The sequence below is a fragment of the Lycium barbarum genome, chromosome 3 (genome assembly GCF_019175385.1).
Source record: "Lycium barbarum isolate Lr01 chromosome 3, ASM1917538v2, whole genome shotgun sequence".
NCBI lineage: Eukaryota > Viridiplantae > Streptophyta > Magnoliopsida > Solanales > Solanaceae > Lycium > Lycium barbarum.
The window spans coordinates 131,828,522-131,972,700 of record NC_083339.1 but is presented as its reverse complement, the minus strand read 5'-3'; the positions used below and the strand labels follow the sequence as shown (position 1 = coordinate 131,972,700).

Genomic DNA, 144,179 nt, shown 5'->3' with positions numbered 1-144,179 from the left:
TTCAGTTGATCAATGCAATTTTTTATTTGAATAATTTTGTTATGTTTTGCAGAAAGAAAATCTTTAGAACAAATCTAATAAATTTGGGTTTTCTACTCCTAATCAGATTTTCGAGTGCAATTACTACACTGCACACAATAATGAGGTGAATACGTGCAGCAGTGAAGGGCAGCTGGCCGTTACATTTGATAAAAATCCAAGAAAATTCAGATGGGCCACCTATATACTGAACCATAACGAATACGTCGAGCTGTAGAATATGCAGTACAGTAGGAGTTTGTGAAAGAAAAAATAGCAGGTTCTCTCTCTGTATGGCCTATAGCTATGCATGAATTTCTAATGGACGATGATGCTCTCTTTGAACTCATAACTGTTCCCTCAAATCTTGTTTCCTGTGAAATTGAGTTAAATATCTCCTGGTACTTCTATAATTCTGGTATTATCATATATTTTTTTGCCAAGGTTGATATCTCTATATCAGATTCTTCGCTTGTCCATCTAATGCTTTATTGTCAACTTAAACAGGAATCTATATCATTATCAATGCTTAACAACTGGAGGTAAATAGGATGGCCTACTTCGTGATTATGATTATCAAGCATGTGTTAGCAGCACACCTATAGCATCTTCATCTGAGAAACGACTTAGAAGGGAGCATGTTGTAGTCCAGAAAAGGGAACTCTCAAGGCTAAAGTGGCCGTGGTATGTTTCTCTTGTTTGCTGTTCCTAGTCTTTGCGTCTAGCTATTGCAACTTTGCAAGTGTAGTATTTGGAAGGAGACCTTTCTGTAGTTGCCGGATGAGTTTTTATGGTTTATTGATTGTCTAATATAATAATCAAAGTAGGAAGTTAATTCTTTGTTCCATGATTCATCATATGTGTTACTGTAGAGCATTTGACGAGACAAGTTTGTTAGCAACAGACACCTTATGATTTTTCCACTTTTAAGTCTTTTATTTGTTCTTTATATGCATTATCTATTTATGTCTACGCTCATCATATGACAGCTATTCTGCTATTTCTTCATCATATATTTTTGGAGAAAGCCTCTCGAGTCTCGACTACTTCCTAATTTCCATGACTTTTGGTTGTGGTCTGTGCCATTTTCTCCTCTCATGCTGAGGTGGTGGGCAGAGAGTAGAAAAGTACAATTTATGAAAGAGTCTAAGGGGAAGGAAGCTTATTATTCTTGTTATGTCCTTGTTTTTTTTTTTTTTTTTCTTGTACACTGTTTAGCACTGCCCACAGAATTTATACCAGGCATCCAAACATGTCTGGTAGCATCAATTTTTGAGGTCATGGATACTCCAATTGACCTGTTTTCTATGAATACGTATGCGATTTTGGTAGCATAATCAACATAATTCTTGAGAAATTCCGTAAATTCGTAAGTTGTTCACTCTGTATGTTTGGCCAACAGGCATGCAGCTTTCTGTTACCTCATCCACAGTTATTGTGATCGCATAAAGAAGGATCTTTGATCTATTTGTTTGAAGGTATTTGTGCAAGCTTTGAAAGGTTAGTTTTCTGATCCGTGTTGCAGATGCTTTGACTTTTTCTTTTTTCTGTTATAGCTTATGGATCTAGTATCCTGTAAGAGCATCTGGTAATTTTTTCAGGATAATTAATGATGCACACATGGAGCATAGTTATGGAGGTCTCCTGTGGACATTGAGGTGTGTTCTGCCTGATTTTTGTCGATATATTAGCTTTATTGCATTGAATTGGACACGTGGCACTGACTAGTTTTCTTGTATATTCTTTTCCCCTTTTTTGATTCTTGATATTTAGAAATTTAGATTTATTTATTTTAACCAAATCACATTTTCTGGATACGTCTTCAGCTATCAGAATAATACCATTCTAGTTGACTATCAAATTCCTATTGTTAGTAATGTTACCCAAGCAACCAATTTTGAATTTGTAAGTTAAAGGATGAAGTTGAATTTTGTGGTGTTTCTGGCCGCCAAAAAAAAGCCACAACTAAAGATGGCTGAGGCTGGTGTTGAGCTTTTTATGGGAGGAGAATCAGGGGTGTCGAGCATATGAATGATTTCACTTGTAGTTCATTGTCTTGGTTATATGGTAGTGTGGTAGTGTTGTGAAAGAGTTTTTTTCCAGTTAGAATGTTTGTCTTCATTTTAGATGGAAAACCTTGAAGCAATTTTAAGACAATGTGGATACATTCTATTCAAGAAGCATATTTCCTTATTATCTTCTTTCTTACGGGGAAGACAAGAAGAGGGAATTTTATTGGACCTAACGCATGCTAGAGACTTGTCAAGTGTTTTTGCATGCTATGAGTATGTAATGGTATGAACTTGTAAAACGAATAAAGTTAATTGGATGACCGCACGCTGATGTTATCACTGCTCTGTCTCTTGTAGGCTGTTCGCTGTTGTGAATGACATTTTTTGCATGTTTCAAGGCCACATTGAGAATGTAGCACATCTCAAACAACAGTCTGGGCTAAACAAGACAGCAAACGAAGTTATCATTGTCATTGAGGCTTACAGGATTTTGAGGGATAGAGGTCCTTATCCTCCAGATCAAGTGGTGAAAGATATTCTTGGGACATTTGCTTTCGTTCTTTATGGTAGCTCTTCGAGGGCTACTTTTCTAGCTTCTGTAAGTGTTCTTTGTCAACCTATCTCGATCTTGGATGTTAATGGCAACGCACCCTTCTTCTGGGGTATTGATTCTGAAGGCCACCTTGTTCTCTCGGATGATGCTGACATTGAGAAGCAAGGCTGTGGGAAATCCTTTGCACCATTTCCCAAAGGTAATGCGGATGAACTTCTTGCTTTGAAGGGAAAGGTCCTGGAACCTAATAAATTGTACATAGTATTTATTTTCTATTTCCATAACTCAGTATACAGTTTTTGATGATCATCAGTATAATCAAATGATTTGATGTTTGCCGGATCCATTTGAGACCTCTTCTATTTGTGCAAATAGTTATCTTTTGTATAACTTTCCATTTCCTTTTCTCTGGGTGACAAAAGAGGGTGAAATTAGGCAGAGGTGGTTGGGTTCACGTGGCAAGACTGTGAGATGCTTATTCATAAATCAATCAAATGGGATGGGATCCATAATTCACGTTGACAATGACATACTACCTCTGGTTTTGGTTGTCATATTGATGCTTCTCGTACTCTTGCCACTTTCTCGAAATTGGTTTTACCTATCCAGCCTTGAGTAGCATTGCTTGGTATAATTCTATAACAGCATGTGTTTTATGATTATTGTTTGGTTTTTTTCAAGGTCCTCAATGTCCGTTTATTTACTTTTAAATCTTTGACAGAATACTTAATGTGTCGTATTGTCTTGCTTGCTACTTCAGGATGCTTTTTCACATCTTCTGGTGGCTTGAGGAGTTATGAGCACCCACTTAACGAGTTGAAACCAGTACCTAGGGTGGACAGCTCAGGCGAGGTGGGCGGAGCGAATTTTAAGGTGGACGTAGAGTCTAAGAATGTGGACTCAGGCATGCCCAGAGTGGGGAGTGCTGCTAACTGATCCCAACACTACTAGCCTTCTTCTGTTATTGCCAACTATTTCTATTATCAACTCGTTGATAACTTCTATTGCAATGAGCTTTATGGTTTGTGGAGAAATGTTAAAAAGTGAGGAAAGATATTTCATATGACTACCAATGCATGTGATTCTCTATGTCGTACACTGAATTAGGCCAGTTTCTTGGCTGGGAGACACCAACTTTTACTTTAAATAACAGACCCTTTGATACAGTGGCTTTGCTTAGTTTTGTATGCGTATTTGGTGCTACCATTTCCCTTTACCCTTGCCTTCTCCATACTTTCAAATGGTTTTAGCTAATATTGGCTCATTTCACATAAATGCTGGCTGGCAAATGCTTCTTGCTAAGAAGAAACATCGACAGACAGGTGTCTGTTTCCATGTGCATTGAGATAGTATATCCACAAGTTGGGCTGCCTTGAAGGCAAAGAAACGGTCGTTGCTTAAAAGGTAGTGCGATGTCAAGAGCAATTTTTATCATTGCAAAAAGCAAAGCACTTAACGCTTAACACCATACACACAATGTGCTTTGGCAGGAAAGTGGCTCTGGCTACATCACAACTTGCCTTGTCAAAAAGGCAGGTTGGTAGATTTCGAGCCTTCTGATATCAGAAGACAACTGAGATTTGTGAAGTAATAGGACTAAAATTGCATGCTAATCGAAACTGCAGACATAAGCATATACTTCCTCCGTTTCAATTTATGTGAACCTATTTCCTTATTAGTCCGTGCCAAAAAGAATGACCGATTTCAATATTTAGAAACAATTTTACCTTTATGCAATGATTTATAGCCACACAAAATATATGTGATTCATCTCACACCACAAGTTTAAAAGTCTTCTCTTATTTCTTAAACTCCGTGCTCAGTCAAATGGGTTCACACATATTGAAACAGAGGAAGTCTGTTATTGCTATTGCATCTCAACATTTTGCAAATCGTCTGTCATAATACAAGACAATCAGACTCTTAAGATTGTCATATTCAAACAGCAAGAAACTAGCTATATTAGTGATCACACTGCACACAACCACGATAAGTATAAGAAAACATTGTCTTACAAACTTCTTTCCTACTAGACTAAAGTAATATTTATGGCTAACATTAAAAGGTAAACATCAGAATATAGAAGTGGTAAGAAAGCATAAGCAGTTCTCTGCTGCAACAGAGTGGAAGTCCTGGCTGATCTTCAGTCCTTAGCATCTGCAATTCCTCCTGGTGTAATCTGGAAAACGTGTTTTTCGTCAAGGAAACTTAAATAACTGAACCATCTAGTTTTACACTGCATTGATCTCGACTCAGTGGAAAGAAGAGATGCACCAAACACAGATATAGAGGATGGTTTTTCTTTTTATTGCTGTAAAATATAATCACACTAAGATGTGATAGAAAAAAATAATAGGAGTCTAATAAGAGAAGGATATTGCTTCAGCCTCTGGAAGTTTGGTGCGTCCAACACCTTGCAGCAGTGGATTAGCTAGAAATTTTGGTAAGGTTGTTCAAAAGTTGATGAATATATAATTTTTTTTCCGATGAATGAGTGCAACGAATTTTTTTTTAACATCATAACTGCAAACCCGCCTAAAAATTTATGATCCATTTGATTTCGCAAGTTATTGTTGATAAATTTCATTGCTAGAAAACTCTTACGGTAATTACAATATCAAATGACAGCAACAACAAACAACAAACAACAACATACCCAGTGTACTTATCCCACAACTGGAGAACAACAAGGGGCATTCCGAGAATGTTACAAAGCGAGAGATAAGGACTAATTAATTTTCTTTGAAAAAAAAAAAGAAAGAGAACAGAGTTGGATAATTAAAATGTTCACAGAAGCAATTAAAAAAGAAAAGAGAACAAAATAAGCGGTTGCTAACTTGCTATTAGATCTCGTTGCCTTCTTCTTTAACAATACGTCTTCTTCTTTTCTAGGAAATAGAAAGGAAAGAAGAAAGACTAAAGGAGCTCCAACAAATGAGTCCAACGTAACTCCAAACCAGCATAGGAATAAACCAAATGCAAATCATAACTCAAATATAAATAAGTTTAGTCGGAACATGAAAGAAAATAAGTCCAAATACATATCAACTAGGTAGCTTCAAGCTTTAAACCGTGGCTTTTAGGTAAAATTGAACACCCTTTACCTCTAATCTATCTATCTCAATTATTTTAAGGGTGTTCAAAATTTAATTTATATCCATTTAACTATAATATCTAATCCATATACTCTTACCATTTTCTAGCCAAGGGTGTGCAGGTGACCACCCTTGGCCATGAGTGGCTCCGCCACTGGCTTGCAGACACGCTGTTCTCCTTTGCTCTTCCTGAACATTAGTCTTACGGTTGCTGCATGAGCAAGCACGGGACCTCCTGCTGGCTTCTTTGAATCTGATATGGACACCCCTCCTCCTGGATCAGCTATAACTGCATCCCCCAATTAATTTGTGTTAGCATGCACAGAGTTTCAACGTAGAGAAAGGCAATCAATATACAATAACATAAAAAGAAAATCAGTTTAGCTGTTTGGGAAGTAGCATGCAAAGAGTATTAAAGTTTTAGAGTCAAATCCACTTGGGAAGTTCCACTACGTTTTTAGAATTATTTCTTATGCTGTAATTCTAAACATATCAACATTTTGTAGAGCTGCGTATTGCGTACCTTGATTGGTCACGTAAACAGCAACATTAAATTCCTGAGCTATCTTTGTCAGCCTGGACAACATCTGATCCAGCTTTTGCTGGAAAAGACAAGAAGGTGTAAGCACTAAAATCAAAACATATACTACCAGGGGACTGCAGGACTCATATTTAATTTCACAAGATGTTGCTAGCTTCTTGCTTCATAGTAGATTGGTAGTAAGTTAATGTTGTGATCAAATACCATATTTCAGCCATCTCCGTAGTAGATATCAATAACAGACATATTTGCGGAATCGTAAATACTTAATCTTGTCCGTCTAAAAGGATTGGAAAAATTGATTAATACTCGGTAGTATTCAAATAATCCACATATACACACACAGCTAGTGGTGACAAATGGGCCGGTGAGGTTAAATTTGTACGGGTAACAGATTAGGTTACAACCCGCCATATTAATACGGGTAAAAAAACGTGTCGGATAAAAGACAATTCTGACCTATTTTTTTCTCCTAAAGCCAAAAGCCTTGCTGAAGTTCTTTAACAAAGGAGGTCAATGCTACACACTGTTAAAAAAAAAATACCCAATTCTCGTTAAGATCCTTCTCGAGTAAATATCTCAAAACCTGCTTAATTACGAGGAATTATGTAGCAAAGTCATTTACCTTTCGTTTGTATCAATGAAATCACTTAACTTACGTTTTTTTTTTGGTCACTCAACCAAATTTCTCATAAAATCTGCATGGCAAAATAAATTATTTTTAGACATGAAACCCGCAAATAAAATTATAATAATTAAACAAGACTCATATTTTAAACCCGACCACCCATCCACAAATCAAAATGGTTCTTCGTCTAAAATTATTTCCTGGAAATTTCATGGATGATGTTCTGCAAATTAAAATACCAACTGTCAGGAAGTAGTTAATATGCATTAGTTTTGGTTTTTGTTGGAATTACATAGTGTGGACCCATTTTACATCATTTTTTTCACGGATTGCCCTTCTTTTGGGGTGTTCTTTAAGTTTTGCCCCTCATATTTGTGTTCTTTAAATTTTGCCCTTCGCTTGGATACCTGAGGTTCTGGGTTCGAACCCCCGCTCAGGCATAAAATAAAAATATAATTTCGCAAGGCCGGGTTCCTTAAGGACTTTATGCCGGATCCGGCATACAATCCTTAAGGAAAAACTAAAGTTATGCCGGAGGGGGAAGACTTTGCTTTGAGACATATATTTTTTTTTTTTTACTTTTCAAGGCAAACTTTTAATTATGCCTTAAGGAAAAGTTCCGCCTTATGGGGCATACTTTTAGTTATGCCTTAACTAAAAGTGTGCCCCATAAAATATAACTAAAAGTATGCCCATAAGGCGGAACTTTTCATTAAGGCAACACTAAAAGTTTGCCTTAAGGAAAAATTCTGCCTTATGAGGCATACTTTTGGTTATGCCTTAATTAAAAGTTTGCCCCATAAGGCATAGTTCCTTATGGAAAAGTTTTGCCCCATAAGGCATAACTAAAACTATGCCTTGAGGAAAAGTTATGCCCCCTCCGGCATAACTTTAGTTTTTCCTTAAGGACTTTATGCCAGATCCGGCATACACTCCCTCCAGCCTTGCCTTGCGAAATTATTTTTTTATTTTATGCCTGAGCGGGGGTTCGAACCCAGAACCTCAAGTATCCAAGCTAAGGGCAAAACTTAAAGACCACAAATATGAGGGGCAAAATTTAAAGACCGCAAATATGAGGGGAAAAATTTAAAGACCACCCTAAAAGAAGGGTGGTCTTTAAATTTGGGCTGCCAAGTTAAATTTATTAGTTAGGCTCATTTTTAGTGTACAGATTTACTTTGTAGCTTTATTTTTCGGCCAATTCGCAGAATTGCCTTTCTTTTGGGGTGGTCTTTAAATTTTGCCCCTCATATTTGAAATCTTTAAATTTTGCCCTTCGGTTAAAACCCATGGGTTCCAGGTTCGAACCCCCACTCAATCAAAAAATTTTAAAAAATTCGCCAGGCAGAGTTTAAATTTCGCTATGCCCCCATCGGCATACACTTGTTAAGGAATTACCAAAGTTATGCCGGACCCGGCATACTTATGCCTTATGGGCAGACTTGGCATAAGTATGCCGGGTCTGACATAACTTTGGCAATTCCTTCACAAGTTTATGTCGGGTTCGGCATACTCATGGGCAAACTTTTAATGGGCAAACTTTTAGTTAAGCCTTAACTAAAAGTCTTTTCCTAGCTATGCCTTATGAGGCAGACTTTTAGTTAAGGCATAACTAAAAGTATGCCCCATAAGGCATAACTTTTCCTTAAGACATAGACTTTGTCTTATAAGGCAAAATTTTAGTTATGCCTTAAGGAAAAGTTCCGCCTTATGGGGCATACTTTTAGTTGTGCCTTATGGGGCATGCTTTTAGTTGTGCCTTAACTAAAAGTCTGCCCCATAAGGCATAACTAGGAAAAGATTTTTAGTTAAGGCTTAACTAAAAGTTTGCAAATTAAAAGTTTGCCCATTTGGCATAAGTATGTCGGGTTCGGCATAACTTTGGCAATTGCTTCACAATTTTATGCCGGGTCCGGCATACTCATGGGTAAACTTTTAGTTAAGCCTTAACTAAAAGTGTCGGGTCCGGCATACTCATGGGCAAACTTTTAGTTAAGCCTTAACTAAAAGTCTTTTCCTAGCTATACCTTATGGGGCAGACTTTTAGTTAAGGCATAACTAAAAGTATGCCCCATAAGACATAACTTTTCCTTAAGACATAGACTTTGTCTTATAAGATAAAATTTTAATTATGCCTTAAGGAAAAGTTCCGCCTTATGGGGCATACTTTTAGTTGTGCCTTATGGGGCATGCTTTTAGTTGTGCCTTAACTAAAAGTCTGCCCCATAAGACATAACTAGGAAAAGACTTTTAGTTCAGGCTTAACTAAAAGTTTGCAAATTAAAAGCTTGCCCATAAGTATGCCGGACCCAGCATAAACTTGTTAAGGAATTACCAAAGTTATGCCGGACCCAACATACTTATGCCAAGTCTGCCCATAAGGCATGAGTATGCTGAATCCGGCATAACTTTAGTAATTCCTTAACAAGTGTATGCCGGGTCCGGCATACACGCGACCCAAACCTTACCTTGATTTTTTTTTTATTTATGCTTGAGCGGGGGTTCGAACCCAAAACCTCATGATTTCTGCGTGAACGCTCAGGGTTGCAACGCGAAGGGCAAAAATTAAAGACCAGCAATATGAGGGGCATAATTTAAAAACCACAAATATGAGGGACAAAATTTAAATACCACCCCAAAAGAAGGGCAATCCGCGCAAAAAAATATAATTTTTCTGTGTATCTTTTACTTTGGCCCAGTACACAATATAACTCGGGCCCATTAACTTTGTACACATCAGTTTTGAAATAATGAAAATATAAAGAAGCTCCTGAAAGCTTTCTCTCCTCTCTCTCGTATTTCACATGAACCCCAGTTTAATTTTGCCCAAATCTTCATCGATTCACAACATTAACATGGTATCAGAGCGGGGAATTAGATAGATCGGTTGATTCTCTATCGATCGATGTTACCCTCACAGTTTGAATCTCAATATTTGCTTCCGCGTCGTTGTTTTTTTTTTTTTTTAAATTTTTTGGTGAACGGAGCTATTTTCCGGCGAACGGAGTTAGTTTCCGGTGAAACGAAGATATTTTCCGGTGGTTCTCTTTGTTTTGGTGAAGTTTTTGTGATTTCGGATAAACAAGGCTTGTTTCTTCGAGTTAAAGAAGAAAATTGGTAACCCTAGCCCTCATCTCTTTTGGATTTCATAATAGTTGTTTTTCTTTTTTCGTTGTTTCTGTCACTCTCGTATGATTCCTTGATTTGAGATTCCGAGTTAAAGAATGATGAACCCTACGTATTCTCCTGAACCCTCTAGCCCTCTTTTCGTTCATTCCTCGGATATTCCGGGTACTTGTTTAGTCGGTGTTGACACCCAATTTTGTCCCGCATCTCCTCCGAAATACCTATTTATACTTCTGGTATTTCGAGAAATTAAAAATATGCATTTAAGTTTTACTATAATTATTAGTCTTTTATTAACACCCACATTTTATTTATTCTTCTGCAGTTTATTATTATTATCATTATTATTATTATTGTTATTATTATTATTATTATTCTTAAATTATCATTTTTGTCGTTAATTATTATTTCTTGTTATTTCCATTATCATTATCATTATCATTATTATTATTAATTACTAATCATTATTATCAGCGTTATTTGTTATCAATTATTAATCATCATTATCATTTCTTATTATTATTATCATTATTATTTTATTATTATCCCATTATTGTTATTATTATTAATTTATTATCATTTTGTTATAATCAATAATTGTTATTTATCGTTATTATTTTTTATTTATTAATTTCTATCATCTTTATTATTATTATTATTAATTATTATCATTTTTTAATTATCAATGTTTGTTATTTACCATTATTATTATATCTACTATTATTTTTTTTATCACCATTATCATCAACATTATCATTATTACCATTATCATTGTTATTTATCAGTATTACTACCGCTATTTATTTGCTACTATTATTCAGTATTATTGAAATTTGCATTTCTCAACGTTTCTACCAACTTCCGCACACACATCACATTTATTTCGCACATTTTAATAATAGCGTTTGTTATTAAATATTATTGCACGGTCATTTGCGACATCATATAATTTTTACCCGGGTCTTTTTATAATTACATATTTCCGTATTAGGTGATATTCTGGCACCCTTAGTACATCGTTAATCAAAATGAGTCTCTTATTCAAATTTAGAAGCCAAACTATTTCTTGCACTCGGTCCGTATTTTGACTTACCGGACCCCAAATCAAAGTCCGATTAACTCCTAATATCTTTTAGACTAAACCATATTTTTTATCTCAATTTTTTAGACCAGGCTATGTTTTTAATTCTAGACATTTCTTTCAATACTCAGTCCAAAATTTGACCCAGTCCACAAATGGACGGGGTCCGGCCCATTTTCACTCAAATTAAGGGAAAACCCTAAAGGGTTTCCCCCTTCACTCTTTCCTTTCCTTTTCCCTCCTTCTTTCCGCCTCCCACTCTCCTTTCCCATCTCACTCCGCTCCCTTCCACTCGCCGCCTCACGCCGCTCCCACTCACCCCCTTTCCCTCCTTCTTCTTCGCTCCCCACTCACCCCTGTCCCCCACTTGTCTCTCTCTCCCGCTCTTTTTTTTTCAGTATAAAAACAACGAAAACAAACTAAGAAAAGAAAGGACGGATTGAGTTTGTTTGGGATACAACAAGAATCACCCAGAAATCTTTAGCATTTTTTAGGACTTTCATTTTGATTACGATTCTAACTTTAAGATTGGTAAATGTTCGTTCTGTCTTGGTGGACTTTGGCTGCGATAGAACTCTTCGAATCCATTTTTTGTCGATTCCTAATCTGTTAACGTTCGAGTGTAGATTCGACGACTTCGACACCCTAGTTCATTGCGCACAAAAAAGGTAAACTTCGATGCCTTATCACTCGTAAGCTTTAATTTCTGTTTTGGTTAAGATTTTTAGTTTATCCTGCTGTATGTTTAGTGATTATGTAGTTTCGTTGTTGTCGCATTATTTGTTTGATGTTTGGGAGCTGTTAGGATAGGATATTAATCGTTAGTCGAATTTGAAAGGTGTCTGTAGTAGTTTGGAGGCTTAGACTGAACTTTCCATGATTCATAATTTGTTCCAGAGTCAGATATACATATGATATACAGTAGGTTACCGGGATAAGAAGAAAATATACATTCAATATATATTCGATATACACATCACTGTGTGTATATCTTAGGTGTACTCCGTATGTAATTAGAACAGGCCAGCATTGCCTTGCTTTTACTCTATTTTTTTCAGGTAATATACCCTATCATAAATGTAATCCGCTTAGATTTAAATACAATGAAAGATTACCTAACATGTCGGTATTGGTTGTTGAAATGTGTTTGTTTCCAAATCTGAATTCTATGTTTAGTTTCCTTAACAAGTCGTTTCTCAAACCTTGTTCCATTTTCAGTTGGTTAGATTAAGTTCAGCATCTTAGTAGTATTACGCAGGCTACTGTTTACTTCTAACTAATTTAGTCTTGCCCTGGTCGTTAATGATTATCTCTCATTGCGTTTGTTTCTTGGAACTGAATTTGCATTTGAACTAATAGCTAAATATATCTACATTGTTTAATTTGTCCTGAATCAAGTTTAGTATCAGTCCACCATGTAGAATACTAATTCTTTATCTCCTTTTTCCTTGTAATGTATGTATGAACCTTCACTCCTGTGATAACACTGCATTCTGTTTTTCTCTTGATTTGTTGCTGGGCCTGGATGTGAACACCCTCTATCTATGCTTAAGTCAGTATCTCCTAGTATGTTTTGTATCTCTGTACTGTTTTCATGACTAGTTTGATCACAGAGTGCATGTTAATCTTAGTCAAATTCTGAAACTTTTGTGCACTAGTTGAGCTTTACCATGATCTGTGTAAAAATTTTGGGTATGCAACTGTGTTTAAATAGATTAGTAATTCCTTGACATGCTTCTGCTAGCTATAGGGTATATCAGGTATTTCATTTTTCATATTTGCCACTGTCCTATGCTTTCTTTTTGTGCCCTCATGTCTGAATGTCACCCTAATTATTCTTGCAATTGATAGGCTTCTCATCTTTTCCTCTGTGGCTACAAAATGAGACGCAACTTCTATGGACCAGATATTGATCTTATGTTGTATGTTGTCTCAGTCCTGAAACCTGAAACTCTTGGGAACACACACCTTTTCCTTCTGTTTTACATTATCTGAACTATTGGAAATTGTTCTAATTCTGTTATTCCATGGATTTTTTTTATTCGAGTGCTATGTTCGTTGTGCCCTCAATAACATTGGGCTGCTGTTTCTCCCATTTGTGACTTTATGCTTTGTTCCTTTCCTATACTTAAAAGAATAGAAATGCTTAACTGTTTTGTCTAGTTGAAGTCTGACTGTACACTATCATCCATGCTATTTTGAGTAATTTGCTTGGTTTAACACTCTTGCCTAGACCAGCTTAAGTCATGGACTTAATTTCTATGCTTAATATGTGTGTGTCATGCTAATAGGTCGTTTCCTCTTTCCTTTCTGGAAATCCTATATGCTCGATACTCTTTTGAATGTTGCTGTTATCATTTGAGTTGTTCTGAGTTTTGTTTCGAGTTCCCTGCGCTCCCTTGTCCCATTTTTGGACATGTTTGTTTTTTTTAGATGGACCATGACAGTTTGGGGTCATCCAAGCCTTTCCCGGTGTTAGCCATGCCTGGGATTCATGAAAATTCCTTGGAACTTGTGCGGCATCGGGAAGATGGAGAGGAAGTTTTCCAACCTTAACCTTTTACACATCCTTATGAATATGTATGCATGAGATATATTTAAATATACACAGAATACATACAACCTGCTGATCTGGTTTGAGTGTGTATTTTACATATTCGTTGATCATATACTAATCGTTTCCTCTCGTTTTATGCATGATCATCTCGCACACGAGTCCGAGAGACTCGTTTTCTTCCGTATTTTGGCGTTGGGCTAAAAGCCCAACATGATTCCATTCTCTATTCAGCCCAGCCTGCAGCACCAATAGAAGATAAAATTTGGGCCAAGCCCAACATCAGCAAACAGACCCGCAGCAGCGCATAAATCTGCTGGGCTTCAGCCCAGCAGTGGCCCAATAGCAAACAGCAACAACACGAAAATGGGCCTGAGCCCATTTGAATCATTTTGCCCTTTTTTTATGTGTATTTAATTTATAATTACCTGATTAACACTTTACTTATTTTATTTGCTTAGATTAGGTGAACCTTAGCGAAATCAGTGGGGTTTTGATTTTAGTAAAATAGGTAGAAAGAACCAATAATTAATTTCATAGTTTCATTTTTCATATTAAATTAGTTACAATACCTACAATATTTATCTATATTAGAACAATCGGTTTTTCAAGGACGTGAGGTCGTAAATATATATTTTGAATTAAGATCACGTTTCTAGTCTTACATCACGGATACACAAAAAATATAAACTCAAATACATTTTATGAACACACTTTTTAATCATGCATATTTTAGCGCAAATAATGTTAAATAAAGAGATAAAAAATATAGAAAGAAATTCATGGACTTTTTATCATATTTAAGTCTAGGCGTTTTTATATTATCATATTCATGTAATATCATTTTTTACTTGAAGATCACTTTTGTCAAACTATCCTTTAAAAAATGCTATTATTCATAAGCAAATCATCCCATTTTACAAATCTTATTTTTGAATGACATTATTATATTTTTATCTAATGCCTTAGCAATATCTTCCAGTCTCATTTAACATTTAAAATCTTCTTTTACGCAAATTATTATGTTTTTTTTTTTATATAAGTATTACTTTAAACAACACTATTATACTTTTATTTAAAACTTTGACAATATTTATAAATTGTATTTCTAAACAGCATAAAAAATAGTCTTTTATACAAATTATTATTATTTTTACAAGTTCTATTTTAAATAGCATTCTGACATATCTATCTTTGGCCATACTTACAAACTGCTTTCCTTTTCCTATAATACTATATTTACACTCAGCCTAATTAATCATAAGTCCGGTCGGTTAACCATTGTTAATGGGTCTTAAAGGGTGCCTAATACCTTCCCTTTAGACTAATTGAACCCTTATCCAGAATCTTAAATTTCGCAGACCTTAAACAGAATTAACTTTAGACATAACTTTAATAAACTTCAGGTGTCCTAATTCACCGTATATAATTAGGTGGCGACTCCTTAATAAAACAACAAAAAACAGGAATCACCAATATGTCGTACCTCTAACTTTTAACTCTCCGGGTTAAAATGGGGTGTGACAGCTTGGCGACTCCGCTGGGGAATCACTTAGGTTCTAACCATAACGGACTTAGTTTAAATAGGTTTTGTGTGCTTATTTTGATTACTTTATTTGTTTGTTAACTGTTTTTACATGCTATTAATTGTTTGCTTGATATAAACTGTTTGTTTGATATAAACTGTTTATGTGTTACTGCTTTGATAAACTGTCATTCCGTTCATATTTCCTCCACTTCTGGAAAACTCACACATATTCACACACTTAAAACGGCTTCGCGGTTCGCGCCCGTTCACTACTAAATTACCCCTTTAGTTGGATTGATCTTGTGGATTTAGTCGATCAGCGGTGCAGTCGACGGCCACGGACTTTCCACTCTCAAGTTGTCCGCTTGGGAGAACCTTGTGTCATAGGAAGCCAACTCTTAGTCAGCCTAAGATAGAGCTAAACCAACACCCTTTATTAAGAGCATACATTTTATAACCTAGGAGGTTTAATACCCTTGGTGTATTAAACCCATTAGACAACTTTACCCAAACGTCCAAGCGGGTTCACGACCCCAAGTGACACCAATCATACTTTATGTGCATGTTTGAAGGATAACTGTGCCTAAATATTGACTATTTGCTTTAATTAATTAAACTTTAGGAGGGAAGGATGATTAACGTTTCTATGACAGGTACGGATTTGCATTGGAGTACAATGAATGACGAAGATCAATGACATCACAAAAACGGAGCTGAGATTTAGACATAGGAAATTGTGTTCACTTCATTTAGATTAGGAAACACTTTATGTTTTATTCATTTGACATGTAATAAATATTACATTATTTTGTACTTTATTTTTGAGAAATAGAATCTGTTTAATTAATCAAAGCAACGGGATGACATATTATGGCACACTTTACCCTTCAAACCACGTTAGGCCCACCTCTGGCACAAAGAGGTCACATGCATATTAGGACGCGTTATTATATGATCGTTTACATTTGTTTGACAACTTGGTGACTCTACTTGATAAATTATTTGCTACATGCCTTACTTGACTTTACGTGATCATGACTTTACCTAGATATGTTCATGAAACTAACATCATTTATACTGTATGTTTATTTTATCTTATTCCCAAAAAAGAGAGTTGATTCGTGTTGACACTCAATGGCCGACCATCCTTACATCACGAGGTCAAAGACGTCATCGTTACCTGAACGTAGTTGGGCTGTCCAAGGAAATGAAATTACTATGTCTGATCCGGCCGCATCTGTTCCAACTAGTGTAGAAAACCTCGTGATCGCTAGCGATCCGCCTGAAACTTCCGAACATGGAACTGCTATTCAACGGGATGAACATATCGCCCGCCTGACTCAAGAAATTGAGAATCTACGTGGAGAACTAAATCGGGTTAGGGACTTGACCAATTTATCCATCACACTCCAAAATTCACCTTCTGAACCTAGCAATACTGCACCAGAACCACCTCGTTTCCCATCACTCGAATCCCCAGTTCCTGAGCATTTTTCTCCCCAAAACGATGCACCTACCAACAACAACTTACCTCCGATCACCCCCGCAAATCCACCAAATCCGTCATCCGCCTATACTCCTCCACAAAGTCAACCACCCACTTACACTAACTATACTCTTCCGCAAAGTCAACCGCCCACTTACACTAACTATACTCTCCCACAAAGTCAACCACCCACTTACACTAGCTATACTCTTCCACAAAATCAACCACCCACCTACACTACCTATGCTACTCATAATCCACCACCCGTCAACCCCCCAAGTCAATCGCCAGTTCGCACTCCCTATGCTCCTTTACCCACCAACACCAATCCACTACCCACAACCATTCATCTAAACCCACCAAATCAACCACCTATAAACACTACTTATAACACACCACCACCGGTCCAGAACACCCCCATCGCCCAAACTTATCCAACCCAGCATATACACGGGGCACACTTTGTCACCCCTAATGCACAATGCGTTCCTCCGGTATATGCCGCAGAAACACAAACCTTTACCAATCCAATAACGGTCAGGTTCCAACCCGAAGTAGATCAATACGAAGAAATGGAAAAAGATGCAAAGGCAGGGGCAGATAACATATTGCTAAAAGAGATCCACAGTCTCAAAGAAGCAATGAGGAACCTTCAAGTTGCTAGAGGAACTAAGAGTGTAGAATATGAGGATCTCTGTGTCCAACCTGACGTCGATTTACCCGTAGGCTACAAACCGCCAAAATTTGATACATTCAATGGAACAGGCGACCCTCATACACACTTAAGGGCTTATTGTGACAAACTGGTTGGAGTAGGTAGAGACCAGAACATAAGGATGAAGCTCTTCATAAGAAGCTTATCTGGCGAAGCACTTACTTGGTATACACAACAGGACGTCCGTAAATGGCGTGGTTGGAGTGACATGGCGCAAGACTTTATGGACAGGTTCAGTTTTAACACCGATATCACACCAGATAGAGTTTACATGACTAAGTTAACCAGGAAGTCAACTGAGACGTTCCGCGAATATGCGTTACGTTGGAGGTCAGAAGCAGCCAGGGTTCAACCTCCGATGAATGATAGGGAAATGACTGCTACCTTCATTGAATGCCAGGCTGGCATATTTTACGAGAAAATGATAGGTATGATGGGACAAAAATTCACAGAAGTTGTTCGAATGGGAGAAGCACTGGAAGAAGGAATCAAATCGGGGAAAATTCAGGATCTTATTGCTTTACAAGCAATGAACAAAGCTATACAATCTGGTTCTATCAACGGGATTAAAAAGAAGAAGGAAGATGTCGCTGCAGTCATGAACGCTCAAGGACATGAGCCGAGCCAAGCCATTCCATACTTTAACCACCCACAACAAACTTTCCACCCTTACCACTACCCTGAACCCTACCAAGCTCCACTACCTCCTTACCCCGTTTACAACACCCAAGCAAACTACTACCAACCCCGAGCACCTCCGCATCAAAACCCACGCCCGTATCAACCCAACCAAGCTCCAACTTACCAAAATCGACCACATACTATACCTAGAGCTCGTCCAAACCCTGACACCAAAAACACCCGCAATTACACTCAGATCGCTGAACCCTTGGCTCAATTGTTCGAAAGAATGAAAGCAGCAGGCATAATACAACCGATTGAAGGAAAAATTCCCGAGCCTATCCCAAAATGGTTTGATGGTTCCAAAAGCTGCGCATACCACTCTGGAGTTGTTGGGCACGCCACTGAAGATTGCTATGGGCTTAAAAACAAAATCGAAGCCCTGATTAAGGAAGGAGTAATTCAGCTCGCTGAAGCTAATCCCAATGTGGTCAACAATCCTTTGCCTGCTCACGGAAATACCAAGATTTAGAGGAGTCCAGTGCGGAAAGAGTCAGATCAACAACTTTGTCGCTCTCGTGGGAACAATCCAATACAACTACTCGCAACACCAAGGCACTGACAATATGGGGCGCCGAACCAGGAAAGACTCTGAAGAATTGGACTTGTACTCCGTCCTCGATCCGTCGGGAGCCTGGGTAGCATGAACATGTAGTGAACTTGTTTTCTTTTATTGATGCTTGAACCGTACTCAAAATTTTGTTTGTTTTGCTTCACCTTGTGGAAGCTTGAATTGCAAAACTATGAATGCATTTCTGATTTTTTTTAATCATCTATTTTATTTATCGAAACTGTCAACTCTACGATTGTGACATGAAATGTACGAATAGACAACGCACATTCCGAGAGAGTAACAAAGAAACTAGGGGGACAAGACAAGATTCCACTCATAAGAATTGAAATAGCCGATAGGTGATAACATAAGCCTAAAAGCTAGCAATTCAAGAAGAAATCAAAGTACGACATTAGGTTAGACAACCTAGTTTGCAACCTTTCCTTTAGTTACGAACTACGCTGACCTGATTCTTTTGGTAGGATACGTAGGCAGCCCACAAAGGGTTCGGTTGCTTTACAACAAAAAATCCAAAATATCTTATGCGTACGAACTACGTTCCGACCTGATTCCTCGGTGGATACGTAGGCAGCCCACATAGGGACTCGGTCATACTAGGTTAGATTTTTTCCCATTTGCATGCTTACGAACTACGTTCCGACCTGATTCCCTTGGCAGGATTCGTAGACTATCAACATACAGATCCGTCGCACTTAGATAAAAATCCAACAAACCTTTTACCGTTTATATAACAGAACTACGCTGACCTGATTCCCTTGGTGGGGTACGTAGGCAATCCACATCGGGTTCGGTCCCTTTATTAGAAAACTTCAGACCATTTTATGTTTCATGAACTACGCTCTGACCTGATTCCTTGGCGGATACGTAGGCAACCTATACAAGGTTCGGTCACACCACAACATAAGTTTAGCATACCCTTTTGAACCCAAAACTGGGGCATATTTTGAAAAGATATAGAAAAAAGAACAGTTGGACATCGACAAGATTAAGGCTACCAGATAGGAAGTATTATAGACCAATTACTTTAGAAGTGTCACAATCTGAAGTTGGCAGAAATATTTTACAACTTACATACATATATTTACACATATATCTTTCATTACATACAAATATATCTTTCCTTAGATACATACATTTACATATATATATATATATATATATATATATATATATATATATTTCACAACTTATATACATATAGTCGCATTTCCTTATACATATACCTACATACCTACCATTCAAATCAAATACTTTCTTGCAATTGTTTCACTACTGTTCACCTACTGAGGCTTGAACGGAGATCACAAGATCCAAACAAACAAGACTAATGGAGCGCCAACCACGTCAAGCTTCGAGTCAACACGAATCAACTTCCCCCTCCCAAACTAAGAATTTTTCTTTGAGTGCAGGAACTTAAGACCGCGAGATCAACAGTCAAGTCTATCAATCATGGCAGAAAAGCATCATCTGGCTTAATATGGCCTTGCCTAAAAGGCCAAACGGCTTTATTTCTAACTCTATCTTTAATTTTTATTTTTATCACAATCACTTTATGACTTTATATACCTGTTTTGTAGGTTGACGAAGTTGGAGGCGAATTAAATCAGGATCGCACGTCATTAGTTCAGCCTGTCACGATACCATCAACATCATAAGCCAAACGGCTATTCTACCGCTTTGCTCCATACTTTACCAATTACTTTATCATATACTTTACCAGCTTTAACCATTTTACTCTGAACTTTGCAGGAATTATTATCAAGTCCCCGAAGACAACCGGAGACACATCATCAAATCTCTGAAGACAACCGGAGAAGTATCATCAAGTCCCCGAAGACAACCGGAGACACGTCATCAAATCTCTGAAGACAACCGGAGATGTATCATCAAGTCCCCGAAGACAACCGGAGACGCATCATCAAATCTCTGAAGACAACCGGAGATGCATCATCAAGTCCCGAAGACAACCGGGCATCACTTGGCTATACTGCCTCATATGCATAAGCCAGACGGCTACACATCATCAACTTTAATGATTTACCTTGAACTTTACAGGAATATCATCAAGTCCCCGAAGACAACCGGAGACACATCATCAAGTCCCCGAAGACAACCGGAGACACATCATCAAGTCCCCGAAGACAACCGGAGACACAACATCAAGTCCCCGAAGACAACCGGAGACACAACATCCAGTCCCCGAAGACAACCGGAGACACAACATCAAGTCCCCGAAGACAACCGGAGACACAGCATCAAGTCCCCGAAGACAACCGGAGACACAGCATCAAGTCCCCGAAGACAACCGGAGACATCGCATGGCTACACGGCCTCATCTGCATAAGCCAAGCGGCTATACACTTGCTTTACTCCTTACTTTATTTCTTTATTTCATCATCTACTTTACCCACTTTAACGAATTTACCTTAAATTTCGCAGACATCATCGAGTCCCGGAAGACAGTCGGAGGCCTTACTACTATCATCTCCAACCGCAACTAGAGACCTTATTACATCCTCAGCATACGCATCACACATTCATTCAAGTCCCTGAAGACAACCAGAGAGAACATTGGCCACACGGCTTCATTTTTCATTCCCCCAATCATATTTACTATCATTTACACTCTTTATAGTTTTACATTTTTTAACTCTATTACTAATTCTGACATGAATTTCAGTTTTGGCAGAAAATACAACCAGCAGAGATGCAACACAACGTGGAACTTTATCTTACGCAGTGAACTGGGGCAAATTTGCTAAAGAGGAATACCAAACTCACAAGCAAAGGTCACGAATCTACTCTCGAAGTCAATTCCGCCTATGTCCACAAACACGTGATACGTAGGTTAATTTCTCTTTCACATCCTCCGCTAAAACTCTACTAAATCTACTCTTCTCACCATCTCATATTCCTTTCTACATCCCCAGTGTTTCCATAACTCAACACTGGGGCATCTTTGAAGAATTTACACCGTGTCTAGTAGAGTCCTACTTATGGGTGTGTTGTGCATCACATTTATAATTAGGAGGCTATAAACACGTGTTCCATTCTTGAACGTCTCGTCACTTGTCTACAACCCCCTGCAAGATTGTGAATCCACAAAAACTTTCGAACTACACATGGCCTAATTCTCGTGCAACCCGAGATATGTAGGCAACTCGAAACTGAGATTCGGCCATAATTTTCCATAATTCCTTCGGCCCTCATAATATTTTCAATCAATTTTTCCTAAATCATACTTTCTTACAAACTCATACTCGTCGGTCCAAACAAAATTGGCTACTACGTCAACTTCTTCGCCCGAAGATTCTTACATCACCTCCGGTCGAAGAGGGGCATCTGTTGACACCCAATTTTGTCCCGCATCTCCTCCGAAATACCTATTTATACTTCTGGTATTTCGAGAAATTAAAAATATGCATTTAAGTTTTACTATAATTATTAGTCTTTTATTAACACCCACATTTTATTTATTCTTCTGCAGTTTATTATTATTATCATTATTATTATTATTGTTATTATTATTATTATTATTCTTAAATTATCATTTTTGTCGTTAATTATTATTTCTTGTTATTTCCATTATCATTATCATTATCATTATTATTATTAATTACTAATCATTATTATCAGCGTTATTTGTTATCAATTATTAATCATCATTATCATTTCTTATTATTATTATCATTATTATTTTATTATTATCCCATTATTGTTATTATTATTAATTTATTATCATTTTGTTATAATCAATAATTGTTATTTATCGTTATTATTTTTTATTTATTAATTTCTATCATCTTTATTATTATTATTATTAATTATTATCATTTTTTAATTATCAATGTTTGTTATTTACCATTATTATTATATCTACTATTATTTTTTTTATCACCATTATCATCAACATTATCATTATTACCATTATCATTGTTATTTATCAGTATTACTACCGCTATTTATTTGCTACTATTATTCAGTATTATTGAAATTTGCATTTCTCAACGTTTCTACCAACTTCCGCACACACATCACATTTATTTCGCACATTTTAATAATAGCGTTTGTTATTAAATATTATTGCACGGTCATTTGCGACATCATATAATTTTTACCCGGGTCTTTTTATAATTACATATTTCCGTATTAGGTGATATTCTGGCACCCTTAGTACATCGTTAATCAAAATGAGTCTCTTATTCAAATTTAGAAGCCAAACTATTTCTTGCACTCGGTCCGTATTTTGACTTACCGGACCCCAAATCAAAGTCCGATTAACTCCTAATATCTTTTAGACTAAACCATATTTTTTATCTCAATTTTTTAGACCAGGCTATGTTTTTAATTCTAGACATTTCTTTCAATACTCAGTCCAAAATTTGACCCAGTCCACAAATGGACGGGGTCCGGCCCATTTTCACTCAAATTAAGGGAAAACCCTAAAGGGTTTCCCCCTTCACTCTTTCCTTTCCTTTTCCCTCCTTCTTTCCGCCTCCCACTCTCCTTTCCCATCTCACTCCGCTCCCTTCCACTCGCCGCCTCACGCCGCTCCCACTCACCCCCTTTCCCTCCTTCTTCTTCGCTCCCCACTCACCCCTGTCCCCCACTTGTCTCTCTCTCCCGCTCTTTTTTTTTCAGTATAAAAACAACGAAAACAAACTAAGAAAAGAAAGGACGGATTGAGTTTGTTTGGGATACAACAAGAATCACCCAGAAATCTTTAGCATTTTTTAGGACTTTCATTTTGATTACGATTCTAACTTTAAGATTGGTAAATGTTCGTTCTGTCTTGGTGGACTTTGGCTGCGATAGAACTCTTCGAATCCATTTTTTGTCGATTCCTAATCTGTTAACGTTCGAGTGTAGATTCGACGACTTCGACACCCTAGTTCATTGCGCACAAAAAAGGTAAACTTCGATGCCTTATCACTCGTAAGCTTTAATTTCTGTTTTGGTTAAGATTTTTAGTTTATCCTGCTGTATGTTTAGTGATTATGTAGTTTCGTTGTTGTCGCATTATTTGTTTGATGTTTGGGAGCTGTTAGGATAGGATATTAATCGTTAGTCGAATTTGAAAGGTGTCTGTAGTAGTTTGGAGGCTTAGACTGAACTTTCCATGATTCATAATTTGTTCCAGAGTCAGATATACATATGATATACAGTAGGTTACCGGGATAAGAAGAAAATATACATTCAATATATATTCGATATACACATCACTGTGTGTATATCTTAGGTATACTCCGTATGTAATTAGAACAGGCCAGCATTGCCTTGCTTTTACTCTATTTTTTTCAGGTAATATACCCTATCATAAATGTAATCCGCTTAGATTTAAATACAATGAAAGATTACCTAACATGTCGGTATTGGTTGTTGAAATGTGTTTGTTTCCAAATCTGAATTCTATGTTTAGTTTCCTTAACAAGTCGTTTCTCAAACCTTGTTCCATTTTCAGTTGGTTAGATTAAGTTCAGCATCTTAGTAGTATTACGCAGGCTACTGTTTACTTCTAACTAATTTAGTCTTGCCCTGGTCGTTAATGATTATCTCTCATTGCGTTTGTTTCTTGGAACTGAATTTGCATTTGAACTAATAGCTAAATATATCTACATTGTTTAATTTGTCCTGAATCAAGTTTAGTATCAGTCCACCATGTAGAATACTAATTCTTTATCTCCTTTTTCCTTGTAATGTATGTATGAACCTTCACTCCTGTGATAACACTGCATTCTGTTTTTCTCTTGATTTGTTGCTGGGCCTGGATGTGAACACCCTCTATCTATGCTTAAGTCAGTATCTCCTAGTATGTTTTGTATCTCTGTACTGTTTTCATGACTAGTTTGATCACAGAGTGCATGTTAATCTTAGTCAAATTCTGAAACTTTTGTGCACTAGTTGAGCTTTACCATGATCTGTGTAAAAATTTTGGGTATGCAACTGTGTTTAAATAGATTAGTAATTCCTTGACATGCTTCTGCTAGCTATAGGGTATATCAGGTATTTCATTTTTCATATTTGCCACTGTCCTATGCTTTCTTTTTGTGCCCTCATGTCTGAATGTCACCCTAATTATTCTTGCAATTGATAGGCTTCTCATCTTTTCCTCTGTGGCTACAAAATGAGACGCAACTTCTATGGACCAGATATTGATCTTATGTTGTATGTTGTCTCAGTCCTGAAACCTGAAACTCTTGGGAACACACACCTTTTCCTTCTGTTTTACATTATCTGAACTATTGGAAATTGTTCTAATTCTGTTATTCCATGGATTTTTTTTATTCGAGTGCTATGTTCGTTGTGCCCTCAATAACATTGGGCTGCTGTTTCTCCCATTTGTGACTTTATGCTTTGTTCCTTTCCTATACTTAAAAGAATAGAAATGCTTAACTGTTTTGTCTAGTTGAAGTCTGACTGTACACTATCATCCATGCTATTTTGAGTAATTTGCTTGGTTTAACACTCTTGCCTAGACCAGCTTAAGTCATGGACTTAATTTCTATGCTTAATATGTGTGTGTCATGCTAATAGGTCGTTTCCTCTTTCCTTTCTGGAAATCCTATATGCTCGATACTCTTTTGAATGTTGCTGTTATCATTTGAGTTGTTCTGAGTTTTGTTTCGAGTTCCCTGCGCTCCCTTGTCCCATTTTTGGACATGTTTGTTTTTTTTAGATGGACCATGACAGTTTGGGGTCATCCAAGCCTTTCCCGGTGTTAGCCATGCCTGGGATTCATGAAAATTCCTTGGAACTTGTGCGGCATCGGGAAGATGGAGAGGAAGTTTTCCAACCTTAACCTTTTACACATCCTTATGAATATGTATGCATGAGATATATTTAAATATACACAGAATACATACAACCTGCTGATCTGGTTTGAGTGTGTATTTTACATATTTGTTGATCATATACTAATCGTTTCCTCTCGTTTTATGCATGATCATCTCGCACACGAGTCCGAGAGACTCGTTTTCTTCCGTATTTTGGCGTTGGGCTAAAAGCCCAACATGATTCCATTCTCTATTCAGCCCAGCCTGCAGCACCAATAGAAGATAAAATTTGGGCCAAGCCCAACATCAGCAAACAGACCCGCAGCAGCGCATAAATCTGCTGGGCTTCAGCCCAGCAGTGGCCCAATAGCAAACAGCAACAACACGAAAATGGGCCTGAGCCCATTTGAATCATTTTGCCCTTTTTTTATGTGTATTTAATTTATAATTACCTGATTAACACTTTACTTATTTTATTTGCTTAGATTAGGTGAACCTTAGCGAAATCAGTGGGGTTTTGATTTTAGTAAAATAGGTAGAAAGAACCAATAATTAATTTCATAGTTTCATTTTTCATATTAAATTAGTTACAATACCTACAATATTTATCTATATTAGAACAATCGGTTTTTCAAGGACGTGAGGTCGTAAATATATATTTTGAATTAAGATCACGTTTCTAGTCTTACATCACGGATACACAAAAAATATAAACTCAAATACATTTTATGAACACACTTTTTAATCATGCATATTTTAGCGCAAATAATGTTAAATAAAGAGATAAAAAATATAGAAAGAAATTCATGGACTTTTTATCATATTTAAGTCTAGGCGTTTTTATATTATCATATTCATGTAATATCATTTTTTACTTGAAGATCACTTTTGTCAAACTATCCTTTAAAAAATGCTATTATTCATAAGCAAATCATCCCATTTTACAAATCTTATTTTTGAATGACATTATTATATTTTTATCTAATGCCTTAGCAATATCTTCCAGTCTCATTTAACATTTAAAATCTTCTTTTACGCAAATTATTATGTTTTTTTTTTTATATAAGTATTACTTTAAACAACACTATTATACTTTTATTTAAAACTTTGACAATATTTATAAATTGTATTTCTAAACAGCATAAAAAATAGTCTTTTATACAAATTATTATTATTTTTACAAGTTCTATTTTAAATAGCATTCTGACATATCTATCTTTGGCCATACTTACAAACTGCTTTCCTTTTCCTATAATACTATATTTACACTCAGCCTAATTAATCATAAGTCCGGTCGGTTAACCATTGTTAATGGGTCTTAAAGGGTGCCTAATACCTTCCCTTTAGACTAATTGAACCCTTATCCAGAATCTTAAATTTCGCAGACCTTAAACAGAATTAACTTTAGACATAACTTTAATAAACTTCAGGTGTCCTAATTCACCGTAAATAATTAGGTGGCGACTCCTTAATAAAACAACAAAAAACAGGAATCACCAATATGTCGTACCTCTAACTTTTAACTCTCCGGGTTAAAATGGGGTGTGACAGTCGGGACACCTTTTTCTAGGTGTGGTTATGGGGGATGGAAGAGGGGAATGGTAATTTCTCTTTCAGCGAAAAATAAGTTAGGTTTCGTAGACGGGACTTGTCCTAAACCTAATTCTGATGACACACCTGAAAAAATTCGTCAATGGGATAGGTGTAACAACATGGTCATCTCGTGGTTGACCAGTTCCATTTCACCAAATATTGCTGAAAGCGTCCAATACTCAGAAACTGCTGAGAGTATTTGGAAACAATTAGAACGTAGGTATGGGATTGTTAGTGGCACAAAGATCTTTGAACTAAAGAAAGAGCTGGCCTCAACTCAACAAGGATCTCTTGATATTGCATCCTATTTCAATAAACTGAAGAAATACTGGAATGAACTAGGAACTATGCGTAAGAATCATAGTAACTCGTGTGTTTGTGCTGTTAAAACTGGTATTGAAAAGGATGAAGAGGAGGATAGACTTTACCAATTCCTTATGGGTCTAAATGAGGTATATGTGGGAGTTAGAAGCAGTATACTTATGATGAATCCTCTTCCTCATCTTGACGATGCTTACAACATACTGCTCCAAGATGAGAATCAGAGGCAGGTTCAATGTACCCCTCAAATGGCTCCTGAAGCTGCTTCTTTTAATGCTTCTTCATACACCGCCAAGGGGCCTCCTCCTGCATTTTCCTCTGGAAATATGAATCCTAGGCTACCTAGGCCTCCTGCACCACATTATAATCAGAGAGTTGATTTTGACCAATCCAAAGCAAGTCTTATTTGTAGATACTGTAAGAAACCAGGTCATTTGATTGAGCAGTGTTATAAGCTCTATGGCTATCCAGCTCACTATAAGCTCAAGGGAAAGAAGACGGCTGCAACTGCTACTGGGGACTTTAGTACCTTTCGTGTTCCACCTCAAGGTTTTCATGCTGTTCCTCAAAATTGTGCTGTACCAGAGGGACAAAAATCCATCCCTGGTTTGACTAAAGAGCAGATCTCTCAGCTCATCTCTCTCTTTCAAAGCAACCAGCTTAGTTCAACTTCTGAATCTGCCACTGTGATGGGATCTGCAAATTTTGCTGGTAGTACTTTCTCCTTTGATACTTTTTCTATGCCTGGTTATAATAGTGATTCTCATGCATGCTTGTTATCTGGTGTTAGTAAGAATGTTTGGATTATAGATAGTGGGGCCACTGATCACATAACATCTGACAAAACCATCCTTTCTAACCTTACTCCTCTTCCTGTTCCTTATTTGGTGACCTTGCCCAATGGGTACAAGGCAAAGGTTAATTCTATTGGTTTTGTTACCATATTCCCTTCCTTAGTACTTCATCATGTGTTATATATTCCTTCATTTCAGTATAATTTGGTTTCTATGCACAAACTTATTCTGCAATTTCATTGCATGGTTTTATTCACTTCTGTCTCTTGTATTCTTATCCAGGACCTTTCCATGAGGAAGCTTCTGGCTCTTGGTAAATTGGACCAAGGACTCTATAAGCTTCTTCAGGATAAGAATCTCCTGCCTGCTCCTTCTAATTCCTCCCATGTTTTTTCTGATAATGTGCATCATTCTTCTATTGGTACTAAGTTTGTTTCTAGCATAGCTGCACCTACTAGAAGTGCTTTACATTCTGTTCCTACAATTCCATGTATTGATGTGCAGCATGTAAATACGAATAATGTGAATAAAAATGATGTGCTTTGGCATCATAGATTGGGCCACATACCTTTTACAAAAATGAAATCCATTTCCTCTATTTCTGGTGTTTTATCTTCTAGACAGTCTTTCATTTGTCCTGTATGCCCTTTAGCAAGACAGAGCAGGTTGCCTTTTTCTCCTAGCATCTCTACTTCTAGTTCCTTGTTTGACCTCATCCATGTTGATACATGGGGCCCTTACCATACTCCAATATAATCTGGTGCTAGGTATTTTCTTACCATTGTGGATGATCATAGTAGAGCTACTTGGATATATTTAATGAACTCTAAAAGTAATGCCTTCACTTTACTAAAAACTTTCATAGCCATGATCCAAACACAATTCAAGCAAATTGTTAAGACTATAAGAAGTGACAATGCCTTGGAGATTGGGCTGTCCAACACTGCCATACAATATTTTTCAGATCATGGCATTATCCATCAAACTAGTTGCTCTCATACAACCCAACAAAATGGTGTAGTGGAAAGAAAACATAGGCATTTACTTGAGACAGCCAGAGCATTGTTATTTCAATCTAAACTACCCACAAAATTTTGGGGTGATTGCATCCTCACAGCACCTTACCTTATAAATAGATTTCCCTCCGCTGTTCTTAATCATAAAACCCCGTTCGAACAACTTTATGGCACTTTGCCCTCTTATTCACATCTAAAACCTTTTGGCTGCCTCTGTTACACTACTGTCCCTAAGTGTGATAGGGCCAAATTTGATCCAAGAGCTTTGCCTTGTGTGTTCATTGGTTATCCCTTCGGTAAGAAAGGTTTCAAATTGTACAACTTGTCTACTAAGTCTTTCTTGGTGTCTAGGGATGTAGATTTATATGAGTCTGTTTTCCCTTACACACTTCTTGCTTTCTCTTCCACTTCTACTCAATCTTTTCCTTTTGCTGATGATCTAGTTCCTGTTTCCCCTACTGTTTCAGTTCCTGATGTTAGAAAGAGTACTAGATCTCATGCTTTACCTTCCCATCTCTCAGATTTTGTAGTTCAAATTCCACCTTCCCTCAGTGGCTCTAGTTCTACTTCCCTTTCTGCTGCTTATTCACTTGATGTTGAGCCTCGCTCTTATACTCAGGCTGCTGCCAGCCTCGCTTGGCAGGAATCTATGAGAAAGGAATTTGAGGCTCTAGAAGATAATAAGACCTGGTCGCTTGTTCAACTGTCTAAGGGGAAGAAACCTATTGGGTGTAAATGGGTGTATAAGATCAAATACAAGGATGATGGGTCTGTGGAGAGGTATAAAGCTAGGCTAGTGGTGAGAGGTGATACTCAGGTTGAGGGTGTTGATTTTAATGAAACTTTTTCCCCCGTTGTCAAAATGTGCACTGTTAGGTGTTTGGTTGCATTTGCCGTTAAAAAAGGTTGTTCTCTATTCCAATTGGATGTCAACAATGCCTTTCTCCATGGTGACTTGGATGAAGAGGTATATATGAAGCTTCCCCCTGGTCTTTCTGTTGATTATCCTAAGTTTGATCAGTCTGCACCACTTTTAGTTTGCAAACTTCAAAAGTCCTTGTATGGGCTGAGACAGGCCTCAAGACAGTGGTATGCCAAGCTGTCTCAAGCCCTTTATTCAAGGGGATATTCTCATTCCCTCAATGACTATTCACTTTTCATCAAGCGCACAGATTCTACTATTGTTTTTCTTGCGGTGTATGTGGATGACATAATTTTGACTGGTAATGATTCTAGTGAGATTTCAGCACTTAAGCAATTTTTGGATGCCCAATTCCGAATAAAAGATTTGGGGCTTCTCAACTATTTTTTGGGCATTGAAATCCTCTATCACTCTTCAGGAGTTCTGCTCCATCAAAAGAAATTTGTTTCTGATCTTATTACTGAATTTGGTTGCACTAATGTCTCTAGTGTTGTTTCTCCTCTTGAACTATGTGTTAAGTTACGGTCTGACAGTGGGGATATATTGCCTACACCCGAGTCCTATGGGAGTTTGATTGGCAAACTCAATTTTCTCACTCATACACGGCCTGATCTCTACTTTGCTGTACAACATTTGAGTCAATTTTTGAAGACTCCTCGTGTCCCTCACATGTCTGCTGCTCTACATATTTTGCGATATTTGAAGGGCACCCACGACATGGGGGTGTTTCTGTTCAATTCCCTTGATTTTTCCTTGCAAGCTTACTGTGACAGTGACTGGGCTTCTTGCCCCGAGTCGCGTGTTGACACCCAATTTTTCCCCTCGTTTATTCCGATTCATTCTTTTTTCTGGAGTTTCTAATACTTTAAATATCTTATTTTCACTATCACTATATTATTATTATTATTATTATTATTATTATTATTATTATGATTAGAATATTATTGCTTATTAATACCTCGTACATTGCCATTTATTTATTAATCGTAAAACTAACCTAGACAATATCTCTACTTTATTGTTACCTTACCTATATATTTATAGTTCCTATATTATTAGTAAATTTATAACATTAAATTATAGCTTATTACTATTAATTACTAATTGCATGTTTATTCCAAAAGGAAAAGGACCAAATTCGGATCCCACCAGCCCACATTTTACCTCAAAATGAGCCCATACTTTAATTAATTTCGGACCAGCCCAAATCAGCCCATTATCCATTCCACCCGTCCATCCCACTATCCTTCCACCCGTCCAGCCCAACAACACCTTACCCGACCCGGTTCACTAAAAAAGAATGAAGCCATTAGGGTTCGATCTTTTCTCTTCAACCGCACAGCTCTCTCTCTCTCCCCTCCATTTCCAGCAAAAAGCCTAGCCCACTTTAGCCATGAACAGGCTTGTCTATCACATTTTCATATCAAAATTTGTCTTCCTTTCTGTTACATGCATGCGTTTGTCGATTGAAAGGGAAAGGTCTACCCATCTTGCTTCAAAACGCGCGATAATCTCCAGAATCAAAGAAGGTCTAGCCATTTTGAGTAAGGTCCGAATCAAACCACGTGAAAGGACTTCAACGTCGGATTATCACGGGTTTTTGACTTGATTTTTGAATTTTGGATTTCAAATTCCCGCTCGCTCGAACCCTACCCCTAGCACCCATCTTCTATAAATACATCTTGAAAATCTAAGGAGAGGGGGTTCTTTTTTTTTTTTTTTTTGGGAGGGAAAAACGCTCTGAAAAAAGCCACTCTTAATATTCTGTAAAAAAGTGCTTGCGTTCTTTGGGTTTCACCGGAGGATTTTTGTTAAGCCTTCACCTTCATTCGAAATCATTTGAAAATCAGACCGAATTTCTTTTAAAGAAAAGAGTGTTCTGTTTCTGTCGGGATTTTTAATTCGAAAGATTTTTTTCGAGTTTGGGTTCGTCATATTCGAGCATAGATCTACACCCTGCACCCCTGCTCACTGCACCCGAAAACGGTAATCTTTCTTTCTTTAAGCCTTTTCAACATCTGTTTTGCTTTAACAGTTTGTTTGATTAGAAGCATTATGATTTGTTTATGTCTTAAATGATTCTGGTTGATTACTTGCTTAGCATAAGTAGTAAGTATTTGCTAACAATGTTTAATACGGTATATGTTGTATTTATTGATTAAAATCGTGTGTTAGTCACAATATTGTTAGTTTAAGTTAGGTTAGTATGTGCTAATCGTCAATCTGGTTTAATTTATTCTTAGTTTTTAAGTCTAATTATGCCTATCAATACTCAATTTCTGCTTGTATGTGGTGCAATTCCTTGTTTGAGTTAGGATCATTTGTTAGAATGAATGGTCAGCAGTGTGCTTTGTTTAACGCCTGTTTGGTCTGTCGCTAATCTTAGATCCTGTTCAGATACATTTCTGCTGTATTTCCAATGAATCAAGCCTCTATTATGCTGTTAAGTAAAATTAAAGCATCAGTTCATGTCTAGGTCAGGTTTAGATCTTACTTGTCTCGTTTAAGCTCTACTCGTATTCTTAATCAGTGTGTTGGTCTCTGTTACATGCCTATGTCCAAACCTATCAGTGCATTCTATGCTGACATTGCTAAAAATTCGGTGTTTCATGAACGGACCAAGCACATCGAAGTGGACTGCCACTTCATTCATACAAAGTTGGCTGATGACCTTATATCCCTACATCATGTTCCTACTTCATCTCAGTTGGCTGACGTGTTCACTAATAGGTGGGCATCATTGGTTCTTACTTGGAAAGTCGGGAGTGGTTTCTCCCTCCAACTTGAGGGGGGATGTTAGAATTACATAGTGTGGACCCATTTTACATAGTGTGGACATTTAGGCTGCAAAGTTATATTTATTAGTTAGGCCCATTTTAAGTGTACAGATTTACTTTGTAGCTTTATTTTTCTGTGTATCTTTTACTTTGGCCCAGTACACAATATAACTCGGGCCCATTAACTTTGTACACATCAGTTTTGAAAGAATGAAAATAGAAAGAAGCTCCTGAAAGCTTTCTCTCCTTTCTCTCGTATTTCACATGAACCCTAGTTTAATTTTGCCCAAATCTTCATCGATTCACAACATTAACAGTTTTCAACTTAATGCTTCGTTTGCTGTTAGTATAAAGATTGTTTTATGAAACTTAATCAAATACTTAAAATTGAGGACTGAGCATACCATTACCACGTCCCTAATTTTCTCTGCATTTACTCCTGAAACTATTCTCTTGAGTATCCAAATTTAAGAAGCGTACATAGGGACCTTTTTTTCCCACCATACGTAGAGACCAGAAGAGGGGGAAAATAGGGATTTTAGATGAACATTTATTTTGATTTGTGGATGGGTGTGTTTGGTTTAAAATATGGGTCTTCTTTGATTTTATTTTATTGGTGGGTTTCATGTCTACATTGCATACACAATTAATTTATTTTGCTATGATAGATTTTATATTGATGACAAACTTGATTGACTGATTTTATAAGAGAAAATCACTAAGTTGAGTGATTCTATTGGTATAAAACGAAGTTAAATGACTTTGTTGCATAACTCCTCATCGTTGAGTGACATTTTGAGATATTTACTCAATCCTTCTCATTTCATTATGTGAAAAGTTATCCCTTTTTTTAAACCCCCGAAAAGAAAAACACAATTATGGCACAAAACAAGAGAACTAATTATCAGGTAATACTTTTTTTTTTCCAGCAATCATATCATATATATATATAAAAGCAGGACACCAGCCCGCCTACGTGGCACCCTAAAAAACCTGGAACCATATTTATCTTTTTCCTTATTTTTTTGGCCTTTTAACTCTTTTTTGCCATTTTACGTCCTTAATAAAATTCAAAGGTCACGTCTTTTTCCAGCCTTTAACCTCTCAATTAATCATACCTCTTCCTCTTTTCCTTTTCCAACTAAAACTCCTCTCTCATAACGTCTCTCCTTTTCTCTCTTCCTCCCATACGACAAGAGGTAAAATTCTTCGTTTCGTCTTCAATATATTTAATTTCCCCTTCATTTTATTTTGCTGTACTTCTCAAGTTTGCTTATTTTAATTGTTTGTTATCCACTTACTGAATAAAATAACTTTTACTATTTGATACGCTATGTGCTTCTTGATTCTCCAGAAGCCATCACAACAAGTTTGATGAAGAGTTTGGCGCGGGGAACGGACGTGATGGCACCAACCATGGTAGTTACAGAGTGTCCAACTTGAATGCTAAGGGGGAGTTTGTATTTTTTCCAAAATAGCGATAACATCAGGCGTACGTCACCTTCCAAGGTTGAGTACCGTTCGAAGTCAAAGTAGTCGAGATTTGTAGTTACAGCCTGTCCCAAATCCTTGAACTAGGACTATGGTTCGATCCCCTGTTCTTAAAATCTTCGCATTGTGCTCTTTTTCAACTATTCCCATCACACTTTTCCTTTAACTTGTGGGAATCAAGCATTTATGTTTTTGTTGCCTCTTATGTTCTTTCTGCTGGTGAAGAAAGGGTGCAAGGGAAAGAAAAAGTGTGGACTTCTTTGTACCATTTTTTGTTTGTTTGGGTCTCGATCATGAGAATGAAAGCAAGGATGACTATAACCACATTTTTTGGTGTTTCATTGATGTTTGTTGTAGGATATCTTTTCACTTTTTTTTTTTTTTTTTTTACATTTGGGCATTTGATGGCTATATTTTAGAAAAGAAAATTTTGATATGACACCTTTTTATATTTTTTTAGGATTTTTACATTTTCTACTGAATTTCAATTGAATTTATGTTATAGATCAAAAGCCACGTTGGACAAAAAAAAAAAAGTGTAAGAGTCCTTATTAAAGAAAGAACCGGTTCGTGATTAGAGCAATTAATCCAATGAAGAACAACCGTTTCATCCATTAGAGAGAAAGAGACTATAAATATCACTTCTTAATTAAGCTTATCGGGCAACCAAGGTGTATCTTGGCATTTTCGCAGAAAATGAGAGGTCCTTCTTTTCTATTCTTACAGGCATGACTCACTCACATTTCTTTTGTTAGGTATTATTTTTCGCATGCTCCTTTGTATATCTCTTTTATCTGTTTCTATCAAACATTTTGCACAAATTTATATTGACTGATGCATGAGATCTTTATGTATTAGGATTTAGATTGAGAAATTCCTTACTATTTGAGTTCACAATTGGATCTTTATGCATTAGGATTTAGATTGAGAAATTCCTTACTATTTGAGTTCCCAGTTGTGTAATTGTTGCTTTCATTTTATTTGGAATTGTGGGAAAAACTATGAGGTCCTTGAAACTTGAGAGAAATGAAATACTGACGGGACGCTTTTATGCTCCTATTTGTTCTAATATATTTGTAATTTAGAGCCACTCCAAGTTTGTTTACGAAACTAATTTACCTGGTTTTAAAACCATACATGTACAAGTAATTGATTTTTATAGTTTAAGGTGATTCATTATGCAGAGTTTCTCTGTGGGGAAGGACAGTGAAAAAAGGATGATATGATTATGTAAATTTAGTAGATGAGTAATTATGTTGAGAATCAAACCTAAACAAACTCGCGCTTTGCAAACTTCTTTCACTATTTGTAGCAATCCAATTTCTTCTTCTTCTTCTTCTTCTTCTTCTTCTTCTTCTTTGTTTCTCACCTGTTGTTCGGTATTCACATTGGGATCCCGACTAAGCTGGATCCAACTCAGCACAGTAATACAATATTAATCATGCATTTTAAATGTTGAATTACATATTGATTTCTTCTACTCAAAGATATGGAATTATTTTCTAAATAGCATTTGCTATGTTTTTAAGCATATGATTGTTTTTGTTCCACTCTGTATTAAACTGCTCATATGGACTGTGCTGGAGCTAACTAGAAAAAATGGGTATGTATGATAGAATTATTATATGCATATACAAGAAAAGCTATTTCTATATCGATTCAACGTATAAGAAAAATATTTGCATAATTTAATCAATTCATAGAATTAACTTTTATATGCATATACATGAAAAGTTATTCCTATATGAGTTATGTTGTTTCCAATTGAGAAGACTGTTCCTCGAGAACTCTATCATTATATACTTGCAAAAAAACATATGAGAGGCTTCTTTCATTGATTTGTATCATTTCTCTTATATATTAATTTTTCTAAAAAAAATATCATATGTATATTTTCCATATATTTATCACTTTCAATTTTTCGTTTGATGTATTAGAAGAAGTTTCACGACCACGCGAAGCGCGGGTGAATTTACTAGTATAATATAAGTTCACACGAAAAGAATTTTCTAATCGTAAATATCACAAAAATAACCAGTTGTACAGACATGCTAACATAAATAACTTAAGATATAACTAAAGTTGATATCTATTACAATTGACGTGAAACATATGAAAAGAAAAGTTGAGGATAAAATTCGATCCATAGTCAGAACAATTGATCATAAAATTTTAAGGTACAGTGCACCCATAGCATAGACAATATATATAAATATTTTTCCCCCCTTTTTTCTTCAAAGAAAATCAAAGTTGAAACATAAGCGAATAACTTTCTCATAATAAAATGATGATGCTAAAGTTCCATCATATATTTATCGGAAAACTGAAGAATTTCTAGTCATCTAACTCTCTGGTATGAGAATAGAGATAATGGAATATGTAATATTATTTGGTATCAAAAACTCGGAAACGATAACCCAGTATGTGGAAAATCCGTTTTTACTCATATATTACTTATATTTACTCATATTCTTACGGATTAAATATGGATCAAAGCTCAAATTATATCTATCTAAAATACCACTCATGCAACCCACTAAAATATGAGCCGGTTAATTAACACAATATGAGCTCATTTTAGAAATATTATACACAACTATTGATATGATAGACTATTGTATTATTTTTTGAAAACTAAATTGAGTTATATTTCGCGTTGTGTAATTGTACTATAATCAGGATGAACAATTTCTTTATGGTAAAACAAAACTATAGGACCTTGAAATCAACTATAAATATTCCTTTAGTTATATCTGTTGTATTGCTTCGTTACTAGTCAAGTCGGGTGGTCTCCCGTCAACTAATTAAACGACTCCAGCGGTGGAATAGAAGGAAATTGTCAGGATGGTAAAATTTAACTAATTACCAACCTAAGTCGTACATCAATCAATTTATTTTGAAAAATACATAAAGATTGTCATCAACCACAAATTTAAAAATCGAAAGCTATTTATATGGTTTACTATTAGATAAGTTGTGTTCTCAGATGATTTTTATTCACTTTTGAAGCAGTTGGAAATACTAATTAACTAGTTCGAATTAATTATGTTGGACATTGTGATTTTATGGACCATAATTTGTATAGAATCAAATGTTTCTTAGGAATTCAATGGTCGTGCTCTCATCAATCTTTAGTGTTGAGAATAGAAATTCAATTTTTTTTGATGAATTTTGTCCATTTCCAGTTGATAAGGGATCAGGAAAGAAAAGCTTTTATAGTTTCTTAGGGAAGTTGGACGAATTGACAATTTTGTGTTATTCACTGTCTTCGAAACCAGAAAATAAAAAGCAGAATTTGCATTTTAACCAGTATACGTAAAATGGATAAATAGAAACGAAAATTCTGAGTTCACAGAATTCATTGTCTCCTTGAGAAATTTAATCCCGTCATAGTATTCGAGATATTGAATTATTTTTCTTCAGGATAGAACGGAATTACCTTACTGGAATAGCGATACTTCAAATTTCAGTGTACTTCGGACAAGAAGAAGAAGAAGCAAATCACACAACACTATTTTAATTTGAAAACAATACAGAGAAAAGGGGCAGAGGAAGAATTTGAAAATATGTATTTAAGTTTTGAGGCAAGTCCTCTGTATTTATAGCCAACGAATAGGGAACCCAGTGTCTGTTCGGAAAATTGGTGGTGCCTTTACTAAACAAGGTGCGAAAAAAATACAAAAAAGGAAAGAAAAAAAAAACTCGGTCCAAAAATTAATCAATCATACATTTGAGCGAACCAAGTGACGATGACGACCGCGCGAGGGCTTGCCTTCCTCCCAACTCTTTAAGCTAGTTTAGAAGTATATTTCTAATTATACCCAATAAATTATTTTCCTTTCTCCAATATAAGACATAATTCCTTTATTTCTCATTTGCTACCTAACCTTAAAATCATAGGATCAGACCTCATTCAGGCAAAAAAACCCAAACATTTTGCCCCTCATTTGGTAATAGTGGCTAAATAAAGTTGGAATAGTGACTTGACTCGCTAAATACTAATGGCTTTCTTCATGAGGCTGATGAGTGATGATAAGAATGTAATTCATTATTTAGTATTTGTAATTTTTGGGAGATACCGGGAGGGAGGATTGAGGATAATGGAAACGTTATGGGCTATTTCTTTTTCTGGCTCTTTTTGTTTTTTCTCTTTTGTGGTTTAATCTAAATATATTAGTTTGGTGAAAGGCAAGCATGTTGATAGAGGCAAAGTCTTCTTCATGGGATAATATATTCCCTCAATTTTCTTTGTTACAGACTAATTACACCGCATCTTTTTTGCCTTTTTATCTTTCTTTTCCGACAGGAAAATATTTATAGGATATAGATACATACAAGTAGGTAGATTTAAGATTTAAATTTGATTAATTCTACTTTAAGGTTTACAGCATGGGCGAATTCATTATATTAATAAAATTATAAGTTCAGAATTCAATATTAATCTATTGAAGTTTTAATAGTTTTTTTTACGTATATTTCATTTTAAAAATATCAAATTCGATTGAATTGGTAACCAGTACACTACGTCCGCCACACCATACAACCCAAGGAAAACTTTTACACCCAACTTTCTTCTTAGGGTTCAATGATGATTTTATCGCAATAACTATAAAAAATAATTTTAACTTTAAATATACTAGTGTAATTCTCCGCCGAAGTCCCCCTTCTCCCACTTGGGTCTGCCCTGGCATTGATTAGTGGTTACGATTTTGAATCTTGAGGATGCAAAAAACAAATTGAGTAGTAATGAAATCAGAATCTAGAAGCAATTTGAGAGAATTTCATAGCTTGCACCTTGAGGGAAAATGTATATTGAATGAATGAATAAGAGCTACAATGTACAGTGTATATATCTATCCTCTAACCGACTATCACTAACCAACTAACAACTCATAGCCACCTGTCACATAATTACTTACAGTGTAACTAACTCTAACTATTGTAACTAACTCTAACTATGTTCTAAGCTAAAACTGCTGTATTCTCATTACTCCCCCTTAAACTAGGTGTCCCGAACACATTCAGAATTCCTAGTTTGGATACTAAATACTCATGCTGCAATCTCCCCAAAGCCTTAGTCAATATGTCAGCCTACTAATCTTTGGTGTTGATGTAAAAAGTCTTGATCAAACCCTGCTGAATATTTCCCCTGATGAAATGACAATCCAATTCTATGTGTTTAATTCTTTCATGGGAACACAGGATTGGCAGCAATTTGAATTGCTGCTTTGCTATCACAATAAACCAAAACTGGATGCTCCGCTGTGATTCCCAACTCCTTGAACAAATTAGTCACCCAAACTATTTCAGATGCCAAACAAGCTAAGCTCTTATACTCTGCCTCAGCTTAACTTCTAGATACTGTAGCCTGTTTCTTAGACTTCCAAGAGATAAATTGTCATACCCCATTTTAACCGGGTTAAAGTAGAAGTACGACATATTGATGATTCCTATTTTTTGTTTATTTGTTTTAAGGAGTCGCCACCTAATTATTTATGGTGAATTAGGACACCTAAAGTTTATCAAAGTTATTTTCTAAAGTTAGCTCTGTTTAAGGTTTGCGAAACTTAAGATTCTAGGTAAGGGTTCAATTAATCTAAAGGGAAGGTATTAAGCATCATTTAAGACTCATTAACAATGGTTAACCGACCGGACTTATGATTAATTAGGCTTAAGTGTAAATATAGTATTTTTAAATATTTAAGAAAATATCTTGAAAGTATTGCTAAAGTTATAGATAGAAGTAAAATGTTATTTAAAGTAAAATTTGTAGAAAAGTAGTGATTGAATAAAAAGGGTTTAGTTATAAATAAACCAAAAGAAACGGAATGAGTAATGTTCATATGTATTCGGAATATGAATTACGCCAACTAGCAAACTAAAATGTATTTGTAAAGTTATTGCAAGATTAATATTAATGTTTTAACAAATATGTATTTCAAGTGTTCTAAGATAAAAAGAGTAAATCTTGATTCTTTTAGCTCGATGTGGTCGTGCTAATTTGAAAAAAATCAGCCATTCAAATAAATGTTATGGATACTATAAATAGTTTAGAACATAAATGGAAGTGAATGTAATTTGTGGAATTAACTACCCATTACTAAACTAATACCCTTAATGTCACTAAGGTTTATCTAAATTAGCAAACAAAAATGTTAGTCATACAGTACACATTAAATTCAAAAATAAAATAAAAATTGAGGAGGTATGATGTAAATGGGCTCAGCCCACTTTCCAAAGAAAACTGATGTAGTTTGTTGCGGCTGGGCTTCGGCTTGGGCTGATACCAGAGGAATCACGTTGGGCTTTTAGCCCAACGCCAAATGCGGAAGGAAATGACGAGTCGCTTGGACTCGTATGCGATAGTCACGCATAAAAACGAAAGAAAACGATTAGTATGCGATCAATAAACAAGGTTAAACATGTAAAATATAACTCAAAACAAATCAGTATATTATGCATATATCGTGTATATTTAAGTATATTCCATGTGTACACCTTCATAGCCAACAATCAGCAACATGGATCAAGTAAAGTATTATGAGGCTGATTGAGCATATAACAAGAAAAGCAAGCACTTAGAATAATTGTAGACATTTGTGGAAGCACTTTCAGGATGCAAGAAAGCAAATACCAATTGTAGTTCTATATAACGTTTAGACAGTAAGGCAAACAGATTGAACTAATATGGACCAACTAGGCCAATCCCTACATTGATCATGTTTAGTTAAGGTGTTGTTAAAAGGGGCAACTATCCTCAGAGATCAAATGAACGAACATGTACATATTCAGACAAAATAGAGGTGCATGAAAATGAAATACAATGGCTTAGGCATGTGATACACTTAGTTCCTTATAATTAGTCATGTAAAATCCTTATGCAAGTGATCTGGCTCGGTATGTGTAGGTAGAATCATAGCGTAGGTCCAACAACTTTCAACTAAAACAAGGTATATTAAACATGTAATGAGAAAAGGAGTTAAACCCACATAATGGATCCTCGTTCGGATTAGATGTACACAAAGAGTTTTAATAGCTACACGAGCAACTGAGCAGCAGCCCATATCAATTAAGCAACGACCAACACCAATTAACAATGTTTGGCCAAAGTGATATATGGCAGCAGAGATTCAGCCAGATAATACAGAAAATAAATAAATAAATAAATAAGGCTCCATACACACTCTAACAGAGGCAGGAAAATGACAGAAAAAGAGCAGAGGAAAGCAGCAAGCAGCAGTATCATTACTATCACTTAAATCTTGTGAAGGACAAAGTATAATCTATATGAGATGGTTCCCAGGAATTCTACTTGGCTCAAAACAAAGTTTCTGATGTTGTTGTTTAGAAAAAGTACTGGAACTGCTAGTTTCAAAACAAAGAACATTTAAGCCGGATGGTGTATCCTATTTAACAGTTTAGACAGGATGATAGGAGGGCAATAATTGACATTATGGCAGCGGATTTAGAACCCATACAGCTGTAATTCGACTAACCAATCCAAACACCATGTGACGACAAAGTATTCAAACCAGCAGACAGAGGTAACACCAAACAGATATAATCACAAGTAAAACCAGTTGATGACCAGCTTATCCTTTTTGAATTTAACAAATTTCATGTAAAGCAATGCCAAATGAAAGATTTTCACATTTATCCGAGGACTTGCATACAAACAAAAAAACAGAAGGACATTTGTTTCACCATAGGAGACTGTTTCATCACACTTTATTTGACACAATTCATATATACACATCATGTTTCTTAAGTTGGCAGTTTCCATATTGAACTTAAACAAGCTTTTGATTCTGAATCTAGACTTCAACTTGGACATTCAACGAGGGGTGCTTAATAAAATATCAATCTTGGTCTCGGTAAGCCAATCCTTATTTTAAGCAAACCTTTCAAGTGTTCTTGAGCATGTTATCATCTTTTAACACATCTCTTACTTTCAAAAACTCATCTTAAGCAAATACTATAGCACATTGGTCAAGAAAGAAAAAAGAATCAACCAATCTTTAAACCAGTTGAACCTCCATGATAGACAAAGAAAGATGTATGCAAAAAGTAGGCCAAATATGCACTGTTAGGACATATGCAAGCAGTAGATAAAATAAAGGTATGCGGACAGTGCTCAAACCAACAATTTTTTATTATCTGATAAGCAATCTCGACATCCTAACCTATCCTAATTCCAACAGCCAAGCAGATAGTATTCTAACCGATAGCCATGAACAATTTAGGCACAAAAACAGTCAACATTTGATCAAATAAGACAGGACTGGGACATTTAGGCATACTAGTAAGCTGCAGTAATCCTTCCCTTCATACAGATCCAAACAAGTATTTCGCAAGAGCGTAGGTTCATCCGATTTATACAATGTCCTCAGGTGAGTACAACAGATCCAACTCATTAAGAAATGATCAAATAGCACATAGCTAGCATGTTTCATCAATAAAGAAACTTCAAACATTATCACTGGGCTCAATAGGTCACTTGTATGGGTTTAAAATTGCTAAAACTGAGCTTTTAACAGAACTGAATTACAGCAACAGTGAAACTTAAATAAGTAGGACCTTTGTTTGGACAAGAGGGCAGAATCAGATTTTGATTAACAGTAGGTTTTCTAGCATCATTAAAGATAGATAAGGACATATTGCGCTTCAACAAAGCATACTCTTTTTCCAGAATCTTTCCTTTAATATCCCAATAGGGCAGACCCTGACTCTTTTAATATTAATGTTTTCCTTTCAGATCACAACCAGGGTGACAGGGAAAGAAAGAAATCAAATAGCACTTCGGGTGGCAATCAAGATCACCTTACTGGACACTTAGCACACAAGGAAAAGATCAACTCAGTTCTATACATACATAAGCATGGATTAACAAATCTATCACATGTGTTTATATGCACGGATGTAGTCTAAACAAGTATGGTTACACTTTCAAACCACCTACGTATATCAATCATAGCACATAGCAGTCCAAAACATGCTCAAAATCCGTCAACTACTCTTTTAACGTGGACATCATTTGTATATATTTATCATAACCAATGACACTTACATACACATAGATCAACTGGACCAGCTTATATTAGGAAACTAAGCTAAGGCAAAACTGAGATCGTATCGAAGAGACATAATTATTGAACGATATGTATCCTAAGCCAAAGTACCATATAACTAAGTAAAACTGAAAACTGAACTGAAGTAAGACATAAACATACATATGTTGTTAACTACTAAACTGAAACTAAATCGAATTAAGACACGGACATATAAACATTATTAATTACTAAATCGAAATTAGACTCACTACACATGAACATGCATAATTCCACTAAGCTGCTAAACTGAAATTAAACCGATTGAAACAACAACATACACGGACACGTTAGAAACTTTAGATTCGAAATTAAAAAGAACACACTAACCTTTTGTAGGTGCAGTGAACAGGGGCGTCGAGGCCTCGAATTTATACTCGAACTCGAAGAACCCGATTAAAGTAACAAAAGTTTCCAACCAAAAATAGAGTGATTGTTGGTTGTTCTTTTTCGAGTAAGGCTATCTTTGATGATTAAAACTTGTGTTTTGTAGGGAATTTTGGTTCCAGATCCTTGTTCAATCTGTTTTGAGGGGGGATTTCTCGGGTCTGTCCCCTCTCTTTTCGATCTGTCTCGATCTTGTTTTCTTTGTCAAAAATTCCTCCCTTTTCACTCCAAAAAATCCCCTTTTTATAGGAAAGGGAGGGGAGCGTATAAGAGATAGGCGTGGGGGACAAGGGAGACAGAGAAGACAGAGGCATGGGGGAACAAGGGGAAGTGGAGAGGAGCGTGGGAGGAGCGGAGATGGTGAGAGAAAGATAGAGAGTAGGGTAGAGAGATGGGAGGCGGCGGGTGAGGTGAAGAAGAAAATGAAATGAAACCAGTAGGCGGCGGGTGAGGTGAAGAAGAAAATGAAATGAAACCCTACTGGTTTCATTTCATGTTGTGGGACGGACCGGGTCGGGTATGGAATGTGTGGGCTGGACCAGGTAATATTAGGTAGTGGGCTGATTTGTTGGGTAAGTTGTTAAAGAGTGATTTGGGCTGGTCGGTTAAGTGAGGAAATAGGCTGGTCTGATGAAATTAAAAACATGGGTTGGGCCATTTATTTGGCATATTGTGCTTTGTTGTTTGGGCCAGCAATTGGATGAAAATATGGATCCTTCTTCCTTTATTTAAATTATTTTTGGGCTTCTAATTTAATAACTGCTACAATATATACTATGTAAAGACACTTAATAATTAATATGTAGAAAAACAAAGATTTTGCAAAGTGTTGTCTTGTAATTAATTTAACGAGTCCAAACCCGAAAATGATTTGTGATAAAGTAATGCTCGTAATGTTGAAAATAAAAGTAACGATATTAATAGTAGTAGTAATAAAATAAAAAATAGTGAAAATAAAGTGTTTAGCTCGTTAGTAAATTTAGAAGCCCGAGTAAATAAAATTAAATAAAAGAGGGACAAAATTGGGTGTCAACATAAGTGAGTTGCCCAATTTCAACAAGTAACCAGTGACAGATCTCCTAGTATTGGGACAACTGGCCCAATCAGCATCACAATAACCTGTCAAACTCATGCTCTAATCAGATGACATCAATAGTCCTAAACTAGGCTGCTGCTTGATATATCTGATCACCCTTAAGGCTGCATCCCAGTGCACTTGCTTTGGCTTTTGTAAAAACTGGCTCAAATTCTGAATTGTGTATGCTATATCAGGTCTAGTGATAGTAAGATATAACAACTTACCAATCATCCTCTGATATTGTGCACATCTAGGAACAGGTCCACTGAAGTCAATTTCATATTACACTCTAATGGTGTCAAAGCAAATTTCCCTGCTGTAAGGTCAGCTTCTGAGATTAATTCCAAAGCATACAATCTTTGATTCATCAGTATGCCCTTCTTAGATCTGCTGAACTCTATACCAAGAAAAAACTTGAGTTCTCCTAAATCTTTAATCTTAAAATTGTTGTGTAACACCTCCTGTGTCTATTGGATCGATGTGTCATTATTTCCAGTGATTAAGAGGTCATCCACATACACCAAAATGAGCACCATACTTTGACCACTTTTGGTGAATAGAGAGTAATCTAGGTGACTTTGTTGATATCCAGAGTTGGGCAAAGATTCAGTTAACTTGCAATTCCATTGTGTAGATGCTTGTTTAAGTCCATAGAGGGACTTAACAAGTCTACAAACAGGTCTGGTCTTGTACTCCCCCTTAATCTGCAACCCTTTAGGCAAATCCACGAACACTTCTTCAGTCAAATCACCTTGCAAAAGGCATTATACACATCCATCTGGAAAATTTTCTAATTCTTAACTGCTGCAAGGGCAATCGCAGTCCTAACTGTGACCATTTTCACCACTGGTGAAAAGGTCTCTTGATAGTTAATTCCAGCTGTTTGACTATAGCCTTTGGCTACAAGCATTGCTTTATACCTTTCCACCTCTCTGTTGGCTTGATACTTGATCTTGAATACCCACCTACATCCTATAGATGACTTTCCTTTGGGTAATGATATTATTTGCCAAGTACCATTGTCTTCTAAGGCTGTTAGTTCCTATTGCAGTGTTGTTCTCCATTTTTCATCACCAACAACTGCTTCATAAGAATAAGGCTCAACTTTTTCTGAGATTTTCCCTAAGTATGCCCTGTACTGTGAAGAAACATTTTGATAAGATAAACAGTTAGCCAAAGAATAGGGTTTGTTAGGACCAGGGGTAAAGTAATTTTGATGCCAGATTGGTGGAGTAACCAATCTTCCTAATCTTCTTGGAACAATATTTGAACTGGAAGGTTGAGATGTGATCATTAGAATCTGGGAAAGACAGTTGCGAAATGCTATGATCAGCACCACTGCCATGAGAAATAGGATCAACAACAATGTCATCATGAACTTCAACTATAGGTGGTTGATCAGCATCACCCAAAGCATCACCTCTATGATCATCATGTTCTAACACAGTTTTCACATTAGTAGGATGTCCATCCTGATTTGAAGAAGCCAATGGTTCTTCTTCACTTATAGGAGAAGGGTCAAGGAAACATGGCACTTTATTATCCTTTAGGTTTCTGAAAGAAAATATAGTCTCCTTGAAAATCACATCTCTGCTAACTATCAATTTTCTGTCAGTTGAATCATACAGCAAGCAACCTTTTTGAGTTAATGAATACCCCAGCATCACACATGGACTTGCTCTTGATGAAAACTTGTCCACCTTAACCAATTTACTAGCATATACTAGACAGCTAATGATCCTTAAATGCTCAAGAGAAGGCTTATGTTTGTGAAACATCTCAAAAGGTGATTTTCCTTTCAATACTAATGTGAGCAATCTATTAATCAAGTACACAGATAGTACATACTCACCCCAAATCTTATGGGAATACTGCCTTAGAATCTAATTGCTCTAGCAACCTCTAGAATATGTCTATGTTTTCTTTCCACCACTCTATTTTGTTGAGGAGTGTGTGGACAATTGATTTGGTGCATAATTCCTTGAGAATCAAATAATGATTTGCATTCTCTATTGAAAAATTCACTACCATTGTCAGATATGAAAACTTGAATAGAATGAGCAAATTGATTTTTAACCATCAAAATGAATTTTTTTATAACAGCAATCAACCTAAGCAAGTACAACCAAGTCGTCTTGGAGTGATCATCTACTAATATCAAGAAATATCTAAAGACATTATAAGTGGCAGTCTTGTGTGGACCCCAAACATCCATATGAATCAAAGCAAATATAGTGCTACTTCGACTTGTACTCAAAGGGAAAGGCTGCCTTGTTTGCTTGGCTAATGGACAAACAGGACAAATATCAACTCCTATACAGTCTTGTCCTTTATTAACTAATGACATTCTTTTCAGTAAATTTAATGAAGGGTGTCCTAATCTTTTATGCTACAATTGAGTCTCATTCTCCAACTTGTCAGTTTCCACTGCCAGCAGTTTGGTGGTTTTAGTCTCTACAGGTTGCAATCTTTTTGCTTCATGCTTCACCTCAATAAGAGCTTTATTCAGCAAAAAATAAAGTCCCCCAGATTCTTTACCAATCCCTTTCATTCTCCTAGTAAAGAGGTCCTGAAATACACAAAATTTAGGGAAAAAATTGACAGAACACTTCAATTGCTTAGTTACTTGAGAAACTGACATAATATCATATTTAAAATATGGAACAACTAAAACATCAGTCAATAACTCATTATTCCACTTACAACTACCAATATGAGTTATTGTAGTTGTTTGTCCATTAGGTAAGTGAACTTTATTGTTTCCCTTGTGTGATAAATTTGTCATATCAAGTAATTTTTTCAAGTTAGATGTGATGTGTCTATTAGCTACTAGTAGTACTAGGAACTGAAGTTGTATTATCAATACCTGCCATGTTGGCTGCAAATTCAGGGCTAATACTTGCCATGTTGACTGTTCCTTTACTTGATCCTCCTTCTTGGTTTAGCAATTTCAACACCTGAAGATGCTACTCAGGATTGTTCAGCAGTTGCATAATCTGATGTTGTTGTTCATTTGTGAAATGTGGCTTTAGCTGAGTAAGCATGTCCTGAGGCTGATTTCTTATTATTGCATCAAAAGGATCATTAACTTCTACTGCATGTGACATCCTTAGACAGTTTCCTCCTACACGTTTCTTTTTTAACTTGTAACCAGGAGGGTAACCAACAACTCTGTAACATGAGTCCTTATTGTGATTCCTCAACTTGCAAATTTCACAGTACAAGTTGTAATTGTTTTGATACTTTGGAAACTGAGCACCTGAGTTTCTACCAGATTGAAACTAAACAATTGAAGACTGAGCACCTGAACTTTTACTAGTGCTACCAGCATATGAATTCACACCTGAACTACTACTAGTACTGCCAGCATATAAAACAGTTGAATCTCCCAACTCATTTAGACTATAAGATCCTGCTGTCATTTTCTAGCCTTCATCTGCAATTAACGTTGAATATGCCTTATTGACGTTAGGCAAAGGACTCATCATTAATATCTGACTTGTAGCTTGATTATAAGACTCATTTAGCCGCATCAAAAAAGCATATGAATGCATCTATTGAAGATAATCACTATAACCTTTGGATTTGTCACATTGACAAGGTGGAGGCACAAGTGCGTCAAATTCATCCCACAACTTTATCAAACCTCTCCTTTAGATCAGCCCATACATCTGATGCATTTGTTGCATACACAATCCCAGTCATCAATTCCTTTGAAACTGTGTTCATTATCCATGCCAAAACATATGCATTGCATTTTTCCCATTGTTCTTCAAGTTCAGATGATGTGTAACTACTTTTTTTGCAAGTTCCTAGGACAAAACCCAACTTACTCTTGGCTCGCAGGAGCAACAACATTGTTTGACTCCAAATTGCATAATTTTCCACACCTGTGAGTTGAATTGTTGTCAATACCGAACTAGTAGTATCTGGATGATGAAGATGGAGTGGATGGCTGTGATTTTTCTCGATATCATCCATCGTAACAGTGCTCGTGTTCGTCATAGATTTGATTTGAACAATTTCTTCAAAAAATTGAAAAATTTGTGATGTATTTGTTGTTGTGATAGCCCGATTGGATCGAATTAATGTTGAATTGATTCTCAATTCACGGCTATGATACCATAATGAAATCAGAATCTAGGAGCAATTTGAGTGAATTTCATAGCTTGCACCTTGAGGGAAGATGTATATTAAATGAATGAATAAGAGCTACAATGTACAGTGCATATATCTATCCTCTAACTGACTAGCATTAACCAACTAACAGCTCATAGCCAGCTGTCACATAATTAATTACAGTGTAACTAACTCTAACTGCTGTAACTAACTGTTACTGTGTTCTAAGCTAAAACTACTAATATCAAGTAACTACTGTATTCTCATTAAGTAGGGAATCACTTTTCTTTTTAATGAGCTTTATAAACTATATATAATCTACAATTGTAGATGATGCCATAATATGGATATTCTTTTCCTTTTATTTCTAAGCCGGTGCCCAACATTCTAATGAAGCTCCAACTAATCTGAATTTGCATTGTTATGAGGCTCATTAAAAAGAAAAATGATTCCCTACTCAATTTGCTTTTTGCGTCCTCAAGATTCAAAATCGTAACCACTAATCAATGCAGGGGCGGACCCAAGTGGGAGCAAGGGCGCCTTTGATGGAGAATTACACTAGTATATTCAAAGTTAAAATTACTTTTTATGTGTATATAATAAATGTTGAATTTCCTTGACTTCTTTTTGTGTTTACTCCTCATATTTTAAACTCCCTGAATGAAAATCCTGACTCCAATCAATGTATACAGTTAAGTGTAAAAGAAGTGAACTATTGAGCGAGAGAGGTGGGGGCGGCCACTAAAATTAATTGGGGCCAAGAATGAAAAAGCTGTAGATGTTACCAAATGCTTTTTCCAACAACCAACCGAAAAAGGAAACACAGAAGAGCCAGAATTCAAACACCGTTAAAGAAAGGCTCTTTTTGAGCACACTTTAAAAAAAAAGCCCCCTAACTTTAGGGCACATATACAATTCCATGCGCCTCAAGAGAAAAGCTTCCACTTTCCATCCTTTTCAATTTGTCTCCCTGTGGAAACGTGCCCCCCCCCCCCCCCCGGCTCCTCCCTTTCCCCACTAAAGAAAAAAATCCTTGCATGCGTATTTATAAACCACCTTCAAGACTAAGGTATGCTAACATAACACATATAAGCAAGTACCATGGATGTGTGTTCTATAATTTTTACCCAACCCTAGTGCCCTATTTATTCACATATATCCTAATTGAAGGACTTTATCATTATCCATCACTATGGTTGCTCAATTTATCAACTCTACCTTGTGCTTCCGAGATTATCCGGAGATTAGGGCTAAAAATTTTGGTATACATGTTATGCCGGGTGATAGAAATCCTCTGAGGTCTGCTCAACAAGATGACAAAGATCAGCCAAAAAAGTTTGACCATTTGGATGATTTTGGAAGCTCCCAAGGGGAGAGATCCAACGGTTTTTCATGTTAAAATCTTGAGAGCAGAATGATGATATGGTCGTTCATGCAGAGGGGAATTAAGCACTCCTGGTCCGATAACCTGTAACATTCTATATTTGCTGTTGTTATTGCCTTTTTTTTTTTCCTTTCTTTTTTTACTTTATGAGTGAGAGTAGTTTTATCTAGTGCATGGATCTTGATGAGGCTTATATATTAGCCCTGTTTACCTTTTTTTTTTCTTTCAGTTTTTTCTATTTCTAAGTATTGACTCTAAGATATAATGGATTTACATTTGCTGTTTTGGCGTCAGTTGTTGTCCTATCAAATAAATTTGGTGAAGTAAATAAGTAACGAAGGTATCGAATAGTCTTCATTCATTATTCCTTCTACGTTAATTTCCTTACAAATTCCAAATCTCTTCCGGTATTCCTTTTTCCTCGTAATGATTGGAACATAAAGAAAAGAAGCCAAAATGAAACCTATTCTTTACTTCTTGCTATGTCCGATCCAAATCAGGACTTCTGCAGTAATGTTTTTTGGCTTTGTAAAATTTCGAAGAAACTTGTTTGTGTCTCCTATAGAAATACATATACGAGTAATTTTTTTTAAGGACAGTAAATTTATTCATGCTTCAAAGCTTTCTTCAAGCTTCTTGTATATTATTCTTTATTTTTATAATAACATGTTCTGCTCATTTCATAACAATTTCCAAATCTCTTTCATGTTCCTATTTTCCTCATAGTTTTTTTTTTCTGTAAGGATTCGGGTGGAACATAATTAAACCTATCATTTAGTTCTTTCCACTTAATTTGTCCGATCCATTTTAATTTAGGGTTCTTAGAGCTATTTCGCGTCGAAATTTATCTTACTATGTTTCTATTCGCATAAACAATCGAGGATTGCAATTTGCAAAATCTCAAGACTGCAGTAATTTTTAAATGGGGTTCAATTAATTACATCGTGAAAGTGCATTTTATGAGGACTAAGTTCAAGTAACATGAGGGAAAAAAAACATAGACGAGCTAGGTAACTTCAAGTAGAATTGACAGTAACGTTGTGCAAAAAGGGCAAATAATTATCAGATTATTAAATGATCTTGTTAGCATTTTCTTTAACCCTGAGTTTAAGATTTACGACGAAACAAAAGTAGAAAACCAAATGTTGGCACTATCTTTGGTAGAGAACAAACTGATCAGTCTTTCTTCAGTGAAAGCATCTTGTTTTTCAGCATGCTTAGCTTACAATGTCCCGTTTACACTATGTTCAGGTGTGACAGTGTCCCCCCTATTTTTGGTAAAATTATTGACTAAATCACTAAATTGATGGTTCAGCTTAATTATTCCATCTAGAAAGGTGTAAAAGAAATAAAAGGAAAAGGCTTTGTCTTCCAACTTCAACTGGCCAGTTGCCTTAATAGTCCTTTCAATGCAACTTTACCCTCAAGGAGGCAAAAAATAATATTCCCTCCATTTAGATTTATTTGTCTTGCTTTTCTGTTTAGTCCGTTTAAAAAGGAATGCATATTTTCTTTTTTGGCAATTCTTTAGTTTCAACTTTTCACGTGACATGTTTAAGATCACTAGATTATAAATATTTTGGTACATTCAACGTATCTTTAATTTAAGACCACAAGATTCAAAAGTCGTTTTTACTTTCTTAAATACCGTGTCAAGTTAAAACCATATAAACAAATTGAAACCGAAGGAGAAAAACTTCTCTATCGGATATTTACACCAAAAGAAAAAATTACTAGATAGGTGTTTGCGTATAGATTTCTCTCGCTTAAACATGATTAATTTATATATATTTTTACTATAGTAAAACACTTAATCATGATATAAATTGATAAAAAAAACACTTAATCATGATATAAATTGATAAAATTTACTGTAAATATCATGTGCGTGTAAGTTTGGACATCTCTTCTCTATTCCCATTTTCGCAGGAGTCTCATTTGCTGTTTCTTGATGAGATCGATGAGAACAAATGAAGCTTGATGAGATTGAGAACAAATGAAGCTCATTAACGAATTTTTGTATGGTAATCAACTGCATAGAAACTTTCTATATATAGTGAGTATATATTTTTAAACTGAAAAAATTAAAGGAACATAAGTTATTTGTAACAATTGGTTAAACTACACAGTGAATTAACATGCATCATGTCAGCTGACCAATTCAACTATACATCAATCTTGTACTTTTACACATTAATCGAACATTATTCAAATTGACAACAACTTTCATGATTGGTTTTATTACTGTGTTTTCTTATCTTCTTACTATATTTGAGATTACAGAAATTAGTTAGCTGGAACAATAGTACTTTGCATAGGAAACCTGAGACAAGCTTCACCTATTGCTATCCTAAACGTCATGCTACAAAACATAAACAAGCTTTTTTCTTTTTTTTTTTCTCATTCGCAATCATTAATCGCTATCATGAGCTGTGATCTCACTTGATTATATGTTTGACCATTTTGTTTTTCCTTTTTTTTTTTTCAAAAAATAAAAATAAAAGTAACATAATCATTTACTCAATGAAATAGTCTGAAGGTCGAATTAAGCAATAGTTTCTACAGCACACAAACCACAAAGTCCAACCCTAAATAGCGGCATAAACAGTAAATAGCATATCTTGACATATTTATAGGAACAGAATGATATATCTGGAGCAAGATTTAACTTAAGGCTAGCCTTCGCACTTCCCAATTATCATCCAAATGTGGTTCAGAAATTATTAATAAAAGTTGGCTTCCTCTTGATGGTAAGCAACTAAGGAAATTCGAGCATTATGTTATGGGTAAATCGAAATTGATCCTGTCAGCGATGAATTTATAATTTAAATTCGATGGGCTCGACCTTTAAATATTTACCATTAAACCTATTGCACGTTTGAATTATAGGTTTGAAATTTGACATTTATTAAAAATTTAGTAATTTTTACGTTCATAGAGATGCATATACTATATATCGAAAATGTTGGGTCTAATTGAATCCGTAGCAAACATGCTACATCCACCTCTGGTCCTGTCTGGTGTTTTTACCATTTCCTGAGTAAGAAGAAATTTTACATTTTGTTGTATCACTTATACATCAGATTGAGCGACTAACTTATGTAACTCAAGTTAGAACATCACTTCATGTTCAAGTAGGCTTTTATTTGAACAGATTCACCATTTTGGCCCAAATTTATAAGTAACGCCCAGGACAACTAAATTGCACGGTTTCCCTTCAAATGGAATTTTTTTGGCATCCTATGATAAGTTGTCGGGTAAATGCCACGAAATAACCTTAGTTTTAGAAATGAGAAAATAACACTGTTTGTCACGATATTAAATTTAGGCACATAATTAGCACAACTTCTAAAGTTCATCAAAAATAATAGTTTTTCTCATTTTTTAGGCGTATTTAAATTCGGTCAGTTAACACACTAAACAAAGGATTCACATTTAAATTTTATCCCACTAATCTGGAGTTCACATTTATTCTCTTATACTTTATCTTTATTCTCTTCAAATGGAAAATTTGTCATGCTTTCTCTGAGTCAAGAATTTTTTGGAAATAACATCTCTACCTTTTAAGGTAGGGGTAAGGTCTGCGTACACTTTACCTTTCCAGACCCCATATTGTGAGATTTCACTAAGTATCATGTTGTTGTTGTCGTTACTTTGTCTTTATTCTTTATTCTCATTTTTCTTTATTCTTTAACCAATACACCCCGTTATTTGTAATTCTTTATTATCTTCTTTTTTTGAATCTTCAACTAACTAATACACCCTGACTGCTTTTTCGAAATTTCACATTTTTGAAAATTAGGACAAAACCCTAACAAATCTCCATTGACCTGAATTTTCTGCAAAATAATCTTGATCCTCATTCTTCGCATAATTTTTCTCACTGCTGCTTGTCATGGTTAAAAATAAGGTTAAAAATACTATTGGTTAAAAATGATTTTAAAATATTTTGTTTTTATTTTTAAAGATGCAACAACAGGTATGTTGAAAATATGGTTGAAAATTCGTTTCCACATGTAGCACTTCAGACTTTCTTTTTTCTTATTTGATAAAAAAAATGTTAATTATCGTCATTAGGCTGCATCTTGAAATGAATCTGCCTTGAACTTATCTTCAACCTTGTTGAATCATTTGCTCTGATACCACTTGTGAGATCGAAATAACAGGGTGTTATGTGGAAGCTAACCATTGCAAGAAACCTTGACGGTGATAAATCAAACGACAAAGAAAAATATACTAAAAGAACATAATATTTTAATATGTTTTGACCAATTGGCATGCATATGAGAAAACTAATATAAAACAACAACAACAACAACAACAACAACCCTGTGAAATCCTACATCGTGGGGTCTGGGGAGGGTAGAGTGTACGCAGACCTTACTCCTACCAAGGTAGGATGGCTGTTTCCGAAAGACCCTCGGCTCAATAAAAGCATGAAACTTGGAGAAAACTAATATAAAACCTTTAAGAAAAATCTATTGGGAGAATAATATCTCTCTAAACATTATATTGTGGATGTTCTTGTGTTGTAGTTGAGGGAAAGAAATCTTTATAGATGTTCAAAACTTTTTCTCCAAGACAAAAAATAGCCAAATTTGGAAGAAAATTATATTTTCTTCGAAAAAGTAAAAATAATTGTGATAATACTTTAACTTTCCTTCAGGAGAAAAAATAAAACTCAAATATGATTTAAAAAAAAAAAAAAACGGGGTAAAAAACCTAACACCCTATTGGTTTCTTCTTGCAGCAATATATAATTTGGAGAAAAAAAAGAGGAGCAACAGAATCAAATTTTCCACGTCTCCTAAAAGTTTTGATTATTAATTTTAGCTTTACTCAATAAAAAAAATGGAAGTGAATGATGGTATTGTTCATTGAGAGCAGGAAGGTTCTTCGAAGTGGTATACAATTCAGACGAGGATATGGAAGTAGAAGTAGTAGAACAGGAAGCAGGGGATGAGAAGCAGAGATTCTTTGGTGAATCCCAATTTCTATTTCTTTTTGAGATTTTTCTCTTGATATATTAGTATCTTTTTCTCTTGAACTAATCTTCTTGGTTGTCCACTTTTCTTGCTTTGGCATTTAATTACCAAACTCTATTATTGTAAGGTGTCATTTATTGTTGCATATATTTGTTAATCGGGTATATCTTCCTTCCTCATGTGAAATCCACACTGATATGGTTAATAACAACTTAAGAATAGCAAAAACAACTCTCACGAACTGAATTCAACCTCCTGCACAAATTTAATGTAGGATTTAAATAATCCTACATTAAATTTCGAAAGTAATTGGTCAAAAGAAAAATGGCAGAATAGCTTGGGACTCCCCCGAACTTGTTGATTTTTATTTGCTGTACACCTAAACTATGTGTTGGCTTAATTACCCCCTGAACTTGGTAATATAATACTCTCGACCCTCCTAGACGCTGACAACCCCTTGACGTGTGACACACGCGCTGCCACATGGATTTTTTTGTCCATGTGACATTTTGTAAGGATAAAATATATATTTTTTACCTTTTTAAGTTCACCAATTATTTAGATCATCTTTTTCGGGCCAAATTTGTAAAAAAAGAACTTGAAAGAACAATATTTTGACCATACTTTTTTTTATTTGGCTAAAGATAATGATATTCTAATCAAGTTATTTTTATATATTTGGCCAGGAAAAAAAGAAATACACAGTTAAAGCAAATAATCATTGTATCTAAAAAGAAATAAATAAAATATCAACCAAATATTTTAAGAATTTGACCCCAAAAAAATAATGCAGAGTTGAAATAAATAGTAATTGCATGAAAAGAAAAATACACAATATTTTTTGTAGAAAATGCACCGTCTAAACTTCATTACTTTTGCTAAACCTTCTTTTTATTTGTCTAAAATAAATAGAGTTTCAACTAAGTTATTTAGATTTGGATTCAAAAAAAAAGAAAAAAAATACATAGTTAAAATAAATAATCATTATATCTAAAAAGAAAAAAATACAATTGGGATAAAATATGTAATGAATATTAAGAAAAACCAAAAAGAAACACAATTGGAAAAAATAAATCATTATATTGATTATATGGCGATTAATAGTTGAAAAATACTCCACTTGGAAGCTGATTTTTCGATTTTTGACCCATCCACGTGCCTGAAAGAGATTGTGTTCACGCTCTTTGCCACATCAGCGTCTAGGGGGGTCGAGACTATCATATTACCAAGTTCAGGGGGGTAATTAAGCCAACGCATAGTTTAGGTGTACACCGAATAAAAAGCGACAAGTTCAGGTGGGTCCCAAGCTATTCTGCCAAAGAAAAATAATTCAATCACCAATTCGTAGAAGATCATTGTTTACACGTAAAATTGGTACACTTGAATTTATATACGTGGTCAAGGATACGTGAATTAATATGACCAAAATAATGAGGTAATAAGCAATAGCAAGTAAGATTATAAAAATGAAAGCAAGTAATAGTTAGAGTAAATAGCCTGAGCCTTGACGAAGTAGTGAGCTACAGTGTCCGGGCAAGCTATGCGCCAAAGTTTTCTTAAGAGCAAGAACAAGAACAAGAAGAAATTGCTTAAGAGCACTTGTTCGCTATTGAGTTTCAGATACCTTATAACAGAATGAGAGCCTCTATTTATACTAGAGTTTTGGGGTGCATGATCCACAAATCATGCCTTCTTAATTACCAATATTGATCGTGCAACAGAAGGTAATAAAGCCTAATAAAGGCTGAAGGAAACTTGGGGTCTTCTGTAACATTTCTGTAATGGTCACATCTTAAATGACATTTGACCGGTGAGTTGACATGCTTCTCCGGGCCTTTTGTAGTTTCTGCCTCCGGAAGCAGGTTACAAAATTACTTATCCGTAGCTTCGTATGATTTGCAGGAGCCCCTCGCTTGCTGACTCGAATCTGACTTGTCACCATCGGCACGTGTCATCTTTTAATACGTCCACTTGGTGTCTACGGATTTTGCCCTATACAATCATATGATGGGGTAACACAAGAACATAGAGAACTCCGACAGTGTAAACACAATGACTATGATCATCAACAGGCTAGTTATATACTTATATTAACAAACACGAACCAGCATATTCAGCACAAAAAACAACCCTGTCACCATGGATGCTTCAATGGCAAGTAAACTGACAAGCACCAAACTTGTCAAACACTGCACTAGGATGGTCCATAGCGATATAACTGGTTTGGTCCTTTGCAATATCTATGCACAACCCTATTCTCATTAGTTAGATCTTTTTTCAGTCCTAGATGTTCCAGCATCACTTGCCAAATTCAGTAGCATCCCAAATTGACTCAGAGGCGGATCCAGGATTTTAAGACGGCGGGAGCACTATTATCTTAACATAAACGCCAACAAAAAATTTAATGACAACTGAGGGATAATACCATGTCGGACCGGTCACAAATAGCATAGTAGTGACGAAAATACAAGTATATAGGTCAAATATGTGTAATATATAAAATTTGATACAGTGAAGCAAATGAAAGAGATAGCTCAGTGACTAAGGCTGCGCAACATGTGTTGACAGTGCAGGTTTGAATCTGAGCGAGCTCATTTAACGCTTATTGTTTTCCTAAAAATAGGCTCAAAAAATAATTAAAAGTGACACTCGGGTTCGATCCGGAGTGACATCTAAGGGAAGCAGCAGTTGCAACCAACGTGCCCAAAAGACACTTTCGTTTGTTAGAGTGCACAATTAAATATATACTAATTTATCAAAGTATATATACATAATTTTTTCCGAAGCTAACGAGTGCACGTGCACTCCCGCCTTTCCATGTGGGTCCGCCTCTGAATTAACTAGCACTTTGACAAACCAATGTTCCCAAAAGTGGAAAATATTGAGATAAGTGGTATTGATAGCCACAACATTTTTTGGCCGAATACAGACAGAATGCTCCTTCTTTCATCTTTCCTTGCCCAATGGTTCCATTGCATTGTAAAATGAATACCATGCCAAGTAGGAAATGAAAGAAGAACAAAGTGCATATCCTTGAAACTTATCCAAGCAAGTTATTTGTAACATTTCATGCACATAGACAAATGTCTTGCAAGTAATCCTATTCCTCTATATCACAGATCACCAATAAAAGTTATGCTTGAGAAAGCAAAAAGAAACTGGTTGCACCTCAGTAATAGTAGTTATGATTGGATTATAATCCAAATTTCAATCAGCTAGAGTACAGGCATAATAACTAGTAAAATAGCCCTTTTTCATCAAGAGTAACTAGCCAAATAACCCTTGAAAAATGTCATAGCTCATGGATGACATACAAGTGGTGCAGCAGGGAAAAGGAAGAAAAATGTGGACTTACCGAGACGTGCCTTCACGAATGACACCAAACCAAAAGTATTTGAAGAAATGTGGCTCTACCATTCGTGGCAACTGAAGTTGTGCTAGTTTGATTCGAAACAAAAGGACTGCAAAGCTGCAGTCCATAGTGGCCGATAAGAAAAGCTCAGTTCAACTTACACCACTCAAAACAGTAAACACCAAAACGTTATTTAAAAAAATTGATATTCTTTTTAATCAGATCCTACAAACAATCAAATCAGAGGTTGAAAGCAAGATCCACCATTTGTCCAGAAAGACATAACCAACCCTGTCAAATCCAGAGGCATCAAAAGTCAAAAACAGTCATTCATTAGCTCAGCTTAGTAAAACATGCTTGCTAGTTATAACAGCCAGCGAGAACATCTTTCAAGCACAATTACAGCAACAAGCATGAAAATGACAGCCAGTGCGAGCATCATTACAGGAACAAGCATGACGGATGACACAACAGACCATCTCATTCCGAGGTTAATATGCAATAGGTATATGACATCTTTTAGTCATGTAAATTATGAGTAGCTTATCTAAATAAATAAGACAAAGGACTGCCGAGTTCTGACATAAGACCAACTGACCATTCTCAGATGGTTCCACTCAGGGATCATAAGCCACAATTGAGAATTACAATTAAGCATCACTAAACAAATTCTTATAAGGTTCTACTGCATACTACTTACACTGGCATTCATGTCATCAATTTCTTACGCGGCCATCTCATGTCCATCAATTTAGTTTCTAAACAACATACGTTAAAAGAAACTATCTCAGTTTTCTTATTAAATGTTGTGGATTTTCTGGTGCTGTTTAATATACTTCTTGGCTTTCATAGATTGAAGATGTGACATTTTTTCTTTGAGAAATCCTCTCGAGGTTCCTTCATTTTGGATTATTTATACAACTAGGAAATTTGCCCGCGCTTTTCGCTGTCGCAAAAGACTTTACTTAAAAATAATATTTTTCCTACTTTTTGAATATTAAAAATAACAAAAGATAAATTATTGTAATAACTTAAAATATCGAGAACATTCCAAACGTAAATTAATTGAAAGGACAATACCACTTAAAACTTGGATGGAGAATTGGGATAAGAAGGGTAAAAATTTATCTGATAAAAACATTACCATCTAAAAAGTGACCCATTTATTGGCGTTAATGTATGGGTGTCTGAATATATATAACATAATTATAAAATACATAAAAATTGATATTGTCCCACGCAAATCTCATGGGATGCGATTGAATAGTTATACAAGTATTACTCTATGATTTATTTTGTCATCGCGATATTCTATCCATAACATCAATTCTTAAATATAATTGCCTTATCAATGTTGTTATTATAATAATTAAACATCAGTTTGTTTTATTTTTCTGCATTATAACTGTAAAACCTTCAACTTCACGTGTTGCATACATCATATTCGTGTGCTCTACAATTTCATTAGTATTGAGTTTTCCTTTAAGACCAATGGTGAGTAAGCTGGAGATCTAAACTTGTATTTATGTCATATTTGACTCATTTTTGAGAATATTTACATATTGACATATCAATTTCACCATATTTTGCAAGTAAGGATATTACTACTTGCAAGCATTAAATCACCTGATCAAAATAAGGAAAATATTATTCAAGAAAAGACACAACATAGAGAGAAGAAAATACATCTACTTTATGTATCACTTACACATGAGAATATGCCGCAATCCTTTGCTTATTTTAGGAGTACAATCACTCTCCAACGAAGACTTGCCGACATATTCCAATCAGTTTTTGCAGCCTTGTTAAATACATGATGTAATAATATTTGTACCATAAGCCAAGCTGTTCAATTTCTGCTTTTCTTCTCAACAGTATTGAAATACTCAAAATCCGGATATACATACCCAAAAATCAGTCTGCAAGTCCACAAAACAAATTTGTCCAAGTAAAAAAATATAAAAGGGGAAAAAAAAGGAAGAGAACGGACCAAAACGGTAAGGCAGATCACAAGGAAAAAAGAAGACAAATAGATCCACATATACGAAACAACTTATGATGAATTCTCCAGATTATTTTTTTCAAAATCTCACCATTATAAACTGCCATTAAATTGAATAAATATTCATCAATTAGTCAAATTTTAGAATTATCTGACCAGTTTCTGTTCCATTACCACTAACAACAGCACGTTCCATATCCTATGGAATGCAAGATAGATCAGCAACTTTTCATTCAGAATTTACAGACAGCTGCATTAGGTACTAAATTTGATACGAAAAATTAAAAGCTTAGGAGATACCTTTAAAGTGTCGTCTAAACTATCAATTTTCCATCTTTAATCTTTTTCTTCATGAAGCTCATCTGATGCAGAATTTCAGGTCTAGTATCCATTGTTGATGTACTTCCAATAGTGGTTTCCTTGGATGTAGAAGTCATATCCTCCTTTGGAATTGTAGTTGTACACCTCTCTTCCATTTGAGTATCACCAACCACTCTTTGATCCACTTCTTGCTCAACCTTCACCCTCTTTATGCTTGCATGACCACCCTATTAAACATCAGTAATAAAACATATTTTTTGTGGTAGAGAATATCCAGAGAATAGGATTTTACTGTTTCCAACTTACTTCCCCATTTTTACCTTTTATCAAGAAGATTGAAGTTGTCAACAAAATGATATGTATAAGCCAGTTGCAAGCTCTCTTTATGAAAGTGATTAACTAATGTCTCTAAGGATTAAGAGAAAACGAATTTGTGCAACATCACAGAATACCAGCCAAATATCCACCAGCAAAGTTCACACCAAGCCGTGTGGTATTGCTGCATTTGTCTTTTGGTGTTGAATGACATGTTTATAGAGTTGTTCCACTATGGTTTCAAATGATGCAAACTTCATCATGATGTCTGTAAAATAACCCATGTGAGACTCAGTCAGTCTAGTTCCCATTTTTCACAGCAATGGAACATTACATTCAAGAAAGAGTAGTTAAACAGATGCCAAGCAGTTCGACCAACAAAGGTTATACTCCTTCTGTTTCATTTTACAAAACTTATATATTTGAAAGTATCTTAACTTTAAAATTCTCACTTCACATTTAATGGCATGCTCTTACAATCATAGAAATGTCATGATATGTTTACGCACACGTTTTCTAAGGTTACTTTTGGTTAGTGTCAGAACCCTTTCTTTCTTTTTAATCTCCTTGTCTAATCGAACACTGCCATATAAAATGAAACGGATGAGGTATAGCCTAAGCTTGCAAGAAACTGAATGACACCTTTGTTTAAAAGTCAAAGAAAGTATCTAAACGTAAAACAATATCCTAGTGATGGAAAAATCAGAGAAAATCTGTTAGCTTACATGGAATTTGTCGTCCCCAGAGAAGTACAGTCCCCTTGCAAAGCCTATAAAGAAAAATTCAAAGGTCATAATTTCCTTAGTATTGAGAAAACCCACAATAAGCAAATCTAACTAACAACAAATTTGTTCAAGATAATATAAATAGGCATACCAATCAATGCCTTCAACCTTGACAAACTTGGGAAGTCCATCAGACAAGCCTCTGGCATAACCAGGCTGAGTTTGAACATGAACTTTGACAGCCTCAAATGGGCAAAGGCAACATCAGCATTAACCTCAGCAGATGCAGAACCAACAAATTAGATCAAAGTCTTGTACTTGACAGCATTCTCAGGGCTAGCAAGGTCTGAATAGTACATCTTGAAATATTCATGGAATCCATATTTGCAAAGTCCCTGTGAAATATAACCAAGCAAAGTAGGTACCCAACCCCTAAAGAATCCTCTAATGCCCTGGCTCCTTAACTAAAGTTCCAAAGCCAGAGGAAATACTCTTGTACTTTGCAGGATCAATCTGACAAATCAACCATTTAAATCATAAGGACATTAAATCCGCCATTAATCCAATCTTCTCTAGAAAGTTGAGACTTTTTCTTTCATTTTCCTTTTCTCTTTTGGATTTAAGATCAGCAAGCGAAAGAAAAAAATGGAAGAGCAAAAAACACAGACATGAAACCTCTGTCAAAATAGAAAGATTCTAGCTTTTTTAGTTATAATTTATAGAGGAATGACCGATTAAGTTCAGATCAAAGTAACACACAAAAACCCGGCCTAACACAAACAATTTTATGCAAGTCTAAGCATCGCCTTTTCATGGTAGTTATCTTTAACTAAATCGTAAGAGTTTAAGTTATGTATAATGAAAGTAACAATAAAAAATTGACACTACTGATAGCACACAAAGGTATGTCATGACTTATAGTATTACAAGGTTTCACTGTAATTCCTTCTATTTGTGTCCCTCTCTTTTTCCCTAAGTTTTGCGATCATCACAAGGAGAAACCATATTTTACTCATTGCAGAACATTGTCCATAAGCAATCAATGGGAAATAGTAGTAATTGAAGTTCTGAATTCAGGAAATTAATTTAAAAAGTTAAATAAATAATGAGCATTAACTGAATTAAGGAAGTCAGTATCTCATTTGATTAGTCAAAAGATAAACACATATCCAAGATACTTTGGACCACGACGGTCACCTAACAATTGCAAAAACCACTTTGAAAGTCGACATTCCCGAAAGCGTCTTACCATTGACCATAATTAACAACAACGCCTGAATCCCCACCGTAGTAAACATAGCACTTTAAAAATATGAGAAGCTTTTAAGGAAAAATATCACCCTTCCCAGGAAAAAAGAAATGAAAAGTATAAGGCTACATGTCATAGTCATCAACAAAAAAAATTAAGTTAGCACACATTAATTCTTCAGTTCTTTGATTTGTATAAAAAAACTGAAGCTACCTAAATACATGATATTAGAGCATTATCTAAGCTGTACTAATCTGCTCAACATATGCTAAGATAAGGTGTTGTAACATAACAGGTTGTATCCTTCACAGATGAGTATATCCAAGAACTATGAGATCCTCGTACTCCATAGTTAATCTAACCGATGCCATCTGTAGGTCATATGGAAACAAAGATATGTAATGCACAATAACTTTTAAACACCTTGAGATTGAAGCACGGGGTACCACTAGCATACTATTCTTCCTCTGTTACATCAAATAGTCATAAACTGTCAATTAAACGGTAATAGAATCTCATATACTAAAAGTAACAAAGGTTTATTGAAAGAAATTGCAACCTCAATCAATAAATCTAAAAAAAAAAAAAAAAACACAGATGGTTTCATAAGTTCTTTGGGTTTTGTTGTATAGAATTCTTATCCGACTTGCCTGAAATAAACAAATTTTTCCAAGAGGTTGGGCCTTAACATGTTTTCCATAGAAATAATGGCTGCTAAATTACCTGTCCATTCACAATCCTAGTGAAACGAAAAAAGCACAAAACAAAACTTCATAAGAGCTCACACTGTTTCTCGATATAAATGGTCTTGATCCCTTCACAACTTGCCTCAAAACTATCAATCAGTTCATTGCTTCGCAACACCTAGTTTTTTACTTTCTTCTGCCTCCAAAAATTGTACAACAATGGTTAACTTTCACGCACCTCCTCATTTTGTACTTTTTTCTGCATCCAATAATTATACAACAATGGTTAACTTTCAGTATTCTCAAACTATAAGCTGATATCGGCAAGACACACACACACACTGGAACAGGATGAGAAAGTTATAATATATTAAAATCTATCAGACTTTTAAAATTCAAACTTAACTTGGATAGACTTTTTAAACAGGGGACAGGGAAAAGGTTGCATGCATGTATATTAGAAATTACCAATATAAATCGCACCAAGGAAGATAAGCCCCAACCATCAGAGTGAAAATTTGCAGCAAAATATCAATTAAGCTAATAATAACTGCAATTATCCCTAAAATAGATAGATTGTTTTCCTATACAAAAAATAAAAAAGAAAAAAAAAAGAAAGAGAGAACAGAAATAATGTACTGTTTTGGCAGCAGATAAGCCCGCTATTTCTAACATCTTGTATTCCGTAAGGGAAAGAAAGTGAGATATGTACAATTACATGATTTCCGAACTCGCCTTTGTTGTGTAGTTACATGAACACAATAAAATATGCGAGTTTCAATGTGCCAATTCCGAGATGTTCCTTTGATCTGGAATTTCGTTGTTGGTTTCAAGCGAGTGCCAGAGTCGGGGAGGAGTGGCAGTTATTGTGGACTTTGAATAGCAACGTTTAGAGTCTGCACTCAAACAGTAACGGCTTTGTTTTCTTAAGTAGTAGGAGTAACTAAATTAGATGACAAGTAAAAACACAAAAAATGCCTAGGAAAAAGGAGATAACAAATAAATGGAATTCCTGAATTTTTAGAGCGCCACCTAAGCCGGTATATGTCCTGCCTTTATATATATATATATACACTAGGGTATTTGCCCGTGCTTCGCGCTGTTATAAAAAAATAATTCTTTTACATACAAAATCACAAATTTAATCGAAGAAAAAATGAAAAATACAAAAAACAATTGACGTAGATAAGTAAAATAAAGGTATAAACATTATTGGAAAATCAGCCAATTTTTTCTTTGACTATAATTTTCTCAATTTGTTTTAAATATTTTTAATCATTAGCTATGTTTACTTGTAGTACTTTCCGTGTAGTTTTCAAATATGTGAATTTTATTTTAAAAAATCTAAAGAATCTGTACCTAAATTCATAGTCAAAATTAGGTATTTTGACCTTGAATTCCTTCCCATATATTGAAATAAAGGGAGTAATTATTTTTACAAAGAAAATTAAATTTTACGAATAAATGTACAAAATGTAGATTGTACATGCTAAAATGCATAAAAATTGTAGATATACTAAAAATATGAGAGAAATATGATGAAAAAGAAAAGAAAAAAATAAGAACATAATACGTACTTGTTAGCGTCAAACCTTTCCCTGAGAACATGCTTGATACAAAAACAAAACAAAAAAAATCAAAATCCCACAAGAATTACGACCCCAAAATGAAAGTAAGCGGTGAAACATATAGATTGATACTCAAATAAGAGCTCTATTGAAAGAGAAAAAAGTTATAAATGAGTGAAGAGATTTTGTTTTATCCGAAGAATTGAGTTAACTTCATTCAACATGCATATACAAAATGACGACACTGATGATTACGCAATATATTCAAAACCAATAAATCTCCCAAGTACAAAGAACTAAACTGTCACAATCATTCTATTAAAATACAATCATTCTATTAAAATGCCTAGCTACTTAAATATTCTGAATTTTTCGATAATTTTGATAGTTTTTTCTTTTAACTGGTACACATTTTCTTCCGCTGCTCCACTTAAGCCGGATAATTACGACATATAAAACGATTACAGCTATAAAACTTTGAACAAATAACAGTCATAGGTAAAATCCTTAACTTGCCACGTGCAGCGCAAATAACTCAGAACACAGAATTATGTATTTAGTGGCAACTGAATTGGGGGGTACACAAAAATTTAACCACAGCAAGTTCCAAGAATTAGCAAAAGAAGACAAATTAGGAGAGGATAGAAAAGCAGAAAAGGCAAATTCGACGTACAGTTCTACGTCTTTGCGGCAGCGGATCAGAGTGCCGAAGTCGTCCACATTGGGTTCCCTAATAGTTGTTGATTGTGGCAGCGTTTCACGGCTTAATTATATAATCTTGTATTCCAGAGGAAACGTTTGAGGATGAAGAAATAAAGTACTCGTATTAGTAACGGGTGTAAATCTGATAGTGGTTTTTGGAATCCCCACTACCAAATCTTAATTTCTCCATTAATAATGAATTTTGGTTTTTTTCCCAAATAATTAAACAAGAGTAAAAAAGACCAAATAAAGGAGAAAAAAGATAAATAGGAATGGAGGCCATAGAGAAGTGTCACTTCACTTTGTCTATGCCTACCTTTATATTATTTATAGATAAGATTTCTTGGTAGATGCTTCACAATGTTAGTATTGACAAATTTTAAAAAGTTGATTTTCTCATATTAAAGAGTGTTCGACTTGAAGGTTTTCTGGTTGTTCGCTTGTAGTCAACGAAGAAATCTATTGGTTAGAGGGTGAGTTTATTCGTGACTTTTATGCATTTACTTTGTGTTACACTGGATCTAATTGTTAGTTATGTTGATCAGTACATCTATTGTGATGTGATGGTATGATGATAGTCAACAATTATGATAGCTAGGAGCGATTTTACATGATAATCTCATTGTAAGAGATTGATTTTTCTCTCAAAACTCTTTGAGAAGTCTACAGTCTATTTCAGACATTTATGTTTCTTTTGAAGTAGTAGATGTTGATATCCGGGGGCGGACCTAAGAAATAGATAAGTTGATTACATATCCATTGCCACTTCAAACGGATACATTCCAAAATAGTTAAACCTTATATACAACTGAATGTGTAGTTATATATATGTACAAAACATGTTGTGCAGTTAGAGGTTTTAACAATTACATATGACATGAAAATAAGTGTGTACCTAAATTTCTATTTTATCCACTTAAATTGTCTTAGCACAAGATGCTATTACGAAAGCCTTGTCACAATTTTTTATTTCTTCCCTTTCAGGTAGATAATATGTCACCGACGAAGCATGGTGCCCCTGCTATCAGAATTTTTTATGGTGTTGAATATTCCCTTGCTCTTTCTCCCTAAGGAAGAATAACAGGTTTGATATAGAGACTCCGATCTAATTTCTGAAAGTACAGAAGATTTACTACCAAATGGAATACTATTGGACATTATCTTCTATCGTTTGTGGTATTTGCATTAGGATATATGTTACGAGTACTATGTGAAAGAAATTGTATTCCTCTATGCTTATTCTGTTTTTATTTTTACATCATTCATTACAGTGTAGAACCATGTCATGATGCAATTGTTGGATTTCTTGTTGTAATGCTACTTTTTTATTTGTTGCATCTATTGCTCTCTTGAATGGTCTTGCAGAAGCTGGAGAACCAATTCCATTTTGTGTATTTTTCTTGTGATATTCTCAAGTGTTAAAATTTATAGCAGTAAGTATTGTAGATTTTGACACATGGAAATTGGTCATCTTAAGATTATTGGTATAAGTATATGATAGTGTGAAGCTTCATGAACAAGGAGAGCTTCTGGAAGGCCATTTACAGGCTATGCCACTTTGAGTGGCAGTTCCAAAATGCCAGTGGAGATTCAATCTCATATTCTTCGAGCAGCTTGAAAAGTCATTTAACTTCCCATTAGGGACACCTTTATTCAAAAGAATTGTCTTCTTTTATCAAAAAAGAAAATATCACTTATGTTGAACCATTATTGTATGGAACTCAAAATTTTAAATTCATAAAATTAAAATTTTGATTTCGCTTATGACTGACCGATGTACATGTCTACAAAACCTTTACACTGCCACTAGCTTCAAAACATTGTTTCCACTATGGTTTCGGCCCAAGCCCAACTTGAGATCATGCTAAGCCGGGGCAGAGCTTGAGAACCCTCCTCGTCTCAAAAAATCATAGTGTGTATACATAGTATATGATAAACCTTTGTATCCTGTTTTGATTGCACTTTTTTGAGCCAAAGGTCTATCAGAAACCACCTCTCTACTCCCATAAAGGTCGGGATCCTACCTTCCCCATGCGCCAAGATTACATTGGGTATGTTATTTTTGTTGTTGTATGTAACTATTTGCTTAGATGGTTAATGATTAGCTGCTATATTTAATATTTGCTGTCAATACTTTTCAATTATTCAATATTTTCATCATAACTCTCTACCCCACAAAGGTCTGGATCCTAGCTTCCCCATGCGCCAAGATTACATTAGGTATGTTGTTGTTGTTGTATGTAACTATTTGCTTAGATGGTTAATGACTTGCTGCTATAGTTACTATTTGTTGTCAATACTTTCCAATTATTCAATATTTTCATCATAACTTTTTGCTCTTGTATATTTCAAATCTTTTTGAAAACTTTTTTTTTTAGCTGAGGGTCTTATCGGAAACCACATCTCTACCTCTCCCAAAGTTGGGGTAAGGTTTGCGTATGTCCTATCCTTCCCAAACTCCACTTATCAATTATGGAATCATACGGGGTATGTTATTGTTGGTTAATGGCTGGCTGGGGCAAATTTAGAGGGTTGGTTGCGGTTCACGTGAACTTATTGTTTTTCGTTCAAAGACTTTGTATATCATTTTTTATATTGAAAGTGGGAAGCTCTTAAGCCTAAAGTTAATTTACGAAAATGCCCATTAAAAATGATTGACCATTTTACCCTTTTTTCAAAAAAAAAAAAAACTATTCATTTCAATTTGTGTTACAAATCCAAAAGTCATGATCCTTCGTAGGCATCTGATGAAGGAGTCCAAACATCATTACTTTTAATAAACCACCGTTTCTTCTCTAAGAGAATCAATGACCAAATTAATAATAACTGTTCATTCCCTAAGAGATAACCCCCATAATTTTTTTTAAAATGAGAGATTGGTCTGTCTTCCATATACAATTCTCTGCCTTTTGCTTATTGGTATTAATGTTATGTAAGGAAGTCAATATATTGAAACTGAAAGAGTTTTTCATATTACGTGCTGGAGAATTTGTCCTTATTTACTATATATATATATATATATATATTTTGTCTTCTTCATTAACATCTACTGTATATGTTGTTAATGTACATGGACAATATTATGTCAACTTAACTTTGCAGGACCAGTAGCCGATGATATCTTCTTTCTTTTGCAGGCTATATGACGCTGAAGGATAATTTCTCTCCTTTCAGTTTTGGTCTCCCGGTAATTATTATTTTCATTTTAATATTATTTTTTTTCTTTTGCTTTTCTCTAACTTTTTTTTGGTTAAAATGTTTAGGCGGCACATCTTACGAACTAGCAAACTTAAGTTTTTCCAATTCCACGATTCATTGTACCTAATTAAATCTCCACAATATATTTTTCATTTTCCATTCAATTTCTAAACTTTCATTTTTTGCATATTGTATATGGGAGATATAATGAACACACTATTTAGTCTTTGTTTCTGATTTAACGGTGATAAATAATTTCTTTCCTTTTAGTTCTGATCTTCGTGAATTGGTTTTTTTCATTTTAGGATTACTATTTTTTTCCCCATCATTTTTTGTAGTAACACGATTACCTGGCACATCTTTTGAACCAACAAGACTTTTTTTCTTTTTCTCATTTTTCATCTACATTTTTAGAATTCCAAGACTTATATTTACTAATAATCTATTTACAGTATGATCCATAAATAATAATTGTGCAGGAGTGGAAAGCAAGAGGACTTAGATAAGATCAAAAGTCTCCAACGACCTATTCTTTCACCTTTTTTTGTTTTTCTCATTTTACATTTACCTTTTTTTTTTTAATGAATCCCAAGAGTCTTTACTATAGTTACTACTAATTTAATTGACAATAATAAACATTATCTATGAATAATCATAACTATACAGGAATGAAAGACAAAAGGACTTACCAAAAGTCTTCAATTATGGATAATATTAACTCCGATAAAATCACTAATATATATATCCGATAAAATCACTAATATATATTATTATTTACAATAACTAATATTGTTTAGAACCTTTAATTAGGAAGGGACGCTAGATGCCTTATGTTAAATTTTTCTCTATGGGAGGAAGAAAGGGATGTTAACCTATATATCTTCTCCAGTTAATAGGGTCGTTAATCGAAAATTGTATTCTTTTTATGTGTTTCTTCTTGCAATTACTTCATCATATATGTGTAGCTTGCGCAGTTGCAACTTTGTCTCCTGAGTGCAAGGAATGAGGTGTAGATTTTTACATCCAAAATACATCTCGACATGACGTCCTTTTGGCAATTTTGTTTTATAGACCATTACTAAAACTATATTTCTCTTTCTAGAGCTATTTACTAGCTTCTCTAAAAATAAAACTTGTATATTTGAAGTTTATACGATTTCTAAATGATATCCCACATGTTCTCTTGATACTATGATTAGGAGAAGAGTTAAATTTTTCGTATGTAATTTACTTGTAGGTAAATATAGGCCCTGCTGAAAGAAATTAACCGCAATGTTATAATGTTTGTTTGTAGATGTATATTGATCGCGTCGACTTTTAAAGATATTATTTATTCCAGCATATAGATCCTGGCCTACTATACATTATTAATAAGAGTGTTCTTCTCTAGCTTTTTACACTTTTTAAGAATTCTTTTACATTCAATCGAAAGCAATTTTCAGTATGTTTTCGTTTTACCATGATAATAAATATCAGAATATATTAGTTTTAGTTAAAAAAAATTCTATATATATAATTAACTAAATATTTAAAAATATTTGAATATGAACATAATTTTTACTGTAGGATATATATAAATGACTGATTGGATATGTTAGTTACCTTGTTTGTTCAGTTTGTTAGAATCCACATGTTCAATTAGTGGAGTTTGTCACAATTTTACTGAGTTTGTCACAATTTCACGAATTAATGTTAAAGCTTACCCACATTTCCTTTCTTTTGTTCTTTGCACTTCTATTATTTCTTTTATTTCTTTTTTTAGGGAGATTTGTTTGTTATGGACCAGATTAATGGTAAGTGGTTGTTTCTGCAGAATCAGAAAATGAAATAATGGTTACCTTCTAAGGATATGTAATAAGCTTTTTGGCAATGAGAATTATTCGATCTGTTATGACCAAAAATGGAGTAGTGTAGGTAGAGGGACGTGGGACCGTCATTACGTAAATGCTGGAATTAAAAGATAATAACTTGCTAAAATTAGAGAGTTTAACTTTTATACATTTACAATATAAACGAGAATTTTTAACTATAAAATTTGCTAAAGGCTAGTACATGTAATCGTTTATAATAAGTGTATTACCAAGCTTGATAAGAAGGTAGATAATATGTTACTTTCTTCCTCCCAATTTTTGTGCCGTTGTTTGACTATGCAAGGCATCTAAGAAAAAAAAAACTTTTGAAATCCCATATACAATAAGATATAAATATTTGTATGGCTATAAGTATACATTATCATCTCATTAAAGGTAAAATGAGAAATTTAAAGTTAAATTATTTTCAAATGACTTTTAGGAAAATTTAAAAGGACGTGTGCCACATAAAATCAGACGATGGAGTGCAGTAGTAAGAATTCAAAAGCCGTATAAAAATTCTTGGGAAAAGGGTCAAAAATACCCCTGAACTTTCAAATATAGTTTACTCGTACCCTCCGTTATACTTGTATTCTAATTAGACCCCTACCGTTATACTTTGATACAAATATGCCCTTAATTTAGACGGAACGCCACGTGGAAGCTCAGGAATAAAATAACCTACACCAATTTTTAAACCCGAAAACCCAGCCCTTAATACCCTGTCATGCCCCAAACCATGGCCTGGGCGAAACACGGCACTCGGTGCCTTACTGCATGTGACCGAGCGAACCACATGGCTTGCTGAATCATCATGAGGCATAACATGAGCGGAATATAACGTGAATGCATGATGAGCCTTTATAAAACGTAGTAAGTCATAATACTTAATAAAAATACTTGTTTAAACATGAGTGCGGAAATAACATGAATGAGCCAAAATGGTTATACGACTCCAAATGTCTGACATAGCATAACTGACTTGTCTAGTCTATGAAACCTCTATCATGAGTCTGACTGGAAAACATACTTACTGGGACAAGGCCCCCAGCATACCTTAGATGCATAACTAATTGTAAAAACAAAGAGTTGACTAAACCCTAAATGAGATGGGGCTCACCAATAAGCTGATACGAATGTTGTCCTACTGAGCAGATGTGTCGTTCTGTAAATCAGTACCTGCATCGTGAAATGCAGGCCCCCGGGCAATAAAAGGGTACGTCAGCACATTGTATGTACTGGTATGTAAAGCAACTGAATGGAATAAATATGACACATGAAATAACATGCTAAGAGCTGAAACTAAAACTGAAACCTGGTCATGAACATGAATACATATAGATATAACATGAGTAAAAACATTTTAAGTAGGGAGAGCATTTCATAAACCGACAACATGATATCACCACGTGGGTACGTGGAGTCTGGTACCTCGCCGGACCAGCAGAGCCCGCATACCTTGCCAGGGTATAAGGTGGTAACGTGCCTGACAGATCCATTCAGTGTAAAATTAAGGAATCGTCCTAACTGGGCGGAGCGATCCTTGTCCTACGATCTGAACCTTCTCGGTAACTTGTGCAACTCCCAAAAACATGAACATGATATAGTTGGCTGAGAAGCCCATGATTTTCATGAAATAACTTGTAAATAACTTGTAATCATGATTTCACGAAATAACTTGTAACATGGTTTCATGAAATAACTTGTAGGCATGTTTTGACATGATATAACATAAACATGGTTCCATATCAAATAGCTAGTAAAACATGGGTTTGAACAATATAGTTACATGATATACTTGCATGAAAACGTGTAAAGCATGTAGAGTGTTTTCTTGAAAATAACATAATAATTTATAACTTGCATGTAGGAACCCATGGAATACAAAGTATGGATTTTTCATGGATTACGGACTGATTCTCAATAATCATATGGAGCTATAAGAACACAATGATAGAATAATAGCAATTCATACATAATATAATCATGGACATGGACCTAGGGTTATCATGAGCATGGTATAGAAGAAACCCTAGTTTTCGTAAGGATTCATACTCTATGGATTAAGAGGCGTGGGGAAGAACAATGATGTTCCCACACGTAGATAGCAACCCTACATACCTGGTAATGCTTCAAAACTTGAATTAAAGACTTGAAATTTGAAGAAGATTTTCAAAATCTTGAATCTTGAACCTTGAGATGGGTTTCTTGAAAACCCTAGGTTAGGAATGATGATTTCTTGTTTAGATTACAAGGATATATATTAAAATTGACTTGGAATGATTAGAATAGTCTTACCTTGGTGTGTCTTGAAGGTTAGGAGAGAAGAGCTTCGTCCTTAGGGCTTGAGAGACTTCTTTAGGGTTCTTTACCTCAGAAAAATTGGTTTAAAACGAAGCGGGAATGAATATAACGAAGTTTGGCTCTTAAAACGTCCTGGTCGGTGCGCGGTCGCCCAGCTGGAGGCCCACTTCGCGCAGGTGATCACGCAGCAAAGGAAGTAGCACTGCCTCTGGTGCGCGATCGCGCACCTAAAGGGCACTTCGCGCAGACTGCGCAGCGTCCAGTAAAACGGTCATAACTTATAGTAAACATCTCTGTTTGAGCTCCATAATATATGGTTGGAAAGGTATTTCAAAGGCCTACAACTTTCATGTTTTGAGTTTTCTCAAATTCCTAACACAAATATCCAAAAACTGGTCACAAGTACAGACAGTCTCAGACTTAGACGAATTTAGAAGGCCTTAAGAACTTCACTTTTTGGTTTAACTTCAAAACGACTGTTTATCACCCGAGTTCATCCCGAATGGATTCGTATAGCTAAAATATCACCTTTATACTAGATTCATACATTCACACCTATCTCAGATTTATGGGATGTTACATACCCGACCCATAAATTTCTTTCATTAATTTCTTACATCCTTCTTTTTCTTCTCCATCAGAAAGAACACACCACACAAAAATAACAAATCAATAGAAAAGAGATGCAATAGATCCTTTCATTTTCCGTTTATTTGGAATCATATCAATTTGAATTCACACACTAATTTTCAAATCTGAATGACATACCCATTTGATTTTCGAAACAAATTATTGGTGAACTTTGTAGTCCGCCATTGTTGACAATAATGAAGCTTTGAAGGTGGGTATGCTGGGTACTCGAAAAATTTTGTGCTTAAAAGCAAGTGGATGACTCAATTTGTTACTAAAAAGTTCAATCTAATATTGAAATTTGTTTTCGAAATTGGATTCATGCGCCGATGTTGTTACCCTTATCATCCATAACTTCATTGTTTCATTGTTGAGCTGAGGTCTGAACTTGTTCGTTGGTGGCGACTTAAAAATGGTGTCTTTGCTTCACAAAACCATCAATTAATCAGTACGCCCTTCAATCTTATTTAAAGATGGTGACTTCACTGGTAGCTACTGCAGTGGTTAAAATGGGGAGGCCGAAAGATTGTAAACGGCAGCAAATTGTGACTCTTCTTGACCGAGATTGCACGAATTTCTGGTTTTCCCTTTCCATTTCAGCAAAGTTTTGATGAATGTTAGGCAGAACTCCACCATTGCAACTTGAGAATCCATGCAATGGAAAGGAGTTTATCAACTGAGAGAACAAAATTCTTAACAGATTGAAAGGCTTTGTTCTTGACGGAGAGGACATAATTTCATGTTCATTTAAGGGGGGAAATGGATACAAAATTACGGGTCGGTTCTAATTGGACTCGGGTTAAAAAATTGGGCGTGGGTTATTTTATTCCTGAGCTGCCACGTATTGTTCCGTCTAAATTAAGGGCATATTTGCACCAAAGTATAACAGTAGAGGTATAATTAGACTAAAAGTATAACGGAGGGTACGATTAAACTATATTTGAAAGTTCAGGGATATTTTTTTTTATCCTTTTCCGAAAATTCTTTATATTATCAATTCCACAAAAAAAAAAATAGATAATTTAAATAGATAATTTATGTCCTAGCTATGGCATCACCACATGAATGATAAGAGAACTTGCTCAAGTATGCTTAATAATTCAAGTGTAATCTATAATTTTCTTGAAACAATACTTATTACGGAAAAAATTTGTACATATAAATTTGTCTCTCAATTTACGATTGCACAGCACTACAAATTTACAACTATGAAGACCTTCAAGAGAGAGAATGTAAGTTTATTCTTAACTTGTTACCTCCTTTGTGCAGGTTACTCCCCACTCCTTTCTCATTGTATTAGATATGTAAATGTAAATTTCCCTGGTCTTATTTTTTCCCTTTAATTTTTGTTAAATATCTTTGCAGGATTTCAAGTGTATGCAACAGACTATGGCTACTATTTCACTTCAAAGGAAAGTTATATAAGAAATATTTACATTTATAATTTCCCTAAAGAAAAAAGGTATAAAAACGCATTATTAGTATTTTCCTTTTGAGTTTAAGTTTTGTACACCGTCAGTGTATAAGACTTTTTACACCATCAGGTAATTTCAAAGATAATATATTTACCTTTTTATATAATTATAATACTCCCTCTGTTTCAATTTATGTGAACCTTTTACTATTTGGGGAGTTTACGAGGTGGTTCTTTGATCACGTTTTCTTTACATTTTTTCTAAATTATTTGAATTATAAATTATCATGACTTATAATACTTTTAATGTAGTTTCTAAATACATAAATTTTATTTTTATAAATTTAAAAAATCTATGTCAAAATTATAAAGTTTGACCCTCGTACTCCGAAAAGGTTCACAATTAAAGTATAATTTATGCTTGAAAAAACATTAAGGGAAATCCTAATCGTAATATACCTAAATTCTTTCCTTTTCCAGTATAATCTAAGGTTTTTCATGGTTTTCATCTCAGCAAAATAAATCTTCAACTTCACAGTTATTTCATATTGAATGCTAAATACTGAAGTATTATTTTCTCTCAGCATTATTGTAAATCAACCATTGAAGTAATTCTCCAACCCTAAACATTATGAATCTTAAAAAAAATAAAAAATTCAACGTCTCAAACATCTAATCCTTGGGATTTTTTCTGTTTTTCATTAGGAATTACAGCAATTCCTTATGAATCGAACTTGTAACAGCAACAATATTCCCATAATACTCCGACCTAGAGTTCTTCCCTTGATGGGTATTTTCAAAGGTGTGGGACAAATTTTGGTGATGCACATTAAAACTTTTCTCAAGATTCCATTTAATTTTTATATTCTATCCACCTCATAAATACATGTCCAATGTACAATCTAAAGATAGGGAATGGATATAGGTCACATAGGATTGGAAAAGCCATAGAGAGAAATTGGATTACCAGATTTAAGGAGCTATGAAAACGGAGGGTTTACAGGGAGAGAGATTAGGAAAAAATAAAATAAATCACTGCTTGAATTACGGTAAAAGAAGAAATTAGAAAAAAAAAAAGTCAGTTACCTGCTGTAGAAGGTAAATGTTACCTGATGGTGTAAAAAAATTGTACGCTGACGGTGCACAAAACTTAAACTCTTTTCTTTTTTGAAGAAAGGAATTGGTCTGATTTGATCGATGCTATCAATTTCTTAATATTCATGCTTCTATATAGTGTTTGGAAAGCCCTCTAAATTATATAGTGGAGGAATTGCTACAAATCCATAATTTACTGATGGATTAAATGGATGGACACCATTTGGAGGTGAGAACATTGAGACAAGAAGAACAAAATATGGCAATGTAGTCTTCATTGTTGCTTCTCATTGAACTCAACCGTCTGATAGTTTCTTCTCATAGAACACAACCATCTGATAGTTCTTCTCAAAGATTTGATGTTGAGAAGAACAAAATATACACTATCTCAGGTTCATAATTCCTTCTCTTGTTAATTTCATGATGCTTTACTTAAAAGTTGAAAAGAAATATTGAAAATCTTATGTGGTTTTGCGGGCAACCTTTACAGAAGGGCTACGTTGTTTTTCAAATATATATATAAAATTAAATCTCTTTGGTTTATTCATATGTTTACTTCTTTATATTTTAATTCGCTTTACCGAAAATCCTTGCTCCAACACTATTTTCAGGCTATTTCTAATCCCTCTTTCTAAATTCATCCTTTTTGTAAATGCATGGTCAGTAACAATATGTATCTAATTTGGTAGCCTATAAAACAAATTAAGCAACATAATATGTATACTAGCAAAGTATGCCCGTGCGACGCATGGTGCCCAACATGGTTAATTTGGTTATTCACTTTACCTAGTTTTTAAGGTTTGTTAACGTACCATCACTTTAGTTAAAATAAAAAATTGGAGTTTAAAAATTAAATATATCTTCTAACTTTAACATTAATGCAAATAAGTTTCATGTGTTTTAAATTATGTTCTTTTGAAATCTCAAACATGTATGAGAGAATTAAGTCTTTGAGATGGAAAGAGTTGGACTATTTCGTTGTTGTCATATCAATGAAAGTTGTTTATCAATGGGAAAAAGAAAATTAGTAAGAATTTGAGGGAAAATTAATATTTTGATTCTTGTTTTTTCTTTTAATTTTTTAATATCTAATATGTATCCCAACAAGTTGATATTCATCGCTATTGACTAATTGTTCATATCTAAATATAAGAACCATTGTTGTATATATTGGATTTCATAAAAGAAAAACTAATGGATATTATTAAAATTAATTAAACAAAAAATTTCTATTTTATATATGTGTCAGAGGAGGACCAACACGACATTACCAATTTGTACATAGAGCATTCCATACTGTATCCTATTTCACTGGTGAAGGACACGTTAAATTGTACTATAAATTTTGTCAGTCTCATTAATGATGAATGGACACGTGTTTGTACAAAAAGTTTAGTAAATTGTACACTTTAACCAAATTCTTTTTCATCCCACTTGGACATATGTCATGGTACTGAATATTCATTCTCTTATCCTATATATACGTGTATGCACTTTATTCTAATCCTCCTCTTTTAAGTGACACATATAATAAGGGCTAAATCAATTACATTCGAATTTTTTACATTAACAATTATAGATTAAAAGAATTGTTACAAAGAAATCAAAATTAGAAATATAGACATAATATAGTAAATGGTAGAGTTTTAATCCATAAGTAAAATTGTCAAATTCCTAAATGAAAATATAAAGTAATAAATTTTATAAATGTAAAGAAACAATAATCAGAGAATACAAAGGAGAATAAAAATAAGTAAAGTCATGTCAAAGAAGGAAAAAGGGAATAAAAAGGTACTCCATTCAAAATAAGTGTCCACTTAGCTTTTTTACTGTGGTTCATTGAATTTCATAAAAGAAAAACTAATAAAATATAATTAAAATTAATTAATTAAACAAAAATCAAAATTAGAAAGATAGACATATTATTGTAAATCATACGGTTTTAATCCACGAGTAAAATTATCAAATTCCTAAATAAAAATATAAAGTATTAAATTTTAAATTTTATAAATGTAAAGAAACAATAATAGAGAACACACATGAGAATAAAAATAAGTAAAGTAATGTCAAAGAAGGAAAAAGGGAATAAAAACGTACTTCGTTCAAAATAAGTGTCCACTTAACCTTTTTACTATGGTTCAAAATAAGTGTTAACTTACATAATCAAGGAATTAATTGTATTCTTCCAGATTTGCCTCTATTTGTTCAAGACAATAAATAAGCAAGAATTTTATTAATTAAAGATAGTTTAGTCAAAATACCCATTTCTTTCTAGAAGCTAGTGTTTTCTTAAGAGATGTGAAAAAGGCTAAGTAAACAAATAAATATTCAGTACCATCACATATGTCCAAGTGGGATGAAAAACAAGTTTGGTTAAAGTGTACAATTTACTAAACTTTTGGTACAAACATGTGTCCATTCATCATTAATGAAATTGGCAAAATTTATAGTATAATCTGTAAGACTTTTGGTACAATTTGTCGTAATGTCAAAGAAGGAAAAAGGGAATAAAAAGGTAATCCGTTCAAAATAAGTGTCCAGTTAGCCTTTTTACTGTGGTTCAAAATAAGTGTTAGCTTACATAATCAAGGAATTAATTGTGTTCTTCCAAATTTGCCTCTATTTACTGAAGACAATAAATAAGCAAGAATTTTATTAATTAAGGATAGTTTAGTCAAAATATCTTTTTTTTTTTTTTGGTAGAAACTAATTTTTTCTTAAGATATTTAAAAAAAGGCTAAGTAAATAATTATTTTGAATCGGAGAGTGTAAATATGTGTCACTCAAAAGAGGAGGATTAGAATGAAGTGCATACATGTGTATATAAGACAAGAAAATAAATATTCAATACCATGACATATGTCCAAGTGGGATGAAAAAGAATTTGGTTAAAGTGTACAATTTACTAAACTTTTTGTACAAACACGTGTCCGTTAATCATTAATGAGATTGGCAAAATTTATAGTACAATCTAACGCGTCCTTCACCACTGAAATAGGGTACAATATGAAATGCTCTATGTACAATTTGGTAATGCTGTGTTGGAGATACTGATAAGTATAAAAGATATTTTTTGATGTTGTCAGTATATTTAGGTGAAATCGATTAATGATACTAGAGTTGCAAGGTTTAGGTGAATTTATTAAAAAAACAAATCATTTTTGTAGCATGGATACAAGTGAGTCGAGGAAGTGCTAATGTAATATTCACACAAATGCCCTATTTTGGGGTGGTTTTAATTTTTGTCCCTCAAATTGCTGATCTTTAATTTTTGTCTTCGACACTTTAAGTGGCCGAAAATACCCCTAAGATTCTAGGTTCGAATCCGAGCAGAGTATTAAAATAAAATCGCAAGACAGAATTTCATAGCAAATTAGGCCTATTCCGGCAAATGTTATGTCTTAGCCTAACTTCTGTAGAATCCCAGTAGAGTAAAAAAAAATCGTAAGGCAAGGTATGATAGCAAACTATGCCTATTCGGAGTAAAGTTATGTCTTAAGGCATAGTTCTGTAGAAATTAAGTGATCCTACAAAACTATGCCTCTTTTTATATAGAAGTTATGCCTTAAGGCGTAACTTTATCTCTTGTCTGGCATAGTTATGTAGGATTCTACAGTAATTAAGCCTTAAGACACAAATTTTACCCGAATAGGCCTAATTTGCTACGAAATTTTGCCGTGCAAAATTATTATTGTTTTGCCTGTGCTAGGGTTCGAACCCGAATCTCTGATTTCATAGACCAGCGAAGAAAGGTACTTTGTCCCACAAATTTTCATTAAATGAGAAATAGAGGCAAAATTAAAGACCAGTCCATATGAAGGGCAATCCGCACCATTTTTTTATTACAAAGATTAGAACACAAGCTGGTGATTTTCCCGCATGTTGGAAACATGACTCGTTATTTTGCACATATTGACCCAATCCTTATTGGCCTAAGTAAAATTTGAACGGATTGAGTTATGATCCGTTGATTAGTTTTACTTGTTTTAACCAGTTCAAATTTAACCCAACTTGTCTGTTTGCCTCCTCTAAGTTGGACTGTTGCAACATATGGATGTTGGTCTATGCTGAAGGGTGGTTTTAATGAAAACTTTCTGGCCCTACTGAGCTATATTTTGAGGTTATTTTTCTTAATTCTATATAGTTTTGCCTTTGTTATTGGTTTTTTTTTTTTCGTTTTTGGTTCACATTGGTATACATGGTTTTAATTTCAGAGCAAGGAAATTAGTTCAATTGAATTATATGCAGATAGCATCTCCATAAATCCATTTACCTCGTGGGAATGAAACTCCCATCAGAGTCAAAGCATTGAGAAGGTCAATAAAAGGAACAACTTTTCTTTGAAATTTTATGTATATGCACACATAGACACACACATATTCCACTAGAATTTGAAAAAAAAAAAATCGGAGCAATAATAAAATTGTCTTCGTGTGGGTCACAAGCTCAAGTTGTGGAATCAGCTATTATGCTTGTGTTGGGGTTATATGTTGCTTACACTACATTCCCTTGGGTACTATATCACTACAGAAAAATTGCTAATTTCAGACGGAATTCGTCTGAATTTGGCCCGTCGGTACGACAGAGACCCCTTAGCCTACCAGCCAAATTTCAATGAGACACCCGTCAAAATGCCCTTCCTGCTACCCCTTTTTACAAAAATTTAGGAATCTTATTATAAGAAAGTTCACTTTTAATTGGTATTTAAAATGAAATATGCAGACCAAAAAGGTTCCTGCTGCTTGCCATGGTAAAAAATAAAGTTAAAAATATTATTGGTTAAAAATAATTTAAAAATATTTTGTTTTTATTTTTAAAGATGCAACAACAGGTATGTTGAAAATGTGATTGAAAGTTCGTCTCCATATCTAGCACTTCGAACTTTCCTTTTTTCTTATTTGATAAACAATTTTCATTATCGTCAATAGGCTGCAGCTTGAAATGAATCTGTCTTCAACCTTGTTGAATCATTGGCTCTGATACCATTTATTAGGATCGAGAAATGCTGGCTTTAGAGTGAAGTTGATAAAGCAAAGGAGCAAAGGCCTTAGGCCCCAAATTTTTTAGGGCCCCATTTTTCACTATTATAGGTTTATAAATTAGTTTTTTTAAACAAAAGGAGTTATTTAAAGTAAAAAGCATAATTTTTTAATTCAAAAATAAAAAAATAAAAAAAGACTTTAAAATAAATTTGAACAATTCGAAGCATATGAAAAATGATAACTAGTGCTATCCAAAAACCGATTGATAAAACAACGATGTGTACATTTCATGTACTAGAAATCGTATTAGTCATACTCCAACTAAGTTTTATTTCACAAGATGCACTTGCGGTGCACGATATGCACGTGCGGCACACGAGATGCATGTGCGCGAGCTAATTTTATCGAATATACTTGAGATCTCTTGTTATGATTTGACTTTGGCTCACCCATTTTATTGAGCAGCCCCTGATCAGGGTCGGCTAGATGGCAAGGCACCTAAAGCCATGGCAAGGTAACTCTCCACATTTTGAGGGCCCCAAACTAGATGGCAAGGCAACTAAAGCCATGGCAAGGTAACTCTCCACATTTTGAGGGCCCCAAAATATGCAATCACTATATATGATATAATGATATGCATTAGAATATATCTATATATTTAATATTAATAAAAGGTTTTAAAGTTGTTCATATTTTTTCTTGAATTTGGTTGAAGTACAAATAAGTGAGCAAATTTCTATTCCTTCTAGTTTAATTTACTTGTCATGGTTACTAAAAATAATTGGTCTAAAATACTTATTATTTTAGGAAATCAAGATACAAGTAATTATTATGTTTTCACTTTTACCCTTACTCTAATAAATGTGGAGAGAGATTAAAATGGTTAAAAGAAAAGTAGTATTATATTGAGATCAATGAACCAAATAAGAATACTTTAGTCAAATTATCGTTTTAGTTAATGTTTTCTTTAGAGGGATAAAAAAAACCCAAACATGACAACTAAAATGAACGTCGAAAGTACACATTTTTGTGCATTTACTTCTTCCTTTAGTTTTGATTTTTCCTCCTCTATATACATCTATTTATTTTTCCTATTTATAACAATTTCAATTTCTAAGTCCTAAAAAAGGTATATTTAATAAATTGAACATATCGTCCACTGCAATGAAATATTAAAACGAACTCATTAGAAATAATTAGTAAGTTTGTATCTCAAAATTTTAGAAAAATAACTTCATATAAAAGTTTATATAAATTTTGTCAAATAAGTTTGAGGCCTCTAATTAAAACTTAACTTTATGCCTCAGACTACGTTGAGCCGCCCCCGGGTATAATGGACCTCTTGGAATGGGACTCCAAGGTCATTTTGATACTCCAAATGCACCTTATATGAGAGGTGCACTTGATATGCTTGCAACTGCGGATTTGCCTATGTGGATTACAGAATTAAGTGTTGCAAGCAGACCCCTTCAGTTTACTAGAAACAAAACTTATACATGATGGTATTTTTTTTATTCTCTAGTCCAATATGATCCCAGAAAATTTTCTGAACCTACTGGACTAGCAGCTTCACAAGTTCAAATATTTACTTTTTTAATAAATTTGACTTAGAGTCCATTTGGATTAACCGGAAAAAAAAATGGCTTTTAAACACAAGTGCTTAAAGTACTTTTTAAATGCTGAAATTTATTTTATAAATAAGCAGTTACGTGTTTGGATACGTGTTTGGATCTGAAAATAAGTTGTTGATGTGTTTGATAAACAACACTTTTTTGTGTCAAAATGACATAAATACACTTAAAGTTGTTAACACTATAAAGACGCTGATTACTATAAAAAATTTAATTCTAAAATTGATTCAAATTAGAATTAATTTATATTTTGATTCAGTTTCAATATAAACAGAGTATTCAAGTTAATTTTATAATTATATGTTACTTTTAATTTTTAAAATATATAATTTGGATAAAGATTGAAGGTGGGCATCATTTGAACGTGCCGTGTCATTTTGGTGAGAATCTCCTGTTGAAGCCAGATGCTTATCCAAAAAGTAGAAGCCATAGTTGTTTCTTCAAGAAGGGCAAGGATGCTTTGAAGCAGAATCCAAACAAGAAAAACTAAAAATTGATAGGAGTGAAATCACTGAGAAGAACTTCAAGAATGGATAAGAAGATAAAAGATAAAGAAGAGAAGAGGGAAGCTGCGGTGAAATGAAGAAAAGAGGAGAAGGATGATAGTTTAGGGTGTTTATAGTAGTGAGGGTAATATTAGAATTAGAAGAAAATATAATGGATAAAAAAGTAAAATTATTGATCAAATCAAAATAACTTTTAAGCTAAAAAGTAAAAAAGTTGGGGCTTCTTTTGACTTATTTTAAGCACTTTTTTTTTTTTGTCAAACACTCAAAATAATTTAAAAGGGTTTATAAGGTGGTTTGACTAGCTTATAAGTTAATCCAAACACTCTTTTATACTGCAGAGAAGTGCTTGTTATTGTAGGCTTCCTTGACTTGATAGTATTAAGAATGTATACATTGTTAGTGCATGAAAGTTAAAACTTGTTATTAATTTCTTACAATTATTCTTTCGGAAATTTGGACTGACAGAGTATTTGAATGACATAATGTGGGAGCTTCATGCACATCCAGGAGTAAAGGGGATAATGATTTCAGTGGCGGCTCAATCATACTGAGGGCCTAAAGTCAAATTCTAATGAGGGGTCTTAACTTGAAAAAAAATTATATATATTTATTTATTTATTTGTAATTTATTTTTCTAGCTTTTCGAAAAGCAAAATTACTAATAGTTTTTGTTTTAATTAATATCTACTATTAATTCTTTTTCAATTGACAATATAGCTAATCCGTTCATTAATTCTTTCTTGAGACATTATTGAACTTAGGTAAGGGTGGCAAAATGGATAAAAAATATGGTTATCTGCCCGGTCCAACCCATTTGAAATGGGCCCAATATGAGTCAACCCAAATCACCCATTTAAAATATGGGTAACTTTGGATAAAACCCATATTGTTATTTCCACAAAAAGATACAGCGCTTTCAACTCAAACCCTACAGCATATGTCTCTTCCATCAACCAACACCGTCCAAGCTCCGGTGTGTATTTGTCTCCAACTCTTTTTTTTTTTCTTTGTTTTTTCTTTCTTCTTCCTCTTCTTTTACTTTCACTTTATTGTGATTTAAAATTTTGTAAGGTTTTTGCAAATCTTTTGATATTATAATTATATCAAGTGCGTGAGTAACTACCAGCTGATATTTTCTTCCCTGTTCTTGAGGTAGATTTTTATTAGATATGAAATCTATGACGAAATTACTTTTTCAGTCTGCTGAGTAAAATAAGATAGTATTTTGATTGATTTTTCTAGGTTGGTTTTAGAACTGTAGCTTTAACTTCTGATTTTAATTTGATTGCTTTGTTATTTGGCTGGTTCCCATTGGGAAGAAGCCCACTAAATCAAAATCCTATGATTGTTTGTTCTTAATTACTAAATAATCCTATATGTAATTGTTTGTTTAGGTAGAGGTGTCGATGGAAGATAATGTTGAATCTTGTGGACAGAGTACTTCAACTTCGTTAAGACGAGCAAAAAAGAAAACTTCTGTTGTTTGGGATTCTTTTGTTAGGGTTCAGCCTGATATTTCTATTGATGGAAAGTACAACATCCAATGTACGCTTTGTGAACAAGAATACATAATGGCCCGTAATGCTGGAACATCAAATCTGCAATGTCATTTGGCGAATAGGCATTGTTTGGATAAGGTAAAAGAGGGTCAAAGTACCAATAGATTAAAAACCGTATCGAGAGAAAGTGTCATTGGCCATATGTAGGCATAATTATACTTTCAGTTTTGTAGACATTAGGGACATTCATTCGTATTTAAATCCAATAGTGAGACACGTATCAAGAAACACAGCCAAATCAGATATCTTGACTATGTATGCAAGGGAAAAAGAATTTCAAAAAGCTGAGCTTGTATTGATCCCCAGTAGAGTGTGTTTGACATCAGATATGTTGACATAATTATTATCTAATGGCTATATATGTGTAATAGCTCATTATGTGGACTTAAATTGGGTTCTTCAGAAGAGGGTTTTGATTTTCCGACATGTTCCTCTTCCACATTCGGGTGCGGTTTTGGGTCATTTGTTGATCGATTTTCTTAAAGAATGGGGAATCGAAAAGAAAATCTTTACCCTTACTTTAGATAACGCTACTAAATCTTTACTCTTACTTTAGATAATGCTACTTCCAATAACAGTGTGGTAGATATTTTGAAAAATCATTTGTCTTTGATGCGTTCACTAGTTTGCGAGGGAAATTTTCCTCATGTCTGTTGTGGGTCACATTCTTAACTTAATTGTCAAGGCGGGTTTAGAGAAGGATGATGCGGCTATCGGGAAAATACGAGAAGGTTTTAAGTATATCAAGAAATTCAGAAACAAGAATAATGAAATTTGTGGAGTGCCTCAGTAGTCTTGGTTTACCATGTTCTAAGAAGCTACGCCAAGATATGCCTATTCGGTGGAATTCCACCTATCAAATTCTTGAAAGTGCTCTTCATTATCAGCAAGCTTATATTCATTATGACCTAGTTGACCCTGATTTTAGACATGGCCTTTTTGAAGATGAATGGAAAAGGGTCAAGATTGTAGCTACATTTTTGAAGCCCTTTTATGACATTACAACTTTTTTTTCTGGATGCAAGTACCCCACGACAAATTTGTATCTTCCTAAAGTATGGAGAATTGAAAAGTTATTAGAAGAACAAAAAAATAGTGGAGATTCAGTGATGAGTGAGATGGCCACTTATATGTTAAGGAAGTTCGAGAAATATTGGAGGTCATATAGTGTCATTTTATCTATGGCTATTATTCTTGACCCTCGATATAACTTGAAGTTTGTTAAGTTTTGCTTTACAAAGTTAAATTCTGATACTGATGAAGCAAAACTAAAGGTTATTAAAGATAATTTACAGTTGTTATTCAAAGAGTACTTGATACCTTCAACTACAACCTCGTTATCAGAGGAACATGCTTCTGGTAGTGGTAGCAATGAAATGGGGGATGCACTTGAGGAGTTTGATATGTTTGAAAGTCAATTAGAGTCAAATACAGGTAAAACACAACTAGACTTGTATTTGGAGGAAGCTAGTCTTGACCATAAAATAAATCCGAATCTAGATGTACTTGGCTTTTGGAAGGATAACAGACTAAGGTACCCAGAACTCTCATCAATGGCACGGGATGTCTTGAGTGTGCCTATCACCACAGTAGCCTCTGAATCTGCATTTAGCATTGGAGGTCGTGTCATTGGAAAGTTTCGAAGTTCTATTCTTCCTGCAAATGCTGAGGCGCAACTGTGTACTCGGGATTGGATTTGTGGACAAGAAGGTAAATTAATCTTCTCCATATTCATTTGTTTCATTTTTTTAATAACTAATCAACTGTAAGAGCTTATTTGTTTTTATTTTTAAATTGTTTAAGATCTTGATGGATCCAGACTAATTCTGATGAAGATGAGATTGTTGTTGACCTTGAACCTTATCTTGAGAAGCTTAGAGGTAAGAATACGCTCACCTGTTGAAGATGAGATTGTTTGATTCCATATCACCTGCCGGTTGTTTGGGGATACATGATTTGAGGTATTTTGAAAGGTAATTCTTCAAAGTTGTGTCTCATAAAAATGCACTTCTATGTATATGTTTAGGAGGTAGTGATTGATTGATGTTCTTGTTATTTTTTTGCTGGTGTAGGTACATTTTGGTGCGTTAATGATGAATCGTTGCGTTATAACAACTGCTGGTGCTGGAAGATATCAACAAGATAACAACAATATGTCAATGCATTTTTTTGACAACTATATTGACTTCTATTTTATAACTTCTTTTTGGTTAAGCTAATTGTGGATTTTTGCTTGATTTGTAACTTCTTTTGTTGAAGCTAATTGTGGAGTTTTGCTGAGTTTTGTGTTTGTTTGGGGTTTGTGTTGCCTGCTTTGTTTCACTGGTCCGACACATTTATTTCTTCGGTGCACTTTTACTTGTTCACTTTTGACTTTTCACGCTCTTGCTGAATATTTATTCTCTTCTCATGTACAGACGTGTGCACTTCAATTTTAATTTTCCAACACATTTATTTCCTCCGTGCACTTTTACTTGTTCACTTTTGACTTTTCATGTTCTAGCTGAATATTTATTATGTTCTTATGTATAAACATATGCAGTTCAATTTTAATTCTCCTATACAAATTTTTTTCGTTCGTGCATTTTAATATGTTCACTTTTGAAGTAGCTCTAGATAATATGAATAATATCGGGTAACCCATTTTTTATTCGTGTAAATATGAGCGGGTCGGGTAATTGATCCGTTTTTTATTAACCCATTTTCAACCCAACCCATATCCTACTCGACCCGCTCGCTTGCCACCCCTAATCTTAGGTAAGACTTGATCAATTTCAATTTTGAAAAACTTCTTTCCGCCGAGGCAACCGTAATAGAAACTGTCGATAAACATCTGCTAATAAGTAATGAGTATTGAGGAAAAGTTAAAAAGTGTTAGAAAAAAAAAAAAAATCTAAACATAAAGTACAATAATTTATGAGGAAATATATGCATGAGCTATAATCTTGGCCTGAAATCACGTGGTCTCTAAAAAATTGTCTTTATGGAATAGTATCAATCTTTCTCTAACCAAACACTTCTTATTCTTTTCCAATCCCAAACAATCACCTCTTCCCTTTTTTTTGTTAACAAACTAGAGAACTGGCGCGGTGGAAAATATTAATTTTATCAATTTAATGATATGGAAGTGATAAGATATTAATACTAGAAAAATAAAAAATATGTATAAGGAAATATTAAATATTAAAAAGTAAAAGCAAAAAAATCAATTGAATTGTTACATGCAATAAACAATTGTAGATTTATGACGATTAAGTTTTGAAGAACGATCTTTTCAATTGAAATGAACAGGTAACACTCATTTTATCAGGGAAAGAATATGTAATCTAAGACCTGCAGCTTTCCATTACTTTTCAAAAAGAAATGTCATAATCAAATAAACTATTTTGTATATTTATATTGACAAAGTTCAGAGGAACCATCTTCTCAAATGGGAATGCGCATGTATTACTTATGTTACTGAGAAGTGAGAAGCAGAATATTTAAGGTAAGCCTCCAACATAATAATATTTATTAGTGATTGCAGTTAGAGGTAAATCTTATATATAATTAGAGAATTTATATAAGCCGTTGGTCTTAACCATTCTTATTTAGTTGTTGTTCATAAATAATGCATTAATTATGTAAATAATACTTGTACTCATAAGTAACCGTTATCCATAAATCGAAATTTCTTGTGGTACATAAGTCCTCTCATCTTCTATTAATTAGAGCATTTACATAAATTCTTTCGTGTTGTTCATTCTTATTTAAGGGTTGTTCATAAACAATATATTAATTATAAAAATAATATAATATTTATAGCTAATAACTCATAAGCAAACGTTACACATAAAGATTTTTGGTCTTACATAAGCTTCCCATCTTCTATTTCTGTATAATTGTTGTTCAAAAATAACAATTGTTATTGTAATAAATTATTAATACTTATTTTAGAAACTTTTGAGATACTTTTAATAAGGTAAACAAAGATGAAAATTAAAAATAAAATATGCACCATCTCACCTTATTGGCTATCGCTTCGATTTTTTGTATCTCTAATGAATTTTCTAAATTTTACAAACAGTGAAAATTTAATTAATTTCTAAAACGAATCAAATTTCTATCGATTGTGAATATTTAATTATCTTCTAAAGCGTAATGGGCAGGGGAATTTAAATTAAACTCTTAATTGTGAATATTTAATTATCTTCTAAAGTGTAATGGGCAGGGGAATTAAAATTAAAAACTCTTAAAAAAAAGTACCGGAATTAAAATTAAAAGCTCTTTTTTTTTCCCTTTTGGTCCTTAAAATAGTGTTGAGAGCACAATTTTTGAAGCTTCGAAATCAATCGTACATTTCGTATATGTGCTCTCTCTTTAATACTATAAGATAATTGCTACCTCAAATTTAGGTAAAACTGCCAATAATTTAAGAGGTTTACATAATGCAATTCATATTCATACCAAAAGGAAGCTGAGAAATGAGATGATGAAAAGAAATATATTTTGTTCCTCTTGTATTACACAAAACCTAATACAATATCTTATTAAAAGATCCAAAAGACACAAACAGTATGAGTCTAATCGTAGAAGCTCCTACAACATTCATATCATTGATCATGACACAAGGCAAAAAAAAAAAAAAAAAACCTTAAAAATATTAATCCAGCTTCTACCTTTTGTTAAAATATTTCTTAGGCCAATTAATCTGCGTTGTGGAACATCATGTTTCGACATCCGTGAAAGTGGATGATTTTGTGGAGGAATTCCATTGTAACAATATGGCATGAGCAATATCGTTTTACACAATATAAATCTATAACAACCTGCAAAGTTAGGTGATCAGGTGATCATTCAATTCACAAAAATATATATATGAATAAAGAAAAAGGAGAGAACAAAGTATATCAAAGAACATTAACTCTCATAATATGATTTCGGTTATTTTCGTCTGTGAAAACTCTTTGTTGGCTTCAAAACTTTTCATTTCGTTCCCTCGTTACAACAATATATTCTAAGAAACTTTATATGACACACAGATATAAAGAGATTGATAAGACTCTTGGCTCAAAAGAGCTGACACATCACCTTCTATACGAAAAACTTTATATAACATACAGAGATACATAAATAAAGTGTTTCATGTTACTTAAATAAGATATATTAATAAGTAAATGAAACTACAAAAAATTTAGAAGAAGAATATTGATTCCTTATACATTTGGAAAAATAAGAAATCCTTAACATGAAAAAAGTAACAGAAAAGTTGAGAATTCTCACCATGAATGAGGTTAGATGATTCAAGGGACAACATATTAAGATGTTAAACGTATAAATTTTGGACACTTTCGGGACATAAGGGCCTGTTTGGAAAGCCACCCAAGTAACTGGAAATGGGTGTAATTGTGTGTAATTACACAGTTTGGTCTGTTTGTTTGACCAGGTAATTACACAGTTAGGTGGGAATTGGGTGTAATTGAGAGGGTGTAATTACACTCTCCAATTCTCAAGGGGGGGGGGGGGGGGGGGGGCTGAGAATTGAATGTAATTACACCCTGTAATTACAGGATTACCTTTTAATTTATTTCTTTTAATTTTATTTTAATTTCTTTTCTTATTTAATTTCTTTTTTATTTTGTTTCTTCTCTTTTCTGATTTATTTTTTATTTCTATTATTTTGATTTATTTTTTATTTTTACTTTTTAATTATTTTTTAAAATATATTTTTATTTTTATAGTATTTATATTTCATTTCCTTTCTTCTCATTCTCAACCTTTACTTCTTGTGGTTTCATATAATTTCTCGTATTTTTTTTAGTTTTTTATTTTATTCATTTAGCATAACGGTGTTAACATTCTAATTTTTGAAACTACATCTCTTAATATTAGAAAGAATGAGTCATTAACAAACTTGGCATGTAATAAGTGACGTTATTAAAATAGAATTTCGTTGTGAATGAGGTTATAGACTTATGTTTTCCCTTTCTTTTGAATTATAGGAGTATTTGCTTATGTTACGTTGAAATTTACTTATGTAACGTTGGAATTTGACATAAGAGTATTATGTTAAATTTTTTTCTTTTGGATTTTGAATTTGGGTTATATTTTCGATTTTAAAAATATTTGCTTTAGTACTATTGACTTGTTATTTCACATTGCATGTTGTTTATTTTTCACTTACAGTTGATAGAATTTTGTCAAACATTTGAATAATGTTATGACATTATATTTATAAATATTCTTTTTTTTTTTGTCAAACATCCAATCCCATGATGTTCTTACAAAAAAGGTATGCTTTTAAGTTTTATAATAAATTAAAATAAAAATATTATTATTTTGAAATTATATATCAATTATTTTTTACAATATTAGTTACAAATATATGATTATTAATTGACATATTTTCAAGAAACAATGTATTATTAAATAACTAATTTAATATCATTTATAAAGGCATATATTTTTTAAATATTAATTTTAATTTTTTTATAATCAAATATTATTTTTAAATTAAACTAACTGTATAATTACACTTGTGCAACCAAACAACACACTTGTAATTACACTGTAATTATATTATGACAAACAAACAGGTCATTGTAATTGCAATACTGTGTAATTACAAGGCTGTGTAATTACTAGGGCAGTAATTACACCAATTCCAATTACCAGGTGGCTTTCCAAACAGGCTCTAAGAGAAGTTGATCTGCTCTTTAAATAACAAAACAAAGAACAAAGAAACTTAGGAGTCAGGCTTAGTGGTAGGGGTGTATAAAGTAAACCGACAAACCGCATCAAATCGATAAACCGATAAAAAAATCCGATTAGTGGTTTGGTTTGACTTGAGTTGGTGTTGAAAAAAAAAACCGACCATAATTGGTTTGGTTTGATTTTAGCTAAAAAAATTCAAACGGAACCAAACCAACCCGACATTACATGTATTCAATTTTTAAAATATTTTATACATAAAAATATTTATATGTAATGTAATTTATAAATATTAATTTTTTTCATAGTTTTTCATCTATTATCATATTATTCAAGCTTGAAATTAGAATTTTGAATGTGAATAGGTTTTATGTCACGACCCAACCCCGTGGGCCGTGACAAGTGCCCGAATTGGGCACCCGAACACAATCACAAATCCGGGCGGCAAACAGATGACTTATACTGATACAAATATCAAACGCTGCCTTAGATTATATCAAACACATCCAGGTATATAACAGAAGCCGACAAGGCGGTGTTTCAAATTTATAAGATTTTCAAAGAAAATTTCGGCAGAGTTTCCTTTGTTTTTCGAACTATCCAAAATAACCCTGTACACAGCAAATTCCAACAAAGGCCACACAGGGCCAACAAAACAACATATACATGTGCGAGCCGACAAGGCTGCCATTACGAATGGGTACGCCCCAAACATAAGTCATAGACATAAAACGCATCAACAACTACAAACAGACCCACACCGATGTCCACAGACCTCTAAGAGTAATGACCGTATTATGTGGCGGGACAGGGCCCCGCCATACCCAAATAAACACCTACAAATACAACATAAGGGAGTTATACCACAAGCTAGCTCCGGAACAAAGGAGCAGTCCAAAATAGCTGAAATAGTGTCCTAAGCTGGCGGATCTCCGAAACGAGCGTCTGTACCTGCGGGCATGAACGCAGCCCCCCGAAGAAAGGGGGTCAGTACGGAATATGTACTGAGCATGTAAAGCATGAAATGTAGTAATAGACTCATAAGGAGACAAAGTATGTAGGAGCCAATGCAGCAATCAGAAATTCATAAAACTTGCCTTTGGACATATTTCATCTGTATCATTCTCATATCAATATCGTTATAGAGTTTTGTAATCAAAGTTGCAAAATCATTCTGTATATAACATATATAACGTGTCCCGACCCTTTAATGAGGGACTCGGTAATTAAAATCATAGCATCATAAACATAAACATAGACGTGTCTCGGCCCTTTAATAAGGGACTCGGTAATAGGGAATATGCCCTCCTGGCCACCATCTCCATATCATCATGTCATCATATCATCATATACATATATATATATAACGTGTCCCGGCCCTCTAGTGAGGGACTCGGTGATTAATATAGTAAATATGCGCACGAGAACGTGTCCTGGCCCGGGACTCAGTGAAGGATATAGCGGTAAGCACGAGCAGAATAAATAGCAACCACATATATGCAATTCATCTTTTTGAGACTCAGTGGATAAGCAACTAACCAGCTCTAAAGTGTAAAAATAATATTCATATTCAGTTCATCTTAAGTCTCATACAAACTATTACAAGAAACGTTTCAGATTTCATGTACGTATATCGCTTCAACATGGTATAGCTTTTGAAAGTCAAGTATGTCTCTAGTTGTGCAATTCTTTAAGTATAGGAACTTTCATGCATTATTCATTAGTCAAACATTTTGTAGGCACATGACAATAACCTTAATGAAATATAGAATCATAAGTCATACATGAAACTAGAGAATAGAATCTACCCCAAGGTTCATATCGTTTCACACTTACGTCTAGGACATGCCAAAAGAAGAAGGAATAGGCTTTACATACCTTTTGCGTTTAGTTGTATTCTAACTTGTACTTGCTGCCCAAAAACACTTATCCTATATCAAGATGTGAAGAACTACAATTAGTCTACAAGGGCATTCAATACGTATTGTGACACTCACAATTCCTTTCTAACAATTAAACGACGTTTCGTTCGCATTCAAACCAACTAGCGTTACAAGCTAACATTGCTAATCGTTCTTTCATATATTAATCAAGACTTGTTTAAACATGACTTAGGGAACTTGGGCAGTCCATACACCATTCAAAACTGTTTCATACACATGGCTAAACAACACACATAGCATTTCCATTCTCACTTAGCAATTTTCCAGTTTTAACTTGCAACAACAACAACACGTTTAATGATATTACTTTCATGATTTTTGGAACTGTTTTAGCATCATTTCCATTCTTATAACAGCCCACCATCATTTCAGTTTCAGCTTGAATCAATGCACTTTACTTTCACTAAACGTTTGCAACAAGAATCAACATTCAACACACACAAATTCACTTCTAACATCAAAACTGTCCACAGTTTTGGACTGCCTATACACTTCATCATAATTCATTTCTTTAACACCTCAATTCACATATTCAACATGCATACAATACACCACAATGTCCATAACAACAACAATCCAAATGTGACACAAAACAGTCCCTAAATCTCCCCTAAAACAGTCCCTTTTTACACGGCTACAACACCCTTCCCACAATTTCGTGATTTTCATCCGTTTATCCAACTACAATACATTCAATCCATTTCCAATACATGTTCAAGAAGATAAAGCATGACTTCATTAGAACCTTCAACTCACGGCTCATTTTCATTTCAAGAAAAAAAACAGTCCCATATCCAACATACAACATCACAACCAAACTTCTACAAATCTTTGTTCATTTGCCTATGTTGATACATATTCAATTCATCAACAATACATGCAAAATGAAATCAATCATGACTTCACCTCACTCACGGCTAACTCTTTACTTCAACTACAACAACAATCCAACAACAACATGCATGAACTATACATTCAAATCGTCATACAACACATGAAAAAAATTATCAACTCTTACCTTGTAACTACACTTCAATCGGCTAGCCTTCACTTTCACTTCTTGATTTTTTTTTTTTAACACTTGTTCTTGCTATATCAATGGATGCTGCACGTTAATATACCTTCAATGGAGTTAAATTGCTTGAGAAATTGAAATTTTTGGATCAATTTTTCTTCACCATTTTCGGCTAGCTCTAGTCGTGAGTCTCTCTTTCTCTCTCTAAGTGTTCTACACTTTGGAATGTTGTAATGAGTTGTGAAAGTGTGGAGTGGACAGATTTTTTTTGTCTCTTTGTCCCCTCCATGCCTTGGACATGTGGATCACACTAATTTTGGGTCAAGATTCCTTGACCAAGGCATTGAAATGCACGGCCAAGCATGGCCTAAAAGTGGGCTTTTTTTTTTTTTTTTTTGTCTTCCCAATCCCACTTATTAATCCAAGTGTGATTATTTTAATCCCAATTTTCCATTAACACTTCCATGCCAAACGAAAATTGTAGACAAATTGTGATTCGAAACGAAACCGGAAGTTAAAATTTCTACTTCGTATCTTAAGATAGTCTTGTCTTTAACTTGTCACTTTTAGTTTAAAACGTCCCAATGTATGAAAATATAGGATGTAACATTTTATATCCTATGGATGTTATTAATTCATATAAAGTCCAAACCAAAACCAACTCAACACTAATACTAACAAAAGAAATTCAATTTATCACTAGGAATGACAATAATGTACGATATATCTCCTTTAGTTTTGCATAATTAGTTTAGAGAGTGAAAATACATTACTTAAGTTTTTTTTTTCTTGTCATGTAATTAATACTTATTAGCCGTATTTATTTTAGGATGACTTAGTATTTTTAGATTATGGTCATTTTCTTTATGGCTTATTAATTAGCAATATTTATTTTAACCGATTTTATTATCTTTTGTTGAATATTTTAATAAAATGTCATCACTCTTCTCACATTTTGTGTTATTTTCTTATGAAACACTTTAATTACATAGTTGTATCTTACTAGGACTAAAGAAATATTTGAAGTAAAAGTTATATATTTTGTATCAAGACTATTCCAAAAATAATCCAAATAACCTGAGAAAACCGAATAACCCGAGAAAACCCGAGGTCGAAAAACCCGAATTTTATTAGTTTGGTTTGGTATATAAATTTAAAAACCCAACGCAATTGATTTGGTTTGGTGTTTAAGAAATCCGAACCAACCCGGTCCATGTACACCCCTACTTAGTGGGGAGAGGAAAAGTTTTTTGGCCTTTACTAATAGATTTAATACAAATTAATCTGTATAATTATAGGCTTATTAATGGAGTGATTTTAATTTTCAGCAAATATTTTGAGGGAAATATAATAGAAAAAGGTCAAAAATTTGAGAAAAAAAAATAAATATCAATGAAGGACATAAAGAGATATCACCTCACCTTGTCTATGCCTAGCTTTATATTATATATAGATTAATATGATTTTTTTCTTCTAAACCACTACAGCAACACCATACCCAGTATAATTCTATCAGGTGGGGTCTGAAGAAAAAATAAAAATTATATATATATATATATATATATATATATATATATATATATATATATATATTGAAAAATATGGGGCCCATAGAGAATTGCCTAACTTACCTAGTGGACAAGCTGGCCCGAATGATTTGGTCGCCATGGCAACCACAAGGATGTTATAAAATGTGTTTTGACTGAAAATGATTCAAGAATTTGCCTACTGGGAATGTTGTGGACAAATAAAGAGAATGCAGTTTTACAATTTTATTCGACTCATTAACACTGGTTCTTTTTTTTCTTGGGGAAGGGGGACCTTTTTTTAAAAAGAAAAAAACTCACTCTCTTTTCGCACACCTAACCCACCACAAGTAGCAGAAAAGAAAGGACCTATTTAATGAATTTATGAGTGATTGTTGGGTCATGTCGGCACTCTGCACCGTCCTTATGTTAATTATTTAAGGGACAATAATCACTTAGAGCCCGTTTGGATTGGCTTACAGCTTAAAGCTGTTTGTAGCTTATAAGCTGAAAAAAATAAGTTGGGGTAGTCCAACTTATTTTTTTTGGCTTATAAGCTGTTTTCAGCTTATAAGCTGCTTTAGATAAACTAAGTCAAATGGGTTCAATTATTTTTTTGAGCTTATTTTAAGCATAAAATAACTTTAAGCTGGCCAGTCAAACACTCAAAAAAGCTGAAAACAGCTTATAAGCCAACTTATAAGCCAATCCAAACGGGCTCTTAGTCGCTATCCTTGACAATAAAGTATATTTATGCCAGGTGTTATTAATTACTTCCCCATTTGCTACCATATATTTACCTAACTACTATTATTTTCGTCATCAACCTTTTAGGTATGCTACGTTATTTATTCCTTAATTACTTAAGCTTTTATATTTTAGCTGGTTAATTAATAATTACTGTATCTGATCACGACCTTTTTTTTTTTTTTTTAATAAAAGTCCACTAGGCTTTTGGCCTAGGGCTAATTTTATAAATTTTATCAAAAAATCTAGAAGTTTGTACAACTCTAGCCAAAAGGCTAATGAAAATACAAAATTTAAACTAATGATCAAATTAAGACTTATAACTTGTCTTAATTTGATATTACAAATTGTTAAAAAATTACTAATAGAATGAAATTTGAAATAATTGCTCCATAAAGAACTTCTGTTTCTATATCTCACATGCTCTATATTTGGCCCTCTATATGCACCAAGGCAGTACATTTTCTAACTAATGACCAGTTCTCAGTAGGATGAGCATCCCGGGGTGCTAATACCACCAACTAAGAAACAACCACTAAATAGAAACTGTATGTCCATGTGTACTCAAGAGGTCTGTTGTGTTCCATGTGCTCAATCATTTGGAGCAGTAATTCCACTTCATGTCATTTGTCAAAAGTGCCTCCAACCAGTTGCAATTTATGCTGGTAAAACTTCTCAACATCCTGATTACACTGTGTTTCGCTGCTTGTTGGTATTCCTTCAGTGTGGTTGTTCTGTGGTACCTGTTGAATTAAAATCCTCCATTTATGTTAGTTTGTGTACCTGCAACCATTAGCAAACAGTTAGTGTAAACCAAATCCTTCACATTCTCCTCCCAAAGGATTTGAGTGTGAGGACCTCCTTTTCTCCCACCTTCCCCCTATATTCAGTCTCCTTAACATGATCTAATTCTTAGACAGGGCAGCTGTAATTTGTCACTGTTCACAATTCTTTTACAGTGGCTCTCCATGTCATGAAAGGAATTGAATTGTATGTCCCCTGTGTCCAAAGCTAAATTAGCCAAGTGATCTGCTAATTTGTTTCCTTCCCTATAAATATGCTCTATCACCACCACTTTTTCCTCACTTATTCTCCAAATTTCTTCCACCATAGTAATGATTTGCCAAGGAATTTCCCATGTCCTTTGAATAGAGTTCTTCAGCAAAAGTGAATCTGTCTCTATCCTTATTTGATCCCATTGACTGTCTTTTAAATACCTGAGAGCCTGTAAAATGGCTAGGGCCTCTGCCTCGGTGTTGGTGCTTTGAAGATCCTCTATTTCTCTGGCCTGTGCTTGTATCACATCTCCCCTTTCATCCCTTACACAAAAGGCCCATGAACTCCTACCCGGGTTTCCTCTTGAGGCTCCATCAGTATTGACTTTTATCCATCCAATATCTGGAGTTCTCCAAGTCACTGGTGTTACTCTTATCTTTGGAGAATATCTCTGTAATACCTCAACAATCACACTCCAATTATATGGTGCATACCTAAAATTTCTCCTTCTCACCTTCATGAATTGAATCAAAGTATGCATCACCTGGTAAATGAGTTTTGTGATTGACACCTTCCCTTCATGTCTCATAGTGTTTCTCCTCTTCCAAAGTTCCCAAATAATAATAGCAGGGACAGCTTGGTTGATGCATTTGGCATGTAGTCTACTAGGCATATCCCACCATCTGTTAATTATTTGGGTAACTTGCAAATTCTCAGTATTTATTCCCACTGGTCCACAAAAATACTTCCAGATGGCTTGAGCTGTTGGTGAGTGTAAAAAGACATGGGAGGTATCTTCCACTTTTGGATGTTGACAACAATAGCATCTGGAAGGGAATTGGTGTCCCCATTTCTTCAACTTATCATCCAATGGTAGCTTGAACTTCCAAAATCTCCACATAAAAAAAGATATCTTTATTGGTAGTCCTTTGATCCACATCTGCTTATACAAATTACTGGGGTCTTTTCTTTGTCTGAGCAATTGAAATGCAGACCCAACTGTGAATTTCCCCCTCGAATCTAATTTCCAGAAAGCCTTATCTGCTTGGCCATTTTCATTTGGTGGATTAATGTGCTGTACAATATGGTCTGCTAGATCCTCAGGAAGGATTCTTCTTAGCAACTGTTCATCCTATTGCCCCACTTCTGCAGTTTCTTTTACAAGGATGATTGTGGGATCACACTCAAAATCTGATGGAGTAATATGGTATAGGGCTCCCAGTCCTGTCCAATTATCAAACCAAAAATAAGAATTACCTTGTTGAAGCTTCCACTATATCTCATGTTCCATCTCATCTCGGTATTTAATCATCTTCTTCCACACATAAGTACCTGATCCGCTAGGGGCTATCACAGCATGAAACTTCTTTAAGTACTTATTACTCATGAAAGTTCTCCATAAGGATTGTTTGGTTCTCATGTTCCACCATAGTTTAGCAAAGAGGGCTTTAGATATATCTTGTAGGCTTCTAAACCCCATGCCACCTTCTTCTTGTGGGTGACATAAGGTTGTCCAAGTTGCCCAGTGCTTACTTGAATTTCCCACAGAGTTGCTCCAAAAGAACTTAGCAAACAATCTATGAATTTGAGCAAGTATAGCACTAGGAGGGTCACAAGCGGATAGTAGGTGTATAGGCATGCTCTGTAAAACATGTTTAATCAGTGTTGTCCTTCCTCCAATAGATAACAGCTTACCAGTCCATGAGCTCAGTCTATTCTGAATCTTTTCTATTATCTCCTTGTAGTGAATGTTCCTTCTTCTCCCATAGTAGATTGGTACACCCAAATATGTGAATGGAAAATCCTTTTTAGGAATCTGGGTGACAGAAAATACCAGCTCCTTAATGTTATGAGATGTCAAATGATGCATATAAACAGCACTTTTCTGCTTGTTGATCTTCTGACCACTCACCTTCTCATAATTACTCAAAGTCTTCATCACTAATCTCATAGACTGTTCATTAGCAGAGGTGAAAATGATAGTATCATCTGCATATGCCAAATGATTGACATATGGACTCCATTTTGGCATCCCATATTCCTTGTACTCATCCTCAGTATGCAGTGTATTGAGAGCCCTAGACAAACATTCTGCAGCCAAAATGAATAAAGTAGGGGACAGTGGATCTCCTTGCTTTACTCCTCTAGATGATTTGAAGAATCCATGAGGTTGCCCATTAATTAGAATGGAATACCAATTATTTGAGATAACTCTAAACACCAGATCAATAGTAAATTCACCGAACCCCATTCTCCTCAGGACTTTAGTTAGAAATAACCATGATACTCTGTCATAAGCCTTTTCCATGTCAAGCTTAATGACAACATTTGCAGGCTTTCCTCTAATCCTAATATCATGTACAATTTCCTGAGCCAACAGAATGTTTTCTACAATACTCCTGCCTTTAACAAATCCTGATTGCTGAGGTGAAATGATCTCAGGTAGCAGATATATCAGTCTTTCATGAATGATTCTTGAAATAACTTTGCTAGTGATGTTACTCAAGCTGATTGGAATCATATCAGAAAATGTATTAATTTCTTTCTTCTTTGGTATCAAAACCAAATTGGTACAAGTTACATACCTTGGGAGTTCATGCCCACAGAAGAATGATCTCACCATGGTCACCAAGTCATTTGCAATAATTTCCCAACAAGCTTAGAAAAATCTTCCTGTGAAACCATCAGGACCCCCTGCACTGTCTCCATTTAAACCAAAAACTGCTCTTTTCACCTCTGCTTCATCTGGCATTTCATAGAGTTGTTGATTTTGTTCTTCTGTAACCATTTTAGGAATCTTATCAAGCATAGAGAAATCTGTAAGGATATTTTCCTCTTTGAATTGGTCTGAGAAAAATTTGATTGCTTCCTGTGCAATCTCCTCTTCAGTGTCCAGCCATGTACCTGTATGATCTTGAATTCTCTGTAATTGTAGCTTTCTTCTCTTTCCATTGACATTAGCATGAAAGAATTTTGTGTTCCTATCTCCATCCTCAAACCACAGCATCCCTGCTTTTTGTCTCTAAAATTTTTCTTCAATAGCATAAAACCTGATCAGATCAGCTTGTACCCTTTGTAGCATTTCCCTGTTAAGCCCTGTAGGATTCTGTTCAAATTCTTGCTCATGCACCTGCACCACTTCCTCCAGAGTTGCAATTTGCTTGAAGATATCACCATAAGTGTCCCTACTCCACTTAGAGAGAGCTCTTCCCACCTTTTTTAACTTATTATGAAAGTTAAAGAAGGGGTCTGAGCCATAAGATTCCACCCAATTTTCTTTGATTACATCTAGAAAAGATTCATGCTCCACCCAAAAATTAAGAAACCTGAAATATTTCCTAATTGGTCTACTATCTGCTCTCATATTTACCAGCAAGGGGGAGTGGTCAGAACCTTGTTTAATGAGATGATCTACCTCCAAATTAGGAAAACAATTCTGCAGAGCCTGATTTCCCAAACATCTGTCCAGTCTTTTAAATATACAAGCCTCATCCGATCTCCCATTCCACCATGTGAACATACTTCCAGTAAAACCAAGATCCATCAGTTGGCAAATGTCTATACATTGTCTAAAATCCTCTGTTTCTGCAAACTGTACAGGAAGACCCCCAAATTTCTCAATGTCATCTGTAATGACATTAAAATCCCCACCCACAAGCCATGGGATGGTGATGTGTGAAGACATGTCATATAGATCCTCCCATAGAGCTATTCTCCCACTTCTATCAGTACTCGCATAAACAACTGTAAGCACCAACTCTTGCCCATCACCCAAATGAGTGAATCTACAGGATAACAGTTGTTCTGTATCTCTCATTATTTCTACTTGAATTTCTGCATCCACAAAAATCCAAATCTTCCCATTCACATTATGCCATGATGTCCCCATATTTAACCACAATTTGTACATGTCAATATGTCTAACATGCTGGAAAGGCTCTAGTAAGGCAACATAATTAAAATGTTTCTGTCTATGCAATAGTACTACCCTCTCAAAGGCTTGTTGAGTGTTTACAGACCTTATATTCCATATTAATGAGCTATTCATTGAGAAACTCCTTTAGAACATGCCATCCTTGTTTGTACTCCTCTCACTGTCTTGGGAGGAACACTTTTATCTCTTGGCTTGTGACCTTTTTTAGTTTTTGTCAAGTGTTTAGGGGAAATATCTCCTTTATTGTTGCCCTCCATTAAATCAGAACTAATAGTTTCACCTGCTTGCTCCTCTCCAATATCTATTTTATTCTGATTCACTTCTTCTTGTGTTGTGTTTTCATGCTCTTTGGCTACCAGTTGATACTTATGATTTCCTGAAATTGGCTGTATCTCTGTTGTTTTGATCTCTCTGATCCCTTGCCTGTGTTTCCCTTTCATTATTTTGTTCCTTATTTGCAGATGATGTTGTATCTCCTTCACCCATATTGTTTGTATGAGGAGGCTCTTCCGGTAAGTCCTTCATTTGATCCACTTGTTGTCTAGCTGATTCCACTTGCTGATATGAGCTTGAATTAACACTGTCATGTACTTCTATGGGTTGAAGTACGTCTTGGCCTTCAGTAATCTGTTTGTTATCATCTTCTTTTTTGTTATCATTTTCCACGATATCTGTAATTGTTCTTTCTGAATCTTGTATGGCTATCTCCTCTGACTGATTATCCCCTACCCCTTTCTCATTCTTATTATCTTGCTCTTGTCTGCTATCTATCTTTCCCTGCTCTTTCATAACTTTGTTATTTTCTGTTTGTTTCCCAAAGGCAGCATCCACCCATGGCCTAGCTGTCTCTTTAACAGGATTACTACTATGTGTGCTTCCTTCTTGTGTTTCATTTTGTTTTTCTTGTTCCTCCTCCAAGTCCACCAAAGTGTTAAATTTGTTGCATGTAGCAGTGGCTGTTGTCTCTTTCTGTTTGCTATGATTTGCACTTCCCTTCTCAGCATTGAAGTTTCTGTTGTCTTTGATGGGATTCCAATTTCCCGAATTTCCTAACACTCTTCCACCTGCCAACACTCTAGCAGAATAATTGTATAAATTATTGTATCCTCTATAATTGTATTTTCCATAATTCTTTTTCCCTTCATATCCTTGTTGGTTTCCATCCTCTTGCTTTTGTTTGCCTTTGTCATTAGTCTGCTTTTTATTATGTTGTTCCTCTGCTTGTAATCTCTTGGCATTTTTTGCTTCAATTTCTTTATCCTCTTGGAGATCTTTATTGCTTTCCTTACTATTGTGCACTTCATCAGAGCTTTTATGAGGTTTTGTCTTGCCATTCTCCTTTGGCATTTCCTCCCTTTCATTGTCATACTGAACACGCTCTGGATTTATAATTCTACAATCATATTCATCATGTCCCTGTAATTTACATTCCTTGCAATACTTAGGGAGGTAATCATATTGGTTGTTGCTCCTACGTACTATTTGTGAGTCAACAATTACATTTGTATGTTAACGATTTTTACGCTACACAGCAACCCAACAAAGTACACAGTAAAAAAAATTATATTCCATCAGCCATCACTGCAATCTATTATGCCTAGACAGTGAATCTTTTTTCAGTCGGCTAGCTAAAAATGTAAAGAGTCATTTGTCAATAACATGCCTATTGTTATAAAATAAAACTGAGTACTAGAATTAAGAAACAATAAAGGCACAAAGAGCGAGAGAAACGAGCAGTAGTGCTATTACTTTTCTTTTACTATTTTGGGATGCCATTTTCATTTACAGAGCATGGCAATTTATAACCTAATGAAACTTGGGCTAGAGGAGTTGCTACAGTGATAGCCAACATGACATCCATATTTGTTCACAACACTCTCCCTTGGATATCCATGTAAATTAAAAATTCTACTGAAAGAACAGTATACATATATTTATTTGTAATACGCATTGCTTGCTGCCTCATTAAAAACCTTACCACAAAAAAAAAGTACAAAACGTAATTTACTAGTAATGCCTTAGTGAGGAGTACTCCCTCCGATGAAAAAAAAAAAAAAAAAGAGGTTGGCAATGCCTTAGTGAACATATCTGCTAAGTTATCACTTGAGCGAACTTGTTGAACACCTATTCCACCCTTCTTTTGAAGATCATGAGTAATTTTTTTTTTTTTTTGATGAAATATGTTTTGTTCTGTCTCCTTTAATGTAGCCTCCTCTTAGTTGAGCTATACATGCATCATTGTCTTCGTATAATGTTGTAGGAATATTCCTCTCCAATGAAAGACCACATGTATCCTGAATATGTTGAGTTATTGATCTCAACCAAACACATTCTCGACTTGCTTCGTGAATGGCTATTATCTCTGCATGATTTGAAGAAGTAGCAACCATAGTTTGTTTTGTTGAACGCCATGATATAACCGTACCTCCACATGTAAATAAATAACCTGTCTGGGATCGACTTTTATGTGGATCAGATAAATATCCTGCATCTGCATAACCAATTAGTTGTGAATTGGATTCTTTTGAATAAAACAGACCCATATGAATGGTCCCTCAGAGGTATCTGAATATATACTTAATGCCATTCCAGTGTTGGAGAAGAACTAAATCTTGCTAAGAAGCTTACAGAGAAAGCTATATCTGGTCGAGAATTACTGGCAAGATACATTAATGCCCCAATTGCACTGAGATATGGTACTTCAGCACCAACAAGTTCTTTATCATTTTCATAAGGTCGAAATGGATCTTTATTGGTCTCAAGTGATCTCACAACCAATGGGGTACTCAATGGATGTGCTTTATCCATGTAAAATCTCTTTAAATATTTTCAGTATATGTTAATTGATGGGCAACATTCCATTTGTAAAATGCTCAATTTGTAGACCAAGATAGAACTTCATTTTTCCAAGGTCTTTTATTTCAAATTCCTTTTTCAAACATTCTACTGCCTTTGGAAGCTCTTCAGGAATTCCAGTAACATTCAAGTCATCAACATATATGGGCATATGACTATTATAACAAATTCTGATCCAGACCTTTTTCATGAAGACACAAGGATAAATTGGGTCATTTTTATAGCCTTTTTTAATAGGTATTCGTTAAGACGATTATACCACATGCGCCCTTGATTGTTTTAATCCGTATAAAGATTTCTGAAGCTTTATTGAATAATTTTTCCGGGAATCTTTATATGTTTCAGGCATTTTGAATCCTTCAGGGACTTTCATAAAGAGATCATTGTCCAATGAGCCATATAAATAGGCTGCGACAACATCCATCAAATGCATATCAAGTTTTTTATGAACTGCCAGATTTATAGGATGAAGGTGATTGCATCTACCACAGGAGAATATGTCTCCGTATAATCAATGCCAGGTCTTTGTGAAAATCCTTGTGCTACAAGTCGTGTTTTATATCTTACGACTTCATTTTTCTCATTTCGTTATGGCACAAAAACCCATTTGTACCCCCACTAGCTTTACACCTTCAGGTCTTCGGATTATAGATCCGAAAACTTCCCGTTTTTCAAGTGAAGCTAATTCAGCTTGAATTGCATCTTTTCATTTTGGTCAATCATTTCTCTGTCTACATTCATCGACAGATTTTGGTTCATGATCCTCATTTTGTTCCATTATTTCATCAGCAACATTATAGGCAAAAACATTGTCGACAATTATATCATTTCGGTTCCATATAAGCTGCTTTTTTTAAGCCCATCTAAACAGGCTCTTAATCTTATTATTTGAGCAAGTAATCTTGCAAATGTCAAATTGTGAGTTGATAACAAACACACATGTGACCATCTTGTAGATACATCTATTAAAATCATATAATATTTAAATGGTCCACATGGTGGGTGAATGGGCCCACATATATCACCCTGTATACGTTCCAGAAATGCAGGGGATTCAACCTCGACTTTAATTGCTGATGGTCTAGTAATTAATTTTCCATGAGAACATGCAACACAAGAGAATTCCTTGAATTAAAGAATCTTCTGGTTCTTCAAAGAGTGCCCGTATGAATTCTCAATTATTCTGCGCATCATATTAGAACCGGGATGGCTCAACCGGTCATGCCAAATAATAAAATCATTTGAGTTAGTAAACTTTTGGTTTACTATGGCATGCTTTTCAACCAAATACTTGTGTAATATAATCCGAAAAAAAGGGCGGCTAACTTTTCGAGCACATATTTCTTACCGACATCATTGTAGTAATATAAAGATATTCAGTCTTTTCATCATTTGTAGTCTCAATATGATAGCCATTTTGGCGAATATCTTTGAAACTTAGTAGGTTTCTTTGAGACTTACTACAATAGACTGCTTCATTAATTGCCAATTTTGTTCCCCTGAATAATAATAAATTAGCTTTTTCGGAGCCTTCAATTAATTTTGTACTTCCAGATATTGTATTAACATTGGCTTCTTTCATTACCAAATAAGAGAAGTATTTCTTATCTCTTAAAATAGCGTGCGTTGTAGCACTATCTATAAGACATAAATCATCGTAATTGATCTTGGGTCCAACTGATAACTAGGGAATTTCCATATTCTTCAGAAAATAAAAGGTACATTATAAGAAATGTGAAAACAAACAACTTTAGGAAACTGCACTAGAAATGTAGAAACTATTAAGACATGACGTTTTAGGAAATACACTTGGAAAAAAACAAACTAATGATAAACATAAAAGTAAACAACTTTTCTCATAGTACTATTCCCCAATGAGATGACCAGTTCTTCAATCAATATCATCACAGAAGTCCCCAGCTTCTAAATGAGTAATATTTGAGAGGTTAAAATCATCATCTTTATAAGCAAGAATTGCCTCAATATCATCATGTTTGTTTGAGGGATCTGCTTCATCATCATTATTTCGAAAGGTCAAGTGTGCCTCCACGTTATTTTCTCTCCCTTTGAGGGAGGCTTGGTAAAGCTTAACAAAATGATCGGGTGTACGACAAATACGTGCCTAATGGCCTTTCATATCACACCGGTGGCACATATTAATTTTACCTCTCGAAGGATTATTTTGAGAACCCTTATTAGTCTCTTGTTTATTCCTGACAATAATTATGTCGCCCCTTTCCACGTCCGCGACCATGGCCACGACCAAGCTTATCATAAGCTGCTGCTCCATTCCCTTCAGTGAATGCAGCAAACCTAGTAGAACGAGATTCATGATTTTTCATTAATAGAGTATTATTCTGCTCAGCTACAAGTAGAGGTGGGCGTTCGGTTCTTCGGTTCGGTTTTATCAAACTTCGGTTTGGCTATTTCGGTTTCGATTTTTTGAAGGTGGACACCAAACACCGAACCAAACTAGTTCGGTCCGGTTCTTTCAGTTTCGATTTTTTTAAGTTTGGTTCGATTCGGTTTCAGTTTTTTCAATTCGGTTTCAGTTTTTTCAATTCGGTTCTTTTGATATGATATTAGAAGTGATTCCATTTACACTAATTCATATTCTCAAAAGCAACAAAATATAAAACTAACAAATTAAAATCAAAATCAAACAAACAGGATACACAAGAACAGAAAACCATAACTATAATATAGGATTACTAGGTGTTATATACATACAGTAAGAATAATTAAGAAAACATATAAAAGACATACATTAATCCTAAAGACACGTCCTAGTCACCTTTATTTGTTAAGGATATTTGATTTTCTCAACTGAAGTGGAAAATTAGGGATACAAAAGCAAAAGAGAGCTTATTACAATTGGGTTTTGGGCTTAAACTTAATGGGTCTGGACTATTTTAATTTTTTTGAGTAATGTATAAATTTCGGTTCTTCGTTCGGTTTCATCAAAGTTAGGTTCGGTTAATTCGGTTTCGTTTTTTTGAAGGTGAACACCAAACACCGAACCAAACTAATTCGGTTTCGGTTTCTTGAAGTTCGGTCTGATTTTTCGATTTTCGGTATTTATGCCCAGCCCTAGTCACAAGTATGCATGAAATTAAATCAGCATGCTTGTTGAACCCTTTTTCATGGTATTGCTGTTGTAGCATGAAAACTGGTAAAAGTTTTCTTCAGGAAGTCCTCATCAGTGATAGTTTCTCCACACAATTTTAATACGAAACTTACTTGATGGATAACAGAATTATAACCAGTTACAATTTTAAAATCTTGAAACCGAATATGCATCCAATCATATCGAGCTTTCGGTGATACCGTCAATTTTAGCTATTCATATGGATCCTTCAAATTATTCCATAATTCAAGTGGATCTTTCACAGTTAAATATTCAATTTTTAATCCTTCATCGAGATGATGACGAAAGAAAATCATAGCCTTGACTTTATCTTGACTTGATGCTTTATTTCCTTGTTTAATAGCATCCCCAAGACCTTTAGTGTCAAGATGAATTTCAGCATTACCCATGATAAATAATTCTTTCCGGTAATGTCAAGTGTCACAAATTCAAGTTTTGATAAGTTTGACATAGTGAAAAATGAATAACGTGAAACCTAACTTAAGGGTAAAAAGCATAGCCTCGTGCCGATAACTTATTATAAAATAAATCGAATAGTAGAATTCAGAAGCTATAAAGGCACAGACAGTGAGAAACGAGCAGTAGAACTATTACTTTTCTTTTACTATTTTGGAATGTCATTTTCATGTACAGAGCATGGCTACTTATAGCCTAAAATGAAACTTGGGCCAGTGGGGTTGCTACAGTGATAGCCAACCTGGCATCCACATGTACCCATATTCGTTCACAACACCTACAAGATTATTGATATACTATCATCCTTTTTTTTGTCCTTTTTTTTTAGAATTCTTATGGAGTATTGAGACTTGCTGGCTGCTGGCCAGTAGCTATCCTAGTTCAGTTAACAGTGAGAATTTTGTCAGTGAAAATTTAACATCAAGTAGGGGCACGTGTCGAGAATATATTAATCTAGCTTTTGTGTGTCAGAAAAGCTTACCAAAATTTTCTGACCCCACCCTCACCTTTCTCTATATATGTATATAAACTTTCCACCGCTAAAATACAAAATAGTACAACACAACTTGCGATCATCTATCCTTTTTAAGCTTAACAAAAGCAGCCACCCTCCTTTGTTCCTCTTATTCTTCTTAAATCTTGAAACCATCTCTGTCTAAATATTTTGTTTGTTTGGATTAGGTATCTTATTGAACAAAATCTGAGAACCCTTTATTCTTTGCTTCTATTAGAAGAAGAAGCTGACTTTCGCTGCTTTGATAACTTCAAGAAAAAGAGAGAAATTTGGAAATGGATGTGGACTTTTGGGCTGCAAGAATAAATTCAGCTAGGCATCTCTCTGCTGTACAAACAAACAGGCTCAGCAATTATGGTATTTTATCAAATTGCATACATGTTTTTGTCTTAGGAAGTTTTCTTGGACTTATTACCTTATTGTTTCTGTTACTTTCGTTAGTTAAAATTTCTGCAAATGGCTTTTAAATCCCCTGTTGCATGCGTTTTAAGTACAGAGTCTAATGATCTTTTGAGTATTTTGGATTAAAGTAGATGATCCTTTTTTGTTACTTAGTTAATTAATTGGAGTACTAATTTATATACTCCCATTCCCTCCTTTACCAGATTTAGGAGTGTAATCTTTCTATTCTACTTTTCCTACTCTTGATTTGTCATTATGCAATTATATCTTTAACTAGAGCTGATTTGTCAGTTGGAAAAGAAATTCAATTAAAGCTTGATTGGTTTGTGGTAGGAATTTATAGTATCTGAAAATGATGAGTTATATGAGTAGCTCGAAAAGAAAGCAGAAATAAACCAATTTGGAGGTTTTGACATAGAAACTAACAACTCTATATCATGATAGAAAGGAGCTATGTCTCGTAAACATTTGTGACGCGCGTCATGTTAGTTGGGAAAACCTGTTTTGCAAAAATGTGGAAACTGAGAGAGACAAAATAATGAAGAAAACATTCCAAATTAGTTATACCCTTCTCAAGCTACCGTTGCATAAAGCAAAAAGTAGAACGGGAAGACATAGGATGTAGAAGATCAGAATATGTAGGATGCTTATATATTTAGATTTATCAGTTATCTTTGCTTTTTCCTTTAAGGAAGATATTTGTGGTAAATGAGGTTTGGATGTTAGGACCATAAAGATTCTTTAGACTTCACATGGTTTTCAGATGCTTAACTCCTTGCTTTTTTCATCTTCTTTCCTCACTGCCTTTAGTAAGATTTCATGAAATTGGGATATAATATTAAATGAAAAAAATGAGTCAGACTTCCAACATCTACCCTATGGATGGATTAATCTGCCATTCAACCTTTTTCACTTGGAAAAGATACTTATCACCATGGGGTGGATGACTTGCTATTCCACTTATTTATGCCCCATCTATTTGCTTTCAAAAGTCAGTTCCTAAACTTCAAAGCTCACGATGGTCTCTTTTGGAAATCAAGCAGATACTCTCTCAAATGTGGATAATACTGAAGGAGAAGAGGATGTAAGAGCCTGGTTCCCCTGCCCTTTCTGTTATGTAGAAATTGAAGTGCAGGTGCTTTGCAGCCATTTGCAAGAAGAGCATTGCTTTGATTTCAAAAACGCGGTAATGTAGACATACTGAAGATGGTTTCTTATGTTACTTCTTAAAGAACATGTGTAGTGTTAAATGGAAAATGAACAATGAAACATACTAACTGTTTTTCTTGAACAGGTTTGTCCCATATGTGCTGCAACTTTAGGTAAAGATCCTCTGGGGCATTTTACAATGCAGCATGCACAATCAGTAAAGGTAAGCATAGTTCACAAGGAAAAACATATATTTCCGATTATTAGAATCTATCAGCATGCAAATTTCTCTCTTTTGCCACCTTTTTTTTTCAGAGGAGGAGAAAATACCCGAAGTCAGGCTTTTGGAATAATGCTACTGCAATAAGTGGCAAGGATCCTCATGAAATAAATTCGCTCTTCTGCACAAATTTAATGGTTGGTCGCTACAACGTACAAGAACCTGCTCCTGATCCCCTTTTGCTGCCATTTCTCTGTCGCATGACTCCTGATCCTAAAGATGGTATACAAGATAAGTCTCCTGGTAGTGTTGCTGCTGCTCCTGATGTAGAAAGGTAAGAGTCAAGGAAAATTCATTTGATAAGCAAGCGTATAATTATTCAGCTTTCCTGCAAATTTAACATAAAATGAACTGGTATAATAGTGCTAAATGTGAAATAATATGTAAGCAACCTTGCAAATCCTACTAAAAAAATTGTACCTGTCTGTATTAGTTGTCACTGGAATAAACAGAGAATCTATGTAGGTCACCGGTGTTCTGTCCCTCTTACTCAACCCAAAGCAAGTCAACTTCTTGAGAAACCAATGCATACTAGCTATTCAAAGTAGATTCAGCTTCTTTCTGGGGTTTACCATCTATAGTGCACCCATCATGTTGAAGTTTGGACTTATCATCTTTGGCATACAAGAAGACAACCAGAGCACGGGAGTACTAGTAGCAAAGAATCCTTAAGTGAGTAAAAGATGAACGACTATGGTGATGAAAAGGCAGTGATGGACACATTAAACATGAAACGAAGGTACCATGGCTTGAAATGTCCTATGAATTCTACCCTCAGCCCTTGAATTAAATGCCAAAATGGACCATTCTGAGGTATTATTGTTGTGGCAAACTATTTCTATGTAAATTGCTTAATTTGACATGCAGGAGACTCTCTCGATTTATCAACTGATGGTCCAGATTGTGGATGTAATTAGTCTAATTATATAGCTAGACAATTATTTTTCCTTTCTCCTATATGCACCCCTGCCCCCCTCCCTCTGCAACCACAAGAACATCCCAGAGAAAAAGCGAGTGTCAAGAGGCAAGAGGAAAACTAGTAGCGCAATTAATGATGGCTTTGACAGTAGGCTGACAGAAATCTATTTTTCTTCTGCAGCAGCAAGCTGCCAATATGTGATCCAGCTCTGGAAGAACAGTATGAAGAGAAAAGGCAAAGAGCTGCATTTATTCAAGAGCTTATTGCTTCAACTATCTTCTAAGACATGCATAACCAGACAGAGGATTCCACCCAACGAAGAAAACAGTTTTAGACCATATGTGTATGAGAATAATGCTTCAGAGAAACTTATAGGTGCTATTAGTATCGGATTACTAGCTAAAATCTCAAATTATCTATAACTTCATTCATGGCTAGAAACTATTTACATGAACACAAATGCACTGGATAGTATTTGTATCCAGACAATGATAGTGAAATATTGGGAGTTTTCAAGTGTGTTCATACATTGGTTAAGTTCAGATAGTAGGGATTACGGAGTTATTTATTTTCCTTCCCTTTTGTTCTATAAATTATTCATTGACTGCTTAGCAGAAGTTGGCTAAGGATTTAACATATACGAATTGAATATAACATTTATATGCGAGGTAATTAACTCCTATATCTGAATGCAAATCGAACCATTTAAAAATTAAATGGTTTGTGTGAAGGGGCAAGTGCTGTAATCAGAAAGTGAAGTCTTGATGGAGAAACATATTGACATTCTTCATTCAAATTTGAAGCTGGCTTATCTCAAATATTTTCTCCCTTGCAACTCATAAATCACCATGATAATTTTAGAAGGCCACGTTATCTTCAATTCATATTCTCATTGAAACAACCTTCCGCGTTAACGCAGTCATCAGCTTGTATAGGAAACTGTATATAAGCACATTTGTTTAAAGATAATAGCTTGGGGAGAAAAAGAGTAACAATGAAAAGGGCTCTGGTAAGTTGTGTAGCAGTATCAGTTAGCAGGGAGACAAAGCATGATCATCACTTTCTTTTTCAGTTTTCCAATTCTTTAAGGTGCTTAAATTTCACGTACCATTATAGTCTGAGGTTGTAGTTCTCGAATAAGGTATTAGTCAAGGCTCATAGTAAAAAACAACCAGGTTGGTCTACCAAAACAGATCATATATATTCGCTGCTGGTTCTCCATTCTCATGTCCCTACAAATAGGTTAACTGAATTTCGAAAATAATTGGTGAAAAGTGAAACAATCCAATCACCAGTTCGAAAAAAGATCATATCATGGGGTAGCACAAGAACTTAGAGAACTCCAACAGTGTACACAATATGACTATGATCATCAACAGGTAACCAAAGGTATCAATCAATCAATCAAACACATCTCAATCCTAAACTAGTTCCCACACACTTCCAAATATAGTAATATTAACAAACACGAACTATCATATTCAGCCCAAAAGAACAACCTCCGCACCATGGATACCTCAATGGTAAGTAAACTAACAAGCACCAAATACTGCACAAGGATGGTCCATAGCAATATAACTGGGAGAGACTGGTGTTGGTCCTTTGCAATAATGTTTCCAACAGTGAAAAGTATTGAGATCAATGGTATTGGCAGCCCACGTGCATTCAGCCAACATCATATTTTGACAGAATGCTCCTGTCCTTCATCTTTGCATGCCCAATTGATATCATTGCATTATAAAAAGAATACTATGCCAAGCAGGGAACCTAAAGATGATGAGTAAAGTGCTGCATCCTTGAAAATTATCCAAGCAAGTTATCCGTAACATTTCACGCGCAATGACAAAGGTCTTGCAAGTAATCCTATTCCTCTATATCATAGTTCAGCAATAATACTTATGCTTGAGAAGGCAAAAAGAAACTGATTTCACCTCAAAGATAATAGTTGGGCTTGGAATGTAAACCCCAATTTCAAACAGCCAGAGCATAATAACTAGTCAAATAACCCTTTTTTATCAAGAATAACTAGCCAAATAACCCTTGAAAATTGGCATAGCCCATGGATGACATACAAGTGGTGCAGCAGGGGAAAGGAAGAAAAATGTAGGACTTAGCGAGACGTGCCTTCACGAATGACATCAAACCAAAAATATTTGAAGAAATGTTGCTCCACCATTCATGGCAACAAGAGTTGTGCTTGTTTGAGTCAAAACAAAAGGGACTGCAAAGCTGCAGTTGATAGGGGTCCATAGGAAAAAGCTCAGTTCAACAGCTTCACTAACACCACTTAAAACAGTAAACAACAAATGTTTATATAACATGTTACATGCTATGACGCTCATTTTCACCAGATCCTACAAACAATCAATTCCACATCAGAAGTTGAAACCAATATCCCCTATTTGTCCAGAAAGATATAACCAAAACTCTCAAATCCATCAAACACAGAGTCGCTCATTAGTTCAGCTTAGGAAAACATGCTTGCTAGTTATGCAGCCAGCGAGAACATCTTTCAAGCACGATTACAGCAACAAGCATGAAAAATGACAGCCAGTGCGAGCTTCTTTCGAGCATAATTATAGGAACAAGCATGACGGATTACACAATGGACCATTTCATTCTGAGGTTAATAAGCAATAGGTATACAACATTTTCTGTAGTGCAATTTCTAGTAGCTCATATAAATAAAGACCAGGGCAGATGAATTCCGACATAGAACCAACTGACCATTCTCAGATGTTTATACTCAAGGGATGATAAGCCACAATTGAGAATAACAATTAAGCATCAACTTGACAAATTATTTTGAGGTTCTACAACATAATACTTGCACGGGTCCACCAATTCTAGTTTCTAAACAACATATGATGTTAAAAGAAAAAATTTCAGCTTTCATTTTCTTTTTGGGTGTTTCCGAGCAGCATTGATTCGTCGAAACAAATATCAAATCCACCTTACTTCATTGGCATGTTAAAGTCGAGTATCAAACAAAAGTATAAATTTTTCCTGAGGGAAACTAAAGGTACACAAGAGACAAATGCCATCCTTCCTTTCAAACAAATGAAAAATAAAGCAGCAAAACTGAAGCAAACTCACAAAGGTCCACTATCATTGACTTATAACAAGATTTCTCCAACTAAACTATGATTCTAAAAGAAAAGAAGTAACCAAAAACTTTCATATATGACAACGGATTAAGAATATTGCATGACAAGGGCCGGACCATTTGAAGGGAAACGTGCAGCTGCTCGTTCATCACTCAATAATTTTCTGAATAACACCAGCTCCAACAGTCTTTCCTCCTTCCCTAATAGCAAATCTCATCCCTTGCTCACAAGCCACAGGCATAATGAGCTCAACCACCAAGTTCACACGATCACCAGGCATAACCATCTTAGATTCCTCTCCTTTGTCAGTCGTTATCGAAGTAACTTTCCCAGTCACATCAGTAGTCCTCATGTAAAACTGAGGCCTGTACCCTGAAAAAAAGGGGGAATGCCTACCACCCTCTTCCTTCTTCAACACATACACAATAGCTTCAAACTTTGTGTGAGGAGTAATACTTCCAGGTTTTGCCAACACCATTCCTCTCTGAATATCAATCTTCTGAATACCTCTCAACAATAACCCCACATTATCTCCAGCCATTGCTTCATCCAAAATCTTCTGAAACATCTCAACCCCGGTAACAGTAGTACTCCTCGTATCCCTCAATCCTACAATATCAACCGTATCTCCGATCCTAACAGTCCCTCTCTCTACTCTCCCAGTCGCCACCGTACCTCTACCAGTAATCGAAAACACATCTTCAATAGCCATCAAGAAAGGCAACTCAGTTTGTCTTTGTGGAATAGGGATATAACTATCAACATTATCCATTAACTCATAAATCTTATCAACCCATTGATTTTCACCTCTCTTAATACTAGGATTCGCCATCAACGCCTCTAATGCCAATAAAGCAGAACCCGAAACAATAGGAATATCATCACCAGGAAACTCATAACTAGACAAAAGCTCTCTTACCTCCAACTCAACAAGCTGAAGTAGCTCTTCATCATCAACCTGATCTTGTTTATTCAAGAACACAACCATATTAGGAACACCAACTTGTTTAGCCAGCAAAATATGTTCTTTTGTTTGTGGCATTGGACCATCAGCACCTGAACAAACAAGTATAGCTCCATCCATTTGGGCAGCACCTGTAATCATATTCTTAACATAATCAGCATGGCCAGGGCAGTCCACGTGTGCATAATGTCGATTTTCGGTTTCATATTCAACTGTAGCAGTGTTTATTGTAATACCACGGGCACGTTCTTCGGGGGCAGCATCAATTTCATCGTATTTTTTCGGGGCGGAGTTACCTAAAGAGGCAAGCGCCATGGTTAAAGCAGCAGTAAGTGTGGTTTTACCATGGTCCACGTGGCCAATAGTGCCAATGTTGACGTGGGGTTTTTTTCTTTCGAATTTGCCACGTGCAGCGCGGAGAGTGAAGCGGTGTTGTTGGTGGTGGGTGGTGGGTGAGTGGAGGAAAAGGGTTGAGAATTTTGGGGTAAAAGAAGAGGACAGGATAAGTTTGGAGGGTTTAAGGGTATTGTTAGTTGAAGGGTTTATGAGTTTAGTTGAACAAGTGGTGGCGGTGGCAGTTGTTGCTGAAATTGAAGCCATGGATTAAGAGTGAGTAAATACTCAAATTGAAGTTTTTGGGAGAGAAAAGAGAGTGAGAATTTGGGATTTGAAAGAAATTGGGCGAGAACTAGGGGGTAACAGTGTTTATATTCTTAGGCAGGACAAAATGGGGCCTCTGGTGTGTACTTATTTGGGGGATTTTTCTACCAATTTCTACCTCTATTGGATAACACATGAAATCCAATGTCTTTATGTGCTGTTTTCCCTCGAAGTATACTCAATTTTTCAATTAGTTCTTTTACCATAGCAACAATTTATTCAGTGTTGAGATCCGAAATGTCATTTTTTTTTTTCTATTTAGTGTAAGTGACATCCACATTTATTGGCGCCCCTTTGGTGTAATACATTGATTTTGATGTTTAAATGTTTAATTTTTAAATAAACAATATAAAAGCTAATCATTTTCACGGATGTGAATACTAACTTAGGAAGGTCTCACTTGTGATATCTTGAAATTAATTTATTGTGATATGCACAATAATCTAGTAATAGCATAGTTGTAATAAATATTGTCCATGCGTTATTAACTCGAACATATGTTTGGTACGAAGGAAAATTGGATATGCTAAAACTCGGTTAACTACAAAAAAGTAAACGAGATTATTTTGATTCATTTGGTTGTCATTGACCTGACCACAATAAATTTGGTGCAGACAATTAGGCAACATAGTACAAATGACATAACTTTCGGCCATTTTTGCACCAGTAATGTCATGAAGGAGAGCCCCACTTCTATGGCTAAAACATACGAAAATGACTGAAAGTGAACCACTTATTCGAATCTCTTTGGGCCACGTTTCTACTTCAGGTACTCTAGTTTGAAACTTTCCAATACTGGTATACAAATCTTGGACAAAAGATTGTCGTTAGTCGTCTGGCAATTTGATCGCCCGTTTCTCTATAAATTTGTCCCTTTTTTCTTTTCTCCAGCAAAAGATATTTAAACACTCGTCTAATTGTCATTGATTGACGAAAAAAAAAGTCTAATTGTCACTGATTCAAGGAGGAAAAGCAAATTACTTCGCTAAAAAATACTATCCTGTAAAAATAAAAAATAAAAGGGTGAACAGCAAACACTGATCATCTCACAACCAATGTACTGTTTTACTAGTCTATAGAACATGATTGATAAAATATAAATGACCTGTGTAGGTACTATCTCAACAGGCGTGATTTCAAACCAATTAACCTTTGCTAAATACAAATATAAATATTTACAAGTATACACTTCACGAAAATGCAAAAACCTATTGTGGCTGCAGCTCGAGGCATCTCATGCACGAATCTGAGATTTTAAATCCATTTCAGCGGGTCAACAAGATCTTCCGAAGCACTAAGGGATCAACTCGTCGTCTACGCCATGCAACATAAATTTCAATTTGTCCAACAATAAACTCACTGAGGGCAAATTGAAGCACCGCTCACTGATAGATCAGTCTCCCGCTTCCTCTTTCAAAATTACAGCAATTCCCATTCCTGAACTGATGTTGCCTTTGACAGAGCTGAAACAGCGCCTAATTATGGGTCCATTCAGAACACTTCCAGCTACAGAATTTTGCATGTAACCATTGCCAGCAACTCTAAAGTTTTTCAGCATTCTGGAATATCTTGAAACCTTTAAGGATAAGTAACATGATTGGTAGTAACAGTCAATCAAAAGTAATATGATTGGGACAATCAAAAAACAGCCTTAGTTATATCTACAGTTTAATAGTAAATAATAAGACAGCAACACTTACATTTTCAAAGAGGAGCTTGGGCCTTCAGAGTTTGTACTGGAGCAGCCTCTTTCATTCCGTAGACTATGGGAAGATATTTTGTGACCACACGTAGCAAGCACTCCACTGCGTATCTCAGGAGGAAGTTTGCTTATAACTTCTGAGATAGCCAAGTCATGTTTTTCCCTGAGCTCATCTATCTCTGTGCGCTGCTCATCTAGCAGCTTCTCAAGTTTCTCCACAATTTCTCCAATGTCATCTGAACATTTGTTGCTGCTATGATTTTTTCTTTCCCCTGATGAATGACGCTGTGTGTCAGAAGTTAAATCAGCAGATTGTTTATTATCACTTGAGTTTGAATCTGGAATCACATCAAACTCTTCATCCATATCATTTTCAGTTTCACTCTCTTCATGCTCAAAGGCACCATCATCTGAGCTGCTTCCCTCTTTCTTGCTGACAGGTGATTGTTCGTTTTCGTCATCCCAGCTACTTTCGCGAATTGGTGAATCTGCCTGTGACAGGTTTGAAGGGCCCGGTCTGAGTGGAGAGCTCGCGCTACTGGTTGTTTTTGGTGAATCAGACCAGTACTTACGACCTGAAGGAAGTCTTTCCAACACAAGACCACCAGAAAGAGTGGAGTTCATTGTTGAAGGGGAAACGTCGTCACAAGCTCCAGAGGTACTGCTCTCAGAAGGAGCAACTTCACGAGCTTCAGTGGCACTGCTCTCAGAAGGAGCAACTTCATCAGTGATGTGATCTCTAGAACATTGTTTAGGTGCCCAATCTGGGATATATGACCGGATTTCAGAATCAATCATATCAGCAATAGCGGAGACGTCTTGATCTGTCAGGTCCAACTCCTCAACCATTTCACTAGCAACAGCGTTTGCTGTATCAACTTCAATATCAAAGGGGAAGTGAATATTCCTAACATGACCTGAGATACAGGGAAAATGTCAAACTATTGAAGTGATTAATCTTAGTTTGGTGGGGAAATAAGGAACAAGGCATAACCTGTTGAATCAGTTATTCGCAGTTTAAGAAAAATTGTGTTTAGGTCCTTTCTTTGGCCCTGCACTGTGAAATCTCTACTTCCTTCAGGCACAGGGTCCTGGGGACTTCTTCCGTTGTCAGATGGGTCATCCCTATTATCTGCGAGAACCCAGAAGTGTCAACATTTTCCAGACATATCTATGTGGAGCTGAAATCATGTAGTTACCTGCATATCTGGGGTAGGAACTCAAGGATCTAGATATGCTTCCAGAATCATCATCTGACTGGAGAAAGGGGTCCATCAATAGTTCCGCAGCAGACAGCCGCTCAGGAACTTTTGCAATACATTTTTCTATAAATGCTTTAACTCCAGGATCCTTTACTTTTGCCAATGATGCAGGCCTAATTCCCTTCAAGGGCCATAGGTACAAAATCTTAGCATTGAAAACAGAAAAACTGATCCAAGAAATCAAGTGTCAATAAAACCAACATTAAGCAACATATATATCCTTCGATCAATCCATAAATATCAAAATTACAGCGATAGAAGAATTAGTATTGTCAACTAACACTCAGAATGAAATCATCAATGTAGGACACCTACCAATGGCATCCCAAAAACTGAAATAAAGAATCAAAAAGTGGACTTATTGTTGCCTTTTTTTGTATTTTGTTAGCCGCCAAACAATGAAAATTGATGAGTAAGATTCCTGGCTTTTCTTTGAGTCATAAACTCATAATCACATATAACAAAAGAAATTACTTCACTCTGTCCCTTTACTTTAAATGGTAATTTTTTTAAAAGTAGAGTGGAATTTACTGTTTCCGAGAGAAAGTAGGCCCACAATCAGTGTTAAGTTTGAGATTCTATAAGGAGGTCGCTTATCCCACTAAAATATCAAAATGCTATGAAGGTAAAGAAAGTGAGAGCCAGATGGAGGGTGTAGGGTAACCTGAGCTAAGTACTGAAAGTACCCGATCATCACAAGGAAAAGAAAATAGGCATTCCAAAGCCCGAGCATTCTATATAAGGGTTCTTTTGGCTTTTCCGGTTCAGTACTAGAGAATCTTTTCCTTCTTTTCAGTATCACCCTTATGGTTATGCCCAAATCTTTTACTCTATCATTTGACTTTCTCAATCTCCAATCACTAATGGGCCGAAGGCTTTGGTTCAAAGGCGAAAATCACTAGGTGCTTCTTCCCATTCCCCCTAAACTTTGATGGGCAGAGTTTTGCAGTATCTGTGGTTGTGCGAGATAAACTGGTCCAAAATTCTGAAATGTATTCAGAAGTATGTTTAAAAGCGTCCAAAATGATTAGGCAGTATCAATATATTGAAGTCACCATGTGATACCCTCAAAAATAGTTCTGGGTTCCAGTGATATTTTTCAAAAAAAAAACAAAAAAAAACAAAACAAATACGATCCTTCCAAATGAACCCAAACCAAATTGTTTTTGGAAATAAAACTAAAATGAATTCAGTTTTTTTAATCCAAACACAACCTTTCTTTAACACATTTCATTTGAATTGAACATCCTGTTTTCATAAAGCATGGCCATTGAAGTAGGAGTCGATTACCTATGTCTTACATAAGGACCTAAAACATACTTTTGTTTCAAGGATCGAAGATTTAAGTTTTCAGAACACCAGAATGACCTTTCTATAAATTCTCTGATTTCCAATGTGCAATAAGTAACTGATGAACACTAAATAGCAAAACTCCTTGCTTGTAAGTAGGCATTATTTCCAAACATTGTAAAACATAAATAAGAGGATTTGATCTGGTATAAGTGAACCATTTCTTCTTCTTTCTCCTCTTAAATGGAAATATGATGGAATTGGTACACACTTACATTCCTTGACATGAGTAACAATACAGCCAGTAATTCAGCCTTTGCCTGGAAAAAAGCCTGTAATTGCAGTGGGCTAGCCCTATTAAATGGCCTTGAGTTGAAGTATCAGGAGAACAAATCTAATGCTGCCATTGAGCTGTAGAGAAAATCTGACCCCTGTGTTTGTTCTGATAACTAGGCTACTGCATTAAATGTCAAGGCATCACCTCAAAGTATGCATTTTAGATGTAGACCACAAAAAGGGTACTGCCCTCTATAGGATGGGAAGTGAAGCCTAGTTACCCCCCTCCAACGTATTAAAAATAAAATAAATAAATGGAAAACATGAAGACTGAAAGAACAGTGAGTAACACCCACCCACCCCCAACCACACGGGAAGGCCAAACCGTCTTTGGCAGAAACTGAGATTAAAGTAGACAATGAATCCGGAGGGACAAATCTCAAACAAATGCAACTTACAGAAAACAAATTAAAAATCGAATATAACATACTTTAGTGAATAGTTTCACAAAAGATACCTCTGAACAGTAACAAGAAATCACGAACGGATGATTACCTGGACTTCAGTGAAATGAAGATTCACCTCAGAAATATCTTATGTGTTTCCCCACTTTTCTTGATCAAAAAAGAAAAATATCCTAGGTGAAGGAGGCACTTGAATGGTGGACTAGGGAACACTCTTTGTCATGTGGTGTCATTCAATATTATGTATACATTTTCTTTTGCAATATTTATGTGCGTAGTTAGTAAAAGTTTCCGACTAAGCGGGGCGGATAATATCGCTTGGTATAATGTACATCCGCACTTGAAGATGGACATCACTACGATTCAGGGTTTAAGCGCGTCCCAAGCGAGCTGTTAACACTACTAATGAGTGTCTCAATGGATTCCTATATTATTAAAACATAGCAGAAGCGAATATCAGATGCCTTGGTGTAGAGTAATTAAGGTCAAGGTGGATAAGCATATCTGTGAATTCCTATATTTATATTTTACTCTCTTTCAATTCTCTCTATTTTTTACTCTTAGTTATCTTTTCCATGACTTCCATAGAAATATTATTCTCTTATTTGGATTTCTTTTTCAGTTTTCTCTTTCCCTTTATCCAAGCCTTTACTCTGACCAAGTTTGTGCTTTTGATGGCTGTCTTCTATCAAAGGTTTGGACTCATGTCTTCTTCCCCTCTTAAACATTGCCTCAACCACCAACCTTTATTTATCTCTTCTCAGCCTCGTCTCAGCTACCATGTAAACTTAGGCAGCAGTGCCTTGGCACCACCAACACCACCATTGTGAGACATCTAACGCTACATTGAAGCATTATCTGGATGCCTTGTGTAATGGTTCCCAAGGTCAAAGTCAAGCTATTAAATCTCTACCAGAATTCCTGTATTTTTTCTTTCTTTTCTTTTCTCTATTTATTCATTCTTTCCTTCTAGTTCTCTAACCCACTTTCCGATCATTTTCTTTGGCCAATATCCGTTTTTTATGATCTCTTGTATCGAAGTCTCAGTCTGTTATCCTCTTACCCTGCCTAGATGCCTCAGCCACCAGTCTTTGGGCGCTCTCTTCTCAGTCTAGACTTAGCCACCGTGCAAGCGAGGCTGCAAGGTCTTATCACCACCACCACCATAGCGAGGCATCTACCACTACCATCCATCTCTTTCTCAAGGTTCATCTTTACGTAATCGATTGGAACCTCCTCAATTTTTGTTTCTATTCCTCACATGAAACCTAAAAAAAAAATTGCAATTTGAAGCAGTATAATTTTCACTTCTTCTATATCTTGATAAATTATCCACTCACATCTTGTGCTAAATTTAAGATCTGTGATTTTAGCAAAAAATATAACATAATGGAAGTACAGGTCCATATAGGCAATATCAACTGTAGTTGAAATTAAATCTTGATTATTGTCGTTACATTACACTAGCTCTGACTAGGGATAAATGCAAGGTTTAGAGAACTCTAATTTTAGAAACTTCTTCTTAAGAAAAGTTGCTTACAGTGTTGGAATGACTTGGATCTGAATAGAGCGGAATATAAAGAGGATGCATACTGGTGATTCCAACTAGTTTAGCATTAACCAAATTTGCTGTATTATCAACCAAATTTAGTCAAACCAAAATGCGCAAAATCGAATTGAACCTAACCGATGTATGCTTGGTCAGCTTTAGTTCAGCCCCAGCAGTTTAAGAAACACAATACTGGAAACCAAGATGGCCATTTATGCAGTTCCTATTTCTACCATATGAATCATGTCCTAGTAAAGTTTGAGCGCACAAGGAAACAGAGAACATAATAGATGGCAAAAAAGACATGAATTCTTACTGCTGTCACTTTCTTATATATCTGGGCAGCATTTGCACACTCAACATATGGATACTCAAAAGTCACCAGCTCCAGCAAGCACATGCCAAAAGCATAGATATCTACTAGCTCATTATATTCCTCTTCATAAAGCTCTGGTGCCATGAATTCTGGAGTACCTGAGATGAAATATAAATTGTACTGTTAAAAAGACCATCTGAACGACACTAACAATAGCAACCTTGGATAGATACAAATTTAGCAAAGTGGACTAAGACCTCACCAATGACACTATGAGCTGAACGAGCCTTTTGAAGAATTGCTGCGAGTCCCAAGTCACCGATTTTCACCTCCCCTTGGTTACCATTGACCAAAATGTTATCACACTTAAGATCCCGATGAATAACTGGAGGGTCGTGACCATGTAGATATGACAGTCCCTCCAATATCTGCCTAGACCAATTCTTGAGTGCTCGCAAATCAACCTTCTTATGTTTTTGCCGGTATCTGCACATAACACAATGAGCAGCTCATAATATGACCTTTTCTCGGGAGGAGGGGTTGAGCAAAGGACAGAAGAAAAGACAAATATCACATACTGTCTTAAATTCCCAGAAGTGAATATTTCAGTAATGATGTTGATATTCTCAGTCTTTGTGTCAACCCAAGAGTGGTAAAATTTGATGATATTCTTGTGCTTGAGGGTTTTAAGCAGATGAACTTCAGAATAAAGACGCTCCAAGTCCACAGCATTCCTCAAGAGATCAGCAACTTTAACCTGGTTCCAAGCTACTTCTATTCCTTCCAATTCATCAAAAGCCCGATATCTATTTCCCGATAGTAAGTCAAAGAATTGACAAAATAACACCCCCAAAACAAACATTATAGGGGTAAAAAGTATAATGGTAACCAAATCATATGCATGTAAAGGTGTTTGATAAAGGATACACTTTCTTAAAAGCTCCTTTTCCCAAAACTTCTTTGTACTGCATAAAACAATAGATATCAACTCCATAATTCAAATGCAGAGTGTATTTATCATCAAAGACAATAAAAGATACTCCCTCCCGTCCCAAAATAAGTGTCTATTTAGAAATCAATAAATACAATGTATAGTAATTTGACTATTAAATGTCTCTTGAGAATTTAAGAAGAAGTAGTTCTTCAATATAAGGGTATAGTTGGAGAAACAAGACTAATTTTTGTATTGAATTTCTAAAGCAACTGTTAATTTGGGACAGAGGGAGTAAAAATTTAGCAGTAGGACAAATAAAATCAGTAAAAAGGAACTAGTAAAACAGTAAATTGATCCCAAAAAGAAAAAAAGAAACTAACCCGACCGTAGCGACCAGTAGGATCGAGCTCAACGAACTCAGGCTCAGATTCAGAATCGTCGGGTTCCTGCTCCGACTCCGAGTTCAGCTGCATTCTCCAAATTCAGAACCCTAGCTCTTCAATTGGTCTAAAATAGCAAACAACTATCCCCAATTCAGCAAAAAAAATTGATTACTTTTTGTCCTTCACGTTAGTAGGGTTATTTATTTATACATATAAGAAGTTTACGTAGGTTTGGCGAGAACCGTTTAAAGGAAAAAGAAGGTGTGGTTGTGATTTCTGAAACGTATAAACAGAGGGAATCGGCTAACTGATTGTGACCGACGGGTCGCTTATTTATTTATTACGCCTATTCAGATTTGTCAACTCTGGAAGCTTATGAAAAAATAAAAACTCTGCATAATTATGGAAAGTCAATCGACTTGGATCCTCTCTTTTTGCTTTTTTGGATTTTAAAAGTCAGTAACCCATTTGTTGTGGAACTTTAAGGAAACTTTGTCCTCTGTTTAGTACCCCCTGGCTAAGTGCCAAAATAGTACACAGTGCCTTTTGTTTTTGTATTTTGAGTTGCACCACGAAATGTAACTTACTTCAATCGTAGGCATACATCAAAAAAGGTCGCCTGTGCACTAATCTCTCACCGCATCGAGAAGGGCCGGAAACTAAGTTAATTTATTAAAACCTAATGATAAATTGAGGTAAAAACATGTATGAGTTAATCATGGTTAACAAAAGAATTTAGAAAACTAAGTTGTGTTAATTTCATTATTAGTTTAGCTGTGTGATGCATCAACTTATGTAAATTTGTTCCATTTGTGAAAGAGCACAATTGTATAAGTACTGGAATGAGAATTTTAAAAAGAATATTAGACAATTAAAACTAAGTAATGAAATTTTCCGTGAACCTACATAGATTACACAGAAATAAAAAATAAAAATGAGCACGGTTATGAATGAGATAGAAATGAGGTAAGCGTATAATCATCTCTACTAATATGATATTGTAGATAGCATATCCTAGTTTGTATTCAACCGTTAAAAAGAAGTACATAACAAATTTGGAAAATAACTATTGAAATCAAATACAAATTTATTTTTCAGATTTGTGTAAGGAAATAGATCAATACATATTTTTGCGGTTAGTAAAACCAATCATGTTCCTTTCTCAGTTTCATATTCTCGACAAAATAAGAACCCATACCCTTTTTTTTTGCATAAATTGTCGTTGTAAGTTGATTAAAAGTACATATTTGAATAAAAAAGTAATCTCAAATATATGAAAATATAAAAAAGTACACTTAGATAACATATTCTCGTGATCTAATTAAAACGGAAAAATGAGCTAAGTCTATGGGAAGCATTTCTCTGGATCAGCCATATGCTTGGTCAGTTTTAAACATGCTAACTTTGCATCTGTTTAGATTTTGGTGACTGAGTCCCGAATCTTGAATTTGTAGAGATCAATCTGTGCTCTGTATTAGCACTGAGAGTTGGACTACACCGTAATTTTCATGATCAAGGACTCAATGATCTAAATAATAGTCCTTTTATAGGTCAATTACAAAAGTAACTATAGAATATCCAGCACCAACATCATGTCTCAAACACACGCAAAATGGAGCATTAATGTTAATCAAAATACTTAACACTTATTCCTTGAATGAGCTATATGTCTGAATACTCTCAAGTAGATACTGGCCTCTATCTAAACATTTTAGTCTATAGTAAATGTGTTTCACTCCGCCGACATTAACAATTTACAATTAAGAGCTTGAGACCTTGAGTTGATTAGATACTTTATAGATCTATTCAGCTTCAAACTTTCATACCTTATTGATGAGTCTCTTCTGGTTCGCATGAATAAATCAAACAGTCTGCAATAGTTATACGTAAATGATTGGCATAAGTGGAAATGAAAGTGAAACAAATATCTACAATCAAATTCACAAGTGCAATATAAAACCCCCAAACAAAACTACTATTAATATTTCACATATCCTGTCAAGTTAAGATTTACCTATTCTCGCTTCACTATAACAAAAACATGAACAGACATGTTCACTGCGTCGTTATGACTTATGAACCTGCATCTCCGAAGTTATCATATCAGGCAAAAATCCAAAAATAAAATAAGTTTTATAATTGCTCCCAAAATGCTGTTGGAAAATTGATACATTCTTGGCCTCCATTTATAGTATGGTGGGTTATATCATGTATGAGGGAAGACGGGACACATTTATGGATACATATTTGTGAACAGACGTTACATACTGCAGGAATAGCACCATCCATTACAAGGTATTTAGAGCACCAATTAATTACAGGTTACTATGGAGCTTTTACTATCTAACGTGAAAGAAACATTTTGATATGATAAATGTACCAGTAAAGCACATTGGGATGCAATAATTGAGTTAATGAGTACTGTAGTTAATTTTTTATTGCAGATTTTTTGGACATCAAATAAGGAGAAAAATGCAAAAAAAAAAAATGAAAAAAAAAAGATAAATAGGAATAGTGGCCATAGAGAGGTGACACATCACCTTATTTATGTCTAGCTTTATTATATATATAGATTTGTGTTGCCATTAAAGGTAATATGAGAAGTTTAAGTTAAACTTTTAAGATTTAACAAGGTATTTTCTTAAACTAAGAAATAAGAATATGTGGCATATAAATGAAAATGAGGAAGTATTTTACTGTTGATGCAGTTAAAAACTTAAAATGTTAAATTTAGTAGTTTATGATGTGAAAAGAAGATTTATTGAACTTCACAATTTAGCGAACTAAATAAGTTTTTTTTTTTATTTTCAGAATAAAGTACCAATGTCCATGAATAAAGAATTTTGTTGAGCACTTCTTTTTCTTTTTGCAGAGCAACTAGTTGAAAAGTCTCACATGTCCAACATAATAAGGAATTTCCTTTTGTTAATGGCGAAAAACATGTAAAATCTACACAATGCTAGTTGTAATTTGTAAAAGTATAGAATGCTCCAAGAATCATTGGTCAAAACCAGAGCGTAGTAGCATCAATAATATTCGTGAGATAATTAACCAAACAACGTTAGATAGTATAATCTCATTCGAATTGCGTGTCCAAGTGTTTGACCTTCAGAAACTCCTAGTTTATTCTTTTTAACATTAGATACTATAATAAGTTCGACTAGTTCTTCAACTTGTGAAGAGCACCAATTATAATTATAATGGCGCATATGGGTGAGAACCTTTAGAAGAATATACTAGACAACTAAACTAATTAATCTTTTCCACGAACGAATATGCATTACACAAAAAAACAAAAACAAAAAAAAGAGCACAATTTAGACACGAAAGCAATATATTTGATACTCTACGCAGAACAATAAAGATTTCATTTATCTAAGATTGATAGGTCAGAGAAATTTATATCATGATTATCTCACCTTTTTTAGGTAAGTTATAAGCGTTAATCATCCCTACTAAGTAATATGATATTGTAAATGGGTCGCACAAATATCAAGGAATTATGACTTATTAGATGCTCCAAAATAATTAGTCATTCCATCTAATGTAGCACCTGTTTCTTGTCAACCCATTATTTTATTGACCTGATTAAAGAAGGAAAAATATCTAAAATAATTTGATTAATTTATTCTTCAACGATGATCTAATTCCATTTTCTTCAAAAAAAAATGACGAAGAATTCAAACTATATATAAATTTAACCCAAAATTATAAGGTGAACATGCTTGGTGTTTATATCAAACTCATGAATACATAGTATACATCACATACGCAGACTCTTATCACTTAATTATACTTAACTAATGTACATTCTAATCTTAATTTAACTATTAGTTATAATGAATCAGTGTGATTTTAGGGTAAATGCAGAATGTGAGTAATGTAACAAAACAATGCTAGGCCAAAGTAGGAAGTTAGAATAAGGAAAGCAGGGAACATGTTGGCATGTTGTCACGTCCTTAGTCTTCAACTAAGCGCACGTGCGGCACTTGACAACTCGCTCACGTTCTTGCACAACTTGCTCACAATCTTGCTATGCCAAGTCAGCCTAGATTACTACACTCAAGATCGCTAAGGGAATAGTAATTGAGAAAGACCAGAGAAATTTGCTAGAAGGAAGCTTTTATCATAGAAGACTTGATTAATTTTGCTTGATGATTTACAAATGAAGACCCTCCTATTTATACTACTCACCTAGGGACTAGTATGTAAATAATAATTATTATACAAGTCCCTACATATTTACAAATAAGCCCCTATTCTAGAAATCTCTACACAACTAGATTATTCTAAGGACTTTTCATGCAATTCCATAAGGTTCTAAGGTCTTCCATGAGACATCTCCATATTTCTCTAAAACCTTCTCACATAAGCTAGCCTCTTCTCCATGTAAGCATCCACATAAGCTTCCTACATGGCAAAAATAGTTCCACGTGGCGCCTAGGTGGCATGATGATGTGGCGGGTCATCACATTCTCCCCCACCCGATGTAGCGACCACTGCGGTGCAATGCTGCTGTATAAACTCTCGAATCTTGTCTTTAAATTGGCACAAGTCTTCGTACCGCCCCTATGCGGCCTCCTCCGGTGATTTCCCCTTCCAATATATGAGGAACATGGCAGTGTCCTTTTGCCCTTGTTTTCGCCTGGCCTAGTAGTCAATGATAGCCTCAATCTCGCTATCGTGTGAGGCGGTGACGGTAATCGGTGATGACTTGACCCTTTTCCGGTTCATGCTCCAACTCAATCTTGTGATCCTGCTCACGCCTAAAAGGCAAGCTCTTAGGTAGCTCTTCGGAAATACCATCTTTGTTTTCTTCGAGCAAATTATCTATCCAAGGTGGCGGAGTCTCTTGGGTACCATTATCTTCTTTCAAACTTGTAATGGTTGCCATGAATGTTGGCTCCTCTTTCTTGAGCCCCTCGACAAGCTGCATAGCTGAAAGTTGTGCATGGCCTTGTTCATGCGACATAGTCACTGTAGGCACCATACAAGCGTCTTCTCGCTCCATGACCAAGAGACGTTGGAGGTAGGGATCGATCATCGTGTGGCAATGCCTAAAGAATTCTTGCCCCAAAACAATGTCAAAGATATCCATAGTAGTGGCGGTAAAATTTGTCGTACCTTTCCAATCGCCCAATTTGACACCAACGCCATTAACTACACCACGAGCATTTTCTGGCTTAGCATTCACGGTCTTGACGAGGGCGTTAATTGGAGTGAGCTTCAACTCTAGTCTCTTCGCTGCGGCCTCGGTCACAAAATTATGAGTCGCCCCAGTGTCTACCAGTGCACGAGCGAGCTTGTTATTGATGGTGAGATCCACGTACTGGTTTTTATTATCATTAGTTTGATTATCTTGCTTCGCGACAGCGCCACATAGTCTAATCGTCCCCAACTGTGCGATTCTCGTACTCTGTGTTTGCGTCTGCTCGTGACTTGCACGTACCATAGCGCTAATGCTTTTTAGATCAGGGCAATTTTTGAAGCTGTGCGGCCCTCCGCATAAGTAGCATCCTTTCTTCTCGTTCTGCGCCTTCTTTTCAGCATTGCCCTGACGACCACTTGACTTTTTGCCATCGAACTTGTTGGCATTTTGAGTCCTGGAGTAGTGTTGTTGAGAGTCCCTGTTCTTACCACGGTCTCCCCTATCTTTGGCATTGCCACCCTTTGACTCATTACCTTTGCCTTTGTCGTGTTTGTCATGCTTGAAATCCACCAAAGACTCAGCCTCCGCTATGGCTTAGTCTATATCCCTGACTTGCCGGCGTTGCAACTCTTGCTTAGCCCAGTTCTGCAACCCGTCCATGAAGTGAAATAACAAGTCATCGCTCGTGAGGTTGGGAATTTGAATCATAAGGGTGGTGAACTCCTTAACATAGTCGCGAATGCTCCCTGACTGCTTCAACTCTCTAAGTTTGCGCCTTGCCTCGTACAAGACATTATTTGGGAAGAACTGTCGTTTGAACTCATTCTTGAACTGATCCCACGTGTTGATTATGCATAGACCTCTGTCAGCATCGGCGACCTTTCTTCTCCACCATAGCATGGCAGTCTTTGTTAGGTACAACACAGCAGTGTTGATCTTGGCCTCATCATCCCTCACTTTGCCATGCCTGAAATAGTTCTTCAAGTGCCAAAGAAAGTTCTCCACCTCTTGTGCATCACGAACCTCTTTGAACACCGGTGGCTTGGGAGCCTCGATCTTAGCCTCCCTCGTCACGACAACATTGTTGGCTGCCTCGGTCACACCAACATTAACCTGCTCTTCAAGTGCCGCTATCTTTGCCTTCATGGCATCGATAGTAGTCAACGCCTCCATGAGTCTGCACTCTAAGGTAGTGATGGTTTGCTTTACCTTAATCTCAGCCTGCATACGCCCCTCCAAGTCATTTCGGATGCTTTCAATTTCTTCAAGAGTATGCCCCTCAAGGACGCTAAGAGCGCCCTCTACCTTGCCCAAACGTTGGCCAAATATGTCGATGGAGTCCATCCCCACATTAACCTTCATAACCCACTCTTTACCGAGCGAGACGTCCTCGGACAGGACCTCCACGTCATCCTCGCTCGCTTCAGTGGTAGATGGTTCTGGGGATGTAAGCCCTTCATTTGGCACAACCTCTGGCAGCACCTCCTGGCTCTTGTTGGCAGCATTCCTCTTTTTGTTATGACCCTTCTTGCCAGCAGCATCCTGGATGACGTTGGCTTGGGTTTTAGCAGCGTTGATTTCTCCATCATTTGCCATTCCCTCAGTCGTAACCTTCGCTCTGATACCACGTTGTCACGTCCTTAGTCTTCAACTAAGCGCACGTGCGGCACTTGACAACTCGCTCATGTTCTTGCACAACTTGCTCATGATCTTGCTATGCCAAGTCAGCCTAGATACTACACTCAAAATCGCTAAGGGAATAGTAATTGAGAAAGACCAAAGAAATTTACTAGAAGGAAGCTTTTTATTATAGAAGATTTGATTGATTTTGCTTGATGATTTACAAATGAATGACCCTCCTATTTATACTATTCACCTAGGGACTAGTATGTAAATAATAATTATTATACAATTCCCTACATATTTATAAATAAGCCCCTATTCTAGAAATCTCTACACAATTAGATTATTCTAAGGACTTTCCATGTAATTCCATAAGGTTCTAAGGTCTTCTATGAGAAATCTCCATATTTCTGTAGATCCTTCTCACATAAGCTAGCCTCCTCTCCATATAAGCATTCACATAAGCTTCCTACATGGCAAAAATAGTTCCACGTGGCGTCTAGGTGGCATGATGATGTGGCAGGTCATCACAATGTGCTGACCAAAAATGGTTGGGTTGTATTGACGTTTTCTTCACTGGCTTTCCAATGCTCCACTCCCATTGTTTCAATACCTCATCACAATTTCTGATTCTTTTCTTTAAAAAAGAATTTGTGTGCTGAGATTAATGCTCACAACAAAGAAGAGCTGTTACCACATGGCTTTTCTCATTGAGGAATTAATTCACCGACAGCAATATGCATTGCCACCTTCATGCCTATATATGTGAGCCGGAATCATAATTTTAATTAAGTGAGTGGATAGAAAATTATTACATTCACATGTGTTATTTTGAAAATAAATTCAAACTTATTATAAATCTATCTTTTAAACTAATAAATAGTATATAGTTAGAAGAACTAAAGTAGTACTAGGTGTGACAGGTGTGAGAGTTAACCACTGTGAATACCGTCCATCCCTTAGCAGTAGCTTCCAACACTGAAGATTGACCTCCTCAAGTGCTCCAACTCTAGTGTTCTTTCCACAACACAACAAAAGAGAAGGAAAACTATTTTAACTAATAGATGCTTAAAAAGTAAGGATGGGGTGGAATGTAAGATATTACTCCATTCTTAATCAGAGATACCGTGTTCGATCGACAGTTTGAGCTTTGTTAATTATGGAGAAATTCCTAACTAGTATAGAGCACTTTCTCCCTTGATAAGTTGTATACGGCGTGAATTTGAGTTAGTCGGGCCATCAATTCAAATAACAGATGATCTGAAGAAAAAATATGCTATTATTGCTTTAAAAATGATCAATAGACTGATTCTTTTAAAATAATCAGTCAAAGTCTTATTCTATTATTTGCTTTCTCCTTATTGAAGGTCTTGATAGCCTTTCACTTAATTCAGGTGGTGGTTTGCGTGGGGAGATGGCATTTTGTTAAAAGAAAAAGGCAACTATTAAAGACATTAGAATATAATTCTATAGAAATGAAATGGAAGTCATTATCATTAGGGAATAATTCGCCGCACAAAGTCATATATCCGCAGGAAGGAAATGAGGTAGGCCACTTTTTGTATCCGTTTGGAGGAACTTGTTCCAAAGTCCGAACATGTATCACGCAACACTACATGTGGCTGTTAGGTTTTGGATCTGCTGATAATGACAGCAACCTATAGGTTTCCATTAAATATTTCTATAAAATATCGAATTATTTTAATGGATAATATATAGACAGCCCTTAGATTTATAAGGTTATTCTATTTAGACACTCAAATTAAGCATTGATTCAACTGAATACCTAAACTTCTAATAAAATATTTCAATTAAACACTTTCAGTTCAAATTTTGAAAAAAAAAATAATTATTTTCATTAGTCTAGTATGTAGTTAAGTTAACCCCATAAAATATGTCAGCATCTCCTTTAATTATATGCATTTACTTCAATAAGCCGTAAAATCCCAGGCATTTTCTACTTGAGGTAAATGCGTATATTTAAAGGAAATGACATATTTCATGTGGTAAATTTAACTACCTAATAGACGAATGAAAAAAAAAATTAAAATTTAAACCGAAAGTGTCTAATTGAAACACCTTATTAGGAGTTGAGGTGTTCAATTGAAATATGACTTAATTCGAGTGTCTAAATGAAAGATACTGACAAGTTTAAGGAGTTGCATGTGTATTAAGCCCATTTTCATATGCAATGGTCTTTTCCTGTACTGAACAGAAACAGGCTTAAATGAAGGGAATTGAAGATTCATATAACTGTAAAAAAATAAAAATAAAATCCTATATAATCATTTTCAACTTCCGTGAAAATTATTGAGACGCAATTGCCAATGACTATCGACACATTGTATTTCCCTATTCGGAAACTCCTAAAATATCAGAGGAAATAGGATCTCTTGGCCTCTTACAATTTGAATAGAATAAAATGTCTTTTTCAGATCTTTTATGTGTTTTTTTTTTTCAGACCTCTTATATTTAAAAAATGAAAATCTCTTGTACAAAGGTCATAAAACTAAAATGTATTTGAACAAAAAGGGCATAATAAGAGTATAACAAAGAAAGCACCTTCCAGTAGCTCATGGCTCTCCTTTTCTTTCCAGTTTCGTTGTGCAAGCTGATCAAAATGGTAGAAATTGCACGTTTTACCCTTCAAATGGGCTGGTCTTTAACTTTTTCACAGGGCATATGTTTCAGGTCATGCAGAGCATAACATATTAAATATTATGATGCGAAAATATAAACTTATGCCATGTGAAAACATTACAAGGGATAAATTAAAGACAAGCACAAAATAGGGACATAGGTGCTAATGACCCATCAAAATGATCTTATGGGACTATGGACAGTCTACTTAACATAGATGGGCCAGACATCATCCCTTCGCAGTGAGATATTGGGCCAAATGAATTGGGCCAACAATTATTCTCAAATTGTAGCGGTGGTATTGGGCTTACGTGGCCTCACTGATCTCATTTCTGATTTGGACAGTTTATTAGGCCTAACTTTCAGATATTGCTTCATGCTTGCAGATTTCGACATTTTGTATAGTGTTGTAACTTAATCTGTCCCAATTTATGTGATTCACGTTCTTTTTAGCGAGTTTAAAAAAGAATGATACATTTTTATATATAGAAATAACTTAACTTACAACTTTATCTTTTATCCTTAATGAAATGATTTACAGTTACACAAATATTTATATCTTGTTTTAAATTACAAGTTTCAAAAGTCTTCTATACTTTCTTAAACTCCGCGTCTAGTCAAACTATATCATATAAATTGGGACGGAAGGAGTTTATAATTTATCGACGTAGTGTATTTTTCTATTTTTCTGTTCATGATTTTGCTTTTGTATATTTTCGTTAAATTTCTAATTGGACGCATACACGGATGTTAAAGGTGATAAATTGGAATGGAAGTCCAGAAGGTGCATTTCTCTTGGTCATAAGTTTTTAGTGTTAAAGGATAAGGTATAGCCACTAGAAGATATTAAAGTTATTTTGACGAAATTGCTTTCACGTGTTGTCTTCAAAGGCTTTGTTGGCTGTAACGACCAATTTGTTTGGCCAATGTCGTGTATCACTAGTTCACTACTTTGGTTAGAGTTGTTATATATTAACCGCTTTGACACCTTTTTTTTTTTTGTTAAGTGTTTTCAGTTACTTCATTTTCCCTTTTTGTACACAAACATTTTTTCCTTTTCTACGCGCGGTCTTTTACCTTGGCCAGTGTTTTTCATGCTAATCTTATATCACTATTTTTTTCCCGTTCTTGTCTTTCTTATTAGAAGAAAACAAAACTATTTTCTCAGTTGAATGATACCTCAGTCAAATATCGAATTAAGCTACTTAATGGGACAAAAGAAAAAAACAAAGGCTATACTTTTTAGCCTTCGATTCACCTTTTAACACTTCCTTCAATCCTTGGTATATGTCACTCAGACTCGATTAAAGACTTCCTTTAATGGTAGTACTAAACATAAGGGTGTTTGACTAAATTGCTCTTAATTCTTCCTTAAATGAGGAATTAATGATTATATGATTTCTTCAGTAATAAGAGTGGAATTGCAAAAAAATAAAAATTAACGCTTAACTTAATTTTACTAAAATTTTATGCATCAGTTACATTTATTTTGAGTCAAGGGTCTATCGGAAACAACTTCTCTATCCCATAAAGGTAAATGTAAGGTTTGCGTACATCTTACCCTCCCCAGATTCACTTATGAGATTACACTGGGTATGTTGTTGTTTTGTTGTTATACTTAATTTACTAAAATGATAGATATTTTGGACATTTTTCTTTCTAAAATAACGGACAAAAGAGACTGAAAGGGAGTAGTAATATTTTAGGCTATCCAACCAAAGTTTTACTATTAAACGCAGGAAATATCTCCTACTGTTTGATAAAAGGCAAACCATGACAGTTCAAAGCGGGGTACTAATATAAGAGAACAATAATCACGTTTGATGGGGAAATATAGTGATTACATGATGTTACCTTGCATTAATTTTTTCATTCATTTTAATTAATCTATATATACAGATGTTACTGTATTTTTTCATTTTTTTTTCCCAACGACAAGTGTTACTGTATTAGTTGTATTTCTACTATAAATCTTGGAAATTGAACTAAATCAAACTCCATCAAATTTTAATTCATGAATCATGATTTCTTTTCAATACAGATCCAACACATGATGAGCAGTCATTTGTTATCTAGCTCCCATTTTCCTTTTGTCTTGAAGCCAAGGAACAAAAAAGGATTTGAGTTGGACCAGATCTAAAAACACCTTCACCTAATTACGCTGACTCATTCTGCTTTGTTTCAGCTCCCTAGCTAGATTCCTCTCCTATTCCTCTTTTATCCTTAAAAAAACTTCATTAACTCAAATATCAAATATAATACTATCTCCATTCCAATTTATGTGATATTTTTCGAGAGTCAATTAAGTTTATTTTTACCAAATTCTATCATATGCATTTCAAATATTAAGTTGTTAATTATTGTGATTTATTGTTTTAAGTAGTTTTTAAATATATAACTTTTATTTCGAAAAACTTAAAGCTTCTACGTCGAATTCACAGTCAAAATTTAAAAGTTTGAATCTCAAAATTATAACTGCGCCACATAAATTTGGACAGAGGGAGTAGTACTTTCTGCACTCTTCTTTTTTAGTTAGTGTTTACAAAAATTATATTTCTTATATTAAGCAATAATTTAATTTTAAACTTCTTATTTTACTTTTAATGATATGATTTATAGTCATACAAATTTTATGACTTATTTTAAATTACAAATTTTAAATTTTCTTCTTTCATTATTTAAACTTCGTACCTTGTCAAGTATCATGACATAAATTGGAACAGAAAGACTCCATCACAAAGGAAGTGCAAAAGAATGTGACGAACCATTCATTGAAATTTTTTGGCCAAAGTCATAGATGGACGCTGAACTTGTCATGATTTTCCATTTAGACCCCCAATTGAAACGTTGACCATCTGAACCCCCGAACATAAGATAAACTGTGTCATTTGAACCCCTCGTGCCAGCTGGGCACACGCGTGAAGCTCACTGCTTTAAATAGAACGTGAGAGACCAAATTTTTATTTTTTTTTAATTTTTAATCATTAAAAATTAATTTTAACAAAAACTCTATTAAAAATCTATTTAAATAATTAAGCAAAATTGAAAAACCCAACCCGTCCTCTCCAATAGCCCACTTCACCGCCGCCACTGCTGCCGCTTTCTTTTTAAAAAATTTTAATCATTAAAAATTAATTTTAACAAAAACTCTATTTAAAAATCTATTTAAATAATTAAAAAAAATTGAAAAACCTAACCCATCCTCTCCGATAGCCCACTTTGCCGCCGCCGCCTCCTCTACCGCCGCCGCCGCTTTCTTTTTTAAATTTTTTAATCATTAAAAATTAATTTTAACAAAAACTCTATTTTAAAATCTATTTAAATAATTAAAAAAATTGAAAAACCCAACCCATCCTCTCTAATAACCCACTTCACCGCCGCCACTGCCGCCGCTGCTCCACTTCAAAATCTATTTAAATAAATCTCCGAGGAAAAACGGCACAATTTTTTAATTATTTAAATAGATTTTGAAGTGCCGGCGGCAGCGGTGGCGGCGGCGGGGGCAGCGACGGCAGTGGCGGCGGTGAAGTGGGATATCGGAGAGGATGGGTTGGGTTTTTCAAATTTTTTTAATTATTTAAATAGATTTTAAAATAGAGTTTTTTTTTTTTTTTTTTTGTTGACATGACTTATTTTCATTGGTCTATTTTTCCATGTCATAGCAAGTGAGCTTCACACGTCTGCCCAACTGGCACGAGGGGTTCAAATGGTACAGTTTATCTTATGTTCGGGTGTTCAGATGATCAACGTTTCAATTGGAGGGTCTAAATGGAAAGTCAGGACAAGTTACGGGTCCATCTATGACTTTGGCCAAAAATTTTACAATGGGAGAGGCATATGTATGACATGGTGTGTGAGGGACTATTTAATTGAATTATAATGCGGGACCCACTGCTTTATCCTCTCATCCTCCTTCTTTTTCGTCCTCTGCAATTTCTCTCTCCTCTTTTCTTCTTTTTTTCTCATTTTCTATTTTTCATTAATTTTTAAACCCTTTTCCTCTCCTCATTTTCTATTTTTCATTAATTTTAAAATCAATTCTATTATACACAGATCAAAATTCTTTAAGATATACTTCCGTTTTATTATACGATTTTTCAATTTCTTCTTAATAATTCAGTTAAACTCTGAACTACCTTAAAAGAAAATATTTGGCCTTAAAAAAAGTTTTAAATTAAAAAACTGATAACTAAAGATGAAATTTAGGATACTTCGAAAAGTTTTTTTTAAAAAAAATAAAACCACACAGCATGGAGTTGTTGGTGCTTTACACAAGTAGACCCTGAATCTAGAGTTGTGCAAAAATCGATTAACCGATAAACTGGACTAACAAAGTTATCAAACATAACTGGTTTGGCCTCCCGCATCTTCACAAAGATATATCACTGGAATATACTTAAAAATATAATTTTAATAAGACCTTATGTTCTTATTGGGTTACCGGTTATCTGTTAATAAAAATGTAAAAATCAAAATCGAACTGGTAGTCCAATAAAAAAAATTATAAAATCGTATAAAAATCATTAACTCAATAACTCTATATCGGTAAATCAATAATATTTTTTCCCTTCAATTTTATCAGTTAAACCGATTTTTGCACAGCCCTATTCAGGGTCTACTTTGATGATACTTTAAAATTTTGAATTTCTTGAATGTAGAATGCAGCAACTTTAAATTGAATATATACTAAAAAAAAGAAAAAAAAAAAAGCACAATAATTTTTCCAAGGTGGTAGCCTCGCATGTGAAGAGAAAAAGAAAAGTCACTAGTGAAAAGGGTAAAAATGTAGAATTCACTGTGCACTTGTCAATTAATAGACACCCTCACACAAATAATATGACATGACACACTTCACACGTAGTAAAACTTTTCCCATTCATTGGGAACCCCATTTTTTAGTTTTGACTGGTCATAGTTTCACCCTCGGTGTGCATACTAACTTAAGATCTGGTGAAGAAGACTTCTCTGCTTTTTCACCGTTGCATGGAAATGAGCTTTTAACTGTGACACAGAATCAAGTCTACCATGGGTTCAAAAAAAGCTGTCTTTTTGAAAAGCATTTTAAAAGGAAATGGGGTATAATCAAGAAAGGTACAACTTACTAATAAAGAAAGCCAAATAGAAAAATGAAAAAAGTGCCAGGAAAGATAAACATCAAATAATTTGTTGAAGAAAATTTAAAGTTGTAGAAAACCAAAATTGTTTTGGATTTGATATTTGTTAATTTATTAATTCATGTCTAAATAGGATTGGTAGTCAAAGTTATATAGAAATAGTTTTCTAATTTATAGTCAAAGTAGATTTCTTACTATTGTTAGCTATTTACATATAACAAAGAAATTGTAGAGAGCATAAAAAAATAATTGAGTTTATAAATAAAATATTATCGTATCATAATTGAATATAAAAGGGGCTCTTTCACTCATTCTCATTCATCTGCCTTCTATTTGCCAGTTCAGATACATATTTTATTATTTGTTTTTCATCAATGCTGCCAAGATCACCTCTGGCGGCATCTGTAGGATTCTTTTAATATGTAGGATTCTTTCCCTATGCCAAATACTGATTTCAAAATAATTTATCCTCCTAAAACTATACCTCTTTCTTATCCCTGTTGATAGGCTCTGTGACAAAGTTAAAGAAGCCAATCAAGATTCATCAGCTAAATGATGCCAGATTCAATCCCTACATGCTTCTCAGCAGGGGAAAAGTTAACAGATGATCATGCTGCAGTAACCAGGTCAGGCCAAAGCATTTTTATTTCCGTTTATCGGACTAAAATTGCTGGTCAATGCCGGTCAATCACAGTTACTTGGTGCAAGAACTTGTTGCTCCATGGTTTATCAGTATCAGTAGAAGGGTCATCAAGTGGAGATGGGCAGTATACTTGCAAGGTGGAGCTAAAGCCTTGGTACTTCTGGAGGAAACAAGGTTCGAAGCATTTTCTTTTGGACAGCAAGCCAGTTGACATTTTCTGGGATCTTAAAGCTGCTAAATTTAATGGTGAGACAGAACCAAGTTCAGAGTACTATGTAGCTGTTGTTTGTGATGAAGAAGTTATTCTTCTGCTTGGTGATTTGAAAAAAAATGCTTATAGAAAAACAGGCTGCAGACCAGCACTGATTGAACCAATTCTGGTATCAAGAAAAGAACACATTTTTGGTAAAAAGAAGTTTTCAACAAGAGTTAAGTTCCATGACAAGGGAAGAATGCATGAGATTTCTATTGAGTGCAAGAACAGGATTAACAGTAGCAGGATTTCTATCGATGGGGTCGATCCAGAAATGGAGATAAGGATAGATGGGAAATTGGTCATTCATGTGAAGCATTTGCAGTGGAAATTCAGAGGGAACGAATCGATTCATCTCAACAAAGTAAGGATAGAAGTTTATTGGGATGTTCATGACTGGATATTCAATCCTGGTTTAAGGCATGCTTTGTTTATTTTCAAGCCAGTTTTGTTATCCACATCCCCTTCATCAGTATCTGAATTATCATCACCGCCATTCTCCTCATCGACATCAACTCCGTTATCATCCCAAACAGGGAGCGCAGGGTCAATAGAGGGGTTAAATTCAAGTAACTCTTCAGACTTTTGCCTCTTTCTTTATGCTTGGAAGGTAGAATGAGAAAGTTACATTGAGTGAATATTGGCTATTTGATTGTAGCATCATTAAAAGCAGCTAAAAACATAATGGGGGGAAAGAGAAAAAAAAATGAGACTCATGTCATGGCCTAATTAGGAAGGAGATTGGGTTGACAGCTGAGAGAGGAAAGGAGCAAAGCACATGGGAACAAATTGGGGGCCCCAATTAGCATTGTGGCTGCAAGGTAGTTACAGCTGTTTGTGAAAAAGAAGTGGGCATAATTGGACAAAGACAGATTGGATAACATAACATGCCCAATTATTTTCCCAATCTTGAGGCATCTCCATGTTCGTATTCTCCCACAGTTTTTTCTTCTCTTTCTCAACTCTGGTTTTATAAAGTGAGCAATTATTTTTGTGATACTTTTGTCTTCTAAATTCTATATATATACAGAAGAATGTTGAATACATTTGCTTTAACTGTATTTCTGCATTTGGCAAACGCTGTCACTGTGTATATAAGTAGGACCTTGATGATCAAAGGCAATAACTAAGGTAAATAGACACTGTGAGTTCTTATTTATAAAAAAAAGACTAGGCTTTGCATACTTTGAACTATTATGATGACAACAGCATAGCAAATTCCTCAATCCTTACAGATAGTTTTGAAGTTTATTAATTTCTATAATGACCTCCAGTTAATATATAACCGAGTTCATGGTCAAATATTTATTAATATCTAGTGGATTTCTTAACACATAGAAGATCTGGATAAAAACTACTGAGTTGATGTGAACCCCTATAGGCTAAATCCGCCTCTAATAATACAGAAAATGACGAACATCTTAACTATGTTATATTGCAAAAAAGTAGTACCCATCTCCTGATTGTTAGGGATTAGAAGCCCTCTCATCATAAGACTTCAAAGTCACTCTTTTAATATTCTAGATGAGGAGTAAAATATAGTCTTCTCCTCCTTTACAACGTTTATTGCTCAATGATTTGATGATCATTAATTTATCTTTTCAAAATGAGAAACCTTTCAAGAAAAGACAAAAAAAATGATAAGGGATGGGAGATTTAATACTCTGGAGTTCTACCAGAAATTCGTTGGTTCAGGCCAATAAAACAAGTGAAAAGATGTGCTGGAGACTTTACGTCGATGCTTTTGTACAGTCTGGCCACAAGCCTATTTTAAGGTTAGCCCATTGCTAAGTTTTGATTGATGACAGATTCACGAAAGTTTGGTCAAGAAAATTTAATCAAAAAAATGTTTTGACTTATGGCATTCTATTATTTATGGCTGGATAGACATTTTTGACATAACTGTTACTTAAGAAGAATGAAATAAATGAACACTCAAGAGCTAAATTCAAGTTAAACAAATCTGAACAAAGATGTTGAGTTGGAAGTTGGAATTAAGGGAACTCGCTGTGATTCAAGGAAGAAAATATTCTTGAAGATCAAGGATATTCAGGGAAAGAGATAGGTAACATAAAGATCCAGTTTTTTCATGGGATACAATAACTGAAAAAAATCCATATTAACCAGCAGTAACCATCAATCTCATCAGTTTCCGCATAGATAATATTAATGAAGCGAAACCGCTATGTAGTATACTTAACAGTAGCCTAGGATGTGTATGTGTTTTTCTAATTGTTGTGCGATTTTTGCCTTTTTTTACTGGTGTATTCAGCATTTATGAAGCGGAGAATTGAGCATAAGAAGGGTCGTTCGATTCATGAATTAATCACATTAGTTATGCAGGAGTTATGTGCATAACTATGAGCTGAAAGATAATATAAAGATTGTGATACAAAAAGATAGATTAAACATTACTGATAATGCATGTGCAACAGCCTGGCTCAGACACATAAGAAATTAATTGAATAAGACCAACAACCAAAACAGCTCTCCAAACATTTAGAAAATTCCCTATTAATTTTGTAGGTTTTCGAAAAGAAAAAAAAAATGTAGCCCAAAATCCACTTGCCATCAGCTTGACTGTTCTCTGACTAAATTTGAGCATTGGATGATCGAAATTACTCATAGTTTAGCTGATTTTATAACTCACTTCCCCAATCCAAACCACTTTGCTAAGAAGAAGGTTTTGTTCTTGCCCCGAGAAGCATCCACTGGTTTTGCTGGTGATATTGGAGGAGCATGTACGCGTGAATTTGTAGGTTTACCTAGTAGGGGAAAAAGGATTAGACTAATAAGGTATTGTTGAAGAGTCATTAATGAATTGTACTTCATTGGACTAATATTGGTAAGAATTAAGAAACTATGCAGATATCTTTTATCTTCTGGCAGACAATGTACACATATCATAGAAAAATTCCATGTTTAGATAAATTAGTTCTGGACGAGCATGATGAGAAGTTTATTTACCAAAACCCAGTCAGCTCTAATCTGAACAATGTGACTAATTGTTCTGATGCGTTCGAGATTCTGTACATGTCTACTCCCAATCATGATAATCACAGTCTGAATTAACTTTGGAATGACAAAGGCTCAACGATGATCTTTGAATATGACAATTACTTCCATTAAAATTAACATGAAATGCATAGATGGATAAATAAAGTGAAGTACCTGTGTTTGGTGATACTCTATTTGTCTTCCCATTCTTCTGATCTTTAGAAATCTTATCTGAACTTGGTGTATTTTCTTGAGGAACGGAATTCCTCTCCAAGACGTGTTCATCTCTATACTTATGGCTGGCTGCAATCATCAGTAGCAATTTAGTTTTGGGGGTTGCAACACGAAAGCGAGTGTTAAAACAACATCATGTTAAGTGAATATAAAGCTAGACAAGTAAAGAATCACCAAGATTTGTCAATGGTGAGACTTACTCTCAATGAGTGAATTTCCATAACTCTGCCTCATAGCGTCAAAGAAACTATCATCCTTCGTATCTCGCATCACTGCAAGGATAATCATAAACTTCAATTCTTATGGCAAAAATGCTGTGAATTTGTGATCATAGTCTTCATGGCAAAGGAAAAGCATACATTGGTCAAAAAAGGTATTTCTGTAATTAGGGGTGGAGCCAACTGAAAGCAGCTGAACTGCTTCTACATCTCTTGTCATCGACACCTTAGATGATGCACTTAAGTTTTGTGTGTCCAAAAGTATGCCTGCAAGCTGGGAAGTAGATTGTCAGAGTTCAAAATGTGCGTCTCACTTCTTATATTGGTCATGTGAGAAATGGAGTAACTTATTTAGTACCAGAAGCTTTTTCAAGATAGGTGTCTGAAGTAGGTCA

At 34.9% G+C, this 144,179-nt stretch overlaps 7 protein-coding genes, 2 long non-coding RNA genes and 1 pseudogene across 13 annotated transcripts; 6 read left to right on the top strand and 4 right to left on the bottom strand.

Moving 5' to 3' along the window:
* The first annotated feature begins 881 nt into the window (after window positions 1–881).
* On the top strand, window positions 882–3,718 carry LOC132634200 (uncharacterized). The gene is made up of 4 exons (XM_060350489.1): window positions 882–1,518; window positions 1,620–1,676; window positions 2,388–2,782; window positions 3,344–3,718. Exons 2-4 carry the CDS (start codon window positions 1,639–1,641, stop codon window positions 3,517–3,519), a joined length of 609 nt encoding a protein of 202 aa, XP_060206472.1. The 5' UTR covers window positions 882–1,518; window positions 1,620–1,638; the 3' UTR covers window positions 3,520–3,718.
* A 23,245-nt stretch (window positions 3,719–26,963) lies between these two features.
* On the top strand, window positions 26,964–28,829 carry LOC132631378 (uncharacterized). The gene has a single exon (XM_060346956.1). It carries the CDS (start codon window positions 26,964–26,966, stop codon window positions 28,827–28,829), a length of 1,866 nt encoding a protein of 621 aa, XP_060202939.1.
* Window positions 28,830–33,869: 5,040 nt separating this feature from the next.
* LOC132634198 (uncharacterized) lies at window positions 33,870–34,844 on the top strand. Its single transcript, XR_009580074.1, has 2 exons — window positions 33,870–33,987; window positions 34,143–34,844. It is a non-coding gene; the product is annotated as an uncharacterized LOC132634198 (long non-coding RNA).
* Window positions 34,845–56,851: 22,007 nt separating this feature from the next.
* LOC132631377 (mitochondrial phosphate carrier protein 3, mitochondrial-like) lies at window positions 56,852–62,573 on the bottom strand (annotated as a pseudogene).
* Window positions 62,574–84,736: 22,163 nt separating this feature from the next.
* LOC132632590 (zinc finger BED domain-containing protein DAYSLEEPER-like) lies at window positions 84,737–87,845 on the top strand. Its single transcript, XM_060348579.1, has 4 exons — window positions 84,737–84,845; window positions 85,267–87,141; window positions 87,235–87,404; window positions 87,504–87,845. The coding sequence occupies exons 2-3, from the start codon at window positions 86,133–86,135 to the stop codon at window positions 87,348–87,350; spliced, it is 1,125 nt and encodes a 374-aa protein (XP_060204562.1). The 5' UTR covers window positions 84,737–84,845; window positions 85,267–86,132; the 3' UTR covers window positions 87,351–87,404; window positions 87,504–87,845.
* Window positions 87,846–92,675: 4,830 nt separating this feature from the next.
* LOC132634197 (uncharacterized) lies at window positions 92,676–95,451 on the bottom strand. Its single transcript, XR_009580073.1, has 2 exons — window positions 94,000–95,451; window positions 92,676–93,072 (listed from the first exon to the last, which is right to left on the bottom strand). It is a non-coding gene; the product is annotated as an uncharacterized LOC132634197 (long non-coding RNA).
* A 13,738-nt stretch (window positions 95,452–109,189) lies between these two features.
* On the top strand, window positions 109,190–112,688 carry LOC132632588 (protein DEHYDRATION-INDUCED 19 homolog 5-like). Of its 5 annotated transcripts, none has more exons than XR_009579441.1 (6): window positions 109,192–109,613; window positions 110,699–110,844; window positions 110,953–111,030; window positions 111,123–111,361; window positions 111,553–111,826; window positions 112,190–112,688. XR_009579441.1 is itself a non-coding variant. In XM_060348578.1 (5 exons), the coding sequence occupies exons 1-5, from the start codon at window positions 109,532–109,534 to the stop codon at window positions 112,287–112,289; spliced, it is 645 nt and encodes a 214-aa protein (XP_060204561.1). In that variant the 5' UTR covers window positions 109,190–109,531; the 3' UTR covers window positions 112,290–112,688. The 5 variants fall into 5 exon arrangements, 3 of the variants coding, with proteins under 3 accessions (XP_060204561.1, XP_060204559.1, XP_060204560.1); XR_009579440.1 differs by having other exon boundaries at window positions 112,187–112,688; XM_060348578.1 differs by lacking the exon at window positions 111,553–111,826 and having other exon boundaries at window positions 109,190–109,613.
* Window positions 112,689–114,945: 2,257 nt separating this feature from the next.
* LOC132632587 (elongation factor Tu, chloroplastic) lies at window positions 114,946–116,831 on the bottom strand. Its single transcript, XM_060348575.1, has one exon. The coding sequence runs from the start codon at window positions 116,675–116,677 to the stop codon at window positions 115,262–115,264; it is 1,416 nt and encodes a 471-aa protein (XP_060204558.1). The 5' UTR covers window positions 116,678–116,831; the 3' UTR covers window positions 114,946–115,261.
* Window positions 116,832–117,695: 864 nt separating this feature from the next.
* LOC132632586 (probable serine/threonine-protein kinase WNK3) lies at window positions 117,696–125,331 on the bottom strand. Its single transcript, XM_060348574.1, has 9 exons — window positions 124,911–125,331; window positions 124,524–124,561; window positions 124,175–124,402; window positions 123,859–124,082; window positions 123,597–123,754; window positions 119,639–119,822; window positions 119,434–119,571; window positions 118,438–119,356; window positions 117,696–118,305 (listed from the first exon to the last, which is right to left on the bottom strand). Exons 1-9 carry the CDS (start codon window positions 125,001–125,003, stop codon window positions 118,131–118,133), a joined length of 2,157 nt encoding a protein of 718 aa, XP_060204557.1. The 5' UTR covers window positions 125,004–125,331; the 3' UTR covers window positions 117,696–118,130.
* Window positions 125,332–139,994: 14,663 nt separating this feature from the next.
* LOC132631376 (uncharacterized) lies at window positions 139,995–140,954 on the top strand. Its single transcript, XM_060346955.1, has one exon. It carries the CDS (start codon window positions 139,995–139,997, stop codon window positions 140,952–140,954), a length of 960 nt encoding a protein of 319 aa, XP_060202938.1.
* Window positions 140,955–144,179: the final 3,225 nt, after the last annotated feature.

Excerpts from the sequence above, each read along its gene's own strand:
- LOC132634200 (XM_060350489.1), top strand. The coding sequence starts at position 1,639 with ATGGAGCATAGTTATGGAGGTCTCCTGTGGACATTGAG. Across the intron at positions 1,677-2,387 it reads GGTCTCCTGTGGACATTGAG|GCTGTTCGCTGTTGTGAATG; the intron begins GTGTGTTCTGCC and ends TGTCTCTTGTAG. Across the intron at positions 2,783-3,343 it reads CTTTGCACCATTTCCCAAAG|GATGCTTTTTCACATCTTCT; the intron begins GTAATGCGGATG and ends TTGCTACTTCAG.
- LOC132632588 (XM_060348576.1), top strand. The coding sequence starts at position 109,532 with ATGGATGTGGACTTTTGGGCTGCAAGAATAAATTCAGCTAGGCATCTC. Across the intron at positions 110,845-110,952 it reads GCTTTGATTTCAAAAACGCG|GTTTGTCCCATATGTGCTGC; the intron begins GTAATGTAGACA and ends TTTCTTGAACAG. Across the intron at positions 111,362-112,186 it reads GCTGCTCCTGATGTAGAAAG|CAGCAAGCTGCCAATATGTG; the intron begins GTAAGAGTCAAG and ends TTTCTTCTGCAG.
- LOC132632586 (XM_060348574.1), bottom strand. The coding sequence starts at position 125,003 with ATGCAGCTGAACTCGGAGTCGGAGCAGGAACCCGACGATTCTGAATCT. Across the intron at positions 124,562-124,910 it reads CTACTGGTCGCTACGGTCGG|TACAAAGAAGTTTTGGGAAA; the intron begins GTTAGTTTCTTT and ends TGTTTTATGCAG. Across the intron at positions 124,083-124,174 it reads ACTTCTGGGAATTTAAGACA|ATACCGGCAAAAACATAAGA; the intron begins GTATGTGATATT and ends TGTTATGTGCAG.
- LOC132631378 (XM_060346956.1), top strand. The coding sequence starts at position 26,964 with ATGGTAATTTCTCTTTCAGCGAAAAATAAGTTAGGTTTCGTAGACGGG.
- LOC132632587 (XM_060348575.1), bottom strand. The coding sequence starts at position 116,677 with ATGGCTTCAATTTCAGCAACAACTGCCACCGCCACCACTTGTTCAACT.
- LOC132631376 (XM_060346955.1), top strand. The coding sequence starts at position 139,995 with ATGCCAGATTCAATCCCTACATGCTTCTCAGCAGGGGAAAAGTTAACA.
- LOC132632590 (XM_060348579.1), top strand. The coding sequence starts at position 86,133 with ATGATGCGGCTATCGGGAAAATACGAGAAGGTTTTAAGTATATCAAGA. Across the intron at positions 87,142-87,234 it reads TTGGATTTGTGGACAAGAAG|ATCTTGATGGATCCAGACTA; the intron begins GTAAATTAATCT and ends AAATTGTTTAAG.